This window comes from Struthio camelus, chromosome 11, assembly GCF_040807025.1.
Source record: "Struthio camelus isolate bStrCam1 chromosome 11, bStrCam1.hap1, whole genome shotgun sequence".
Lineage (NCBI taxonomy): Eukaryota > Metazoa > Chordata > Aves > Struthioniformes > Struthionidae > Struthio > Struthio camelus.
Genome location: NC_090952.1, coordinates 2,949,654 through 3,085,219, shown reverse-complemented (window position 1 = coordinate 3,085,219; position 135,566 = coordinate 2,949,654). Strand labels below are relative to the sequence as shown.

Genomic DNA, 135,566 nt, shown 5'->3' with positions numbered 1-135,566 from the left:
CAGAGTGGTTTTAGGCTTGGCAGAGTGGTTTTAGGCTTGGCAGAGTGGTTTTGGCCCCGACAGAGTGGTTTTAGGCCCGGCAGAGTGGTTTTAGGCCCGGCAGAGTGGTTTTGGCCCTGGCGGAGTGGTTTTAGGCTCGGCCGAGTGGTTTCAGCAACGACGCAGTGGCTTCTGCCCTGACGCAGTGGTTTTAGGCTCGGCCGAGTGGTTTCAGCAACGACGCACTGCTTTTAGCCCCGGCGGAGTGGTTTCGGCCCCGGCGGAGTGGTTTCGGCCCCGGCGGAGTGGTTTCGGCCCCGGCGGAGTGGTTTCGGCCCCGGCGGAGTGGTTTCGGCCCCGGCGGAGTGGTTTCGGCCCCGGCGGAGTGGTTTCGGCCCCGGCGGAGTGCTTTTAAGGTCAGCCGAGTGGTTTTGGCCCCGACGGAGTGGTTTCAGTACTGGTGGAGTGGTTTTGGCCCTGACGGAGTTGTTTTAGGCTCGGCAGAGTGGTTTTAGGCCTGACGCAGTGGTTTCAGCCCCGACGGACTGCTTCTAGGCTTGATGGAGTGCTTTTAAGGTCAGCCGAGTGGTTTTGGCTCTGGCGGAGTGGTTTCAGCCCCAACAAAGTGGTTTCAGCCCCGACGCACTGGTTTTCGGCTCGGCGGATTGGTTTTAGGCCCAACGCAGTGGTTTTTGGCTCGGCGGAGTGGTTTCAGCCCCGACGCACTGGTTTTAGGCTCGGCGGAGTGGTTTTGGCCCCGACGGAGTTGTTTCAGGCTCGGCGGAGTGGTTTCAGCCCCGACGCACTGCTTTTAGGCTTGGCAGAGTTGTTTCAGGCCTGACACAGTGGTTTTAGGCTCGGCGGAGTGATTTCGGCCCCGACGCTGTGGTTTTAGGCTCAGCGCAGTGGTTTCAGCCCCAACAAAGTGGTTTTGGCCCTGGCGGAACGCTTTCAGCCCCGATGGAGTGGTTTTGGCCCTGGCGAAGCAGTTTCTGCCCTGACGGAGTGGTTTTGGCCCTGGTGGAGTGGTTTCGGCCCCGACGCAGTGGTTTTAGGCTTGGCGGAGTAGTTTTAGGCCTGGCGCAGCGGTTTTAGGCTCGCCGAAGTGGTTTCCAGTCCTGACGCAGTGCTTTTCGGCCGGATGCAGTGGTTTCTGCCCCAATGCAGCGGTTTCAGCCCTGACGGAGTGGTTTCAGCCCCAACGCAGTGGTTTCAGGCTCGGCAGAGTGGTTTCAGCCCTGACGCACTGGTTTTAGGCTTGATGGATTGGTTTCGGCCCCATCGGAGTTGTTTTCGGCTCGGCGGAGTGGTTTCAGCCCTGACGCAGTGCTTTTAGGCTCGGCGGAGTGGTTTCCAGTCCTGACGCAGTGCTTTTCGGCCGGATGCAGTGGTTTCAGCCCCGATGCAGCGGTTTCAGCCCTGACGGAGTGGTTTCAGGCTCGGCGGAGTGGTTTCAGGCCCAACGCAGTGGTTTTAGGCTCGGCGGAGTGGTTTTAGCCCTGACGCAGTGGTTTTTGGCTCGGCGGAGTGGTTTCAGCCCCGACGGAGTGCTTTTCGCCTCGGCGGAGTGGTTTCAGCCCCGATGCACTGGTTTCAGGCTCGGCGGAGTGGTTTCAGGCCCAACGCAGTGGTTTTTGGCTCGGCGGAGTGGTTTCAGCCCCGACGCACTGGTTTTAGGCTCGGCGGAGTGGTTTTGGCCCCGACGGAGTTGTTTCAGGCTCGGCGGAGTGGTTTCAGCCCCGACGCACTGGTTTTAGGCTTGGCAGAGTTGTTTCAGGCCTGACACAGTGGTTTTAGGCTCGTCGGAGTGATTTTGGCCCCGACGCTGTGGTTTTAGGCTCAGCGCAGTGGTTTCAGCCCCAACAAAGTGGTTTTGGCCCTGGCGGAACGCTTTCAGCCCCGATGGAGTGGTTTTGGCCCTGGCGAAGCAGTTTCTGCCCTGACGGAGTGGTTTTGGCCCTGGTGGAGTGGTTTTGGCCCCGACGCAGTGGTTTTAGGCTTGGCGGAGTGGTTTTAGCCCTGACGCAGTGGTTTTAGGCTCGGCGGAGTGGTTTCAGCCCCGACGGAGTGCTTTTCGCCTCGGCGCAGTGGTTTCTGGCCCGACGCAGTGGTTTAGGCTCGGTGGAGTGGTTTTAGGCTTGGCAGAGTGGTTTCAGCCCTGACGCACTGCTTTTAGGCTCGGCGGAGTGGTTTCAGCCCCGACGGAGTGCTTTTCGCCTCGGCGGAGTGGTTTCAGCCCCGACGCACTGCTTTTCACCTCGGCGGAGTGGTTTCAGCCCCGACGCACTGCTTTTAGGCTCGGCGGAGTGGTTTCAGCCCCGACGGAGTGCTTTTCGCCTCGGCGCAGTGGTTTCTGGCCCGACGCAGTGGTTTAGGCTCGGTGGAGTGGTTTTAGGCTTGGCAGAGTGGTTTCAGCCCTGACGCACTGCTTTTAGGCTCGGCGGAGTGGTTTCAGCCCCGACGGAGTGCTTTTCGCCTCGGCGGAGTGGTTTCAGCCCCGACGCACTGCTTTTCACCTCGGCGGAGTGGTTTCAGCCCCGACGCACTGCTTTTAGGCTCGGCGGAGTGGTTTCAGCCCCGACGGAGTGCTTTTCGCCTCGGCGCAGTGGTTTCTGTCCCGACGCAGTGGTTTAGGCTCGGTGGAGTGGTTTTAGGCTTGGAAGAGTGGTTTCAGCCCCGACGAACTGCTTTTAGGCTCGGCGGAGTGGTTTCAGCCCCGACGAACTGCTTTTAGGCTCGGCGGAGTGGTTTTAGGCCCGACGCAGTGGTTTTAGGCTCGGCGGAGTGGTTTTAGGCTTGGCGGAGTGGTTTTGGCCCTGGCGGAGTGGTTTCAGCCCCGACGCACTGGTTTCAGGCTTGGCGGAGTGGTTTCAGCCCCGACGCAGTGGTGTTCGGCTCGGCGGAGTGGTCCCAGCCCTGACGGAATGGTTTTAGGCTCGGCGGAGTGGTTTCAGCCCCAACGCAGTGGTTTTGGCCTCGGCGGAGTGGTTTCAGCCCCGACGCAGTGGTTTTAGCATCGGTGGAGTGGTTTTAGGCCTGACGCAGTGGTTTCAGGCTTGGCAGAGTGATTTCAGCCCCGACGGAGTGGTTTTAGGCTCGGCGGAGTGGTTCAAGTCCTGACGGAATGGTTTTAGGCTCAGTGGAGTCGTTTTAAGGTCAGACGAGTGGTTTTGGCTCAGGCGGAGTGGTTTCAGCCCCGATGCAGTGCTTTTAGGCTCGGCGGAGTGGTTTTAAGGTCAGCCGAGTGGTTTTGGCCCTGGCGGAGTGGTTTCAACCCCGACAGAGTGCTTTTCGGCTTGGTGGAATGGTTTCAACCCCGACAGAGTGCTTTTCCGCTTGGCGGAATGGTTTCAGCCCAAACAGAGTGCTTTTCGGCTTCACGGAGCCGTTTCAGGCCCGACGGAGCCGTTTCAGGCCCGACGGAGCCGTTTCAGGCCCGACGGAGCCGTTTCAGGCCCGACGGAGCCGTTTCAGGCCCGACGGAGCCGTTTCAGGCCCGACGGAGCCGTTTCAGGCCCGACGGAGCCGTTTCAGGCCCGACGGAGCCGTTTCAGGCCCGACGGAGCCGTTTCAGGCCCGACGGAGCCGTTTCAGGCCCGACGGAGCCGTTTCAGGCCCGACGGAGCCGTTTCAGGCCCGACGGAGCCGTTTCAGGCCCGACGGAGCCGTTTCAGGCCCGACGGAGCCGTTTCAGGCCCGACGGAGCCGTTTCAGGCCCGACGGAGCCGTTTCAGGCCCGACGGAGCCGTTTCAGGCCCGACGGAGCCGTTTCAGGCCCGACGGAGCCGTTTCAGGCCCGACGGAGCCGTTTCAGGCCCGACGGAGCCGTTTCAGGCCCGACGGAGCCGTTTCAGGCCCGACGGAGCCGTTTCAGGCCCGACGGAGCCGTTTCAGGCCCGACGGAGCCGTTTCAGGCCCGACGGAGCCGTTTCAGGCCCGACGGAGCCGTTTCAGGCCCGACGGAGCCGTTTCAGGCCCGACGGAGCCGTTTCAGGCCCGACGGAGCCGTTTCAGGCCCGACGGAGCCGTTTCAGGCCCGACGGAGCCGTTTCAGGCCCGACGGAGCCGTTTCAGGCCCGACGGAGCCGTTTCAGGCCCGACGGAGCCGTTTCAGGCCCGACGGAGCCGTTTCAGGCCCGACGGAGCCGTTTCAGGCCCGACGGAGCCGTTTCAGGCCCGACGGAGCCGTTTCAGGCCCGACGGAGCCGTTTCAGGCCCGACGGAGCCGTTTCAGGCCCGACGCACTGCTCTTAGGCTCGGCGGAGTGGTTTCCGGCCCCGACAGAGTGGTTTTAGGCTCGGCAGAGTGGTTTCGGCCCCGACAGAGTGGTTTTAGGCTCGGCAGAGTGGTTTCGGCCCCGACAGAGTGGTTTTAGGCTCGGCAGAGTGGTTTCGGCCCCGACAGAGTGGTTTTAGGCTCGGCAGAGTGGTTTCGGCCCCGACAGAGTGGTTTTAAACTTGGCGCAGTGGTTCCAGCCCTGACGGAATGGTTTTAATGTCAGCGGAGGGGTTTTGGTCCTGGCACAGTGGTTTCAGCCCCGACGCAGTGGTTTTGGCCCTAGCGCAGCGGTTTCAGCCCCGACGCAGTGGTTTTGGCCCTGGCGCAGCGGTTTCAGCCCCGACGCAGTGGTTTTGACCCTGGCGCAGTGGTTTCTGCGCTGACGGAGTGGTTTTCGCCTCGGCGGAGTGGTTTCAGCCCTGACGCACTGCTTTTAGGCTCGGCGGAGTCGTTTTAGGCTTGGTAGAGTGGTTTTGGCCCTGGCGGAGTGGTTTCCGCCCCGGCAGAGTGGTTTTGGCCCTGGCGGAGTGGTTTTAGGCTCGGCCGAGTGGTTTCAGCAACGACCGAGTGGCTTCTGCCCTGACGCAGTGGTTTCAGGCTCGGCGGAGTGGTTTTCAGCCTGACGGAGCAGTTTCAGCCCCGACGCAGTGCTTTTAGGCTCGGCGGAGTGGTTTTAAGGTCAGCTGAGTGGTTTCAGCCCCGACGCAGTGGTTTCAGGCTTGGTGGAGTGGTTTCAGCACTGTTGGGGTGGTTTTGGCCCCGACGGAGTGCTTTTCGCCTCGGCGGAGTGGTTTCAGCCCCGACGCACTGCTTTTCGCCTCGGCGGAGTGGTTTCAGCCCCGACGCACTGCTTTTAGGCTCGGCGGAGTGGTTTCAGCCCCGACGGAGTGCTTTTCGCCTCGGCGGAGTGGTTTCTGGCCCGACACAGTGGTTTAGGCTCGGTGGAGTGGTTTTAGACCTGACGCAGTGGTTTCAGCCCTGACGCAGTGGTTTTGGTCCTGGCACAGTGGTTTCAGCCCCGACGCAGTGGAGTTGGTCCTGGCACAGTGGTTTCTGCCCCGACGCAGTGGTTTCTGCCCTGACAGAGTGCTTTTTGGCCCCAACACAGTGGTTTCAGCCCCGACAGAGTGGTTTTAGGCTTGATGGAGTGGTTTTTGGCCCCGACAGAGTGGTTTTAGGCTTGATGGAGTGGTTTCAGCCCCGACGGAGGGGTTTTAGGCTTGATGGAGTGGTTTCAGCCCCGACGGAGGGGTTTTAGGCTTGGTGGAGCGGTTTCAGCCCTGACGCTCTGCTTTTAGGCTCGGCAGCGTGGTTTTGGCCCTGACGGATTTGTTTTGGCCCCGACATAGTGGTTTCAGGCTTGGCCGAGTGGTTTCAGCCCCGAAGCAGTGGTTTTAATGTCGGCGGAGTGGTTTCAGCCCTGATGCACTGGTTTTAGGCTCGGCGGCGTGGTTTTGGCTCTGACGGAGTTGTTTTGGCCCCGGTGGAGAGGTTTGAGCCTCGATGAAATGGTTTTAGGCTTGGCGCAGTGGTTTTTATGTCGGCAGAGTGGTTTTGGCCCTGGTGGAGTGGTTTTCGGCTTGACGCAGTGCTTTTCAGCCTGACGGAGCAGTTTCCGCTCCAGCACTGTGGTTTCCGCCCTAACGGAGTGGTTATAGGCTCCGGTTTTGGCCCCGTCGGAGTTTTTTAGGCTCAGCAGAGTGGTTTCGGCCCCCACGGAGTGGTTTTGGTCCTGACAGAGTGGTTTCAGGCTTGGCGGAGTGGTTTTAAGGTCTGCCGAGTGGTTTTCGGCCTGGTGGAATTCTTTCAGCCCCAACACAGTGTTTTTGGCCCTCGCGGAGCGGTTTCAGTCCTGACGGAGTGGTTTTCAGCCTGACGCAGTGGTTTTCAGCCCCGACGGAGTGGTTTCTTCACTGGTGGAGTGGTTTTGGCCCTGACGGAGTTGTTTTAGGCTCCGTGGAGTGGTTTTAGGCCTGACGCAGTGGTTTCAGGCTCAGCGGAGTGGTTTTAGTGTTAGCAGAGTGGTTTCGGCCCCGACAGACTTCTTTTCTGCCTGACGGAGTGGTTTCAGGCTTGGCGGAGTGGTTTCAGTCCCGACGCAATGGTTTTTGGCTTGACGGAGTGGTTTTAGGCCTGATGCTGTTGTTTCCACCCCGACGCAGTGCTTTTAGGCTTGGCGGAGTGGTTTTAAGGTCAGCCAAGTTGTTTTCGGCCTGGCAGAGTGCTTTCAGCCCCGACACAGTGGTTTTGGCTCTGGCGGAGTGGTTTCCACCCCGACGGAGTGCTTTTAGGCTTGGCGGAGTGGTTTCAGCCCCGTCGGAGTGATTTTGGTCCTGAGGGATTTGTTTTCGGCCCTGCCGCAGTCGTTTTCGGCCCGGCTGCAGTGGTTTTAGGTTTGTTGGAGTGGTTTTAAGGTCAGCCGAGTAGTTTTGGCCCTGGCGGAGTGGTTTCTGCCCCGGCGGAGCGGTTTTGGCCCTGACGGAGTTGTTTTAGGCTTAGCGGAGTGGTTTTCGGCCTCACGCAGTGGTTTCAGCCCCGACCGAGTTTTCTCCCAAGCCCATCACGCCCCGCAGCAGGCCGTACCATGTCTCCCCAGTCCCCAGGCCTGGCACCAGGCTCCACCAGCCCCCCACGCCCTGCACCACACTGCCCCTGCCCCCCAGGCCTAGCACCAGCACGGCCAACCTCCACTCTCCAGGCAGCAGGCAACATGACAAAGCAGCTCTACAGCCCAACACGTCCCACACCCAGCCACAGCCTCTTCCTCTTCGTCCCACCTCACCTCAAGCCACCTCTGCCCTCAATGGCCCTGCCAGCACCAGCACCTCCAGCGCCGCCTCCGCCTCTCCCGCACCCGCTCTCCACAGGCTCCACACGCCGCCTTTCCCCCTCCAAGCGCTCCGCTTCACCACACCACCTGTCAAAAGCAAGCACAAGACCACGCGCAGCTTTCCTAGGGACCCTCTCGCACGGCCGGGCCTTTCCGTGGACAGCAGCCCCCCGACCCGCGCCTCCTCCAGCCTCGCCGCCCTCGCCGACACCCCGCCTCGCGCAGCCCACCCCCTCGGGCCTCGCGGGACTCCTCGGGGGCAGCGCTCCCCCGCAACGCACCCTCCCGCCTCGCTTGGCGGCACCCTGCGCACAGCCCAACCTGCTCCCAGCACTTGGCCTTCGGCACCGGCCGCTCCAGGCCCGCGCGAGCCACCGCCGCTTCCTGCCTGCCCTGCCCGCAGCCCCTGCCCTGCCCGCGCACGGCGCCTGCCCTCCCCGCTGCCCTCTGCCGCCGGCCACAGCCGACCGGGCGGCGACGGGCGGGAGGACGGGGGGACAGCGAGGGGGACACTGAGGGGGGACAGCGGGGACCGCGTCCCTGGCGCCGGCAGACCCGGCCCCGCCGCCCGCCCGCTCGCCCGCCCGCTCGGCGGCGCCCACGGCCGCCGGACGCCATCTCCGGCCTCTCTCCGCTCCCTCCCGCCCTCCGCCCGGGCCGCCGCGGGGATTGGCCGGCCGGGCCAGCTGCCTCTCGGCCATTGGAGGGCGCCTGCGCGCCGCCCGCCGCTGATTGGTGCCCCGCTCCCGCCTCTGGCCGGGGGGGAGGGTGTGGTCGGCGGCGAAGATGGCGGCGGGGTGGCTGGCTGGCTGTGTGGGGGCGGCGAAGATGGCGGAGCGGAAGGGGAGGGCTCCCTGCCCCGTCCGGCCCCGCGGCGCGGCGCTGCTGGAGAGCGGCAGGCTGCGGGACACGCGGTGGGTCGTGGCGCAGCCGGGCGGGCAGGGCTCGGGGGCGCCGGGCCGGGCCCGAGGGCGGTAGCGGCAGGGGAAGGGGGCGGGGGGCGGCGAAGGGGCTTTTCGGGGGCCGAAGGGTGGCGGCGCCTGCGCCGGGAGGCTGCGCGAAGGTGCTGGCGGCGGCGGGGCTGTTGCTGTTGCTGTTGCTGGGAGGCGGCGGGGTCGGTGCCGGGCGGGCCGGGGAGGGTTTGCGGCGGCCGGTCGGGCGGGGCCGGGGCCGGGGCCGGGGCCGAGCGGGGCTTCGGTGTCGCCCGGCGCCCGGCTGAGGAGGCCGGTGCGTCGCCGCTGGACGGGGGAGCGTTTGCGTCCGCCGCCTGCTCGCCCGCCGCCTGGGGAAGGGAGCTGAAGGGCGGCAGGGAAAGGGGTGGGGGAAGTAGGAGCAGGGTCGGAGGCGGGGCGGGGCGGGGGGGTGGGAGCGCGGGGCGTTTGCGGGGCGCTGGGCGGGAGGCGGCGGCGGCGGGAGGCTGGAGAGCGAGGCGGGGCGGGGGGCGGCGGCGAGGAGCTGCTGAGCTCGGGCAGGCGGAGCGCGGAGCGGAGCGGGCGAGGAGGAGAGCGGGCAGAAGGGCGAGGTGGGGAGGGCGGGGCGGGGGCAGGAGGCGGCCTGGGGGCTGCTGGGGCGGGGCGGGGGCGGCGTGAGCGTGTGTGGCCTGGCTCCAGCTCGCCTGTCCTGTGGGTGGTGTTGAAGTGGTGTTTGTGTGCGCCGGAGACAGAGCTGGGTAAGCTGGAGCGAGAGGTGGGTTTTCCAGCTAGTCACCTTTAGCGGTGGCTGGTGTGTGGAGCTCTGAAGGTCGACACAGCGCGAAGGGTGCGTGCTAGCAGTGTTGCCTCTTGTGTGTGTACTTCTGTGATGGGGGTGTGTTGGTTTGAACTGTGCCTGATGACATTGTTTGAGCTCGGTTGCCTGGTGGGAGTTGAGGAGCAGCAGTGGAGTGGGTGCTTTGAACTGATGTGATGTTTGGTGTTGAGGGGAGTAGTGATGGCAGAGGTGTGTGTGCCTTGGGCAAGGTTTTGCATGGATGCTAGTGAAAGGAAGGGACTGGCTAAGTGTTTGCACCTTGTTCAAACTGGCTCTGTCAGGGTGCTGCCTAGGATTGCTCCAAGAGCTCTTGCAGTGTGGTGCGGGGAGCCTGTGTCTTGTTCATGCCTGGGTGTATGTCGCTCCCTCGAGTGCAGTAGTGAGCAGGAGTTTGTGGGAGAGGGTGTGCAAGTACATGTGGTGGAAGATGCCTTTGGACTAGGTGTCAAAGGAGGTGAGCTGAAGTGATGGGGAAGGTGTCTGGGGGGGCTGATTTGTTAAGGGGTGGACTTGAAATGGGTGGAGCTGAGAGGGAGCTGGGTCAGGTGCACTTGTTTAGTGGGGGGGGGGGGAAGGGAGGTTCTGGGTGAAGGCAGTGGAGTAGTTGTGGTTGCCCTGTGGCTGTGTCTGGAAGTGAGGGGTGGGCAGTGGTGCTTGGCCCATGGGAGTGGACAGGCTTATTCCTGATGTGGGGTCATGTTACTTGTTTGTAGTTAGTTTTTTTTGGTGGGGGAAGTGAACCTGGTTTGATTACTGTTGTGTGTTCCCTGATAGAGGGGAAGTAAGGCCAGGCTCGAGAGAGGGTTTGTGCTAGAACTAGTTTTCTGGAAGACCTTTCTGAGGTTGAAGTTGATGTGGCTGCCCAAGAAAGTGGAGGCAATGTGTATTGGAGCTGCTAATTGGCTATTTGTTGCTTTGGGTCCCTTGGAGTCGTTCAGGTCTACTGTGATATGTTGCCCTTGATAGGCTGTGCAATTGGAGTGTAGTGCCAGTCTTGATGGTACTAATGTATGAGGTGGAGTCTTTTGCAAAGACTGAAGGTGCTAGTTGGAGCCCCTTGACACAGGAGTGCTGCTGAAAGGAGTGGGTTCATCTGTTTGTCAACCTCCTTTTGTTGTGGCCCAGGGAGTGGAGGTGGGAATGAGTGTTTAGTGTGTGTGGGGGGGGTGGTGATTGTTGTTGTTTACAATGAAATGGGTGGGGGGGGAGAATACATTCTTTGGGCAAACAATCATCTGTTCTTCTGCCAGTACTGAGTATGCCCTAAGCTGGTGTCAGACAGTAGGCTAAAAGTTTTGCTCATTTAACTTAAATGCAAAAGTAGATAGTGTGCTTGGGGGAATAGGTTCCCCAGTTCTATTACCACTCTTCCTGCCCCCCCACCCCCAAGTGCAGGAGTTAACCAGTGTTTGAAAGCAGGTGTCAGTGAGTGAGTGTGAGAGAGGCAGTGTGCTACAGGACCTGTATGCTTGGTGAGAAGCATCCCATGTTGACCTGCTCAGGCTACTGGATGTGCTTCTCCTGTGAAGGAGTAGTATGCTCTTGACCTAGGAGTCATGTAGGTGCTTGTATGCTGAGCAAGCCAACTGCTCAGTGTGTTGAGCAGAGATGTTGGCGCATGAAGGAAGCAGTCCTGGTTTGAGAGTCTAGTGTGCCTGGTAGTGAGTCAGGGCACGGCTGCAGAGGATTGCTGGGCTGCTCCAGCTGCATGCTTGAGTAAGAGGTGGACTGCAGTGCTTGTCTTTGAGAAGAGTTATTGTCCTTCTTGGGTGCAAGTGCAGTTATTCCAGCAGGTGAAGGTAGGCTGAGGTCCAGCTGTTATGGTAGAGGGACCTTGCTGCCTTCTGGAAGCTTGTTGATGTTGCAGCCAGTGATGCTGGTATTAAAGCAGGCAGGAATGGTAGTTTGATAGAGGAGGGCATGGTTGGTGCTGAGGTTTAGCTGAGTGCTTTCTCTTGTGATGTTAATTGGTTCCTGCTGGGGTTTAGAGGAGATGATAGATAGAGTGCTGAGGCTTTCTGCTGGTGGCAATTAAGCTTTCTGGAGTACTTGCTCTAAGAGAAAAGAGTGGAGCTATGCCATGTGAGGAAGCTTTACAAGCAAGCCAAGTTCTGTCTGGGCAATGAGAGAGACGATGTTAGTGGAAACTAACGTTGCAGTGTGGGCATCCAGTGGAAGTGATGCTTTGTGAAGAGTTGAAGCACTGGAGTGCTGAATGTTCAGGCTGTTAAGGCTGAGCTTGCAACTGATTATGTATTGATTGGACGCATAGCCTCTAAAATGTATGGCAGTGATACTGTGATTGCTGATGACGGAAGTTCCTGTGTGAAGGGAAGGCTAGGCTTAAAAGGGGTGGCTGTGTTAAGGTTACTTGCTGTTATCTGTGTCGGGTGCAATTCTGTAGAGGTAGGCAACACTGGCTACTGAAATGCCTCCAGTAGTTTTTATGCCTGTGCAAATCTAGAGGTCGAGTAGAAAAGAAAGAGCTGGTGCTTGCTGCTGAAGGCCAAGAAGTTAGGCAATGACTAAGGGGAGTCTTTTTGTGTTGTTGCTTGCACCTGGTGTGTCTAGGTCATGTTTTGTATTTGTGATCCTTGCAGAACTGTGTTTTGTAGGAGGAAGGTTTTGGGTGGAAAGGGTTGAGGGGAGCAGCTGATTTTCCTGGAAGGTTAAGAGAAGATGTGTAACAGCTTGTGTCCATTTGGGAAGTTGCAGTAGGGGACCACTGAGGACCGGCTTAAACTTGCTTCTTGTTTGGGTGTGAAATGGATCTTTCAGTTAAGGTCTTGGGAGTAGAGTAGCTTTCCATTGCAATATTGGTGGAATGAAGGTCTCTAGATCTGCTGCTTTTGAGCATGACTTGCTAATAGGTAAGCAAGCTGAGTGGTGTTTGACAAAAGCACTAACACAGTGGGTGATGCAAATATGTTGTGTTTGTTAGCTATGGGCTCCTTGTATGGGAAGGAGGAGTGAAAAGGGAAGCAATGCTGAAGCAGTTGCTTGTGTTTTCCGAGGAAAACCTGAATGGAATATTGGCGATTGTTAGTCAGTGTTCATAACTTGGAACAGATTATGTGCGGTTTGGGCTTGGAATGTGAAAATGGCCTGAAAAAGGGTGTGTTAGGCATTGTGGATGAAAGGCAGAGATCTGGAATGGTTAAAATGCGTTTACCCTTTATGATGCTAGAGGAACTCTTTTGCTGTTAGGTGTTTCCTGTCTCCTGTCCCATTGTGGAGTTTCACTGGGGTTTGCTAGGGGAGATCCTGTGAGAGTTGGCTCTATCTCAGCCAATGACTAGCAGCTGCATGTACTATTCTTGCTCTGAGTAAATGCAGGCTGTCATCTGGATTTAGAGCTGCTGAAATGGTTTAGGAACTAGTATTGTAGCTAGGCAACAATTTTTTTTTTTCCTCTTGGCTTTTTTAATGTGACAGGAACTATTTAGACTTTGTTTGGAAAGACAGGACTGTTGTCTCCTGGTGTTACTTGAGTATACTGGCCTGTGTAAAAGCAGTGACTTTAAGATATTGCCCAGTGCTGTCATTGTTGAACAGAAATCAGTTTTAGCGAGTCACAAATGAAATACTTGCCCTCAATGTTTTTTAGTGGTTTCACCTGTGGTTCTTGTGAAGTAAGAGCTGCCAAACATTGCTCTTTAGTAAACCTCTGGGTTGACCTAAGGTAGAAGAAAAAGTTTCAGGACTGGCTTTGAAAAGGGGGTCAAGGTTCTTGGAGATCTGTAAGCATGTGACCTGGTGTAACATGAGATGCTTCTCCTGTTTGGACACTAGCAGATGTTGGTTTTGGAATTGTGATTCCTGGGGAAGTCAACTGCTAGCAAGAGAGGTGTGTGGCTATGTCACTGGCAGAACTTGAGCTACTATGAGTTTTCTATAGCTGAAGGTATGTGTTGTGGGTTAGAGGTTTCTCTATAGCTTTTTAGTGTAGAGAAACTAAAACGTTTCCCTTTTTTTTCCCTCCTCTCTTCCTGCTCTCCTAAAGGTAGTGGAAGTACAAAGTTTGTATGACCCAAGACCCCAAGGTAGCATATTGGGTTTGTCATGGGGCAGTAAATGCAGGAGGATTTGCCTGACAAGTGTGAGCTTCTCAGAGCAGTGTTTGGCTAGTAGGTAGGTTGGAAGCAGTTTCTAAATGACATGTTAGTAGATGTGGGAGAGTAGGGAAGTAGTGCTGTAGACTCTCAGGCCTTGAAGCGACCTGACTGAAGCCTTAAAGCACAGTTGCTGCCTTAGTGGTTGTAAGTTGTGAGTTACCCATGTAAAGCATGGTTCGTGGTGGTGGTGGTTGTAGTTGTTGTCTCATTTCCATTGGCTAGCAGTTATGAAACCTAAGTGGCTTTACCTGTAGGGAGGGAGGAAAGAAAAGAAAGGATGTTGAGGGCTGAGCCTTGCTTTTGAACTGCTGCCTTGTTGCATGCATGTATTGTCTTAAAGTAGAGTTTTGTAGCAGCTTCTGAAGATGATGCATGGGAGAGAGGCCATGGAGGTGTGAAGCCCTATTAATGGGCTAGAGAGGTTGCAGGTGCCTCATGCATGACTTGCCACTTGATGCTCAGGTTCATTGGATGTAATTGACATAATAGCATGTTGCTGTAGTTCTAGGCGTTTGTGCAGGCTTTCTGGAAAAAATGACTGTGCCTGAAAGCAGACTAATGACATGCCTGCATTTCACCTTAGTTCTGCCTGAATGCTCTCTCTTGGTTTACAACTTGTGTAGTGTTTGTTTGTAATGTCAGCAAGGGCTTGATAGAAATTCCTCGTTTCTGCTGGTCTCTAGGGGTCAGTTGTTGAGCAGGACAAAATAAAAGTAAAAAAAAAAAAGCAGGTGCTGCTTGGGGCTAGAAGAACTTTCCTTCAGCAGGGGATCAGTCCTTCAGTGAGTAGTAGTGTAAAAGTGAGTGCTGGTTGAAGGGTATGGATGTTGCATGAGAGTAGCTTTGTCAGGGAGGGGTACAAGGTGAGGTTTGCTAGAGTCTTAACAGCAGCTACCAGTAGTTATTTTTGTCCCGGAGAGAGTTTCCTGCTTTCCTGTGGGGGTTTTGTTCTTCATATTCTCCTGCTGGAAATTATTTTGGTACCTTAAAAAAAAAAAAAAAAGGACTAACTTCTGCAATACTGTGGCTTCCTGGTGAAACTCTGTTGGAGATGTATATGGTACTGGTATGAGTGCATGAGTAGGTGAGGACTAGATGGCAGGATGGTTCTTATCAGTTCAGAGAGTTGTGTGCAGTGTGCCAGTTGTATTAGAGCAGGTAAATATTTGCAGGAAAGGCAGAAGAGGGAAATATTGGCTGTTATCAAGCTAGCATCTGGGATTGCCTGGCTAGTCAGTGTAGCTGGTGAACATAAGTAGTGGAAATATACTTGGGTGGACTTGAGGCTGAGCATGTGCATAGGTACGCGTTGCCAATTAGGCTTTATTTTGTGGCCCCCCTGTGGAACAGGGTTGCGTTTAGGACGTGAGTACTTTCCCATGCAAATCTAATGATTTTTTTGTACTGGCTGCTGTAATGATGCTTCTTGAAGAAGGTTGTATTGAGTAGGCAGGACTGGAGAGAGTTGAGTGTGAGTGATCTTTTGCCCTTTGCTTGACAAGAGAGATGATTTCCCAGGTAGACCTCCACAGCTTGGTGCAGTGAAATGTTAGGAGAAGTGGAGCATAACAATTTGAGAAGTGCTTTGAGATGCCTACCTCGGTTCCTGTGCGTGTCTTTGGTGCCTGTCGAAGGTGCGAGATGAACATTAGAGCAGAAGGCATCTGTCCATGTAGCTGCTCCTGCAGTGGTCTGAGGCAGGAGTGCTTGTCAGTGTGAATGGACGTAGGAAGCCTCTTTTGCCCTCCGGCTTTGTCTGAAGTGCCACTATGAATCTGCAGGCTAGTAATTGTAAATCAGAGGCAAGGTGTGTATTGTGTTAGTAGGTGGAGACTTAATAAAAGCCTCGTGCTGTGCCTTTACCTGTCTAATTGGGGAATGGTTCCACTGAGGTGTATAAAGTGGAGACTGAAACTTGCCTTGCCTTGCTGGAAGCTGGAGGCAAAGGCTAGAGAGGTCCAGGCTGCAGGATTATGGAGGATGGAGGAGCTGCTGAGCCTTCAGCTAGGAACGTGTGCTGGAGGAAATGGAGTTTCCTCAGCATGAGGGTCATCAGTGTTTTCTTTTGGTGAGAAAAATGCAGTGGGTGATCCGTTGGCCGTAGAGGGGTGGCCAGGAGGAACGGGGTCGGTTTTGAGGAAGGTGGCTCCCGTTTAGTAGTTTTAGTAAGGCATAGCTAAACAAGAGATTTGAAAAGCATAGAGTGCTGTGAGTTTGGCACTGGAAGTTAATGCCATGCTGTCGAGTTGTTTAATTCTCTGGATGCTGATGTTTCAGCTTCAGTAGCCTGACCTGTCCTTCAGAGAGGAAGTGGTGATTCTTCCCCACCACTAAATGCAGGGAGCGTTTATGTGCAGCCTTCCGATGACTCTTTGTTCCCTCCTAGAATGTTAGTGTGGCCAAGACTGACGTTTTAAGCTAGAAGACTAGACTGTAAAATAAGAGAGTAACTAGGAAAGGTTCCTTATGCGCAAGGAATCCGATAGCTTGCTTTTTAAAATGATGCCCTAGTTTGAGGCATCTGTCCTCGAAGCCACTGCAAGGAATTGTAAGCGTGACTTGGCGCATTAATTGCTATACCAGCTTTCTTTTACTGTAGCAGGATTTTGAGGTAAGCCTGGTGAACCTTCTGAGTGCCTCCTTCCCCGCTCTGTTTGTTTCAGTTACCCTGAAAGACCTGAAGCTCTCGGGTTAAGGAACGTTTAACATCTCTTTGTGGGACCGTGTTTATTCACTGCAAGGCTAGTTGGGGAGTAATGTGAGAAGCTTGACTCGAGATGCTGAAATGCCAAGCGTTGGGCAGAATTGGTATGCTTTGGAGTCCGCAAGATGGCTTCCCTCTGTTCCACGTGTGACCTGTCCTGAGTCTACCCTAAGTGATGTCCTTCTCTGAAATGTAATCTCTAGGTGTAAATTTTTTTTTTCTTACAGCCCAGTTTGTGAGTTGTGCTGCTGCTGCTTGGATGACCTTTGAGAATGTTTGTATTGCTGCCACGCAACAGAGTTAGCATGTGCGCTTTGCTGTATTTCTACTTGTATGTGCTTATTGTCCAATGGATGTCTTTGCAGTGTGGCAGAGTAGCCAGCTTTAGAAACTGAGGAGTGCCGAGATCATTGGATATGCTGTTGATGCTCAAGCTTCTGTCGGTGAAGTCCAGTTGCCCAGCTACTTGTTGATGCTCGTTGCATGAACTTATCAGAAGAAGTTGTTATGGATCTCTTTGGGGGGAAAAAAAGGATGGTAAGACGATGTGGGCAATCATGTTGAGAGTTTTGTTTGTTATGATATGAATGTCTATTAGGTAATAGTACTTTTCAAATGTTGTAGTTTTGGCAGTAGTGTGTTGGGGATGTGTGAGCTCAGCAGGGGGAGCGTAGCACCAGACTGATCTGTTGCATCGACCCTTGAGTAACTGATGGGAAGAGTCTGTAGTGCTGTTCCATATGTTTCATTCGTTCCAATGGAGGATTGGTCCGTGTGGGACAACTGGGCATGGGACCGCCAGCACCTGAGGCAAAAGAAGAGGGGAACCCCGCAAAGAGTGACTCTGGCCGTAGTAGGCGCCAGTATCCTGCACAATGCACCCACAGCAGCTGCTCCACCCTATACCCCTTTGCTCTCACCTCCTAGAGATTTATCTGTCACTTGCTCTCTCTCTCTCTTTCTCCTACTTCTACTCTGCCAGCTGCTGGACTCTCCCCTCGGGGTCCCAATGTTTTACCTAATCCGGCAGCGTTACAGCCGGGCGTAGCAGGGGGAGCTCCCCCACCCGTTCCAGTGCTGCCTGTATTTACTAAGCAAGGCTGGAGCCCGAGTGATTTAGCATTGCAGGGAAGCAAGAAGCCCGGGTTGAGGGAAGACGCGGGAAGGTGTGCTCAGCTATTTTCTAATATGTGCACGGGGCAGTAGTATCGCCAATTCTTGATGGAGGTATGGAGTGAACGCAAGTCCCTTCTCAGAAGAATGGGCTCAGTGGCAAGGAGCAGAATTGGGAAGCTGCTGAAGAATACCTGAAGGTAACTAGGAGCCACACAAGGGATAGACAAGGGAGAGGCATTAGGTATCTGTTTACAGAATCACAGAATCGTTTAGGTTGGAAGGGACCTCTGGAGATCATCTAGTCCAACCTCCCTGCTCAAGCAGGGTCACCTAGAGCATATTGCCCAGGATCACATCCAGACGGGTTTTGAATATCTCCAGCGAAGGAGACTCCACTACCTCTCTGGGCAACCTGTTCCAATGCTCAGTCATCCTCACAGTGAAGAAGTTTTTTCTCAGGTTCAGATGGAACTTCCTGTGGTTCAGTTTCTGCTCATTGCCTCTTGTCCTGTTGCTGGGCACCACGGAGAAGAGGCTAGCCTCATCCTCTTGACACTCCCCCTTCAGATACTTGTACACATTGATGAGATCGCCTCTCAATCTTCTCTTCTCCAGGCTCAACAGGCCCAGCTCTTGCAGTCTTTCTTCCTAGGAGAGGTGCTCCAGCCCTCTAATCACCTTGGTAGCCCTCCGCTGGACTCTCTCCAGTAGTGCCATGTCTCTCTTGTACTGGGGAGCCCAGAACTGGACACAGTCCTCCAGGGGAGGCCTCCCCAGGGCTGAGGAGAGGGGCAGGATCACCTCCCTCCACCTGCTGGCAACACTCTTCCTCAGGCACCCCAGGATCCCATTGGCCGCCTTGGCCACAAGGGCACACTGCTGGCTCATGCTTCACTTGTTGCCCACCAGCACTCCCAGGTCCTTCTCTGCAGAGCTGCTTGCCAGCAGGTCAACCCCCAGCCTGTACTGGTGCATGGGATTATTCCTGCCTAGGTGCAGGACCTTGCACTTGCCTTTGTTGAACTGCAGGAGGTTCCTCTCTGCCCAGCTCTCCAGCCTGCCCAGGTCCCTCTCAATGGCAGCACAGTCTTCTGGTGTGTTAGCCTCTCCTCCCAGTTTAGTATCATCAGCAAACTTGCTGAGGGTGCACTCTGTGCCTTCCTCCAGGTCATTGATGAATACATTGAACAAGAGTGGACCCAGGACTGAGCCCTGGGGGACACCGCTAGCTACAGGCCTCCAACTAGACTCTGCGCCACTGACCACAACCCTCGGAGCTCTGCCATCCAGCCAGTTCTCAATTCACCTCACCGGCCACTCATCTAACCCACACTTCCTGAGCTTGCCTACGAGGATGTGATGGGAGACAGTGTCCAAAGCCTTGCTGAAGTCCAGGGAGACAACATCCACTGCTCTGCCCTCATCTACCCAGCCAGTCATTCCGTCATAGAAGGCTATCAGATTGGTCAAGCATGATTTCCCCTTGGTGAATCCATGCTGACTACTCCTGATCACCTTCTTGTCCTCCAGGTGCTTAGTGATGACCTTCAGGAGGAGCTGTTCCATCACCTTTCCAGGGATGGAGGTGAGGCTGACAGGCCTGTAGTTTCCTGGCTCCTCCTTCTTGGCCTTTTTGAAGAGTGGGGTGACATTGGCTTTCTTCCAGTCCTCAGGCACCTCTCCTGATCTCCAGGACCTTTCCAAGAGGATGGAGAGTGGCCTAGCGATAACATCCGCCAGCTCCCTCAGCACTCGTGGGTGTATCCCATCAGGGCCCATGGATTTATGGATGTCAAGTTTGGACAAAAGATCTCTAACCTGATCCTCCTCCACCAAGGGAGAGTCTTCCTTTCTCCAGCCTTCCTCTCTTGTCTCCAAGGTCTGGAATTCCTGAGGACTGGCCTTAGCAGTGAAGACTGAAACAAAGGCAGCATTCAATAACTCTGCCTTCTCTGTATCCTTTGTCACCAGGGCACCCGCCCCCCGTTTAGAAGCTGCGTATCCAGAAAGGGAGACTAGGAATAGAAAGGAGCAGGAGCTAAAGACAGAACTGGAAGGTAGGAAGGCAGCTGAGTTGTTGTTGCCTTTGACAACTGAACAGCTGCAGAATACAAGGAAAGACTAGGTGACAAGGACCCGCCCAGGCAACTCCCTGCATGGGCCGAATTCATGCATGGCAAGGTTAAGCCCAGGCATGAAATGGGCTGGGATTGATCTAACAGCTAAAAAAGGGAACCTGAAGCCCCAGGGGGAAGAGCTCATAGGGTGAGACCAGTGATATAGGCACCCCCTGGGAATAGGAACTAAGTCAAAGGGAAATAAGCCTCCAGACCCGCGAACAGAATATCGGGAACTGAGCAGTGGGTTGTGGAGGAAAGCCTCAGGATTCAAGGTGGGCCTACTGGCGTTGTCTGGAGTGTGCTTGAAGCATCCCAGAAACAAGAGAATGGCCAAAGGTTGGGGGGGGGGTGTACTTTGACTCCGCCAGTGCCAGCTCCCAGAGAGAGAGACAATGCCTAGGGAGGAATTGCAGGGCATGAAAGAAAAAAGAAAGGAGGAAAAAAAAAAGGAAAAAGGGGAAAACCCCAAGCAATGCCCAGAAGGCAATTGGGTCTGCCTGTTGGGCAAGGGGAGGCTTGTCAGTGGAGAAGTGATAATGGCCCATGTATCTAGATTGCAGTTGGTCCTCAGGGACAATTGGTGAAGTTGTAATAGATACAGGAGCACAAATGTCAATACTGACCCCACAAGGTGCCTAGGAGCTGGGTGTGTGACCCGGAGGGCAGAGAGTTAGAATTTAGCGGTGTGAAGGGAGCGAGCATTGTGTGCCAAACTGCCAAGGGTTAATTCATGGCTCCCGGGCAAGAGGCGCATGTCGACTACTCGCTTTTTTGGAATATATTTGAAGTTTCGATGTTTTAAAGGGACGAACGTGGTGCCTGCCGGCTGGTGGCGTGTGGTCCTTCAGCTCAAACATGGATACTAACCCCCGTAGAAAGAGGGAGGCTGTAGTGTGTGTACTTTGCCCAGCCCTGCGCTCTCCGATTGAGAAATCGCTGGCGGACGACAATAGCCGGTCTCTGCTGCGGCGCGAAATGGGATTTCTGAAGTCAGAGCTGATTTGGAGAAAGGACAAATGATCTCCAAAGCCCACTCCCCATATGACCCGCCTCTGTGGCCAGTTGGGAAAGCAGAGGGGAAGTGGCGTTTGGGAATGAGTGATCAGGGCCCCCTTAACAGCTGCTGGACCAAATAGTGCAGAGTTAACAGCTCTATTGCAAGCAGCTGCACGCCCCTGGATGGTGGCGCTAGCCAGGAAGGAGATGTTCTTTCTGGTCCCCTTGCAGGAAGAGGATAAAGAGGAGTTGGCTTTCCCTGGGGAGGGAATGCAATATACCTTTACCAGACTTCCCCCTACCCCACCCCCCACCCAAGGAGGGGGACAAGCATTCCCCCACGATTGCTCCTGCTGCCCTTGCTGAACTTGTACGGACAGTCCCACTGCCTCCAGATGGGAAACTGCACCAATAGAGAGATGGTGTTCTGATGGGAGGACCTTCCCCTGAGAAAGTGGGGGAAGCAGCAGCAGCAGTGTGGCAAGCACTACAGAAAGCAGAAACTGAGGTTCCACCTGAAAATGGTCAGGGACCAAGGAGGGGAGTCAAATGTTTAGGTCCTTGGTGGATAGTGGGCAGTGCAGGGATTCCTCCAGACGCGTCCAGAAAAATGAGCGAGCTGCAAATGGCCCAACCAAGGAAGGAGGTTGCAACAGTTGATGGGAGCTTGAGGCTCCTGGAGGAAGAGTGTACCTGGGTTTTCTCTTAGTGCTTGTCCATTATATTTGCCCTTATGGGAAGGCAAACCCTGGGGGTGGAAATGAGAACACAAAGAGGTGGTCCAAACTGGAACGGAAGAAATGGAAAGCATATCAGTCATTGGGACCAGTACGCCCCCGTGACCCTACTAGAGCCGAATGGGGTTTTGCAGAGCGTGCTACTTGCTGTGTAACCTGTTCCAAACTGGCCCCGATCATGACTGAGAGCATTTCTGAGCCTGAGTACGTGTTTGAATCGGATTGTGGATGGGTGCAGCTGCACCCTTCTGACTTCATGTCAGAGTCCAATGCTCTGGGTTTTTTTAATATTCCACGTGTGGAGGGTTTAATGCTTAATAGGAAGTGTACTTATTTGAATTGTGTTGAAGTCGCACAGGATTTTGATTGAGCGCAGTGTCCCAGCAGTGCACTGAAAGAACAATATACGCTTAGCAGAGCACAGCAATTGCAATATCCAGTTGAATCCCAACATCAGTGTCCTGACCGGTCTCTAGAATATCCTCGTTGTCGCGACACCGAGTGTGTCCAGTGGCCAGGAAGGAAAATGGGGGTTGAAAGCAGCTCAAGCCTGCTGCTCTCTTCAGAGTTCCTTTGTTCCTCGTTGGGTTTGTAGACTTCATGTTGGGCTGAACCACATATGTGCTCCCCATCCTCGCCTGGCTGAGTAGTTTATAGCCAGGAGGTCTCCAGTGCCGAGTCTGTGTCCCATCCCTTATCACTTCAGGCCTGCACTTCTCTAAGTTGTACTCTGTGCCTTTGCTTCTCAAAGCCACTGCTGCTGTCCTAGGCCTATATTTCAGCGTGGTGAGAGTCATCAATAGCTGCCTGTACCTAGAAGGAGGTGTGTTTACACTTAGCTGATGTAGGCAGTTTGTCTAGAACAAAGGCATCTTGCAGTGTCCTTTGTTGTTGAGGTGATGCTAGGGTCCTTGGCCAAAACTATGGTAAATCACTCCATCGCTCTCCTGTGAGCCCTAAAGGGCGCAGAGTCTCTGCTTCTCTTGACAGCATTCCTCCTGTGTATTGGGGGGGAGGGGAGGGTGGTCCTCGGATCTGTCATCCTTCACAGATAGGCTCCAAGCTGTGGGATAAGTAAAGCAGCTAACTTTCTTTGTGCCTTCTCCTTTGGAAGGCATTGTGGAGGAATTTTGGGAAAGGGGCATTAGTCAGATGGTAATAGGTGCAGTGAAATTTGAGTGCTACTAGTAGAAAGTATTCCGATGAGTTTTCTCTCGCCCATACAAGGATATTGGTGGTGATTAGCCCTAAAGCTAAAAGGAATAGTGTTATCCTCTAGTGTACGTGAGTACTAAGGCCAAAAAGTAATGCAAGCGAGTTCCTGGAACTGAGCTCTCTCAGCCAAACGTGCCCCATTGGGTAGAATTTTCTAGTAAGAAATAATCCAACTTTCTTTGTTTCAGGACTTGTTCAATGAGGGGGGGTGGAGGGGGGAACGGGCGTATTCTCTCCTGTTTGCTAAGGAGGCAGCACTGGAAGAGATATTGTGACCTAGTAGCCAGCCATGCTTTGAGACTTCTCTCTTGGTAGAGAAGCTTTGCTTAGTGTGCTGGCACCCTCAGTCCTTCTTCCACCAGGATACATGTTAACGAGCAGAAAACAAGCTCGCTGTATTCATTTCAAGTTGCTTGTCTTGGTTTCTGGGTGTGTATTTGTATGTATGTCTCTAGCTGAATACCCTCTGCAGTGATGTGTCTGAAACGTCAGCTAAGGAGTTGTCCTTGTAGGGGCTGGGCCCTGGAAACATGCATTGGAAGCCCTAAAAGTGGCAGTGGTTGGAGACATCTGTAAATAAGCCTACTTTGAGAGGGGCTGATGATGGCAGGAGCATAATAAACATCTAAGCTAACATTTGAACATGTTGAGCCTAAGGTTCTCTTCCCTAGTGTTGGAAACCAACCTTGATTAGCTTGTGTTTGTTGTCGAAGATAGTCTACACATCAGCAAGGAGGTGGCTTTTGAAGAGCTGTATTGTCTTGCCCTCAGCTTTCCAGGTAACAGTGAAGGTAAGAGGCTAGTAGTACATCAGCTATGGTTCAACAAGGTCAGCATGACCAGTTCACCTGCTCCTGCGGCCCCTTTTTGGAAAAAGTCCTTCTCCTACAATTTGTTGCCAGCTTCTCCTCTCCAGTGTTGAGGCAGAGGCCAGCTGGAGAAAGATGCTCTTGCATGTCCTAAGGTGAGGGGGACCCCCTTAGAACAGGGACTGACCCCGCGGGAGGACGTGTCCGCTGGGATCTGCCCTGGTTGCCCTCCATCTCAGCATGGAGCACTTGAGGCAACAAATGGGCAATGCCAGGGCCTGTGTGCTGTAGGCCATAGTGCTAGAAAAGGTCTGGAGCTGCATCTCAGACCCCAGAGACCCTTTGACGGGACTCGTAAGCCCTGCAGAGCGCGAGGCCTGCTCTTGCTCCACCACGTCTCTGGAGAGAGCAGGGGACGCGAAAGCTTTTCTTCTCCTTGCCTCTTGGTTTTGCACCCCAGCAGAGTAGCTGGCGCTTTGTGGCAAAGACACTGTGTGTGTGTGAGTGTGTTCGGGCGGGAAGAGTGCGTGTCCTAGCTCTCTCGGGATGATCCTGATTCCTTCAGGGCCTGAGTTTTCTGCCGTTTAGTTTCCACCAAGAAAAGATCCCGACATGTGGAGAAGAGGCAGGGCTGCTGCTTTGGGGAAAGTGTAGCAGTGCTATGGAAACAGTTTGAGCCTAGGTTTCCAAGGAGCAGAGTCTCGCACAGGTCTAGCAGCAAAATGAATTGATTATTTGTTGGTGGTGCAGCAAAGCGAGAGCTTGAGGTGGATGCCTCTAAGGAGGGACCCCGAACAAAGAGATTCTTTACAGTCTTATTTCCCTGCCTGCCAGGGAAGGTCTCGTTCAGTTTGTACTGAGTTGGTGGTCTCTCTCTTTCTGATTGGTCTTGGCCTACATCCCGGGCTGGTTGCCATGTCCTTGTCTTCCATGGTCCCTTGTCCTCTCAGAGGTGAACCACCACCCAGGTGCATCCGGTCTTGTCTCCTGCACCCTGTTGTATGTCCTCATTAGGTAGTTGTGTGTCCTCATTAGCTGATTTGAACTGACCTTGTGGTTATGTGGTCAGCACTGATTCTCGAGTTTGACAGTTCGGCCTGGAGGCTTGCAGGCTTTGTTTACTTGAGATGCTAGTGCTAAGCAAGGGTTAGACTTGTGCTAAGCTAGTTACCATCTGAGTTACCATGTCCTTCTCTAACAAGCACAGGGTGGCCTGGCAGCGGCAGAGAGGCCAGGAAGCCCCCAAAGTTCCTTGCGCGCTCAGGTGGCGGCCATGGGCCGAGCAGGCCAGGCTCAGAAGTGAGCAGAGGTGCAGCAGCAAAGGCTGCTGTGTCTTAGAGGCCGCTGCCACCTCTGCCACTTGTTCCTGATCCAGGAGGAGAGGGTTCCTTGGCTGGCTCTGGCTGGAGACTTTGTCCTTGAAGCTCTCAGGATCAGGATGGTTTGGGCCACCAGCGAACAAGTGGAGGGCCTGGCTCTCTTCTGCAAGGTTTCAAGGGCTGAAAGAGCAAGGACCAGAGCAGAGATCAACCCCCCTGGATCTGCGCAGACCCCAGGCTTCCCCTCCCCTGCTGCCGGGGCTAGTCCCACCTAGCTCTTCCCATGGCCAGGAGGAAGCGGGGGGACAAATGGCTCAGCAGCAAGTGTCTGGCCAGGAATGTCCCAAGGGCCCCTGAACTCTCTCTCCTCTCCCCACAAGGCCCCTGCTGCGTGAGGGGGGAGCAGAGCCCTGCTTGCCAGGGAGTGGGGATTGGTGCTCACTGCCCAGGGTGTGTCTTCCTCCCCGTCAGCCCTGGCTGACCTGCCACTGCCCTCACTCACCCTTGCAAATGTGCTGCAGCTCCTCCTCATCCTGCTCCCTCATCTGCCGTCCAATGAGCCCTAGGCACACACAGCCTGTCACAAATCCCGCTCCCCAGCGCACTGCCAGCAGCAGAGCTCCTTCCCAGCCCTGCTGGCGTGGCCAGCCCCGGGGCTCTGGCAGAGCCCCGGGGCTGGTTGTGGCTGCCAGCCCAAAAGCCAGGGCTGGGGCCAAGCTGCCCTGGGACAGAGAGGGACCCCAGGAGGGGTTGTGGCTCACCAAGGAACCTCACGGCTTCCTCTTGCAAGGGCTCCTGCGGGCTCTGCAGGTAGCGCAGGCTCTGGCGCAGGTATTCTGCTCTGTTGTTCTCCTTTGCCAGCTGGGGAGAGCACAAGGGTTGGTGCAGAGCCTCCCCCCTCAGCTGGCCAGCACCTCCACCTAGGAGCAGTCTCCCCTTCCATCGCCTGCCAGGGCGTTCACGGTGCCCGGCCAGGAGGCGCGTAGCGCTCGGGTTTGGAGGGAGCAGAGGCCCCGGTGCTGCCCAGGGATGATGAGGTGCCAGGTGGGCTGGAGTTGCTTGAGCATGCCAGAGGTGAGCGAGGGGCACAGCTCGGGCCTGGAGGGGCCCAGGCCTTATGCAGGCTGGGTGCTTTGGGGCTGTGCTTACCAGGTACTCGCTGATGCGCCTTGTCTGTCCTGTCTCGGTGAGGTAGGTGAGCTGCTGCCATTTCAGGAACTTGGCAGCGCCCAGGAGGGCTTCCTGCGAGGCCTGCACAGCAGCAGAGAGTGGGAGATGCCACCGTGGCCCAGGGGAGGAGATCCTGTGCCCCCGTCCTTGTGGTGAGGCTCAGAGCCTTTCTTAGCCCGTGGTGGGAAGATGCTGCAGCTGGGCACCAAGTCTGCCACTGGGTTCAGTGTCCCAGGCAGAGATGTGAGGCAACCACCATCTCAGGCGCCACATGCTGCCAGGGCAGCAGGACAGAGATGGCCAAGAGGTGCTGAGCTGTAGCCAAGCCAGGAGGAGGCTGAAGTGCTGCAGTCCCAGAGACGGCAGTGCAGGACTCGGGCAGAAGAGCCTCCCCTGGGGCTTCCCAGCAGGGTGCTGGGCTCCCTGTCCTGCTCAGTTGCTGTTGCCTTGTGGCCAGGCTCCAGATGCAGGGCTGGTCCTCTGCCCTGATTGCAAGTCTGTGTGTCTCTGCCCTCCCCAGGCTGGGGGAGGCTGGGCAACGTGCTGGCTCTCGCAACCCCTTGAGGGTGCTGCGCCCCTCTGCAGGGGCCAAGTGCCCTGGCCATGGGTAGGGTGAACTCTGTTGCTGTGGTGGTCATGCCTTAGACATGCTGCGCCCCTCTACCTGGGTGTCCCCTGGGCAGAGTGTGGTGGGGCAGGAGGGGAGGAGGGCCGTGATGGGGAGAGCATAACCCTGTTTTTTTGACTCCTGCAGGGACAGCTGGGAAACCTGTGGGGCCTCGAGTGCTTAGGCTGTTTTGGCCATGGATGGCTGCCGAGCCTTGTTGGAGCAGGTGGAGGAGCTCTGGGAAATGGCCAGCTGCTCAGCCCCTGCTAGCCCTGGGCCTGCCGGGGCTCTTGCTATGGCCCGCACTGGTGGAGGGCTGTAGGGAGGGAGTGGGGCTGTGAGGGGACCTCAGCTCTCTGTGCATCTGTGCAGGAAGAGGCATGGCAGGAGGATGAAGGCAGTGCAGTGGGTGGCTTGGTAGAGACAGGGAGGAGGCTCTGTGCCCTCCTCAGGGCCTCCGGAGGTTGGGCCTCAAGGTAACACCCATTCAAAGGGAGCGACTGCTGGCAGCCTTTGCTCTTGATGCTGAGGCCCAGCCAAGGTGGGGAGGGGGTCAGCATTGCCCTCCCGCAATGACTGGTCAGGTCCGAAATCCACACCTGGGCCACGCTCTGGACCTGGTCGTGCAAGTGGAAGAAGAGGAGGAGCAGGCTCCTCTGCACTTGCTTCCTCATCAGTTTTCTTGTGGTGCCCGCTACCATTGTCATCATATCTTTCAGGAGGTTGATGGAGAGGTTTCTGACGCAGCCGGACTCCTGGTGGGAAGGAAGAGGAGAGGAGCTCAGCCCTGGCTGCTCCAAAACCACGATGGGCAAGGGGCTCAATGTGGCTGGAGCAGCCTGGGCTGGCCATCCGCATCAGATCCTGGGGGACCCAGTGTCCAGCGGGTGCCCGACTCTCCCCCGAGCCTTACATCATCGAAGAGTGGCAAGAGTTTCTCAGCCAGCTGCGGAACGATGAGGCTGGCCCTCTGCCCGTCCAGGAGATGGATCATGCTGCTGAGCAGAGCTAGGGCCTTCTCGCGGATGTCCCTGTCTGCGTCCTGCAGGCTCTCCATGAGGGCTGGCAAGAGGGCCTGCATTTTCCTTGCCTGTGGGAAAGGCAACTTCCTTCAGCACAGCATTCTCGTGACTGAGGTGGTTTGGAGGTGGCTTGCTTGGTGCAGGGCCAGGGTCTGGGTCTGCTGCCGGCACCGGTGCCTTTCTCCTTGTGCAGCAGAGCCAGGGCCCTGTCCCAAAGGACTCCCAAAGTGGGCAGAGGAAGAGGACAGCTCCTGAGTTGTAAGCTACGGAGTTACCCAGCCCCTCCTGCCCAGCCCCAGGCCTCTGGCATGGCTTCAGCTGGCTGTCCCCGCTCGCTCACCATCTCAGGTCTCTCCCACAGCCTGAGGAGGCCCCTGAACACCAGCCTGCGCATCACTGAGCTCTGGCTTTGCAGGTATCTCAGGAAGAGGTTCAGGATGTGATGGTCCTCTCCCCTGAGGTCAGCACAGCCCAGCAGCTGAAACACACACAGCAGTGGCAGACTGACAAAGCTGCAGGACTCCCCATATCCTGCAGTGCTGGATCCAACCACCAGCTGAGGGCAAGGCCACCAGACCCGGGCAAGGCAGCAGTGGTTGGGAGAGCCCCTGTGGCCCTGTCCTGTGCCTCAGGGCACGCTGTGCAGCTAGCTCGCTTGTTCCTCCAGGCCTGGCCACCAGCTGCAGCCTCTTACTGTCATGCCTCTGAGGAGCAGTTGAGTAGGGAGAGCAGGCACAAAGCAGATAGATAGGAAAGACAGGTAGTGGCAAGCGTTCCCCCACCAGAAATGGACCGAGGTACTGCTCGGAGTGCACCCACCACCCCGCTCCATTCATTGCCACCCACGGTGCAGTGGTGGGCACAAGAGAGCAGAGTGGTTTGAGGCACCCCAGAGATGCAGCGCTGGCTGCTGAGCTCACCTCGACGAGGAAAGCCATAGCAGGGATCTCATGGGAGGGCTTCTCCCTGCTGAGCAGCTCTAGCAGGTGGTGGAAGATGTAGGCACGCTGGGGCCTGGGGGCCTTCCTCATCTCTCTGGCAGGGGGAAGAAGGTAGTGTTGGCCTTGAGCAGGGCAGGCAAACCTCTTGTGGCATGGCACTGCCCAGTCTAGGTGTTCTCCCACAGGCCAGGCCAGGCCAGGCAGGGTGAGGCCATGTTTGTGCTCAGCTCCAGCAGGCAGCAGCATTTGCTCCTGGAGGTGTGGTGTCTTGCCACCCCAGCTTGCCATTAGAAAGGCAGTGTCCAACAGGAGGAGGCTCGTTTTGGTGGAGGAGGCTGGAGAAGCTCCCTTCCTGCCCTGAAGTCTGCCTTGCAGCACAGCCCATGTCCTGCGCACTGTGGAGTCCTGCCCCGTGCCCCCACCCCCCGGGCTCTTGCAGTGTTCCCCTGTGCCTCCTGCCCCTTCCCTGCTGGGCTGCCCTTGGTGGGGGTGGGGGAGGCGACTGCTGCTGTGCATCACCCTCTTTTGTGCCTGGTAACACCAGCTCTCCTCCAGGAGAGGAGCTCTCAGAGCTGGGCAGCGACAGAGCGAGACCACCCCCCGAATCCACACCCAGCCCTTTGCCGTTCCCCTGTGCCATCCCTCAGTGACAAGGGCTGAGAGTGCAGCTCCTTTGTGGAGAGCTGGGGCCGGCCTGTCAGCCACGAGGAAGGGGGTTGTGTAGGGCGTCCCATCAGTGGGGAGAAGGGCTAGGGGAGAGCGGGGAGAAGGGGGCTCTCACATGGCCAGCAAAGCCACTCCGCAGTGGTGGGTGGCGGCAGTGAGGAGCATGTCCCAGGCGCCCTTGCTCTCCAGGGCAAGCACTTGGCTCTTGTAGTTGGCCCAGCAGAGCAGTGCTTTCATGGCCTCTGCTGCGCACCTGCCCGCAGAGAAAAGGCCAGGTCACCCTGGGAGCCCTGGCCTTGGCTCCAGGTGCAGGGCAGAGGTGGGGGAAGTGGGAGGCAGTACCTGGTGGGGCTGGAGGCAGCAGCCTGATGCTGTTGGCATTGCCCCCAGAAGACAGCAACCTCCTCTGGCATCATCTCGAGAGCGAGGGAAATGCGGAAGAGCAGTGCCAGGAGGAGTTGGGGGAAAAAGAGCTTCACCTCCTGGGGGCAGAGGGGCTGATGGAGAATCTCGTGCAGCGCCCTGGTTGCCTGCAACAAACACCCAAGAGACGGTTGTCAGTGGTGAGATGGTGTTGCCCTGGCCGAGCTTGGGGCGTGAGGCTCAGGCGCTGCCCTGTGCCCCAGCAGATGCAGCGCGGTGTGCGCGCGGCCTGGCTGTCTGGGCAGGGCTAAGTCATGGAAGCTCTTGAGGCTCAGCTCCTGTTTGTGGCATGGGCCCATCGAGCCTTCCTGCGTGGGCATGGACATCAACCTGGGGGGGGGGGGAGGGGGGCGGCTCTCGCGTTATCTCCTGTGTCAGCCCTTGCAGCCTGCTTGGGCTGTGCGTGGGCCCTGCCTGGCCCTGAACCCTGTCCCAACCGCTAAGCCTGCCCCTAGCACAAGCTTCCAGCCTGCTGAGGAAGGCCAGGAGATGCAGAGACCCAGGAGGCCAGAGAGCTGCCCAGGCAGGCCCCGAGCTTGTGCGCGCAGGGCTCCAGGCGGTGCTCGGCAGCCCAGTGCACTGGCCCAGCAGAGGCTAGACGCTGGGCAGAGCCCTGCTGGCCATGGCCCTGAGGTGTGTGTGCCCTGTGGGAGGTGACATCTTGGGGGGCAGATGGGGAGGGCGAAAGGGAGCGCTGCCTCTTGCCTGGGGAGGCAAGCACAGCCCTGAAGGTGATGGAGGCCTCGCCTGGAAACTCACAGCCCACGAAAGGATGCCCGCGTTGTTCCCGATGAAGGCGGATGTCTTGCCCAGGGGTCCAGCAGCCTGGGTCCCAGAGTCCTCCAGCAGCCTCAGTAGTTGGGGCAGCACCTTCTCTGCAGCGCCGGGCTCCGAGACCATCACCCGCCACATGGCCTTGGCAGCGCTGTAGGCCCCGAGCGCTCTGTCAGCAGGCTGCCTTGGGCGCGCCGTGGCCTGGCTACCCTGGAGGGCCCAGGCTGGCCACCAGCCCTGCCTCTGCCCACTGCCCTTTGCTAGCAACAGCCAGCGCGCCCTGCCCCACCAGCAGCACGTGGCCGAGCTGCAGTTCCTTATGGCGCAGGCAGGCACCAAGGCAGCCAGGCTCTGCGGCTCACTCGAGCAGCACTCCAGGCAGGCCTGATCACCTCTGCCTGCTGCAGCCCTGCCTCATGCACCAGCACTGGGGCCAGTCCCTCAGCGGGGGTCCTGGAGATCTCCACCTCTCTGGTAGCCCCCATGGCATGAGCTCCCAAGGCTGCTGGGCCCTGAGCCCTGCAGGCAGCTGAGCCCCGTACCTGTTGCATGCCGGCAAACAGTGCAAGAGGCTCACGACTGCCTCGTGAGGGTATGCGCAGGTCAGCTCCAGAAGAGCCCTGTTCACGCTGTGCCGGGCAGACGCCTCTTTGATGGCCATCAGGCAGCTGCAGATGCACCTCATGATGTTGGCCACCTGCAGGGGACATGGCATGGAGGGAGGCATTTCTCCAGCTCCCACCGACAACTGCTTCCCTTCCAACTGCTTCCCTTCCCACTGCTCCGTGCTGGCCTCAAAGGCTCTTAGGTGCCTGGGGGGGAGACCTGCGTTCAGAGGGAAAACAATGCCCTGCAGGGCTCGAGCCCCGGCCATGCCAGCCGCAGGCGACTTACGTGCTTCAGCTGAGAGGCGTCCTCTGTCACCAACACATCCAGCATGTGAGCGGCTGCCTGCGTGACAAAGGCACTCGAGCAGCTCATGGCCCTGATGGCTACGACAATGAGATCTGCTCTCTCCGAGGCCTGGAGGTATTTTGCAAACATCTAGAGGACAAAGGAGGCAGGGAAGAGAGATGCATCACACGCAGTGCCCTCGTGCTGCTGGCTGCTGCCCAGCTGAGCAGTGAGAGCGGCTCTGGAGAGAAACGTGTGGCAGTGCTGCCTCTGTGCTGCCAGGAGAGCCAGGAGCAGGGGTTGAGCTGGGCTGGGTGATGGCCCCAGGCAGGAAGTGGGCGGTTGGGCTCAGGGTGCCCCTCTGCTGCTCCTGTGGGGAAGCAGAGCTCTGGTGGGGGGGGGGGGGGGGGGCCAGGCCACAAACTTGTGGCTAGTCCATGCTCAAGAACAAGGTGAGCCCCCTGCCCGATGACGGCAAGCACCCGTTAGTCCCCCTGTCAAAGGGTCCCTCTGTTCATCTGAGCATCGTGCTGACCCCACGGCCGGCAGTCCCAGCAACGGAGGCGCTCCTTACCGCGGTGATTTCCCTAACGTTGTTGGGCGGCGAAAGGCGGCTTTTTGCCTCTTCCCTGTCCTTTTGGATCTGCAGGTGCTTTGGGCTATCCTGGGACAGCCCCATGCCTGGACAGGAGGGGAGACACAGGGCAATTAGGAGGGAGGATGGTGGCTCAGAGGTGGTACCCTGCAGGCCTCAGCGAGAAACGTTGCTGGCAGAGAAAGCAGGCGTGCCAGAAATGGATGGGGAGCAGGCTTTCCAGGGAAGTCCTGGGCCTATCGCAAGGCAGGTGGGAGGGGAAACGGCTTTTAAGACTACCACGAGGCAGAGGCGTTTGAGCAGCCGTTCTAGTAGGAAGCGAGACACAAGCCCTAAGAGGAGCAGGGGCTGCTGAAGGTTTTCCAGCCCGTTGGTAAGCGGGCGAGGGATTCCAGCAAGGCAGCTGACGGCCCTGCGTGAAGTCTAGGAGGTGGCTGCTGCTTATTAAGTAGTGTGTGCATGCCCCCTCTCTCCCCAGAGAGCTGGCTGCAGATCACATCCCCCGTGGCCTCCTGCTTACGGGCCCGCTACGCTGAACCTGGCCTCTGTGGGCCCTGGCCTTTACGCAGTGCTTGCCCTGCGCCTACAATGCAGGAGTTTCTGGCTCTTTGCTGCTGCGGAGAGTGGCTGAGGCAGCACGGTGTCTTGCCTGCCCTTGCCTGGCTCTGTGCGTGTGTGGGAGGACTCAGCCTGCGGCCGCTTCTCTTACTTTCTTCCTGTAGGATGAACGTGTACAGGTGGTGAAGAGCTTCTGCAGCTCCGTGACTGGTGCCTTGGTCCTGGCAGGCACAGCACAGGATGACGTGTCCCACCAGCCCACCCAGGATGGAGAACTGCTTCCTCCTGCAGTCGTCAGGGCCGTCACTGCTTCCTTCCAAGGGCGAGCGGACCTGGGGGAGGGAGGCAGGGCTGAAGGGTGCTGCTTGCCACCAAAGCCCCGAGGCCACGTTTAAGCCGTGACTGGACCACAGGTGAGCGGGAGCTGTGGAGGGCCTACCAAAGGGGCTGGGCAGGGAGGGCTGCCAGAGCTGTTGGGCCCACAGCGTGTGCCCAGGGCAGTGCTGCCCTGCCCAGGGCTGCGAGCAGAGGTGGCGTCTGGGAGAGCAGGGCCTGCAGGAGGAAGCCCACCGAGGCATGGCCAAGAGCATAGCTTCGGGGCAGGGCCTTGCTGGGTGCCCTACCTTGTAGCCAGGCTTCCCTTGGAGGCAGCGCGGAGCTGCAGAAGGCTCCGGAGCACCATGGAGGGGTGATGGGGCGCCTGGAGGTTGCCTGGTCCTGAGGCGGCTTACCTTGAGCAAGGGAGGGGTGACCAGGAGCTGCGTGAGCTCGGCAATGCGCCCCACAGCCCTCTGGCGCGTGGCTGCTTGCTTGGACCGGAGGAAGGGCAGCAGGACCTGGGAGGAGAAAAGCTGCTGGTCTGCGCGGTGACCTGCCAGCTGCTGCAAGCGAGGCAGCTCTGCTGATGCCTGCTCGGCTTTGCCCTTCAGCTCCTGGGAGCAGGAGCAAAGCCCGTAAGTGGGTTCTTGCCTTGCGAGTCCCCCCAAACTAGGGACAAGTCCCCTCGGCTGAGCGGCTGGAGCCGGGCAGGCAGCAGGCTCCCGTGGCTCCTGCAGCCTCTGCTGCTTGCCAGAAAGGGCCCGCTGGGCCCTCCTGTCGCGGAGGGCCAGGGGTTAGGGCTTTGCCTTCCACTGCAGGAGTCGGGTGGGCAAGAAAGGACTCTTGACTGCAGCCAGGAGACCCTGGGCTTGCAGAAGAGCACGGTGGGGAAGCCTCGCTCCCCCGAGGGAGACGCTCCTCTCCCTGCGGCATGCTCTCTGCCCCTAGCGCTGCGGGGCCGAGCAGAGGGAGGTCCCCTCCAGAGAGTCCCTTTGTTTTGGGGTGAGAAACAGTCCCTGTGAAGGCCACTCTTTGCCTAAATGCCACACCTGCAGGATGTTCTGCAGCTCCAGGAGAGCAGGCGAGAGACATGTGAGCACCAGCGCCTGCAGCATGCTGTCCAGGGCAGCCAGCGTCTGCAAGGAAGACAGAGGCTTGTGGCACTTCTTCCCTGGAGCCCCCTGCCTGCAGGAGAGGGGCTTGAATCCCTGCAGCCTGAGGGGGACACCCAGGGCCCTGCGGTGCCCGGGGAGAGGCTTAGGGCAGAGGAGCTGCCGCACGAGGACCAGCTCGGCGACACTACGCGGGGCCATCGCCAGGGCAAGGGGGAAAAGGCACGAGGGTGGGAAAGCCACGCTGCAGTGCTGCTCTGGCTTGGAGCTTGCGTTCATCTCTCGGCACAGAGCAGCCGGGGACCAGCCCAGGGGGACTGTCGGGCTCTGCAGCCCTCGGCCAGGGCGTACCTTGGAGTAGAGGGCAGCCTGCAGGCTCTGCATGTGCTCTGTCGGAGGAAGGAAGAAGACCGCGCAGAAGCAGGACTGGAGGAGGCTTGTCTGCTGGTTGCGATCTAGCACCAGCTTCGCTTTGCTGCAAGGAGGGAGAGGCGCTGCTCAGAGCCGGGGGCTGACGGTGGCACCTCCAGAGCTGGTGGGCGGCAGAGCCTATGCTGCTAGGGGAGCGAGGTGGGGAGGCCCCTGGGGAGGCGCCTCTTCCTCCTGTGATGCTGGCCCAGGGACAGAGGACGGTCCGGCAGCATGTGCCCGATACCCTCTGCAGCTCCTGCCTCAGCCTTCGTGAGCAAAGTCCGGAGACACTGGACAGGGCTCCGGGGCCCTCTCTGCCCTCCCGTCTCCAGCACTGTCAAGGCCCGTGCAGGGGAGAGCAGAGGCCCCGCAGACGCCTCGCTCAGACTGCCCCCGAACGGGAGATGCCGCCCAGCTGCAGCTGGTGCCGTCAGGTCCGTAGGCTGTGGAGGCCTTGAGCAAGGCAGGGGCTGGGGCAGCTACCTCATTGCAGCGATGGCGAGGAAGGCTTGCTGCCGCACCGCAGTGCTCAGCTGCTCCACGGGCTCCTCTCGCAACAGCACCTGGAGAGCGCAGCGAGGACGCGGCGTGGGAGCTGTCAGCAGCCAGCGAGGAGCCTGCCAGGCTGGCAGAGCCCAGGTGCCCCCGTCGCACCCCAGCGCTGGCACCCAGGGCAGCCCCCTCGTTGCCCCGCTCTCGGTGGCTTCTGGAGCCCTGCAGTGGGCAGCGCTGCGCTCACGAGCAAGGGCTCCCCACCTTCCCACGCTCACGCACCCCAGTCCTGGCCTCCCTGGTGTGCCAGTGCCCGGCTAGGCTTGCCCACTCCCCCAGGCCCCGGCCTGCGCCCTCACCTCGATTGCCTTTGCCAGATCCACCCTGCACAGGAAAAGCAGGACCCGCAGCAAGACATCCGTGCTGGCGCCTCTGCAGAGGATGCACACGTCGGCCAGAAACTGCAGCTTCTCGGCCTCTCCCTGGCAGCAGCAGGAGAGAGACGGAGAGCGTAAGTGCGCCAGAGGCATGGGCAGCAGCACCGGAGCATTTGCGGCCACGCAGCGGTGCGTGGCGTGCCCGTACGGGAGCAGCTCTGCACAGCCAGCAGCCCTTGCGGGGCCGCCTGAGCGTTGCACGTGCAGGGGCCGCCCACCAGGAGATGCAGGCACAGCCCAGGCACAAGTGCCTGCCGTTACCTTGCCTCCGCTTCGCAGAAAGGTGCGCATGCTTCCCAGGGCTTCCTCCTCTCCTGGCAGAAGCTGCCCTAGATGTGACCAAGAAAGAGAGTGGGCAGAGCTGTCGGGGCTGGCAGCAGACAGGAACCAGTTGAGGCCTGTCCAGGAGGTGCCCAGCAGGCAGGCGGCGAGGCTGGAGCCCAGCCCACGGGGGAAAGCCCCAAGCGCGTCCCCTTGAGAAACCTGCTCGCGCGCAGGCTGCAAAGCTCTGTCTCCCGCCAGCCGAGCTGCCTGCCCCTGCCTGGGCCGTGGAGCAGGAGCTGTGTCCCCTTTGCTCCTCTCCACCGCCCCCCGGCCCCCTGGGGGGGATGCGCTCCTGGGGGCTGGCTCCCAAGCTCAGAGCAGGCCCCGGCATTCAGGCACCGCCGGGCCACCAGGCTCCTGGGGACCCCGCATGCCAGCCTGCCGGGTGCGCTCGCAGCCCCCGATCCTGCCCAGCCCAGGGGTGCCCACTCGCTCACCTGGCTGCGATGGCTGGGGCGAGCACTGCTCCGGCTGCGAGCTGCTCCCTGAAGGGCCTCCATCCTCCTCCTCCTCCCAGGCAACCCTGGTGGAGGTGGAGGGTCCACCCTCCTCCTCCTCCTCCTCGTCTTTGTCCTCCTCCTCCTCCTCCTCCTCCTCCTCCTCCTCCTCCTCCTCTTCCCAGGCCCTCATGGGGTGGCTCTCTGAAGGGCCTCCGTCCTCCTCCTCCTCCTCCAAGGCTTCCTTTGGGTGCCTGGGAGGTCCATCCTCCTCCTCCTCCTTCAAAGACACCCTAGGGCAGCTGACGGAGCCATCCTTCTCATCCTCCTCCCAGGCCACCCTTGGGAGCCTGGGGGATCTATCTTCCTCCTTCAAAGCCACCTCAGGGCAGCTGACGGAGCCATCCTCCTTTTCCTTCTCCCAGGCCACCCTGGGGTGCCTGGGGGGTCCATCCTTCTCCTTCAAAGCTGCCCTAGGGCAGCTGACGGAGCCATCCTTCTTCTCCCAGGCCACCCTGGGGTGCCTGGGGGGTCCATCCTCCTCCTTCTCCTTCAAAGCTGCCCTAGGGCGGCTGACGGAGCCATCCTTCTTCTCCCAGGCCACCCTGGGGTGCCTGGGGGGTCCATCCTCCTCCTTCTCCTTCAAAGCTGCTCTAGGGCAGCTGATGGAGCCATCCTTCTTCTCCTTCAAAGCCACCCTAGGGCGGCTGACGGAGCCATCCTTCTTCTCCCAGGCCACCCGGGGGTGCCTGGGAGGTCTCCTCTCCATCCTGCAGGGAGGAAGAAAAGGGGGAGGTTGGGAATGGAGCAGCCTAAGGCCGGGCCTGGCACCTGGAAACAGTTGCACTGTCCCCCTGGGCTTAGCAGACAGCCTGGCTGGAGAAGGCCGAGCCCACGGCTGTGGCTTTTCCATGCAAAAGGTGTCATTTGGAAAATGCCCGCAGGCTTTGCCAAGATGTTCTTGGAAGGAAAACCTTTCGCTAACCCCACCAGCAGAGGGTGGTTCCCTGCGGGACATTGGCGTCCCCCTGCCCGCTGCAGGTGTGCTGGGCCCTGGCGCCAGCTCTCCCGCACCTTAGCTCCAGCCCCACCCCATCACCCTGCCTGCTCCTTCCTCTCCTGGCCATGGCCATGGCCAAGGGCCCCCTTGAGGCCCTGGGGAGCTGCTCAGCCCCAGCCCCAGCCCTCTTACCCAGGTCTGAGCTGGGGGTGCCTTGGGGAAACGCCTCGCACTGCGGGGCTGCCCGGGGCGACAGGGAAAGACATCGCGCGCTCAAGGGCTCCTTCAGCAGCCCTGCGTGCTCCTTCCTTTCCTGTTGCCATCCTCCCGGACACTGCCTTGCTCATGCCATAGTGGTGCCCAACAACACCATGGGGCACCACGGGGTCACAAAGGACCCTGCTGTGACCCGCCGCCCTAGGGAGGGGCAGGGCACATCCCTTCAGGCCCGCACGGCTGCCTGCCCCTCGGCCACCTCTGTCTGCCGCTGGGCCTCCATGGGGCTCTGGTCACAGACTCACAGAGCGGTGGAGGTTGGAAGGGACCTCTGGACATCATCTAGTCCAATCCAGAGGGGTCACCTAGAGCGGGTTGCCCAGCACCCTAGCCAGATGCCTTTTGACTATGCCCACGGATGGGGACTGCACGACCTCGCTGGGCAGCCTGTTCCAGCGCTCCGTCACTCCCACAGCAAAGACGTTTGTCCTCATGGTCCGACGGACCTGCCTGTGCTTCAGTTTGTGCTCACTGCCTCTCCTCCTGTCAGTGGGCCCCTCTGACAAGGCTCTGGCCCCATCCTCTTGACACCCTCCCTTCAGATATTTCTACCCATTGGTCAGATCCCCCCCCCCAGTCTTCTCTTCTCCACGCTGAACAGGCCCAGCTCTCGCAGCCTTTCCTCCTATGCCCCCATCCCTTCAGCATCTGAGGAACCCTCAGCTGCACTCACTGCACTAGCTCCATGTCTCTCTTGTATTGGGGAGCCCACCCCTGCACCCGGGACTCCAGGCGAGGCCTCACCAGGGCTGAGGAGAGGGAGAGGATGACCGCCCTCCACCTGCTGCTAGTGCTTTGCCTACTGCAGCCCGGGAGATCGTTGGCCGCCTTGGCCACAAGGGCACGTTGCTGCCTCGTGCTCAACTTGCTGGCCACCTGCCCTCCCAGCACCTCACTCCCCAGCCTGTACTGCTGCACCAGGGTGTTTCTCCTGCAGGGCAGGACTCTTCAAGCCCTTCCTTGGCTTGAACTTCATGAGCTTCCCCTCTGCCCATCTCTCCAGCCTGTCGAGCTCCCACTGAACGGCGCTACAACCCTCCAGGGTTGCAACCATACCGCCCAGTTCAGAACAGCCGCAAACTCGCTGAGGGCGCACGCTGTCCCTTCAGCCAAGTTTCTGAGGAACAACTTGAACAGGATCGAAGCCAGTATCGACCCCTGGGGTACCCCACTCGCTATGATGCACTAAGGCATCCAAAATAACTGTAGCTGTCTGCCATGCAGATAATTAAGATGATCCCCTAGGATAGGATTTAAGAGTTACATCTTAATTTGGGGGGGGGGGGTGCGGGGGTGCGTGTGTAAAACCGCATGTGAGCAGGTGCCCTCCCTTTTCTATTCACTAGGGACATAGTCATTAAGGTCAGTGTTATCTCGAGAGCTATTCACAACGTGCCAAGTGGACACACACTGTTTGGTCAGCTTGGTCTCCCGTTTTCCTGATGTACCAAAGCCAATACACAGCCTAAATAAGACCCCCCCCCCCATCTCCAATCATTAAAGGAACAAATGCAGTAAATACCAGTGTTTTTTCTTGGGGAATGTGATGTCATTTTTTTTCTACTATTCCTAATTAGGCTCGAAGCAAACACACCAAGACAAGGAGTGTGTTTATTTTATGTTTTTCTTGAGGGAGTAGTCAAAGAAGCTGTTGTTCTCCTCACTAGGCAATGACTTCTTCCCCTCACCGGAGGGGATCTGTTTCTAGCACCACCAACAACAACAACAGCACAAGTTAGAGCAGCAATTCTACTTCGCTCTCCTGTCTCCACGTGGCCACAAATCAAGCACGCCCTTTAATTTGCTTCCATTCTCCAACCCTTTGGGGCTGAAAGAATACCTCCTTTTCTTCTCTCTTCCAGTATGGCACCTCCTAGCTCCAGCTGCTGTTGAAGGACACCGAGACTTGCCTTGTTCCCCTTTCCCACAGCACTTCGTTCCAGGCAGCTCTCTCCTACCTCTCTCAGCTGTCTCTTTTCCTTCCTGAAGAGCCCTCCTCCAGGCTCCCGTTCCTTTAACGGAAAGTGGCATCTCTTTGACTAGTCTGCTCATGCTTTTCTACCTCTTTCTCAGTTCCAGGAAATCCTCTGGCACCCCAGTATTTCACAGAGTCACAATTGGAATTCGGGATTTCGGCTCACCACGTGGCGAGAGTCCTTTCCAGATGCTTTGATACACTCCTAGCACACCTGAGACTACATTCAGACAGGATTATCATTTTCCTCCGGTGGCAGACATAACGGCTAGAGACGTGCAGTCCTTCTGCAGTCCCACCGCTCTCTGGGATCGATTGGGTGAAGGGCTCTCTGGAAGGGCCCGTTTTTCTCCACAGCCTAGGGAGGGAGCCCGGAGAAGCAGTTCAGACCTTAAGTTTGGCTTCCTAAAGTTCGATGAGATAACTCCACCCCAGTTACTAGCCTAATGGGTTTTAAGACTGTCGGCTTCCTATCAAAAAGCCGCTCTTTTCCTTTTGCCGCCTTTTCCTGCTGTCTGCCTGCCTTCCTTTAGAGCCTCAGTTATGGGCACAGAAGATGGGGTTAACATGTCTTGGAAACCACACAGGACGTGTCTAAGGGGAGGAAGGGAAAGGAGAAAGACTGCAACAAGGAGGCCTAAGGGAGACGTAAGGTAGCAAAGATAACGGCAAACTGATACTAGCTCAGAGAGCCCGGCACGGGCCCGTACGAACTCGGAGCGGTCCCGTATGAGCCCATAGGGCCCAGCACGAGTCCGTTGGAGCCCCTAGGGCCCAGTGCAGGCCCGTACCAGCCCACAGGGCCTGGCACAAGCCCGTATGAGCACGCAGAGCCTGGCGTGGGCTCGTACGAGCCCGTAGAGCGCTGTGCAGGACCGTACCAGCCCACAGAGCTCGGCACGGGCCCATATGTGCTCAGCATGGGGACGTACAAGCCCATAGAGCCCCAAACAGCTCTGTATGAGTCCACAGAGCCCCGTGCAGGCCCATAGAAGTCCATAGAGCCTGGCAAGGGCCCATATGAGCCCCTAGGGCCTGGCACGGGCTCCTACAAGCTTGGCATGGGCCCCTACGAGCCCGTGGAGTCCCGTGGGGGTCTGTACGAGCCCGCAGAGCCCAGCAAGGGCTCGTACAAGCCTGCAGGGCCTGGCACAAGCCCATGTGAGCTCGGCATGGGGCTGTACAAGCCCCTAGAGCCCCGTTCAGGCTCTTAGAAGCCTGTAGAGCCCGGCACAGGCCTGTATGAGCTTGGCACGAGCCTGTATGAGCCTGGAGGGCCCAGCACAAGTCCGCACGAGCCCCTAGGGCCCGGCAGGGACCCGCACCAGCTCAGCGGGGGCCTGGATGAGCCCATAGAGCCCCATGTGGGTCCGTACAAGCCCGTGGAGCCCTGTGGGGGCCCGTAGGACCCTGCAGAGCCCGGCATGGACGCAAATGAGCCTGCGGGGCCTGGCGCGAGCCCGTGTAACCTCAGCACAGGCCCGTACAAGCCCTGTTCAGGCCCATAGGCACTCGTAGGGTTTTGACACTGTCTCCCATCACATCCTCCCAGGTAAACTCAGGAAGTGGGGGTTAGATGAGTGGCCAGTGAGGTGGACTGAGAACTGGCTGGATGGCCGAGCTCCGAGGGTTGTGGTCAGTGGCGCAGAGTCTAGTTGGAGGCCTGTAGCTAGCGGTGTCCCCCAGGGCTCAGTCCTGGGTCCACTCTTGTTCAATGTATTCATCAATGACCTGGAGGAAGGCACAGAGTGCACCCTCAGCAAGTTTGCTGATGATACTAAACTGGGGGGAGAGGCTGATGCGCCAGAAGACTGTGCTGCCATGCAGAGGGACCTGGGCAGGCTGAAGAGCTGGGCGGAGAGGACCCTCCTGAAGTTCAACATAGGCAAGCGCAAGGTCCTGCACCTACGGAGGAAGAAGCCCAGGCAGCAGGACAGGCTGGGGGTTGACCTGCTGGCAAGCAGCTCTGCAGAGAAGGACCTGGGAGTGCTGGTGGGCAACAAGTGAAGCATGAGGCAGCAGTGTGCCCTTGTGGCCAAGAAGGCCAATGGGATCCTGGGGTGCCTGAGGAAGAGTGTTGCCAGCAGGTGGAGGGAGGTGATCCTGCCCCTCTCCTCAGCCCTGGGGAGGCCTCCCCTGGAGTCCTGGGTGCAGTTGTGGGCTCCCCAGGACAAGAGAGGCATGGCACTACTGGGGAGAGTCCAGCGGAGGGCTACAAAGAGGATGAGGGGACTGGAGCATCTCTCCTCTGCAGAAAGGCTGCGAGAGCTGGGCCTGTTGAGCCTGGAGAAGAGAAGACTGAGAGGCGATCTCATCAACGTGTGCAAGTATCTGAAGGGTGGTTGGGGGGTGTCGAGAGGATGAGGCCAGTCTCTTCTCCGTGGTGCCCAGCGACAGGACAAGAGGCAACGGGCACAAACTGAAGCACAGGCAGGTCCACCTGAACCTGAGGAAAAACTTCTTGACTGTGAGGGTGAGTGAGCACTGGCACAGGTTGCCCAGAGAGGTGGTGGCGTCTCCTTCGCTGGAGACATTCAAAACCCGTCTGGATGCGATCCTGGGCAACACGCTCTAGAGGAGCCTGCTGGAGCAGGGGGGTTGGACTAGATGATCTCCAGAGGTCCCTGCCAACCTCAACCATGCTGTGACTCTGTGGAGCCGGGCGCGGGCCCCCCCGAGCTCAGCGCGGGACTACACAAGCCCGCGGAGACCCGTGCGGGGCCGTAGGAGCCCCTCGGGCTGGACGAGGGGCTGTGCAAGCGCCGCGCAAGCCCGCACGAGCCTGGGCAGGACTGTATGAGCTGGGGGAGAGCGGCCTGGGACCGGGCGAGCCCGTCGGGGGCGACCCGGGCCGGGAGGAGCTCGGCGGGGCCTCGACGTGGGTCACACGAGGCAGCGCCGCTTCCTGCCTGCCCTGCCCGCAGCCCCTGCCCTGCCCGCGCACGGCGCCTGCCCTCCCCGCTGCCCTCTGCCGCCGGCCACAGCCGACCGGGCGGCGACGGGCGGGAGGACGGGGGACAGCGAGGGGGACACTGAGGGGGGACAGCGGGGACCGCGTCCCTGGCGCCGGCAGCCCCGGCCCCGCCGCCCGCCCGCTCGCCCGCCCGCTCGGCGGCGCCCACGGCCGCCGGACGCCATCTCCGGCCTCTCTCCGCTCCCTCCCGCCCTCCGCCCGGGCCGCCGCGGGGATTGGCCGGCCGGGCCAGCTGCCTCTCGGCCATTGGAGGGCGCCTGCGCGCCGCCCGCCGCTGATTGGCGCCCCGCTCCCGCCTCTGGCCGGGGGTGGGGGGGAGCGAGCGGCCGGCGGCGAAGATGGCGGCGGGGTGGCTGGCTGTGTGGTGGCGCCTGGCGGCGGCGGCCGGGTCCCGTCGCGTGGCGTCGCGTGGCGTCGCGTCCTGTGTGGTGCGGTGGCGCGGCGCTGCTGGAGAGCGGCAGGCTGCGGGACGCGCGGCGGGTCGTGGCGCGGCGGGGCTCGGGGGCGGCGGGGGGGCCGGGCCGGGCGCGGGGAGGCGGTCGGGGCGGCCGGTCGCTCTCGCCTGGGCAACGCGCAACGGTTGTGGCAGCGCCGTTGGCAGCGCGGCGGGACCGAGCGGGACGTGCGCGATGGTGCCGGCCGCGAGCTGCTGGCAGCACCGGCGGGCGCCGCGGAGGAGCGAGCGCCGGCAGCGGAGCGCTGGGTGTCTGCGGGCGCTGTTTGCCGGCCCGTGCAGCGAGTGCCCGGCGGGCTGCGGGCGGCGCCGGAGGAGGGAGCGTTGGCAGCCGGCAGCCGGGCTGTCCGGAGCGCCGGGGAGGGGGCAGCGCTCGGGCAGGGGCTTCCCTGGCGGCCCCGAGGCGGCCGGGTGGCGCTTCCCGCCCCGCCGGGGGCTCGTCCGCTGCCGGGGGCGGCAGGTTTCCAGCGCGGCTGCCGCCCTTCCTCGGGCTTTCTTCGGGTGCGGGTGTTGGCAGGCTGGTTCCCAGCCTTGTGGGAGCAGCTGGAGCCTGGTGGTGGCGCGGCGTGTTGTGGCGCTGGTGCGGGGTCCTTCCTTGTCTGTCTGTCAGTACAGAGCTTTCAGCCTTTGCTGTAGAAAGTGGAATCAGAGCGTATCATTTGGCCAGGGGGAAAAACCATCTTTGAAGTTCATAACCAGAAGGTGTTTTACTGGCGAGGCTGTTTTGGGGTTTCAGCTGCCTGGGGAGCTGAGAAGCGTAGTGGGAGCTGTGTCCTGTCTCTGCAAGATCTCTGTCTGCTTCCTTTGTGGCCGCTGGGAGCTGATGTGCTCACTGAGAGCTCGGTTGTGTTTCTGCGGTTGTGTTTGTCGGTTGTGTTTTTCTGTTGCCTGGCTCAGTTCAACGTGGCCGCTTTGTCTGTCTGAGGGGGCAACTGGGGCGTGCAGCTCCCGCTGCCAGAGGGCTGTGGGGTGTTTCAGTTCCCAGTAGGTCATGACCGACTGGGTTTCGCTCCCCGGGGCTCCTCTCCGCAGGTAAGGCCGGTGGGAATGTCTCGTGCCAGGGGAAGGGGCTCTCTGGGACAGCTCTGGCTGGGCTGCAATGTACTGGAGCGTAGGAGGGACTGGAGGACTTTGGACTTGCTTCTCTTTGGCTTTGCTTTTTGGAGTTGTTGGAGCTCCCTTGCCTTTTTAGGGAAGCAGGGGGCACTAAAGAGGAGAGGGAGCGTGAGTTGTGCGCAAGAGATGCTGTTGCTGTGTTGTGGTGCAGTGCCAGACTCGAGAGAGGGTCTCTCCTTTTCTAGGTGTCTGGGCGTCCCCTGCAGCCCACGCAGTAGGAACGTTGCGTCCCCTCGGCATTTCTGTACTGTGCCGGCGCCTTCTCCCTGAAGGCAGGCCTCTTGGTGTTCAGCGCTGTCGCCTTGCACACGAAGGAGGAGGAGAAATGGGCCTGAGCTGCGTATGGGAGGAAGAGGCGTTTTGCCCATCACTGGCAGCACGCAGAGAGCAGCGGCGCTCGGGCTCCTTCCGAGACCTTTGAGGCCTGGTAGGTGCCAGACAAGCTATGGCTCTGGTTTATTTATTTCATTATTATTATTGTTTTTTAATATTTGGGGCCACTAGTTGTGTGCGTTTCTGCTCTGTTTTCAGCAGGAGCCGTGCTCTGTGGATGCGCTGAAGGCCAGAAGGCAGAGCCGCAGTGCGCAGAGCCCCAGCGCCCGCTCCCCAGGGGGGATGCGGGGTCGGGCCCGAGTGTTGAGAGAGGGAAAGTGCCTGGTCCTGCTCTTTCTGAAGAGCTCTGTTTTGTTTTCCTAGGTGCTGGTTGCTGGCAAGAGCTGCTCTTTCATCTCTTGCCCACCCCTCCCGCAGCTCTTTGGGGCCCCAGCTTCAGACTCCAGCTGCACTGAGGAAGTGACCTGCTTTCCCAGAGACGACCCCCCCCCCCCACCCGAAGGAGCAAGAATCTGGCTTTGGCCTTCACGCACCCCTCCAGGAGCTGCCGCAGCAGGAAGGCGGCCTGCGCCTGCCAGCTCGTCCTGCTCCCCAGGAAGCGCCAAGTGGGACTTGGGCACGGTGGCACCGCGCGAAGGTGTTTGGGCTCTGGGCAATAAAACTTGGCGCGAGCCCCAGCTGAGGCGAGGTGCCATGTGCTGTGTTCTGTGCGCGGTCTCTGTTCACGCCTGCTCGCAGCTTGCCGAAGGCTGCGTTCTCCCTGCTCGGGGAAGAGCTCCTGGCTGCAGCGCTGGAGCGGAGAGGGGGCAGCTGGCAGCCGGGGCCATCTCGCTGCAGTAGGTGAGAGCTCCTGTCCCAAGGGGCTGTTTCTCCTCGCCCCCGGGTTGGCCCTTTCTTTGAGCAGGGGCCCTGGCAGCCCAGCTCCAGCCCGGGAGGCAGCGGGGAAGGCCGGGGTGACGAGGGAGCAGCGAGCGCTCCTTGGCCTCAGGGCTTTGTGTGGGGGCAGCCGTTGGGCAGGGCTTTTTGGTGCCCCCCACCAAAGCCCTGAGGCTGGGGAGTGTGGGGGTCTGGGCTGAGGCCTGCCCCTGCTGCCCTTAAAGGCAAGGTTGAGAGGCTTTAAGGCTCTTCAAGTCTCTGGGTGCCCTTCAAGTAGCTTGGAGTCCCTCAATTTCTTCCCAAGTCCCTCAGTGTAACTGGAAGACCAACCTCAGGGACTCAGCCCCCCTGGGAGACCTCTCTTCTTCAGTTCTCCCAGGTCAGCTGAGTCCCTGAGGTGGTTCCTCAAGTGACTGGGAGTGCCTTGGGAAGAAATTGAGGGACTCCAAGTTGCCTGAAGAGCCCCCAGAGACTTGAAGACTCTTAAAGTCTCCCAGCCCTGCCTTTAAGGGCAGTGGGGGGCGTGGGGGCCAGGCCTGGCCCCCATTGGGCCACACACACCCCCCCCCGGAGCCAATGGGGGCCCTGGAGGCCCCTGGGCTCCCTAGCCTAAGAGACTTGTGTGGGGGCAAAAAAGCCTTGCTGAATTTCTGTCCCCACACAAGTCTCTTGGGCTAGGGAGCCCAGGGGCCTCCAGGGCCCCCATTGGGCCAGGCCGGCCCCTGCCCCCCGGGGGAGCCAATCGGGTCCAGGCCTGCCCCCGACACCCACCACTGCCCTTAAAGGCAGGGCTGGGAGACTTTAAGAGTCTTCAAGTCTCTGGGTGCTCTCCAAGTTACTGGAAGAACCACCTCAGGGACTCAGCCCATCTGGGAGACCCGAAGAAGAAAGGTCTCCCAGGTGGGCTGACTCCCTGAGGTTGGTCTTCCAGGTACTTGGAGCTCCTTAATGTCTTCCTCAGTGCCTCCTGGTTCCCTTCAGAGCCCCCAGAGACTTTAAGACTCTGACAGCCCCTAGGGACTTGTAAGGAACTCAGCTGACCTGGGAGCCCTGCAGAAGAGAGGTCTCCCAGGTGGGCTGAGTCCCTGAGGTTGGTCTTCCAGTTACACTGAGGGACTTGGGAAGAAATTAAGGGACTCCAAGCTACTTGAAGAGCACCCTGAGGCTTGAAGACTCTGACAGTCTCCCAAGCCTGCCTTTAAGGGCAGGGGTGGGTGTCGGGGGCCGGCCTCGACCCCACCGGCTCCCCCGGGGGGCAGGGGCAGGCCTGGCCCCACTGGCGGCGCTCCCGCTCGAGGGAGCTGCTCGGGGCAAAAAGCGCCGCGGCCTCGCTGTGCCTGGGGCGCCCTCGCTGCTCGGCCACGTGCCCCCAGCCGAGTTGACGCCCAAACCTTGGCTGTCACGAGGACCGCCCACGTCCAGCCGCGGAAAGGTCGGGGCCCCGGGGACCTAGATGGCCCCGCAGCGGCCGTGGCTGCTTTCTCCACCGCCTGGGGGCCCGGCCGGGCCGGCAACGCTGCTCTCCCTGGAGAGGAGGCTGCTCTCCCCCTTGGGCTCTGGGATCGGGTCCCTGGGGGCCAGGGGCAGGGCCTGGCCGTCTCGCTGACTCCGCTGGCGCTGCCGCAGGGCCGGGCGGGCTGCAAGGGAAAGACAAGAGCCCTTGGTGCCCCGTCCTCTGCCCGGCTGCTGACGGCTGAGCTGCCGGGCGCTGCCCGGCCAGAGAGGGCTCCGCGGGCACAGGACCGCGGCTCCCTCCTCTTCCTCCTCCTGGTGCTGGGCAGGGCAAGGGGATCGCTGCCAAACTCCTCTGCCTCCTGCCTGCCTGCAGGTGCTGCACGAGCCCCTCCCCGCCTGGCTGGGGTGAAGCCAGCAGGGTGCAGTGTTGGGGGGGGCGCTCTGGGGTGCCCCACAAGACAATCCAAGCATCGAGGGCGCTCCGAAAGGCAACCCGAGGAGCCTGGGGCGCACGGAGAAGCGAGCGGCGGGCCGAGGAACCAAACGGAGGGCTCCGAGGTGCTCTGGAAGGGGAAAAAACACAAACAAACAAACAAACAACCCACCCCCAAGGCTCTGGGGAGCCAAAAAGCAAACCCCAGGGCTCCAGCACATCCCCACAGGCGAGCAGAAACATCTCAGATGCTTCAAAAGGCAAACCAAAGCCTAGAGAGCTCTCAAAGAGCTACAGGGGGCTCCAGGAAAAGCACCCCGAGGTGGCTAGAGCACCCTGAAGAGCACCCCAAGTGCTCTGGGGTGCCCCAAAAGGCACCTCCTAGGGGTGCAGGGTGCCCCAAAAGCCACACTGAGGGTCCAGGGGCACCCTGAAAGGCAACCTGAGGGGTCGGGGCACCCTGAAAGGTACCCCAATCACTCTGGGGTGCAAGGAAAGACACTCCGAGGGGGCTAAGACACCCCAAAATACACACCAACAGGCCCAGGACCTACCTAAAAGGACAAGAAATGGGTCTGCGGTGCCCCAAAAGCCACATCCCGAGCTCTGGGGCACACCAAAAGGCACAGCAAGGGGACCAGCAGGCACTGAAAAGCACACCAAGGGGTCTGGGTGACCCCAAAAAGCACACCAAGGGGCCCCGGGCACCCCGGACGGCACACCGAGGGGCTGAGGCACTCTGAAAGAAACACCGGGGGGGGGTCCGCGTGGCCCGAGCAGCACAGCGAGAGGCCAGGAAAGCCCTGAAAGACGCGGCAAACACTCTGCGGGGCGCCAAAAGTGACACCGCGGGCTCCAGGGCAGCCCCAAACGTGCAACGGGGGCGCCGGGGAGCACCCACAGCCCCACTCGGGGCTCAGGCTGCACCGAAACGCCCACCGAGGAGCCCGGGGCAGCAGGAGAAAACTGCTGAGGGCGCCAGGCCTCTCCGAAAGGCCCAACGCGGGGCCAGGGGCACCCCAAAAGCCACAACCTCCAGCCCAGCAGACAGCAAACTGCGCATACAAATGGGCCTGGGACACCCCAAAAGCCACAGCCAGAGCTCTGCGGAGCACAAAAACACACACCAAGGGCACAGGGCAGCACCCAAAGGCACCCTCAGCAGGGGCTGGCACCCCACAAGGCACACCCAAGCTTTGGGGCACCCTGAAACGCACCCCGAGCAGCCAAGGACACACCGCAAGGCAGACAAAAGGCGCCCAGGGCAACCTCAGAAGCACAGTGAGGGCTCTGTGGTGCCCCAAAAGCCTCAACGACCCGCCTGGGACCTACCAACAAACACACGACATGGCTCTGCGGTGCCCCAAAAGCCACACCAAGGGGCCCAGCGCACACCAAAAGGCACCCTCAGCACCTCTAAGCACCCCAAAAGGCCCACCAGACGGCTCCATGGCACCCCCACACGCACCCCGAGGGCACTGCGGGCCCCCCCACACGCACCCCGAGGGCCCTGGGCACACCAAAAGGCACGGGCAGGCACCCGCGACGCACCAACATGCCCACCGAGCCCCCTGGGCCACCAGGAGAGCCACAACCAGGGGCCGCAGAGGCACCACAAGGCACAGCCAGGCCTCTGCGAGCAACCACACACGCACCTCACAAGCCCTGGCCAGCACCAAAAGACACCCCCGAGGGCCCAGGACACCCCCAAAGGGGCAACGAGGCCTCCGCCGAGCACCCCAACCCCCTTCCAAGGGCCACCGGCAACCCTAAAGGCACCACAAACGCCTCCAGGCAGCCACCGACCCACACCAAGGCACCCAGCGGACACCGCAAAGCACACCCAGGGCTCCGGCTGCCCTCCCAGAGCACACCCATACGGCCGGGCCACCCCCAAAGGCCCCCAAGACGCCAGCGCAGCACCCAGAGGCACACTGAATGCCCTGGGGAGCACCAGCGGGCACCACGAGGGCTCTGGGGCGTCCCCAGAGGGGCAGCGATGGGTCTGGGCAGCACCACGGGGCACCTAAGAGCCCCGCGGCGGGCACAAACGCACACCGAGGGGTCAAGGACAACGCAAAAGCACAACATGGGGTCTGGGCACCCCCCAAAGCCACCTCGAGGGGTCGCAGGTGCACCAAAAGGCACCAAATGACTCAGAGGCACCACAACAGACAGACCAAGGGGGCTGGGATGGGGCCAAAAAACACCCCCAGGAGTGTGCGGCACCCCAGAGGGCACACGGAGGGCCTCGGCCACCTCCAAAAGGGTCCGAATGAGACCGCAGAGCCCCTCCAAGCTCGCCCAAGCCTGCAGAGCCTGCCACAAGGCCGTCTGAACACGCAGAGCCTGATACGAAGGGGTCCTGGCCGCACCCAAAGGCACGCGGAGGCTCCACGGCCGCACTCCAAGGCGCGCGGAGGATCCCCAACTCACCAGAACGACACTCGGAGGCTCCCCGATCTTGTAGAACGACACTCGGAGGCTCCCTGGCCGCACCCAAAGGCAGTCGGAGGCTCCTCAGCCTCCTACAACGACACTCCGAGGCTGCCCGGTCTCCTACGACGATCCTCGGAAGCTGCTCGGTCTCCTACAATGACACATGGATGCTCCCCTGACTCGAAGGCGACACTCGGATGCTGCCCGGTCTCCTAGAACGACATGCAGAGGCTCCCTGGCTGCACCGAAAGGGACGAGGAGGCTCTCTGGCCGCACCCAAAGGCACGTGGAGGATGCCCGGCTTCCTAGAACAAAACTAGATGCTCCCTGGCTGCTCCAAAAAGCACGCAGACGATCCTCTGCTTCCTCGAACAACGCTCCGAGGCTCCCCGGTCTCTAGAATGAAATTCAGAGGCTGCACAGCCGCACCCAAACGCACGCGGAGCCGGACCGGTCGACTAAAATGACACTCGGAGGCTGCCTGGCTTCCAAGAATGACGCTCCGAGGCTGCCCGGTCTCCTAGAACAACACTCGCAGGTTGCCCAGCTGCACCCAAACACACGTGCACGTTTCCTGGCTTCCTAGAACGACACGCGGAAGCTCCCTAGCCGCACCCAAAGGCACACGGAGGCTCCCTGGCTGCACCCAAAGGCACACGGAGGCTCCCCAATCTCCTAGAAAGACACTCACAGGCTTCCTGGTCTCTTAGAACAAAATTCAGAGGCTGTTTGGCCGCACCCAATGGCACACGGAGGCTTCCCGGTCTCCTAGAACGACATTTAGAGGCTCCTCGGCCTCTTAGGATGACACTCGCAGGCTCCCTGGCCGCACTGAAAGGCAGGCAGAGGCTCCCCAGCCGCACCAAAAGGAACGCGGAGGCTGCCCGGCCTCCTAGAACAACACGCGGAGGCTGCCTGGCCGCACCCAAGGGCACGCGGATGCTGCCCGCTCTCCTACAACGATACTCGGAGGCTCCCTGGCCACACTGCAAGGTTCGTGGACGCGGCTCGGTTTCCTGCAACGACACGCGGAGGCTCCCCGCTCTCCTAGAACGACACGCCGAGGCTGCCTGCTCTCCTACAACGACACGCCGAGGCTGCCTGCTCTCCTACAACGACACGCCAAGGCTTCCTGGCTGAACCGGACACACACAAAGGCACAAGGAGGCTCCTCGGATCCACACAAAGGCACGAAGATGCTGCCCGCTCTCCTAGAACAACACTCGGAGGCTGCCCGGCCGCACCCAAAGGCACGTGGAGGCTGCCCGGCCTCCTACAATGACACTCCGAGGCTCCCCGCTCCCCGCTTGAACCACATTCAGATGCTGTCCGGCCCTACCAAAAGACACGCAGTGGCTTCCCGGCTTCCTAAAACGACACTCAGACGCTGCTCAGTCTCCTACAACCACACGCGGAGGCTGCCCGCTCCACTAGACCGACACACCGAGGCTGCTCGGCCTCCTACAACGACACTCCGAGGCTGCTTGGACGTCCCCAAAGGCACACGGAGGTTGTCCGCTCTCCTACAATGACGCTCAAAGGCTGCCCGGACGTACCGAAACATATGCGGAGCCTCCCCGGCCACACCTAAAGACACGCACAGGATCTCTGGCCGCACCCAAAGGCACGGGGAGGCTCCCCGGCCTCCTACAACGACACTCGGAGACTACCCGGCCTCCTACAATGACACTCCGAGGCTGCCTGGCCGAACCCAAAGGTAGGAGGAGGCTCCCCGGCTGCACAGAAAGGCACGCGGAGGCTCCCCGGCCTCCCCGAACGATACTCGGAGGCTGCCCGCTCTCCTGGAATCACACTGGCAGGCTGCCTGGCCGGACCGAAAGACAAGTGGAGGCTCCCTAGTCTCCTGCAACCACACTCAGAGGCTGCCCGGCCGCACCCAAAGGCACACGGAGGCCGCCCAGCTGCACCCAAAGGCACGTGAAGCTTTCCCGGCCTCCTACAACGACACTGCGAGGCTGCCCGCTCTCCTACAACCACACTGCGAGGCTGCCCGCTCTCCTAGAAAGACACGTGGAGGCTCCCCAGCCTGCTAGAACGACACTCCGAGGCTGCCCCAACGCAACAAAAGGCACACGGATGTTACCCAGTCTCCTACAACGACACGCGCAGGTTGCCCATTCTCGAATCGGTGGAGTGGTTTCCGCCCCGACGGAGTGGTTTTAGGCTCGGAAGAGTGGTTTCAGCCCCGACGCAGTGGTTTCAGCACTGGTGGAGTGGTTTTGGCCCTGACGGAGTTGTTTCAGCCCCGACGGAGTGGTTTCAGCCCCGACAGAGAGGTTTTAGGCTTGGCGGAGTGGTTTCAGCCCCGACGGAGTGGTTTTAGGCTTGATGGAGTGGTTTCAGCCCCGACGGAGGGGTTTTAGGCTTGATGGAGTGGTTTCAGCCCCGACGCAGTGGTTTCAGGCTCGGCGGAGTGGTTTCAGGCCTGACGCAGTGGTTTCAGGCTCGGCGGAGTGGTTTCAGGCCTGACGCAGTGGTTTCAGGCTCGGCGGAGTGGTTTTAATGTCGGCGGAGTGGTTTTAGGCTTGGCAGAGTGGTTTCAGCCCTGACCCACTGCTTTTAGGCTCGGCGGAGTAGTTTCAGCCCCGATGGAGTGGTTTTCGCCCCGGCGGAGTGGTTTTAGGCTTGGCAGAGTGGTTTTGGCCCTGGCGCAGTGGTTTCAGCCCTGACGCAGTGGTTTTGGCTCTGGCGGAGTGGTTTTAGGCTCGGGCGAGTGGTTTCAGCAACGACGCAGTGGCTTCTGCCCTGACGCAGTGGTTTCAGGCTCGGCGGAGTGGTTTTCAGCCTGACGGAGCAGTTTCAGCCCCGACGCAGTGCTTTTAGGCTTGGCGGAGTGGTTTTAAGGTCAGCCGAGTGGTTTTGGCCCTAGCGGAGTGGTTTCAGCCCCGACGGAGGGGTTTTAGGCTTGATGGAGTGGTTTCAGCCCTGACGCAGTGGTCCCAGCCCCGACGCAGTAGTCCCAGCACCGACGCAGTGGTCCCAGCCCCGACGCAGTGGTCCCAGCCCCGACGCAGTGGTCCCAGCCCCGACGCAGTGGTCCCAGCCCCGACGCAGTGGTTTCAGGCTCGGCGGAGTCGTTTTAAGGTCAGACGAGTGGTTTTGGCCCTGGCGGAGTTGTTTCTGCCCTGACGGAGTGGTTTTGGCCCTGACGGAGTGGTTTTAGGCTTGGTGGAGTGGTTTCAGCACCGACAGAGTGGTTTTAGGCCTGACGCAGTGGTTTCAGCCCTGACGCAGTGGTTTTGGTCCTGGCACAGTGGTTTCAGCCCCGACGGAGTGGAGTTGGTCCTGGCACAGTGGTTTCTGCCCCGACGCAGTGGTTTCTGCCCTGACAGAGTGCTTTTTGGCCCCAACACAGTGGTTTTAGGCTTGATGGAGTGGTTTCTGCCCCGACGCAGTGGTTTCTGCCCTGACAGAGTGCTTTTTGGCCCCGACGCAGTGGTTTTAGGCTTGATGGAGTGGTTTCAGCCCCGACGCAGTGGTTTTAGGCTTGATGGAGTGGTTTCAGCTCCGACAGAGTGGTTTTGGTCCTGGCACAATGGTTTCAGGCTTGGCGGAGTGGTTTCAGCCCCGAAGTAGTGGTTTTAATGTCGGCGGAGTGGTTTCAGCCCTGATGCACTGGTTTTAGGCTCGGCGGCGTGGTTTTGGCTCTGACGGAGTTGTTTTGGCCCCGGCGGAGAGGTTTGAGCCTCGATGAAGTGGTTTTAGGCTTGGCGCAGTGGTTTTTATGTCGGCGGAGTGGTTTTGGCCCTGGTGGAGTGGTTTTCGGCTTGACGCAGTGCTTTTCAGCCTGACGGAGCAGTTTCCGCCCCAGCACTGTGGTTTCCGCCCTAACGGAGTGGTTATAGGCTCGGCGGAGGGGTTCCAGCCCTGACGGAATGGTTTTAGGCTTGATGGAGTGGTTTTAAGGTCAGCGGAGTGGTTTCGGCCCCGACGGAGGGGTTTTAGGCTCAGCGGAGTGGCTTCCGCCCTGACAGAGTGGTTGTAGGCTCGGCCTGCAACCACTCAGCCTGACGGAGTGGTTTTAGGCTCGGCGGAGTGGTTTTTATGTCGGCGGAGTGGTTTTGGCCCTGGTGGAGTGGTTTCAGGCTTGACGCAGTGCTTTTCAGCCTGACGGAGCAGTTTCCGCCCCAGCACAGTGGTTTCAGCCCCGACGGAGGGGTTTTAATGTCAGCACAGTGGTTTCAGCCCCGACGGAGGGGTTTTAATGTCAGCGGAGTGGTTCCAGCCCTGACGGAATGGTTTTAATGTCAGCGGAGGGGTTTTGGGCCTGGCAGAGTTGTTTCGGCCCTGGCGCATTGGTTTTGGCCCTGGCGGAGTGGTTTCAACCCCGACGCTGTGCTTTTCGGTTTCACGGAGGGGTTTCAGCCCCGACAGAGCGGTTTCAGGCTCGGCGGAGTGGTTTTGGCCCCGACGGAGTTGTTTCAGGCTCGGCGGAGTGGTTTTGGCCCCGACGGAGTTGTTTCAGGCTCGGCGGAGTGGTTTTGGCCCCGACGGAGTTGTTTCAGCCCCGACGCAGTGGTTTTAGGCTTGATGGAGTGGTTTCCGCCCCGACGGAGTGGTTTTAGGCCTGTTGGAGTGGTTTTAGGCCTGACGCAGTGGTTTCAGGCTCGGCAGAGTGATTTCAGCACCGACGGAGTTGTTTCAGGCTCGGCAGAGTGATTTCAGCACCGACGGAGTTGTTTCAGGCTCGGCCGGGTGGTTTCAGCCCCGACGCAGTGGTTTTAGGCTCGGCGGAGTCGTTTCAGCCCCGACGCAGTGGTTTTAGGCTCGGCGGAGTCGTTTCAGCCCCGACGCAGTGGTTTTAGGCTCGGCGGAGTGGTTTCAGCCCCGACACAGTGGTTTTGGTCCTAGCGTGGTGGTTTCAGCCCCAACGGAGTGGTTTTGGGCTTGGCGGAGTGATCTCAGCCCCGATGCAGTGGTTTTAACTTGGCGCAGTGGTTTTTATGTCGGCGGAGTGGTTTTGGCCTTGGTGGAGTGGTTTTCGGCCTGATGCAGTGGTTTTCAGCCTGACGGAGCAGTTTCCGCCCCAGCACAGTGGTTTCAGCCCTGACGGAGGGGTTTTAGGCTCGGCAGAGTGGTTTCAGCCCCGACGGAGGGGTTTTAGGCTTGGCGCAGTGGTTTTAATGTCGTCGGAGTGGTTTTGGCCCTGGCGGAGTGGTTTTAGGCTTGATGGAGTGGTTTCAGCCCCGACGGAGGGGTTTTAGGCTCGGCAGAGTGGTTTCAGCCCCGACGGAGGGGTTTTAGGTTTGGCGGAGTGGTTTCAGCCCCGATAAGAGTGGTTTTTGGCTCAGCGGAGTTGTTTTAGGCTTGACGGAGTGGTTTCAGTCTCGGCGGCGTGGTTTTGGCCCTGGAGGAGGAGTTCCCGCCCTGCCTGATGCAGTGGTTTTTTTCCTTGGCGGAGTTGTTTCAGCCCCGGCAGAGTGGTTTTCGGCCTGGCAGAGTGGTTTCAGCAGCGACGGAGTGGTTTTCGGCTTAACGCAGTGGTTTTAGGCTCGGGGCCCCGGTTTTGGCCCCGTCGTAGCTTTTTTAGGCTCAGCGGAGTGGTTTCGGCCCCCACGGAGTGGTTTTGGTCCTGACAGAGTGGTTTCAGGCTTGGCGGAGTGGTTTTAAGGTCTGCCGAGTGGTTTTCGGCCTGGTGGAATTCTTTCAGCCCCGACACAGTGTTTTTGGCCCTCGCGGAGTGGTTTCAGTCCTGACGGAGTGGTTTTCAGCCTGACGCAGTGGTTTTCAGCCCCGACGGAGTGGTTTCTGCACTGGAGGAGTGGTTTTGGCCCTGACGGAGTTGTTTTAGGCTCCGTGGAGTGGTTTTAGGCCTGACGCAGTGGTTTCAGGCTCAGCGGAGTGGTTTTAGTGTTAGCAGAGTGGTTTCGGCCCCAACAGACTTCTTTTCTGCCTGACGGAGTGGTTTCAGGCTTGGCGGAGTGGTTTCAGTCCCGACGCAATGGTTTTAGGCTCGGCGGAGTGGTTTTAGGCTCAGCGGAGTGGGTTTCGCCCTGGCAGAGTGGTTTCAGGCCTGACGCAGTGGTTTCAGGCTCGGTGGAGTGGTTTCAGCCCCGACGCAGTGGTTTCAGGCTCGGCGGAGTGGTTTCAGCCCCGACGCACTGCTTTTAGGCTCGGCGGAGTGGTTTCAGCCCCGACGCACTGCTTTTAGGCTCGGCGGAGTGGTTTCAGCCCCGACGCACTGCTTTTAGGCTCGGCGGAGTGGTTTCAGCCCCGACGCACTGCTTTTAGGCTCGGCGGAGTGGTTTCAGCCCCGACGCACTGCTTTTAGGCTCGGCGGAGTGGTTTCAGCCCCGACGCACTGCTTTTAGGCTCGGCGGAGTGGTTTCAGCCCCGACGCACTGCTTTTAGGCTCGGCGGAGTGGTTTCAGCCCCGACGCACTGCTTTTAGGCTCGGCGGAGTGGTTTCAGCCCCGACGCAGTGGTTTCAGCCCCGACGCAGTGGTTTCAGGCCTGACGCAGTGGTTTTGGCCCTGGCGGAGTGGTTTCAGCCCCGACGCAGTGGTTTCAGGCTTGGCGCAGTGGTTTCAGCACTGGTGGAGTGCTTTTGGCCCTGATGGAGTTGTTTTGGGCCTGACGCACTAGTTTCAGCCCCGACGCAGTGGTTTTAGGCTTGATGCAGTGGTTTCAGCCCCGACGGAGGGGTTCTGGCCTCGGCGGAGTGGTTTCAGCCCCGACGCAGTCGTTTTGGCCTCGGCGGAGTGGTTTCAGCCCCGACGCAGTGGTTTTAGGCTTGGCAGAGTGGTTTTGGCTCAGCGGAGTGGTTTCAGCCCCGATGCAGTGCTTTTAGGCTCGGCGGAGTGGTTTTAAGGTCAGACAAGTGGTTTTGGCCCTGGCGGAGTGGTTTCAACCCCAATGCAGTGGTTTTCGGCTTGGCAGAGTGGTTTCAACCCCGACAGAGTGCTTTTCGGCTTGGCGGAGTGGATTCAACCCCGACAGAGTGCTTTTCTGCTTGGCGGAATGGTTTCAGCCGAAACAGAGTGCTTTTCGGCTTCACGCAGGGGTTTCAGCCCCGACGGAGCGGTTTCAGCACTGGTGGAGTGGTTTTGGCCCCGATGGAGTTGTTTTAGGCTCGGCGGAGTGGTTTTAGGCTCAGTGGAGTGGGTTTCGCCCTGGTGGAGTGGTTTCAGGCCTGACGCAGTGGTTTCAGGCTCGGCGGAGTGGTTTCAGGCCTGACGCAGTGGTTTCAGGCTCGGCGGAGTGGTTTCAGCCCCGACGGAGTGGTTTCAGGCTCGGCGGAGTGGTTTCAGGCCTGACGCAGTGGTTTCAGGCTCGGCGGAGTGGTTTCAGCCCCGACGGAGTGCTTTTCGCCTCGGTGGAGTGGTTTCAGGCCCGACGCACTGCTTTTAGGCCTCGGCGGAATGGTTTTAGGCCTGACGCAGTGGTTTCAGGCTCGGCGGAGTGGTTTCAGGCTCGACGGAGTGGTTTTAATGTTATCGGAGTGGTTTTCGGCTTGGCGGAGTGGTTTCAGCCCTAACCCACTGCTTTTAGGCTCGGCGGAGTAGTTTCAGCCTCGACGGAGTGGTTTTCGCCCCGGCGGAGTGGTTTTAGGCTTGGCAGAGTGGTTTTGGCCCTGGCGCAGTGGTTTCAGCCCCGACGCAGTGGTTTTGGCTCTGGCGGAGTGGTTTTAGGCTCGGGCGAGTGGTTTCAGCAACGACGCAGTGGCTTCTGCCCTGACGCAGTGGTTTCAGGCTCGGCGGAGTGGTTTTCAGCCTGACGGAGCCGTTTCAGCCCCGACGCAGTGCTTTTAGGCTCGGCGGAGTGGTTTTAAGGTCAGCCGAGTGGTTTTGGCCCTGGCGGAGTGGTTTCAACCCCAACGCAGTGGTTTTCGGCTTGGCGGAGTGGTTTCAACCCCGACACAGTGCTTTTCGGCTTGGCGGAGTGGATTCAACCCCGACAGAGTGCTTTTTGGCTTGGCGGAATGGTTTCAGCCGAAACAGAGTGCTTTTCGGCTTCACGCAGGGGTTTCAGCCCCGACGGAGCGGTTTTGGCCCCGACGGAGTTGTTTTAGGCTCGGCAGAGTGGTTTTAGGCCTGACGCAGTGGTTTCAGGCTCGACGCAGTGGTCCCAGCCCCGACGCAGTGGTCCCAGCCCCGACGCAGTGGTTTCAGGCTCGGCGGAGTCGTTTTAAGGTCAGACGAATGGTTTTGGCCCTGGCGGAGTTGTTTCTGCCCTGACGGAGTGGTTTTGGCCCTGACGGAGTGGTTTTAGGCTTGGTGGAGTGGTTTCCGCACCGACAGAGTGGTTTTAGGCCTGACGCAGTGGTTTCAGCCCTGACGCAGTGGTTTTGGTCCTGGCACAGTGGTTTCAGCCCCGACGCAGTGGAGTTGGTCCTGGCACAGTGGTTTCTGCCCCGACGCAGTGGTTTCTGCCCTGACAGAGTGCTTTTTGGCCCCAACACAGTGGTTTTAGGCTCGGCGGAGTGGTTTCAGCCCCGATGCAGTGGTTTTAGGCTTGATGGAGTGGTTTCAGCCCCGACGCAGTGGTTTTAGGCTTGATGGAGTGGTTTCAGCCCCGACAGAGTGGTTTTGGTCCTGGCACAATGGTTTCAGGCTTGGCGGAGTGGTTTCAGCCCCGAAGTAGTGGTTTTAATGTCGGCGGAGTGGTTTCAGCCCTGATGCACTGGTTTTAGGCTCGGCGGCGTGGTTTTGGCTCTGACGGAGTTGTTTTGGCCCCGGCGGAGAGGTTTGAGCCTCGATGAAGTGGTTTTAGGCTTGGCGCAGTGGTTTTTATGTCGGCGGAGTGGTTTTGGCCCTGGTGGAGTGGTTTTCGGCTTGACGCAGTGCTTTTCAGCCTGACGGAGCAGTTTCCGCCCCAGCACTGTGGTTTCCGCCCTAACGGAGTGGTTATAGGCTCGGCGGAGGGGTTCCAGCCCTGACGGAATGGTTTTAGGCTTGATGGAGTGGTTTTAAGGTCAGCGGAGTGGTTTCGGCCCCGACGGAGGGGTTTTAGGCTCAGCGGAGTGGCTTCCGCCCTGACAGAGTGGTTGTAGGCTCGGCGGAGTGCTTTTCAGCCTGACGGAGTGGTTTTAGCCTCGGCGGAGTGGTTTTAATGTCGGCAGGGTGGTTTTAGGCTCGGCGGAGTGGTTTTTATGTCGGCGGAGTGGTTTTGGCCCTGGTGGAGTGGTTTTCGGCTTGACGCAGTGCTTTTCAGCCTGACGGAGCAGTTTCCGCCCCAGCACAGTGGTTTCAGCCCCGACGGAGGGGTTTTAATGTCAGCGGAGTGGTTCCAGCCCTGACGGAATGGTTTTAATGTCAGCGGAGGGGTTTTGGGCCTGGCAGAGTTGTTTCGGCCCTGGCGCATTGGTTTTGGCCCTGGCGGAGTGGTTTCAACCCCGACGCTGTGCTTTTCGGTTTCACGGAGGGGTTTCAGCCCCGACAGAGCGGTTTCAGCACTGGTGGAGTGGTTTTGGCCCCGACGGAGTTGTTTCAGGCTCGGCGGAGTGGTTTTGGCCCCGACGGAGTTGTTTCAGGCTCGGCGGAGTGGTTTTGGCCCCGACGGAGTTGTTTCAGGCTCGGCGGAGTTGTTTCAGGCCTGACGCAGTGGTTTCAGCCCCGACGCAGTGGTTTTGGCCCTGGCGGAGTGGTTTCAGCCCCAACGGAGTGGTTTTGGCCCTGGCGGAGTGGTTTTAGGCTAGGCCGAGTGGTTTCAGCCCTGACGCAGTGGTTTCAGGCTTGGCGCAGTCATTTCAGCACTGGTGGAGTGGTTTTGGCCCTGGCAGAGTTGTTTTGGGCCTGACGCACTAGTTTCAGCCCCGACGCAGTGATTTTAGGCTTGATGGAGTGGTTTAGCCCCGACGGAGGGGTTTTAGGCTTCGGCGGAGTGGTTTCAGCCCCGACGCAGTCGTTTTGGCCTCGGCGGAGTGGTTTCAGCCCCGACGCAGTGGTTTTAGGCTTGGCAGAGTGGTTTTGGCTCAGCGGAGTGGTTTCAGCCCCGATGCAGTGCTTTTAGGCTCGGCGGAGTGGTTTTAAGGTCAGACAAGTGGTTTTGGCCCTGGCGGAGTGGTTTCAACCCCGACGCAGTGGTTTTCGGCTTGGCAGAGTGGTTTCAACCCCGACAGAGTGCTTTTCGGCTTGGCGGAGTGGATTCAACCCCGACAGAGTGCTTTTCGGCTTGGCGGAATGGTTTCAGCCCCAACAGAGTGCTTTTCGGCTTCACGCAGGGGTTTCAGCCCCGACGGAGCGGTTTCAGCACTGGTGGAGTGGTTTTGGCCCCGATGGAGTTGTTTTAGGCTCGGCGGAGTGGTTTTAGGCTCAGCGGAGTGGGTTTCGCCCTGGCGGAGTGGTTTCAGGCCTGACGCAGTGGTTTCAGGCTCGGCGGAGTGGTTTCAGGCCTGACGCAGTGGTTTCAGGCTCGGCGGAGTGGTTTCAGGCTCGACGGAGTGGTTTTAATGTTGTCGGAGTGGTTTCAGGCTCGGCAGAGTGGTTTCAGCCCTAACCCACTGCTTTTAGGCTCGGCGGAGTCGTTTCAGCCCCGACGGAGTGGTTTTCGCCCCGGCGGAGTGGTTTTAGGCTTGGCAGAGTGGTTTTGGCCCTGGCGCAGTGGTTTCAGCCCCGATGCAGTGGTTTTGGCTCTGGCGGAGTGGTTTTAGGCTCGGGCGAGTGGTTTCAGCAACGACGCAGTGGCTTCTGCCCTGACGCAGTGGTTTCAGGCTCGGCGGAGTGGTTTTCAGCCTGACGGAGCAGTTTCAGCCCCGACGCAGTGCTTTTAGGCTCGGCGGAGTGGTTTTAAGGTCAGACGAGTGGTTTTGGCCCTGGCGGAGTGGTTTCAACCCCAACGCAGTGGTTTTCGGCTTGGCGGAGTGGTTTCAACCCCGACACAGTGCTTTTCGGCTTGGCGGAGTGGATTCAACCCCGACAGAGTGCTTTTTGGCTTGGCGGAATGGTTTCAGCCCAAACAGAGTGCTTTTCGGCTTCACGGAGGGGTTTCAGCCCCGACGGAGGGGTTTTAGGCTTGATGGAGTGGTTTCAGCCCCGACGCAGTGGTTTCAGGCTTCACGGAGCGGTTTCAGGACTGGTGGAGTGGTTTTGGCCCCGACAGAGTTGTTTTAGGATCGGCGGAGTGGTTTTCGGCCCCGACGCAGTGGTTTCAGGCTCGGCGGAGTGGTTTCAGGCCTGACGCAGTGGTTTCTGCCCTGACGGAGTGATTTTCGGCTCGGCGGAGTGGTTTCAGCCCCGACGCAGTGGTTTTGGCCTCGGCGGAGTGGTTTCAGCCCCGACGCAGTGGTTTTGGCCTCGGCGGAGTGGTTTCAGCCCCGACGCAGTGGTTTTGGCCTCGGCGGAGTGGTTTCAGCCCCGACGCAGTGGTTTTGCCCTCGGCGGAGTGGTTTCAGCCCCGACGCAGTGGTTTTGGCCCTGGCGGAGTGGTTTCAGCCCCGACGCAGTGGTTTCAGGCCCTGGCAGAGTGGTTTTAAGGTCAGACGAGTGGTTTTGGCCCTGGCGGAGTGGTTTCAGCCCCGATGGAGTGGTTTTAGGCTTGCCGGAGTCGTTTTCGCCCTGACGGAGTGGTTTTAGGCTCGGCGGAGTGGTTTCAGGCTCGGCGGAGTGGTTTCAGCCCCGACGCAGTGCTTTTAGGCTCGGCGGAGTGCTTTCAGCCCCGACGCAGTGGTTTTCGGCCTCGCGGAGTGGTTTCAGCCCCGATGCAATGGTTTTAGGCTCGGCGGAGTGGTTTCAGCCCCGACGGAGTGGTTTTCGGCCTGATGCAGTGGTTTTAGGCTTGATGGAGTGGTTTCAGCCCCGACGGAGTGGTTTCAGGCTTGGCAGAGTGGTTTTAGGCCTGACGCAGTGGTTTCAGGCTCGGAGGAGTAGTTTTAGGCCTGACGCAGTGGTTTCAGGCTCGGCGGAGTGATTTCAGCCCCGACAGAGTGGTTTCAGGCTCGGCGGAGTGGTTTCAGCCCCGACGCAGTGGTTTTGGCCTCGGCGGAGTGGTTTCAGCCCCGTCGCAGTGCTTTTGGCCCTTGCGGAGTGGTTTCAGCCCCGACGCAGTGGTTTTGGCCCCGACGGAGTGGTTTTAGGCTCGGCAGAGTAGTTTTTGCCTCGGCGGAGTGGTTTCAGCCCCGACGCAGTGGTTTCAGGCTTGGCGCAGTGGTTTCAGCACCGGTGGAGTGGTTTTGGCCCTGACGGAGTTGTTTTGGGCCTGACGCAGTAGTTTCAGCCCCGACGCAGTGGTTTTAGGCTTGATGGAGTGGTTTCAGCCCCGACGCAGTGGTTTTAGGCTTGATGGAGTGGTTTCAGCCCCGACGCAGTGGTTTTAGGCTTGATGGAGTGGTTTCTGCCCCAACGCAACGGTTTTAGGCTCCGCGGAGTGGTTTCAGCCCCGACGCAGTGGTTTCAGGCTCGGCGGAGTGGTTTTAGGCCCGACGCAGTGGTTTTAGGCGCGGCGGAGTGGTTTCAGCCCCGACGCAGTGGTTTTAGGCGCGGCGGAGTGGTTTCAGCCCCGACGCAGTGGTTTCACGCGCGGCGGAGTGGTTTCAGCCCCGACGCAGTGGTTTCAGCCCCGACGCAGTGGTTTCAGCCCCGACGCAGTGGTTTCAGCCCCGACGCAGTGGTTTTAGGCTTGATGGAGTGGTTTCCGCCCCGACGGAGTGCTTTTAGGCCTGTTGGAGTGGTTTTAGGCCTGACGCAGTGGTTTCAGGCTCGGCAGAGTGATTTCAGCACCGACGGAGTTGTTTCAGGCTCGGCCGGGTGGTTTCAGCCCCGACGCAGTGGTTTTAGGCGCGGCGGAGTCGTTTCAGCCCCGACGCAGTGGTTTTAGGCTCGGCGGAGTCGTTTCAGCCCCGACGCAGTGGTTTTAGGCTCGGCGGAGTCGTTTCAGCCCCGACGCAGTGGTTTTAGGCTCGGCGGAGTGGTTTCAGCCCCGACGCAGTGGTTTTAGGCTCGGCGGAGTGGTTTCAGCCCCGACACAGTGGTTTCAGCCCCAACGGAGTGGTTTTGGGCTTGGCGGAGTGATCTCAGCCCCGATGCAGTGGTTTTAACTTGGCGCAGTGGTTTTTATGTCGGCGGAGTGGTTTTGGCCTTGGTGGAGTGGTTTTCGGCCTGACGCAGTGGTTTTCAGCCTGACGGAGCAGTTTCCGCCCCAGCACAGTGGTTTCAGCCCTGACGGAGGGGTTTTAGGCTCGGCAGAGTGGTTTCAGCCCCGACGGAGGGGTTTTAGGCTTGGCGCAGTGGTTTTAATGTCGTCGGAGTGGTTTTGGCCCTGGCGGAGTGGTTTTAGGCTTGATGGAGTGGTTTCAGCCCCGACGGAGGGGTTTTAGGCTCGGCAGAGTGGTTTCAGCCCCGACGGAGGGGTTTTAGGTTTGGCGGAGTGGTTTCAGCCCCGATAAGAGTGGTTTTTGGCTCAGCAGAGTTGTTTTAGGCTTGACGGAGTGGTTTCAGTCTCGGCGGCGTGGTTTTGGCCCTGGAGGAGGAGTTCCCGCCCTGCCTGATGCAGTGGTTTTTTTCCTTGGCGGAGTTGTTTCAGCCCCGGCAGAGTGGTTTTCGGCCTGGCAGAGTGGTTTCAGCAGCGACGGAGTGGTTTTCGGCTTAACGCAGTGGTTTTAGGCTCGGGGCCCCGGTTTTGGCCCCGTCGTAGCTTTTTTAGGCTCAGCGGAGTGGTTTCGGCCCCCACGGAGTGGTTTTGGTCCTGACAGAGTGGTTTCAGGCTTGGCGGAGTGGTTTTAAGGTCTGCCGAGTGGTTTTCGGCCTGGTGGAATTCTTTCAGCCCCGACACAGTGTTTTTGGCCCTCGCGGAGTGGTTTCAGTCCTGACGGAGTGGTTTTCAGCCTGACGCAGTGGTTTTCAGCCCCGACGGAGTGGTTTCTGCACTGGAGGAGTGGTTTTGGCCCTGACGGAGTTGTTTTAGGCTCCGTGGAGTGGTTTTAGGCCTGACGCAGTGGTTTCAGGCTCAGCGGAGTGGTTTTAGTGTTAGCAGAGTGGTTTCGGCCCCAACAGACTTCTTTTCTGCCTGACGGAGTGGTTTCAGGCTTGGCGGAGTGGTTTCAGTCCCGACGCAATGGTTTTAGGCTCGGCGGAGTGGTTTTAGGCTCAGCGGAGTGGGTTTCGCCCTGGCGGAGTGGTTTCAGGCCCGACGCAGTGGTTTCAGGCTCGGTGGAGTGGTTTCAGCCCCGACGCAGTGGTTTCAGGCTCGGTGGAGTGGTTTCAGCCCCGACGCAGTGGTTTCAGGCTCGGTGGAGTGGTTTCAGTCCCGACGCAGTGGTTTCAGGCTCGGTGGAGTGGTTTCAGCCCCGACGCAGTGGTTTCAGCCCCGACGGAGTGCTTTTAGGCTCGGCGGAGTGGTTTCAGCCCCGACGCACTGCTTTTAGGCTCGGCGGAGTGGTTTCAGCCCCGACGCACTGCTTTTAGGCCCGACGCAGTGGTTTCAGCCCCGACGCACTGCTTTTAGGCTCGGCGGAGTGGTTTCAGCCCCGACGCAGTGGTTTCAGCCCCGACGCAGTGGTTTCAGCCCCGACGCAGTGGTTTCAGCCCCGCCGCAGTGGTTTCAGCCCCGCCGCAGTGGTTTCAGCCCCGCCGCAGTGGTTTTAGGCTTGGCGGAGTGGTTTTAATGTTGGCGGAGTGGTTTTAGGCTTGGCAGAGTGGTTTCAGCCCTGACCCACTGCTTTTAGGCTCGGCGGAGTAGTTTCAGCCCCGGCGGAGTGGTTTTAGGCTTGGCAGAGTGGTTTTGGCCCTGGCGCAGTGGTTTCAGCCCCGACGCAGTGGTTTTGGCTCTGGCGGAGTGGTTTTAGGCTCGGCCGAGTGGTTTCAGCAACGACGGAGTGGCTTCTGCCCTGACGCAGTGGTTTCAGGCTCGGCGGAGTGGTTTTCAGCCTGACGGAGCCGTTTCAGCCCCGACGCAGTGCTTTTAGGCTTGATGGAGTGGTTTTAAGGTCAGCCGAGTGGTTTTTGCCTCGGCGGAGTGGTTTCAGCCCCGACGCAGTGGTTTCAGGCTTGGCGCAGTGGTTTCAGCACTGGTGGAGTGCTTTTGGCCCTGACGGAGTTGTTTTGGGCCTGACGCACTAGTTTCAGCCCCGACGCAGTGGTTTTCGGCCGGATGCAGTGGTTTCAGCCCCGACGGAGGGGTTCTGGCCTCGGCGGAGTGGTTTCAGCCCCGACGCAGTCGTTTTGGCCTCGGCGGAGTGGTTTCAGCCCCGACGCAGTGGTTTTAGGCTTGGCAGAGTGGTTTTGGCTCAGCGGAGTGGTTTCAGCCCCGATGCAGTGCTTTTAGGCTCGGCGGAGTGGTTTTAAGGTCAGACAAGTGGTTTTGGCCCTGGCGGAGTGGTTTCAACCCCGACGCAGTGGTTTTCGGCTTGGCAGAGTGGTTTCAACCCCGACAGAGTGCTTTTCGGCTTGGCGGAGTGGATTCAACCCCGACAGAGTGCTTTTCGGCTTGGCGGAATGGTTTCAGCCGAAACAGAGTGCTTTTCGGCTTCACGCAGGGGTTTCAGCCCCGACGGAGCGGTTTCAGCACTGGTGGAGTGGTTTTGGCCCCGATGGAGTTGTTTTAGGCTCGGCGGAGTGGTTTTAGGCTCAGCGGAGTGGGTTTCGCCCTGGCGGAGTGGTTTCAGGCCTGACGCAGTGGTTTCAGGCTCGGCGGAGTGGTTTCAGCCCCGACGGAGTGCTTTTCGCCTCGGTGGAGTGGTTTCAGGCCCGACGCACTGCTTTTAGGCTCGGTGGAGTGGTTTCAGGCCCGACGCAGTGGTTTCAGGCTCGGAGGAGTGGTTTCAGGCCCGACGCACTGCTTTGAGGCTCGGCGGAGTGGTTTCAGCCCCGATGCAGTGGTTTCAGGCTCGGCGGAGTGGTTTCAGGCCTGACGCAGTGGTTTCAGGCTCGGCGGAGTGGTTTCAGCCCCGACGCAGTGGTTTCAGGCTCGGCGGAGTGGTTTCAGCCCCGACGCAGTGGTTTCAGGCTCGGCGGAGTGGTTTCAGCCCCGACGCAGTGGTTTCAGGCTCGGCGGAGTGGTTTCAGCCCCGACGCAGTGGTTTCAGGCTCGGCGGAGTGGTTTCAGGCCTGACGCAGTGGTTTCAGGCTCGGCGGAGTGGTTTCAGGCCTGACGCAGTGGTTTCAGGCTCGGCGGAGTGGTTTCAGGCCTGACGCAGTGGTTTCAGGCGCGGCGGAGTGGTTTCAGGCCTGACGCAGTGGTTTCAGGCTCGGCGGAGTGGTTTCAGGCCTGACGCAGTGGTTTCAGGCTCGGCGGAGTGGTTTCAGGCCTGACGCAGTGGTTTCAGGCTCGGCGGAGTGGTTTCAGGCTCGACGGAGTGGTTTCAGGCTCGGCAGAGTGGTTTCAGCCCTAACCCACTGCTTTTAGGCTCGGCGGAGTAGTTTCAGCCCCGACGGAGTGGTTTTCGCCCCGGCGGAGTGGTTTTAGGCTTGGCAGAGTGGTTTTGGCCCTGGCGCAGTGGTTTCAGCCCCGACGCAGTGGTTTTGGCTCTGGCGGAGTGGTTTTAGGCTCGGGCGAGTGGTTTCAGCAACGACGCAGTGGCTTCTGCCCTGACGCAGTGGTTTCAGGCTCGGCGGAGTGGTTTTCAGCCTGACGGAGCAGTTTCAGCCCCGACGCAGTGCTTTTAGGCTTGATGGAGTGGTTTTAAGGTCAGCCGAGTGGTTTTGGCCCTGGCGGAGTGGTTTCAACCCCAACGCAGTGGTTTTCGGCTTGGCGGAGTGGTTTCAACCCCGACACAGTGCTTTTCGGCTTGGCGGAGTGGATTCAACCCCGACAGAGTGCTTTTTGGCTTGGCGGAATGGTTTCAGCCCAAACAGAGTGCTTTTCGGCTTCACGCAGGGGTTTCAGCCCCGACGGAGCGGTTTTGGCCCCGACGGAGTTGTTTTAGGCTCGGCAGAGTGGTTTTAGGCCTGACGCAGTGGTTTCAGGCTCGACGCAGTGGTCCCAGCCCCGACGCAGTGGTTTCAGGCTCGGCGGAGTCGTTTTAAGGTCAGACGAATGGTTTTGGCCCTGGCGGAGTTGTTTCTGCCCTGACGGAGTGGTTTTGGCCCTGACGGAGTGGTTTTAGGCTTGGTGGAGTGGTTTCAGCACCGACAGAGTGGTTTTAGGCCTGACGCAGTGGTTTCAGCCCTGACGCAGTGGTTTTGGTCCTGGCACAGTGGTTTCAGCCCCGACGGAGTGGAGTTGGTCCTGGCACAGTGGTTTCTGCCCCGACGCAGTGGTTTCTGCCCTGACAGAGTGCTTTTTGGCCCCAACACAGTGGTTTTAGGCTTGATGGAGTGGTTTCAGCCCCGACGCAGTTGTTTTAGGCTTGATGGAGTGGTTTCAGCCCCGACGCAGTGGTTTTAGGCTTGATGGAGTGGTTTCAGCCCCGACAGAGTGGTTTTGGTCCTGGCACAATGGTTTCAGGCTTGGCGGAGTGGTTTCAGCCCCGAAGTAGTGGTTTTAATGTCGGCGGAGTGGTTTCAGCCCTGATGCACTGGTTTTAGGCTCGGCGGCGTGGTTTTGGCTCTGACGGAGTTGTTTTGGCCCCGGCGGAGAGGTTTGAGCCTCGATGAAGTGGTTTTAGGCTTGGCGCAGTGGTTTTTATGTCGGCGGAGTGGTTTTGGCCCTGGTGGAGTGGTTTTCGGCTTGACGCAGTGCTTTTCAGCCTGACGGAGCAGTTTCCGCCCCAGCACTGTGGTTTCCGCCCTAACGGAGTGGTTATAGGCTCGGCGGAGGGGTTCCAGCCCTGACGGAATGGTTTTAGGCTTGATGGAGTGGTTTTAAGGTCAGCGGAGTGGTTTCGGCCCCGACGGAGGGGTTTTAGGCTCAGCAGAGTGGCTTCCGCCCTGACAGAGTGGTTGTAGGCTCGGCGGAGTGCTTTTCAGCCTGACGGAGTGGTTTTAGCCTCGGCGGAGTGGTTTTAATGTCGGCGGGGTGGTTTTAGGCTCGGCGGAGTGGTTTTTATGTCGGCGGAGTGGTTTTGGCCCTGGTGGAGTGGTTTTCGGCTTGACGCAGTGCTTTTCAGCCTGACGGAGCAGTTTCCGCCCCAGCACAGTGGTTTCAGCCCCGACGGAGGGGTTTTAATGTCAGCGGAGTGGTTCCAGCCCTGACGGAATGGTTTTAATGTCAGCGGAGGGGTTTTGGGCCTGGCAGAGTTGTTTCAGCCCTGGCGCATTGGTTTTGGCCCTGGCGGAGTGGTTTCAACCCCGACGCTGTGCTTTTCGGTTTCACGGAGGGGTTTCAGCCCCGACAGAGCGGTTTCAGCACTGGTGGAGTGGTTTTGGCCCCGACGGAGTTGTTTCAGGCTCGGCGGAGTGGTTTTGGCCCCGACGGAGTTGTTTCAGGCTCGGCGGAGTGGTTTCAGGCTCGGTGGAGTGGTTTCAGCCCCGACGGAGTGGTTTCAGCCCCGACGGAGTTGTTTCAGGCTCGGCGGAGTGGTTTTGGCCCCGACGGAGTTGTTTCAGGCTCGGCGGAGTGGTTTCAGGCTCGGTGGAGTGGTTTCAGCCCCGACGGAGTGGATTCAGCCCCGACGGAGTTGTTTCAGGCCTGACGCAGTGGTTTCAGCCCCGACGCAGTGGTTTTGGCCCTGGCGGAGTGGTTTTAGCCCCAACGGAGTGGTTTTGGCCCTGGCGGAATGGTTTTAGGCTAGGCCGAGTGGTTTCAGCCCTGATGCAGTGGTTTCAGGCTTGGCGCAGTCATTTCAGCACTGGTGGAGTGGTTTTGGCCCTGACGGAGTTGTTTTGGGCCTGACGCACTAGTTTCAGCCCCGACGCAGTGGTTTTAGGCTTGATGGAGTGGTTTAGCCCCGACGGAGGGGTTTTAGGCTTGATGGAGTGGTTTCAGCCCCGACGCAGTGGTTTTGGCCTCGGCGGAGTGGTTTCAGCCCCGACGCAGTGGTTTTGGTCCTGGCACAGTGGTTTCAGCCCCGACGCAGTGGTTTTGGCCCTGGCGCAGTGGTTTCAGCCCCGACGCACTGGTTTTGGCCCTGGCGGAGTGGTTTCTGCCCCGACGCAGTGGTTTTAGGCTTCACGGAGCGGTTTCAGCCCTGACGCACTGCTTTTCGCCTCGGCGGAGCGGTTTCAGCCCTGACGCAGTGGTTTCAGGCTCGGCGGAGTGGTTTTCCACCTGACGCAGTGGTTTTCGGCTTGGCGGAGTGGTTTCAGCCCTGACGCACTGCTTTTAGGCTCAGCAGAGTGGTTTTCCACCTGACGCAGTGGTTTTCGGCTTGGCGGAGTGGTTTTGGCCCTGGCGCAGTGGTTTCAGCCCTGATGCAGTGGTTTTGGCCCTGGCGGAGTGGTTTCAGCCCTGACGGAGTGGTTTCAGGCTCGGCGGAGTGGTTTCAGCCCTGACGCAGTGGTTTCAGCCCTGACGCAGTGGTTTTCGCCTCGGCGGAGCGGTTTCAGCCCCGACGGAGTGGTTTTCGCCTCGGCGGAGTGGTTTTCGGCTTGGCGGAGTGGTTTCAGCCCTGACGCACTGCTTTTAGGCTTGGCGGAGTGGTTTTCCACCTGACGCAATGGTTTTCGGCTTGGCAGAGTGGTTTCAGCCCTGACCCACTGCTTTTAGGCTCGGCGGAGTGGTTTCAGCCCCGATGGAGTGGTTTTCGCCCCGGCGGAGTGGTTTCCGCCCCGGCAGAGTGGTTTTGGCCCAGGCGGAGTCGTTTCCGCCCCGGCAGAGTGGTTTTGGCCCTGGCGGAGTGGTTTTAGGCTCGGCCGAGTGGTTTCAGCAACGACCGAGTGGCTTCTGCCCTGACGCAGTGGTTTCAGGCTCGGCGGAGTGGTTTTCAGCCTGACGGAGCAGTTTCAGCCCCGATGCAGTGCTTTTAGGCTTGATGGAGTGGTTTTAAGGTCAGACGAGTGGTTTTGGCCCTGGCGGAGTGGTTTCTGCCCCGATGGAGTGATTTTCGGCTTGGCGGAGTGGTTTCAACCCCGACACAGTGCTTTTCGGCTTGGCCGAGTGGATTCAACCCCGACAGAGTGCTTTTTGGCTTGGCGGAAATGGTTTCAGCCCCAACAGAGTGCTTTTCGGCTTCACGGAGGGGTTTCAGCCCCGACGGAGGGGTTTTAGGCTTGATGGAGTGGTTTCAGCCCCGACGCAGTGGTTTCAGGCTTCACGGAGCGGTTTCAGCACTGGTGGAGTGGTTTTGGCCCCGACAGAGTTGTTTTAGGATCGGCGGAGTGGTTTTCGGCCCCGACGCAGTGGTTTCAGGCTCGGCGGAGTGGTTTCAGGCCTGACGCAGTGGTTTCTGCCCTGACGGAGTGATTTTCGGCTCGGCGGAGTGGTTTCAGCCCCGACGCAGTGGTTTTGGCCTCGGCGGAGTGGTTTCAGCCCCGACGCAGTGGTTTTGGCCTTGGCGGAGTGGTTTCAGCCCCGACGCAGTGGTTTTGGCCTCGGCGGAGTGGTTTTAAGGTCAGACGAGTGGTTTTGGCCCTGGCGGAGTGGTTTTAAGGTCAGACGAGTGGTTTTGGCCATGGCGGAGTGGTTTTAAGGTCAGACGAGTGGTTTTGGCCCTGGCGGAGTGGTTTCAGCCCCGATGGAGTGGTTTTAGGCTTGCCGGAGTCGTTTTCGCCCTGACGGAGTGGTTTTAGGCTCGGCGGAGTGGTTTCAGCCCCGACGCAGTGCTTTTAGGCTCGGCGGAGTGCTTTCAGCCCCGACGCAGTGGTTTTCGGCCTCGCGGAGTGGTTTCAGCCCCGATGCAATGGTTTTAGGCTCGGCGGAGTGGTTTCAGCCCCGACGGAGTGGTTTTCGGCCTGATGCAGTGGTTTTAGGCTTGATGGAGTGGTTTCAGCCCCGACGGAGTGGTTTCAGGCTCGGAGGAGTGGTTTTAGGCCTGACGCAGCGGTTTCAGGCTCGGAGGAGTGGTTTTAGGCCTGACACAGTGGTTTCAGGCTCGGCGGAGTGATTTCAGCCCCGACAGAGTGGTTTCAGGCTCGGCGGAGTGGTTTCAGCCCCGACAGAGTGGTTTCAGGCTCGGCGGAGTGGTTTCAGCCCCGACGCAGTGGTTTTGGCCTCGGCGGAGTGGTTTCAGCCCCGTCGCAGTGCTTTTGGCCCTTGCGGAGTGGTTTCAGCCCCGACGCAGTGGTTTTGGCCCCGACGGAGTGGTTTTAGGCTCGGCAGAGTGGTTTTTGCCTCGGCGGAGTGGTTTCAGCCCCGACGCAGTGGTTTCAGGCTTGGCGCAGTGGTTTCAGCACTGGTGGAGTGCTTTTGGCCCTGACGGAGTTGTTTTGGGCCTGACGCAGTGGTTTCAGCCCTGACGCAGTGGTTTTGGTCCTGGCACAGTGGTTTTAGCCCCGACGGAGTGGAGTTGGTCCTGGCACAGTGGTTTCTGCCCCGACGCAGTGGTTTCTGCCCTGACAGAGTGCTTTTTGGCCCCAACACAGTGGTTTTAGGCTTGATGGAGTGGTTTCAGCCCCGACGCAGTGGTTTTAGGCTTGATGGAGTGGTTTCAGCCCCGACAGAGTGGTTTTGGTCCTGGCACAATGGTTTCAGGCTTGGCGGAGTGGTTTCAGCCCCGAATTAGTGGTTTTAATGTCGGCGGAGTGGTTTCAGCCCTGATGCACTGGTTTTAGGCTCGGCGGCGTGGTTTTGGCTCTGACGGAGTTGTTTTGGCCCCGGCGGAGTGGTTTGAGCCTCGATGAAGTGGTTTTAGGCTTGGCGCAGTGGTTTTTATGTCGGCGGAGTGGTTTTGGCCCTGGTGGAGTGGTTTTCGGCTTGACGCAGTGCTTTTCAGCCTGACGGAGCAGTTTCCGCCCCAGCACTGTGGTTTCCGCCCTAACGGAGTGGTTATAGGCTCGGCGGAGGGGTTCCAGCCCTGACGGAATGGTTTTAGGCTTGATGGAGTGGTTTTAAGGTCAGCGGAGTGGTTTCGGCCCCGACGGAGGGGTTTTAGGCTCAGCGGAGTGGCTTCCGCCCTGACAGAGTGGTTGTAGGCTCGGCGGAGTGCTTTTCAGCCTGACGGAGTGGTTTTAGCCTCGGCGGAGTGGTTTTAATGTCGGCAGGGTGGTTTTAGGCTCGGCGGAGTGGTTTTTATGTCGGCGGAGTGGTTTTGGCCCTGGTGGAGTGGTTTTCGGCTTGACGCAGTGCTTTTCAGCCTGACGGAGCAGTTTCCGCCCCAGCACAGTGGTTTCAGCCCCGACGGAGGGGTTTTAATGTCAGCGGAGTGGTTCCAGCCCTGACGGAATGGTTTTAATGTCAGCGGAGGGGTTTTGGGCCTGGCAGAGTTGTTTCGGCCCTGGCGCATTGGTTTTGGCCCTGGCGGAGTGGTTTCAACCCCGACGCTGTGCTTTTCGGTTTCACGGAGGGGTTTCAGCCCCGACAGAGCGGTTTCAGCACTGGTGGAGTGGTTTTGGCCCCGACGGAGTTGTTTCAGGCTCGGCGGAGTGGTTTTGGCCCCGACGGAGTTGTTTCAGGCTCGGCGGAGTGGTTTCAGGCTCGGTGGAGTGGTTTCAGCCCCGACGGAGTGGTTTCAGCCCCGACGGAGTGGTTTTGGCCCCGACGGAGTGGTTTCAGGCTCGGCGGAGTGGTTTCAGCCCCGACGGAGTGGTTTCAGCCCCGACGGAGTGGTTTCAGCCCCGACGGAGTGGTTTCAGCCCCGACGGAGTGGTTTCAGCCCCGACGGAGTGGTTTCAGCCCCGACGGAGTTGTTTCAGCCCCGACGGAGTTGTTTCAGCCCCGGCGGAGTTGTTTCAGGCCTGACGCAGTGGTTTCAGCCCCGACGCAGTGGTTTCAGCCCCGACGCAGTGGTTTTGGCCCTGGCGGAATGGTTTTAGGCTAGGCCGAGTGGTTTCAGCCCTGACGCAGTGGTTTCAGGCTTGGCGCAGTCATTTCAGCACTGGTGGAGTGGTTTTGGCCCTGACGGAGTTGTTTTGGGCCTGACGCAGTAGTTTCAGCCCCGACGCAGTGGTTTTGGCCTCGGCGGAGTGGTTTCAGCCCCGACGCAGTGGTTTTGGTCCTGGCACAGTGGTTTCAGCCCCAACGCAGTGGTTTTGGCCCTGGCGCAGTGGTTTCAGCCCCGACGCACTGGTTTTGGCCCTGGCGGAGTGGTTTCAGCCCCGACGCACTGGTTTTAGGCTTCACGGAGCGGTTTCAGCCCTGACGCACTGCTTTTCGCCTCGGCGGAGCGGTTTCAGCCCTGACGCAGTGGTTTTCGGCTCGGCGGAGTGGTTTTCCACCTGACGCAGTGGTTTTCGGCTTGGCGGAGTGGTTTCAGCCCTGACGCACTGCTTTTAGGCTCAGCAGAGTGGTTTTCCACCTGACGCAGTGGTTTTCGGCTTGGCGGAGTGGTTTTGGCCCTGGCGCAGTGGTTTCAGCCCTGATGCAGTGGTTTTGGCCCTGGCGGAGTGGTTTCAGCCCTGACGGAGTGGTTTCAGGCTCGGCGGAGTGGTTTCAGCCCTGACGCAGTGGTTTTCGCCTCGGCGGAGCGGTTTCAGCCCCGACGGAGTGGTTTTCGCCTCGGCGGAGTGTTTTTCGGCTTGGCGGAGTGGTTTCAGCCCTGACGCACTGCTTTTAGGCTTGGCGGAGTGGTTTTCCACCTGACGCAATGGTTTTCGGCTTGGCAGAGTGGTTTCAGCCCTGACCCACTGCTTTTAGGCTCGGCGGAGTGGTTTCAGCCCCGATGGAGTGGTTTTCGCCCCGGCGGAGTGGTTTCCGCCCCGGCAGAGTGGTTTTGGCCCCGGCGGAGTCGTTTCCGCCCCGGCAGAGTGGTTTTAGGCTCGGGCGAGTGGTTTCAGCAACGACCGAGTGGCTTCTGCCCTGACGCAGTGGTTTCAGGCTCGGCGGAGTGGTTTTCAGCCTGACGGAGCAGTTTCAGCCCCGATGCAGTGCTTTTAGGCTTGATGGAGTGGTTTTAAGGTCAGACGAGTGGTTTTGGCCCTGGCGGAGTGGTTTCTGCCCCGATGGAGTGATTTTCGGCTTGGCGGAGTGGTTTCAACCCCGACACAGTGCTTTTCGGCTTGGCCGAGTGGATTCAACCCCGACAGAGTGCTTTTTGGCTTGGCGGAAATGGTTTCAGCCCCAACAGAGTGCTTTTCGGCTTCACGGAGGGGTTTCAGCCCCGACGGAGGGGTTTTAGGCTTGATGGAGTGGTTTCAGCCCCGACGCAGTGGTTTCAGGCTTCACGGAGCGGTTTCAGGACTGGTGGAGTGGTTTTGGCCCCGACAGAGTTGTTTTAGGATCGGCGGAGTGGTTTTCGGCCCCGACGCAGTGGTTTCAGGCTCGGCGGAGTGGTTTCAGGCCTGACGCAGTGGTTTCTGCCCTGACGGAGTGATTTTCGGCTCGGCGGAGTGGTTTCAGCCCCGACGCAGTGGTTTTGGCCTCGGCGGAGTGGTTTCAGCCCCGACGCAGTGGTTTTGGCCTTGGCGGAGTGGTTTCAGCCCCGACGCAGTGGTTTTGGCCTCGGCGGAGTGGTTTTAAGGTCAGACGAGTGGTTTTGGCCCTGGCGGAGTGGTTTTAAGGTCAGACGAGTGGTTTTGGCCATGGCGGAGTGGTTTTAAGGTCAGACGAGTGGTTTTGGCCCTGGCGGAGTGGTTTCAGCCCCGATGGAGTGGTTTTAGGCTTGCCGGAGTCGTTTTCGCCCTGACGGAGTGGTTTTAGGCTCGGCGGAGTGGTTTCAGCCCCGACGCAGTGCTTTTAGGCTCGGCGGAGTGCTTTCAGCCCCGACGCAGTGGTTTTCGGCCTCGCGGAGTGGTTTCAGCCCCGATGCAATGGTTTTAGGCTCGGCGGAGTGGTTTCAGCCCCGACGGAGTGGTTTTCGGCCTGATGCAGTGGTTTTAGGCTTGATGGAGTGGTTTCAGCCCCGACGGAGTGGTTTCAGGCTCGGAGGAGTGGTTTTAGGCCTGACGCAGCGGTTTCAGGCTCGGAGGAGTGGTTTTAGGCCTGACACAGTGGTTTCAGGCTCGGCGGAGTGATTTCAGCCCCGACAGAGTGGTTTCAGGCTCGGCGGAGTGGTTTCAGCCCCGACAGAGTGGTTTCAGGCTCGGCGGAGTGGTTTCAGCCCCGACGCAGTGGTTTTGGCCTCGGCGGAGTGGTTTCAGCCCCGTCGCAGTGCTTTTGGCCCTTGCGGAGTGGTTTCAGCCCCGACGCAGTGGTTTTGGCCCCGACGGAGTGGTTTTAGGCTCGGCAGAGTGGTTTTTGCCTCGGCGGAGTGGTTTCAGCCCCGACGCAGTGGTTTCAGGCTTGGCGCAGTGGTTTCAGCACTGGTGGAGTGCTTTTGGCCCTGACGGAGTTGTTTTGGGCCTGACGCAGTGGTTTCAGCCCCGACGCAGTGGTTTTAGGCTTGATGGAGTGGTTTCAGCCCCGACGCAGTGGTTTTAGGCTTGATGGAGTGGTTTCTGCCCCGACGGAGTGGTTTCTGCCCCGACGGAGTGGTTTCTGCCCCGACGGAGTGGTTTCTGCCCCGACGGAGTGGTTTCTGCCCCGACGGAGTGGTTTCTGCCCCGACGCAACGGTTTTAGGCTCCGCGGAGTGGTTTCAGCCCCGACGCAGTGGTTTTAGGCGCGGCGGAGTGGTTTCAGCCCCGACGCAGTGGTTTTAGGCGCGGCGGAGTGGTTTCAGCCCCGACGCAGTGGTTTCAGGCTCGGCGGAGTGGTTTCAGGCCCGACGCAGTGGTTTTAGGCGCGGCGGAGTGGTTTCAGCCCCGACGCAGTGCTTTTAGGCTCGGCGGAGTGCTTTCAGCCCCGACGCAGTGGTTTCAGGCGCGGCGGAGTGGTTTCAGCCCCGACGCAGTGGTTTCAGGCGCGGCGGAGTGGTTTCAGCCCCGACGCAGTGGTTTCAGCCCCGACGCAGTGGTTTCAGCCCCGACGCAGTGGTTTCAGCCCCGACGCAGTGGTTTCAGGCGCGGCGGAGTGGTTTCAGGCGCGGCGGAGTGGTTTCAGGCGCGGCGGAGTGGTTTCAGGCGCGGCGGAGTGGTTTCAGGCGCGGCGGAGTGGTTTCAGGCGCGGCGGAGTGGTTTCAGCCCCGACGCAGTGGTTTCAGCCCCGACGCAGTGGTTTCAGCCCCGACGCAGTGGTTTCAGCCCCGACGCAGTGGTTTCAGCCCCGACGCAGTGGTTTTAGGCTTGATGGAGTGGTTTCCGCCCCGACGCAGTGGTTTTAGGCCTGTTGGAGTGGTTTTAGGCCTGACGCAGTGGTTTCAGGCTCGGCAGAGTGATTTCAGCACCGACGGAGTTGTTTCAGGCTCGGCCGGGTGGTTTCAGCCCCGACGCAGTGGTTTTAGGCTCGGCGGAGTGGTTTCAGCCCCGACGCAGTGGTTTTAGGCTCGGCGGAGTCGTTTCAGCCCCGACGCAGTGGTTTTAGGCTCGGCGGAGTCGTTTCAGCCCCGACGCAGTGGTTTTGGTCCTAGCGTGGTGGTTTCAGCCCCAACGGAGTGGTTTTGGGCTCAGCGGAGTGATCTCGGCCCCGATGCAGTGGTTTTAACTTGGCGCAGTGGTTTTTATGTCGGCGGAGTGGTTTTGGCCTTGGTGGAGTGGTTTTCGGCCTGACGCAGTGGTTTTCAGCCTGACGGAGCAGTTTCCGCCCCAGCACAGTGGTTTCAGCCCTGACGGAGGGGTTTTAGGCTCGGCAGAGTGGTTTCAGCCCCGACGGAGGGGTTTTAGGCTTGGCGCAGTGGTTTTAATGTCGTCGGAGTGGTTTTGGCCCTGGCGGAGTGGTTTCAGGCGCGGCGGAGTGGTTTCAGCCCCGACGCAGTGGTTTCAGCCCCGACGCAGTGGTTTCAGCCCCGACGCAGTGGTTTCAGCCCCGACGCAGTGGTTTCAGCCCCGACGCAGTGGTTTCAGGCTCAGCGGAGTGGTTTCAGCCCTGACCCACTGCTTTTAGGCTCGGCGGAGTAGTTTCAGTCCCGGCGGAGTGGTTTTAGGCTTGGCAGAGTGGTTTTGGCCCAGGCGGAGTGGTTTCAGCCCCGACGCAGTGGTTTTGGCTCTGGATGAGTGGTTTTAGGCTCGGGCGAGTGGTTTCAGCAACGACGCAGTGGCTTCTGCCCTGACGCAGTGCTTTCAGGCTCGGCGGAGTGGTTTTCAGCCTGACGGAGCCGTTTCAGCCCCGACGCAGTGCTTTTAGGCTTGATGGAGTGGTTTTAAGGTCAGACGAGTGGTTTTGGCCCTGGCGGAGTGGTTTCAACCCCAACGCAGTGGTTTTCGGCTTGGCAGAGTGGTTTCAACCCCGACACAGTGCTTTTCGGCTTGGCGGAGTGGATTCAACCCCGACAGAGTGCTTTTTGGCTTGGCGGAATGGTTTCAGCCCAAACAGAGTGCTTTTCGGCTTCACGCAGGGGTTTCAGCCCCGACGGAGCGGTTTTGGCCCCGACGGAGTTGTTTTAGCCTCGGCAGAGTGGTTTCAGCCCCGACGCAGTGGTTTCAGCCCCGACGCAGTGGTTTCAGGCTCGACGCAGTGGTTTCAGGCCTGACGCAGTGGTTTCAGGCTCGACGCAGTGGTCCCAGCCCCGACGCAGTGGTCCCAGCCCCGACGCAGTGGTTTCAGGCTCGGCGGAGTCGTTTTAAGGTCAGACGAATGGTTTTGGCCCTGGCGGAGTTGTTTCTGCCCTGACGGAGTGGTTTTGGCCCTGACGGAGTGGTTTTAGGCTTGGTGGAGTGGTTTCAGCACCGACAGAGTGGTTTTAGGCCTGACGCAGTGGTTTCAGCCCTGACGCAGTGGTTTTGGTCCTGGCACAGTGGTTTCAGCCCCGACGGAGTGGAGTTGGTCCTGGCACAGTGGTTTCTGCCCCGACGCAGTGGTTTCTGCCCCGACAGAGTGCTTTTTGGCCCCAACACAGTGGTTTCGGCCCTGACAGAGTGGTTTTAGGCTTGATGGAGTGGTTTTAGGCTTGATGGAGTGGTTTCAGCCCCGACAGAGTGGTTTTGGTCCTGGCACAATGGTTTCAGGCTTGGCGGAGTGGTTTCAGCCCCGAAGTAGTGGTTTTAATGTCGGCGGAGTGGTTTCAGCCCTGATGCACTGGTTTTAGGCTCGGCGGCGTGGTTTTGGCTCTGACGGAGTTGTTTTGGCCCCGGCGGAGTGGTTTGAGCCTCGATGAAGTGGTTTGAGGCTTGGCGCAGTGGTTTTTATGTCGGCGGAGTGGTTTTGGCCCTGGTGGAGTGGTTTTCGGCTTGACGCAGTGCTTTTCAGCCTGACGGAGCAGTTTCCGCCCCAGCACTGTGGTTTCCGCCCTAACGGAGTGGTTATAGGCTCGGCGGAGGGGTTCCAGCCCTGACGGAATGGTTTTAGGCTTGATGGAGTGGTTTTAAGGTCAGCGGAGTGGTTTCGGCCCCGACGGAGGGGTTTTAGGCTCAGCGGAGTGGCTTCCGCCCTGACAGAGTGGTTGTAGGCTCGGCGGAGTGCTTTTCAGCCTGACGGAGTGGTTTTAGGCTCGGCGGAGTGGTTTTAATGTCGGCGGGGTGGTTTTAGGCTCGGCGGAGTGGTTTTTATGTCGGCGGAGTGGTTTTGGCCCTGGTGGAGTGGTTTTCGGCTTGACGCAGTGCTTTTCAGCCTGACGGAGCAGTTTCCGCCCCAGCACAGTGGTTTCAGCCCCGACGGAGGGGTTTTAATGTCAGCGGAGTGGTTCCAGCCCTGACGGAATGGTTTTAATGTCAGCGGAGGGGTTTTGGGCCTGGCAGAGTTGTTTCGGCCCTGGCGCATTGGTTTTGGCCCTGGCGGAGTGGTTTCAACCCCGACGCTGTGCTTTTCGGTTTCACGGAGGGGTTTCAGCCCCGACAGAGCGGTTTCAGCACTGGTGGAGTGGTTTTGGCCCCGACGGAGTTGTTTCAGGCTCGGCGGAGTGGTTTTGGCCCCGACGGAGTTGTTTCAGGCTCGGCGGAGTGGTTTCAGGCTCGGTGGAGTGGTTTCAGCCCCGACGGAGTGGTTTCAGCCCCGACGGAGTTGTTTCAGGCTCGGCGGAGTGGTTTTGGCCCCGACGGAGTTGTTTCAGGCTCGGCGGAGTGGTTTCAGCCCCGACGGAGTGGTTTCAGCCCCGACGGAGTGGTTTCAGCCCCGACGGAGTGGTTTCAGCCCCGACGGAGTGGTTTCAGCCCCGACGGAGTGGTTTCAGCCCCGACGGAGTGGTTTCAGCCCCGACGGAGTGGTTTCAGCCCTGACGGAGTGGTTTCAGCCCCGACGCAGTGGTTTTGGCCCTGGCGGAGTGGTTTTAGCCCCAACGGAGTGGTTTTGGCCCCAACGGAGTGGTTTTGGCCCTGGCGGAGTGGTTTTAGGCTAGGCCGAGTGGTTTCAGCCCTGACGCAGTGGTTTCAGGCTTGGCGCAGTCATTTCAGCACTGGTGGAGTGGTTTTGGCCCTGACGGAGTTGTTTTGGGCCTGACGCAGTAGTTTCAGCCCCGACGCAGTGGTTTTAGGCTTGATGGAGTGGTTTAGCCCCGACGGAGGGGTTTTAGGCTTGATGGAGTGGTTTCAGCCCCGACGCAGTGGTTTTGGCCTCGGCGGAGTGGTTTCAGCCCCGACGCAGTGGTTTTGGTCCTGGCACAGTGGTTTCAGCCCCAACGCAGTGGTTTTGGCCCTGGCGCAGTGGTTTCAGCCCCGACGCACTGGTTTTGGCCCTGGCGGAGTGGTTTCTGCCCCGACGCAGTGGTTTTAGGCTTCACGGAGCGGTTTCAGCCCTGACGCACTGCTTTTCGCCTCGGCGGAGCGGTTTCAGCCCTGACGCAGTGGTTTTCGGCTCGGCGGAGTGGTTTTCCACCTGACGCAGTGGTTTTCGGCTTGGCGGAGTGGTTTCAGCCCTGACGCACTGCTTTTCGCCTCAGCAGAGTGGTTTTCCACCTGACGCAGTGGTTTTCGGCTTGGCGGAGTGGTTTTGGCCCTGGCGCAGTGGTTTCAGCCCTGATGCAGTGGTTTTGGCCCTGGCGGAGTGGTTTCAGCCCTGACGGAGTGGTTTCAGGCTCGGCGGAGTGGTTTCAGCCCTGACGCAGTGGTTTTCGCCTCGGCGGAGCGGTTTCAGCCCCGACGGAGTGGTTTTCGCCTCAGCGGAGTGGTTTTCGGCTTGGCGGAGTGGTTTCAGCCCTGACGCACTGCTTTTAGGCTTGGCGGAGTGGTTTTCCACCTGACGCAATGGTTTTCGGCTTGGCAGAGTGGTTTCAGCCCTGACCCACTGCTTTTAGGCTCAGCGGAGTGGTTTCAGCCCCGATGGAGTGGTTTTCGCCCCGGCGGAGTGGTTTCCGCCCCGGCAGAGTGGTTTTGGCCCAGGCGGAGTCGTTTCCGCCCCGGCAGAGTGGTTTTGGCCCTGGCGGAGTGGTTTTAGGCTCGGCCGAGTGGTTTCAGCAACGACCGAGTGGCTTCTGCCCTGACGCAGTGGTTTCAGGCTCGGCGGAGTGGTTTTCAGCCTGACGGAGCAGTTTCAGCCCCGATGCAGTGCTTTTAGGCTTGATGGAGTGGTTTTAAGGTCAGACGAGTGGTTTTGGCCCTGGCGGAGTGGTTTCTGCCCCGACGGAGTGATTTTCGGCTTGGCGGAGTGGTTTCAACCCCGACACAGTGCTTTTCGGCTTGGCCGAGTGGATTCAACCCCGACAGAGTGCTTTTTGGCTTGGCGGAAATGGTTTCAGCCCCAACAGAGTGCTTTTCGGCTTCACGGAGGGGTTTCAGCCCCGACGGAGGGGTTTTAGGCTTGATGGAGTGGTTTCAGCCCCGACGCAGTGGTTTCAGGCTTCACGGAGCGGTTTCAGCACTGGTGGAGTGGTTTTGGCCCCGACAGAGTTGTTTTAGGATCGGCGGAGTGGTTTTCGGCCCCGACGCAGTGGTTTCAGGCTCGGCGGAGTGGTTTCAGGCCTGACGCAGTGGTTTCTGCCCTGACGGAGTGATTTTCGGCTCGGCGGAGTGGTTTCAGCCCCGACGCAGTGGTTTTGGCCTCGGCGGAGTGGTTTCAGCCCCGACGCAGTGGTTTTAGGCTTGCCGGAGTCGTTTTCGCCCTGACGGAGTGGTTTTAGGCTCGGCGGAGTGGTTTCAGGCTCGGCGGAGTGGTTTCAGCCCCGACGCAGTGCTTTTAGGCTCGGCGGAGTGCTTTCAGCCCCGACGCAGTGGTTTTCGGCCTCGCGGAGTGGTTTCAGCCCTGATGCAATGGTTTTAGGCTCGGCGGAGTGGTTTCAGCCCCGACGGAGTGGTTTTCGGCCTGATGCAGTGGTTTTAGGCTTGATGGAGTGGTTTCAGCCTCGACGGAGTGGTTTCAGGCTTGGCAGAGTGGTTTTAGGCCTGACGCAGTGGTTTCAGGCTCGGAGGAGTGGTTTTAGGCCTGACGCAGCGGTTTCAGGCTCGGAGGAGTGGTTTTAGGCCTGACACAGTGGTTTCAGGCTCGGCGGAGTGATTTCAGCCCCGACAGAGTGGTTTCAGGCTCGGCGGAGTGGTTTCAGCAACGACGCAGTGGTTTTGGCCTCGGCGGAGTGGTTTCAGCCCCGTCGCAGTGCTTTTGGCCCTTGCGGAGTGGTTTCAGCCCCGACGCAGTGGTTTTGGCCCCGATGGAGTGGTTTTAGGCTCGGCAGAGTGGTTTTTGCCTCGGCGGAGTGGTTTCAGCCCCGACGCAGTGGTTTCAGGCTTGGCGCAGTGGTTTCAGCACTGGTGGAGTGCTTTTGGCCCTGACGGAGTTGTTTTGGGCCTGACGCAGTGGTTTCTGCCCCGACGCAGTGGTTTTAGGCTTGATGGAGTGGTTTCAGCCCCGACGCAGTGGTTTTAGGCTTGATGGAGTGGTTTCTGCCCCGACGGAGTGGTTTCTGCCCCGACGGAGTGGTTTCTGCCCCGACGGAGTGGTTTTAGGCTTGATGGAGTGGTTTCTGCCCCGACGCAACGGTTTTAGGCTCCGCGGAGTGGTTTCAGCCCCGACGCAGTGGTTTTCGGCCTGATGCACTGGTTTTAGGCTTGATGGAGTGGTTTCAGCCCCGACGCAGTGGTTTCAGGCTCGGCGGAGTGGTTTTAGGCCCGACGCAGTGGTTTTAGGCGCGGCGGAGTGGTTTCAGCCCCAACGCAGTGGTTTTAGGCGCGGCGGAGTGGTTTCAGCCCCTACGCAGTGGTTTTAGGCTCGTCGGAGTCGTTTCAGCCCCGACGCAGTGGTTTCAGCCCCGACGCAGTGGTTTCAGCCCCGACGCAGTGGTTTTAGGCTTGATGGAGTGGTTTCCGCCCCGACGCAGTGGTTTTAGGCCTGTTGGAGTGGTTTTAGGCCTGACGCAGTGGTTTCAGGCTCGGCAGAGTGATTTCAGCACCGACGGAGTTGTTTCAGGCTCGGCCGGGTGGTTTCAGCCCCGACGCAGTGGTTTTAGGCTCGGCGGAGTGGTTTCAGCCCCGACGCAGTGGTTTTAGGCTCGGCGGAGTCGTTTCAGCCCCGACGCAGTGGTTTTAGGCTCGGCGGAGTCGTTTCAGCCCCGACGCAGTGGTTTTGGTCCTAGCGTGGTGGTTTCAGCCCCAACGGAGTGGTTTTGGGCTCAGCGGAGTGATCTCGGCCCCGATGCAGTGGTTTTAACTTGGCGCAGTGGTTTTTATGTCGGCGGAGTGGTTTTGGCCTTGGTGGAGTGGTTTTCGGCCTGACGCAGTGGTTTTCAGCCTGACGGAGCAGTTTCCGCCCCAGCACAGTGGTTTCAGCCCTGACGGAGGGGTTTTAGGCTCGGCAGAGTGGTTTCAGCCCCGACGGAGGGGTTTTAGGCTTGGCGCAGTGGTTTTAATGTCGTCGGAGTGGTTTTGGCCCTGGCGGAGTGGTTTTAGGCTTGATGGAGTGGTTTCAGCCCCGACGGAGGGGTTTTAGGCTCGGCAGAGTGGTTTCAGCCCCGACGGAGTGGTTTTAGGTTTGGCGGAGTGGTTTCAGCCCCGATAAGAGTGGTTTTTGGCTCAGCGGAGTTGTTTTAGGCTTGACGGAGTGGTTTCAGTCTCGGCGGCGTGGTTTTGGCCCTGGAGGAGGAGTTCCCGCCCTGCCTGATGCAGTGGTTTTTTTCCTTGGCGGAGTTGTTTCAGCCCCGGCAGAGTGGTTTTCGGCCTGGCAGAGTGGTTTCAGCAGCGACGGAGTGGTTTTCGGCTTAACGCAGTGGTTTTAGGCTCGGGGCCCCGGTTTTGGCCCCGTCGTAGCTTTTTTAGGCTCAGCGGAGTGGTTTCGGCCCCCACGGAGTGGTTTTGGTCCTGACAGAGTGGTTTCAGGCTTGGCGGAGTGGTTTTAAGGTCTGCCGAGTGGTTTTCGGCCTGGTGGAATTCTTTCAGCCCCGACACAGTGTTTTTGGCCCTCGCGGAGTGGTTTCAGTCCTGACGGAGTGGTTTTCAGCCTGACGCAGTGGTTTTCAGCCCCGACGGAGTGGTTTCTGCACTGGAGGAGTGGTTTTGGCCCTGACGGAGTTGTTTTAGGCTCCGTGGAGTGGTTTTAGGCCTGACGCAGTGGTTTCAGGCTCAGCGGAGTGGTTTTAGTGTTAGCAGAGTGGTTTCGGCCCCAACAGACTTCTTTTCTGCCTGACGGAGTGGTTTCAGGCTTGGCGGAGTGGTTTCAGTCCCGACGCAATGGTTTTAGGCTCGGCGGAGTGGTTTTAGGCTCAGCGGAGTGGGTTTCGCCCTGGCGGAGTGGTTTCAGGCCTGACGCAGTGGTTTCAGGCTCGGTGGAGTGGTTTCAGCCCCGACGCAGTGGTTTCAGGCTCGGCGGAGTGGTTTCAGCCCCGACGCACTGCTTTTAGGCTCGGCGGAGTGGTTTCAGCCCCGACGCAGTGGTTTTAGGCTCGGCGGAGTGGTTTCAGCCCCGACGCACTGCTTTTAGGCTCGGCGGAGTGGTTTCAGCCCCGACGCAGTGGTTTCAGCCCCGACGCAGTGGTTTCAGCCCCGACGCAGTGGTTTCAGCCCCGACGCAGTGGTTTCAGCCCCGACGCAGTGGTTTCAGGCTCAGCGGAGTGGTTTCAGGCTCAGCGGAGTGGTTTCAGGCTCAGCGGAGTGGTTTCAGCCCTGACCCACTGCTTTTAGGCTCGGCGGAGTAGTTTCAGCCCCGGCGGAGTGGTTTTAGGCTTGGCAGAGTGGTTTTGGCCCAGGCGCAGTGGTTTCAGCCCCGACGCAGTGGTTTTGGCTCTGGATGAGTGGTTTTAGGCTCGGCCGAGTGGTTTCAGCAACGACGGAGTGGCTTCTGCCCTGACGCAGTGGTTTCAGGCTCGGCGGAGTGGTTTTCAGCCTGACGGAGCAGTTTCAGCCCCGACGCAGTGCTTTTAGGCTTGGCGGAGTGGTTTTAAGGTCAGCCGAGTGGTTTTGGCCCTGGCGGAGTGGTTTCAGCCCCGACGCAGTGGTTTCAGGCTTGGCGCAGTGGTTTCAGCACTGGTGGAGTGCTTTTGGCCCTGACGGAGTTGTTTTGGGCCTGACGCACTAGTTTCAGCCCCGACGCAGTGGTTTTCGGCCGGATGCAGTGGTTTCAGCCCCGACGGAGGGGTTCTGGCCTCGGCGGAGTGGTTTCAGCCCCGACGCAGTCGTTTTGGCCTCGGCGGAGTGGTTTCAGCCCCGACGCAGTGGTTTTAGGCTTGGCAGAGTGGTTTTGGCCCTGGCGGAGTGGTTTCAGCCCCGATGCAGTGCTTTTAGGCTCGGCGGAGTGGTTTTAAGGTCAGACGAGTCGTTTTGGCCCTGGCGGAGTGGTTTCAACCCCGACGCAGTGGTTTTCGGCTTGGCAGAGTGGTTTAAACCCCGACACAGTGCTTTTCGGCTTGGCCGAGTGGATTCAACCCCGACAGAGTGCTTTTCGGCTTGGCGGAATGGTTTCAGCCCAAACAGAGTGCTTTTCGGCTTGGCGGAATGGTTTCAGCCCAAACAGAGTACTTTTCGGCTTCACGCAGGGGTTTCAGCCCCGACGGAGCGGTTTCAGCACTGGTGGAGTGCTTTTGGCCCCGATGGAGTTGTTTTAGGCTCGGCAGAGTGGTTTTAGGCTCAGTGGAGTGGGTTTCGCCCTGGCGGAGTGGTTTCAGGCCTGACGCAGTGGTTTCAGGCTCGGCGGAGTGGTTTCAGCCCCGACGGAGTGCTTTTCGCCTCGGTGGAGTGGTTTCAGGCCCGACGCACTGCTTTTAGGCTCGGCGGAATGGTTTCAGGCCTGACGCAGTGGTTTTGGCCCTGGCGGAGTGGTTTCAGCCCTTACGGAGTGGTTTCAGGCTCGGCGGAGTGGTTTCAGCCCTGACGCAGTGGTTTTCGCCTCGGCGGAGCGGTTTCAGCCCCGACGGAGTGGTTTTCGCCTCGGCGGAGTGGTTTTCGGCTTGGCGGAGTGGTTTCAGCCCTGACGCACTGCTTTTAGGCTCGGCGGAGTGGTTTTCCACCTGACGCAGTGGTTTCAGGCTCGGCGGAGTGGTTTCAGGCCTGACGCAGTGGTTTCAGGCTCGGCGGAGTGGTTTCAGCCCTGACGCAGTGGTTTCAGGCTCGGCGGAGTGGTTTCAGCCCTGACGCAGTGGTTTCAGGCTCGGCGGAGTGGTTTTAATGTTGTCGGAGTGGTTTTAGGCTCGGCAGAGTGGTTTTAGGCTCGGCAGAGTGGTTTTAGGCTCGGCAGAGTGGTTTTAGGCTCGGCAGAGTGGTTTTAGGCTCGGCAGAGTGGTTTTAGGCTCGGCAGAGTGGTTTTAGGCTCGGCAGAGTGGTTTTAGGCTCGGCAGAGTGGTTTTAGGCTCGGCAGAGTGGTTTTAGGCTCGGCAGAGTGGTTTTAGGCTCGGCAGAGTGGTTTTAGGCTCGGCAGAGTGGTTTTAGGCTCGGCAGAGTGGTTTTAGGCTCGGCAGAGTGGTTTTAGGCTCGGCAGAGTGGTTTTAGGCTCGGCAGAGTGGTTTTAGGCTCGGCAGAGTGGTTTTAGGCTCGGCAGAGTGGTTTTAGGCTCGGCAGAGTGGTTTTAGGCTCGGCAGAGTGGTTTTAGGCTCGGCAGAGTGGTTTTAGGCTCGGCAGAGTGGTTTTAGGCTCGGCAGAGTGGTTTTAGGCTCGGCAGAGTGGTTTTAGGCTCGGCAGAGTGGTTTTAGGCTCGGCAGAGTGGTTTTAGGCTCGGCAGAGTGGTTTTAGGCTCGGCAGAGTGGTTTTAGGCTCGGCAGAGTGGTTTTAGGCTCGGCAGAGTGGTTTTAGGCTCGGCAGAGTGGTTTTAGGCTCGGCAGAGTGGTTTTAGGCTCGGCAGAGTGGTTTTAGGCTCGGCAGAGTGGTTTTAGGCTCGGCAGAGTGGTTTTAGGCTCGGCAGAGTGGTTTTAGGCTCGGCAGAGTGGTTTTAGGCTCGGCAGAGTGGTTTTAGGCTCGGCAGAGTGGTTTTAGGCTCGGCAGAGTGGTTTTAGGCTCGGCAGAGTGGTTTTAGGCTCGGCAGAGTGGTTTTAGGCTCGGCAGAGTGGTTTTAGGCTCGGCAGAGTGGTTTTAGGCTCGGCAGAGTGGTTTTAGGCTCGGCAGAGTGGTTTTAGGCTCGGCAGAGTGGTTTTAGGCTCGGCAGAGTGGTTTTAGGCTCGGCAGAGTGGTTTTAGGCTCGGCAGAGTGGTTTTAGGCTCGGCAGAGTGGTTTTAGGCTCGGCAGAGTGGTTTTAGGCTCGGCAGAGTGGTTTTAGGCTCGGCAGAGTGGTTTTAGGCTCGGCAGAGTGGTTTTAGGCTCGGCAGAGTGGTTTTAGGCTCGGCAGAGTGGTTTTAGGCTCGGCAGAGTGGTTTTAGGCTCGGCAGAGTGGTTTTAGGCTCGGCAGAGTGGTTTTAGGCTCGGCAGAGTGGTTTTAGGCTCGGCAGAGTGGTTTTAGGCTCGGCAGAGTGGTTTTAGGCTCGGCAGAGTGGTTTTAGGCTCGGCAGAGTGGTTTTAGGCTCGGCAGAGTGGTTTTAGGCTCGGCAGAGTGGTTTTAGGCTCGGCAGAGTGGTTTTAGGCTCGGCAGAGTGGTTTTAGGCTCGGCAGAGTGGTTTTAGGCTCGGCAGAGTGGTTTTAGGCTCGGCAGAGTGGTTTTAGGCTCGGCAGAGTGGTTTTAGGCTCGGCAGAGTGGTTTTAGGCTCGGCAGAGTGGTTTTAGGCTCGGCAGAGTGGTTTTAGGCTCGGCAGAGTGGTTTTAGGCTCGGCAGAGTGGTTTTAGGCTCGGCAGAGTGGTTTTAGGCTCGGCAGAGTGGTTTTAGGCTCGGCAGAGTGGTTTTAGGCTCGGCAGAGTGGTTTTAGGCTCGGCAGAGTGGTTTTAGGCTCGGCAGAGTGGTTTTAGGCTCGGCAGAGTGGTTTTAGGCTCGGCAGAGTGGTTTTAGGCTCGGCAGAGTGGTTTTAGGCTCGGCAGAGTGGTTTTAGGCTCGGCAGAGTGGTTTTAGGCTCGGCAGAGTGGTTTTAGGCTCGGCAGAGTGGTTTTAGGCTCGGCAGAGTGGTTTTAGGCTCGGCAGAGTGGTTTTAGGCTCGGCAGAGTGGTTTTAGGCTCGGCAGAGTGGTTTTAGGCTCGGCAGAGTGGTTTTAGGCTCGGCAGAGTGGTTTTAGGCTCGGCAGAGTGGTTTTAGGCTCGGCAGAGTGGTTTTAGGCTCGGCAGAGTGGTTTTAGGCTCGGCAGAGTGGTTTTAGGCTCGGCAGAGTGGTTTTAGGCTCGGCAGAGTGGTTTTAGGCTCGGCAGAGTGGTTTTAGGCTCGGCAGAGTGGTTTTAGGCTCGGCAGAGTGGTTTTAGGCTCGGCAGAGTGGTTTTAGGCTCGGCAGAGTGGTTTTAGGCTCGGCAGAGTGGTTTTAGGCTCGGCAGAGTGGTTTTAGGCTCGGCAGAGTGGTTTTAGGCTCGGCAGAGTGGTTTTAGGCTCGGCAGAGTGGTTTTAGGCTCGGCAGAGTGGTTTTAGGCTCGGCAGAGTGGTTTTAGGCTCGGCAGAGTGGTTTTAGGCTCGGCAGAGTGGTTTTAGGCTCGGCAGAGTGGTTTTAGGCTCGGCAGAGTGGTTTTAGGCTCGGCAGAGTGGTTTTAGGCTCGGCAGAGTGGTTTTAGGCTCGGCAGAGTGGTTTTAGGCTCGGCAGAGTGGTTTTAGGCTCGGCAGAGTGGTTTTAGGCTTGGCAGAGTGGTTTTAGGCTTGGCAGAGTGGTTTTAGGCTTGGCAGAGTGGTTTTAGGCTTGGCAGAGTGGTTTTAGGCTTGGCAGAGTGGTTTTAGGCTTGGCAGAGTGGTTTTAGGCTTGGCAGAGTGGTTTTAGGCTTGGCAGAGTGGTTTTAGGCTTGGCAGAGTGGTTTTAGGCTTGGCAGAGTGGTTTTAGGCTTGGCAGAGTGGTTTTAGGCTTGGCAGAGTGGTTTTAGGCTTGGCAGAGTGGTTTTAGGCTTGGCAGAGTGGTTTTAGGCTTGGCAGAGTGGTTTTAGGCTTGGCAGAGTGGTTTTAGGCTTGGCAGAGTGGTTTTAGGCTTGGCAGAGTGGTTTTAGGCTTGGCAGAGTGGTTTTAGGCTTGGCAGAGTGGTTTTAGGCTTGGCAGAGTGGTTTTAGGCTTGGCAGAGTGGTTTTAGGCTTGGCAGAGTGGTTTTAGGCTTGGCAGAGTGGTTTTAGGCTTGGCAGAGTGGTTTTAGGCTTGGCAGAGTGGTTTTAGGCTTGGCAGAGTGGTTTTAGGCTTGGCAGAGTGGTTTTAGGCTTGGCAGAGTGGTTTTAGGCTTGGCAGAGTGGTTTTAGGCTTGGCAGAGTGGTTTTAGGCTTGGCAGAGTGGTTTTAGGCTTGGCAGAGTGGTTTTAGGCTTGGCAGAGTGGTTTTAGGCTTGGCAGAGTGGTTTTAGGCTTGGCAGAGTGGTTTTAGGCTTGGCAGAGTGGTTTTAGGCTTGGCAGAGTGGTTTTAGGCTTGGCAGAGTGGTTTTAGGCTTGGCAGAGTGGTTTTAGGCTTGGCAGAGTGGTTTTAGGCTTGGCAGAGTGGTTTTAGGCTTGGCAGAGTGGTTTTAGGCTTGGCAGAGTGGTTTTAGGCTTGGCAGAGTGGTTTTGGCCCTGGCGCAGTGGTTTCAGCCCCGACGCAGTGGTTTTGGCTCTGGCGGAGTGGTTTTAGGCTCGGGCGAGTGGTTTCAGCAACGACGCAGTGGCTTCTGCCCTGACGCAGTGGTTTCAGGCTCGGCGGAGTGGTTTTCAGCCTGACGGAGCAGTTTCAGCCCCGACGCAGTGCTTTTAGGCTCGGCGGAGTGGTTTTAAGGTCAGACAAGTGGTTTTGGCCCTGGCGGAGTGGTTTCAACCCCAACGCAGTGGTTTTCGGCTTGGCGGAGTGGTTTAAACCCCGACACAGTGCTTTTCGGCTTGGCGGAGTGGATTCAACCCCGACAGAGTGCTTTTTGGCTTGGCGGAATGGTTTCAGCCCAAACAGAGTGCTTTTCGGCTTCACGCAGGGGTTTCAGCCCCGACGGAGCGGTTTTGGCCCCGACGGAGTTGTTTTAGGCTCGGCAGAGTGGTTTTAGGCCTGACGCAGTGGTTTCAGGCTCGACGCAGTGGTCCCAGCCCCGACGCAGTGGTCCCAGCCCCGACGCAGTGGTTTCAGGCTCGGCGGAGTCGTTTTAAGGTCAGACGAATGGTTTTGGCCCTGGCGGAGTTGTTTCTGCCCTGACGGAGTGGTTTTGGCCCTGACGGAGTGGTTTTAGGCTTGGTGGAGTGGTTTCAGCACCGACAGAGTGGTTTTAGGCCTGACGCAGTGGTTTCAGCCCTGACGCAGTGGTTTTGGTCCTGGCACAGTGGTTTCAGCCCCGACGGAGTGGAGTTGGTCCTGGCACAGTGGTTTCTGCCCCGACGCAGTGGTTTCTGCCCTGACAGAGTGCTTTTTGGCCCCAACACAGTGGTTTTAGGCTTGATGGAGTGGTTTCAGCCCTGACGCAGTGGTTTTAGGCTTGATGGAGTGGTTTCAGCCCCGACGCAGTGGTTTTAGGCTTGATGGAGTGGTTTCAGCCCCGACAGAGTGGTTTTGGTCCTGGCACAATGGTTTCAGGCTTGGCGGAGTGGTTTCAGCCCCGAAGTAGTGGTTTTAATGTCGGCGGAGTGGTTTCAGCCCTGATGCACTGGTTTTAGGCTCGGCGGCGTGGTTTTGGCTCTGACGGAGTTGTTTTGGCCCCGGCGGAGAGGTTTGAGCCTCGATGAAGTGGTTTTAGGCTTGGCGCAGTGGTTTTTATGTCGGCGGAGTGGTTTTGGCCCTGGTGGAGTGGTTTTCGGCTTGACGCAGTGCTTTTCAGCCTGACGGAGCAGTTTCCGCCCCAGCACTGTGGTTTCCGCCCTAACGGAGTGGTTATAGGCTCGGCGGAGGGGTTCCAGCCCTGACGGAATGGTTTTAGGCTTGATGGAGTGGTTTTAAGGTCAGCGGAGTGGTTTCGGCCCCGACGGAGGGGTTTTAGGCTCAGCGGAGTGGCTTCCGCCCTGACAGAGTGGTTGTAGGCTCGGCGGAGTGCTTTTCAGCCTGACGGAGTGGTTTTAGGCTCGGCGGAGTGGTTTTAATGTCGGCGGGGTGGTTTTAGGCTCGGCGGAGTGGTTTTTATGTCGGCGGAGTGGTTTTGGCCCTGGTGGAGTGGTTTTCGGCTTGACGCAGTGCTTTTCAGCCTGACGGAGCAGTTTCCGCCCCAGCACAGTGGTTTCAGCCCCGACGGAGGGGTTTTAATGTCAGCGGAGTGGTTCCAGCCCTGACGGAATGGTTTTAATGTCAGCGGAGGGGTTTTGGGCCTGGCAGAGTTGTTTCGGCCCTGGCGCATTGGTTTTGGCCCTGGCGGAGTGGTTTCAACCCCGACAGAGTGCTTTTTGGTTTCACGGAGGGGTTTCAGCCCCGACAGAGCGGTTTCAGCACTGGTGGAGTGGTTTTGGCCCCGACGGAGTTGTTTCAGGCTCGGCGGAGTGGTTTTGGCCCCGACGGAGTTGTTTCAGGCTCGGCGGAGTTGTTTCAGGCCTGACGCAGTGGTTTCAGCCCCAGCGGAGTGGTTTTGGCCCCGACGGAGTGGTTTTAGGCTAGGCCGAGTGGTTTCAGCCCTGACGCAGTGGTTTCAGGCTTGGCGCAGTCATTTCAGCACTGGTGGAGTGGTTTTGGCTCTGACGGAGTTGTTTTGGGCCTGACGCAGTAGTTTCAGCCCCGACGCAGTGGTTTTAGGCTTGATGGAGTGGTTTAGCCCCGACGGAGGGGTTTTAGGCTTGATGGAGTGGTTTCAGCCCCGACGCAGTGGTTTTGGCCTCGGCGGAGTGGTTTCAGCCCCGACGCAGTGGTTTTGGTCCTGGCACAGTGGTTTCAGCCCCAACGCAGTGGTTTTGGCCCTGGCGCAGTGGTTTCAGCCCCGACGCACTGGTTTTGGCCCTGGCGGAGTGGTTTCTGCCCCGACGCACTGGTTTTAGGCTTCACGGAGCGGTTTCAGCCCTGACGCACTGCTTTTCGCCTCGGCGGAGCGGTTTCAGCCCCGACGGAGTGCTTTTAGGCTCGGCGGAGTGGTTTTCCACCTGACGCAGTGGTTTTCGGCTTGGCGGAGTGGTTTCAGCCCTGACGCACTGCTTTTAGGCTCAGCAGAGTGGTTTTCCACCTGACGCAGTGGTTTTCGGATTGGCGGAGTGGTTTTGGCCCTGGCGCAGTGGTTTCAGCCCTGACGCAGTGGTTTTGGCCCTGGCGGAGTGGTTTCAGCCCTGACGGAGTGGTTTTAGGCTCGGCGGAGTGGTTTCAGCCCTGACGCAGTGGTTTTGGCCCTGGCGGAGCGGTTTCAGCCCCGACGGAGTGGTTTTCGCCTCGGCGCAATGGTTTTCAGCTTGGCAGAGTGGTTTCAGCCCTGACCCACTGCTTTTAGGCTCGGCGGAGTGGTTTCAGCCCCGATGGAGTGGTTTTCGCCCCGGCGGAGTGGTTTTAGGCTTGGCAGAGTGGTTTTGGCCCAGGCGCAGTGGTTTCCGCCCCGGCAGAGTGGTTTTGGCCCTGGCGGAGTGGTTTTAGGCTCGGCCGAGTGGTTTCAGCAACGACCGAGTGGCTTCTGCCATGACGCAGTGGTTTCAGGCTCGGCGGAGTGGTTTTCAGCCCTACGGAGCAGTTTCAGCCCCGATGCAGTGCTTTTAGGCTTGATGGAGTGGTTTTAAGGTCAGACGAGTGGTTTTGGCCCTAGCGGAGTGGTTTCTGCCCCGACGGAGTGGTTTTCGGCTTGGCGGAGTGGTTTCAACCCCGACACAGTGCTTTTCAGCTTGGCGGAGTGGATTCAACCCTGACAGAGTGCTTTTTGGCTTGGCGGAAATGGTTTCAGCCCCAACAGAGTGCTTTTCGGCTTCACGGAGGGGTTTCAGCCCCGACGGAGGGGTTTTAGGCTTGATGGAGTGGTTTCAGCCCCGACGCAGTGGTTTCAGGCTTCACGGAGCGGTTTCAGCACTGGTGGAGTGGTTTTGGCCCCGACAGAGTTGTTTTAGGATCGGCGGAGTGGTTTTCGGCCCCGACGCAGTGGTTTCAGGCTCGGCGGAGTGGTTTTGGCCCTGACGGAGTGGTTTCAGGCTCGGCGGAGTGGTTTCAGGCCTGACTCAGTGGTTTCAGCCCTGACGGAGTGATTTTCGGCTCGGCGGAGTGGTTTCAGCCCCGACGCAGTGGTTTTGGCCTCGGCGGAGTGGTTTCAGCCCCGATGCAGTGGTTTTGGTCTCGGCGGAGTGGTTTCAGCCCCGACGCAGTGGTTTTGGCCTCGGCGGAGTGGTTTCAGCCCCGACGCAGTGGTTTTGGCCTCGGCGGAGTGGTTTTAAGGTCAGACGAGTGGTTTTGGCCCTGGCGGAGTGGTTTTAAGGTCAGACGAGTGGTTTTGGCCCTGGCGGAGTGGTTTTGGCCCTGGCGGAGTGGTTTTGGCCCTGGCGGAGTGGTTTTGGCCCCGGCGGAGTGGTTTCGGCCCCGACGCAGTGGTTTCGGCCCCGACGCAGTGGTTTCGGCCCCGACGCAGTGGTTTCGGCCCCGACGCAGTGGTTTCGGCCCCGACGCAGTGGTTTCGGCCCCGACGCAGTGGTTTCGGCCCCGACGCAGTGGTTTCGGCCCCGACGCAGTGGTTTCGGCCCCGACGCAGTGGTTTCGGCCCCGACGCAGTGGTTTCGGCCCCGACGCAGTGGTTTTAGGCTTGATGGAGTGGTTTCCGCCCCGACGCAGTGGTTTTAGGCCTGTTGGAGTGGTTTTAGGCCTGACGCAGTGGTTTCAGGCTCGGCAGAGTGATTTCAGCACCGACGGAGTTGTTTCAGGCTCGGCCGGGTGGTTTCAGCCCCGACGCAGTGGTTTTAGGCTCGGCGGAGTGGTTTCAGCCCCTACGCAGTGGTTTTAGGCTCGGCGGAGTCGTTTCAGCCCCGACGCAGTGGTTTTAGGCTCGGCGGAGTCGTTTCAGCCCCGACACAGTGGTTTTGGTCCTAGCGTGGTGGTTTCAGCCCCAACGGAGTGTTTTTGGGCTTGGCGGAGTGATCTCAGCCCCGATGCAGTGGTTTTAACTTGGCGCAGTGGTTTTTATGTCGGCGGAGTGGTTTTGGCCTTGGTGGAGTGGTTTTCGGCCTGACGCAGTGGTTTTCAGCCTGACGGAGCAGTTTCCGCCCCAGCACAGTGGTTTCAGCCCTGACGGAGGGGTTTTAGGCTCGGCAGAGTGGTTTCAGCCCCGACGGAGGGGTTTTAGGCTTGGCGCAGTGGTTTTAATGTCGTCGGAGTGGTTTTGGCCCTGGCGGAGTGGTTTTAGGCTTGATGGAGTGGTTTCAGCCCCGACGGAGGGGTTTTAGGCTCGGCAGAGTGGTTTCAGCCCCGACGGAGTGGTTTTAGGTTTGGCGGAGTGGTTTCAGCCCCGATAAGAGTGGTTTTTGGCTCAGCGGAGTTGTTTTAGGCTTGACGGAGTGGTTTCAGTCTCGGCGGCGTGGTTTTGGCCCTGGAGGAGGAGTTCCCGCCCTGCCTGATGCAGTGGTTTTTTCCTTGGCGGAGTTGTTTCAGCCCCGGCAGAGTGGTTTTTGGCCTGGCAGAGTGGTTTCAGCAGCGACGGAGTGGTTTTCGGCTTAACGCAGTGGTTTTAGGCTCGGGGCCCCGGTTTTGGCCCCGTCGTAGCTTTTTTAGGCTCAGCGGAGTGGTTTCGGCCCCCACGGAGTGGTTTTGGTCCTGACAGAGTGGTTTCAGGCTTGGCGGAGTGGTTTTAAGGTCTGCCGAGTGGTTTTCGGCCTGGTGGAATTCTTTCAGCCCCGACACAGTGTTTTTGGCCCTCGCGGAGCGGTTTCAGTCCTGACGGAGTGGTTTTCAGCCTGACGCAGTGGTTTTCAGCCCCGACGGAGTGGTTTCTGCACTGGAGGAGTGGTTTTGGCCCTGACGGAGTTGTTTTAGGCTCCGTGGAGTGGTTTTAGGCCTGACGCAGTGGTTTCAGGCTCAGCGGAGTGGTTTTAGTGTTAGCAGAGTGGTTTCGGCCCCAACAGACTTCTTTTCTGCCTGACGGAGTGGTTTCAGGCTTGGCCGAGTGGTTTCAGTCCCGACGCAATGGTTTTTGGCTTGGCGGAGTGGTTTTAGGCCTGATGCTGTTGTTTCCACCCCGACGGAGTGCTTTTAGGCTCGGTGGAGTGGTTTTAAGGTCGGCCAAGTTGTTTTCGGCCTGGCAGAGTGCTTTCAGCCCCGACACAGTGGTTTTGGCTCTGGCGGAGTGGTTTCCACCCCGACGGAGTGCTTTTAGGCTTGGCGGAGTGGTTTCAGCCCCGACGCAGTGGTTTTGGTCCTGAGGGATTTGTTTTCGGCCCTGCCGCAGTGGTTTTCAGCCCGGCTGCAGTGGTTTTAGGTTTTTTGGAGTGGTTTTAAGGTCAGCCGAGTAGTTTTGGCTCTGGCGGAGTTGTTTCTGCCCCGGCGGAGCGGTTTTGGCCCTGACGGAGTTGTTTTAGGCTCAGCGGAGTGGTTTTCGGCCTGACGCAGTGGTTTCAGCCCCGACCGAGTTTTCTCCCAAGCCCATCACGCCACGCAGCAGGCCGTACCATGTCTCCCCAGTCCCCAGGCCTGGCACCAGGCTGCATCAGCCCCCCACACCCCGCACGACACTCCCCCTGCCCCCCAGGCCTAGCACCAGCACGGCCAACCTCCATTCTCCAGGCAGCAGGCAACATGACAAAGCAGCTCTACAGCCCAACACGTCCCACACCCAGCCACAGCCTCTTCCTCTTCGTCCCACCTCACCTCAAGCCACCTCTGCCCTCAACGGCCCTGCCAGCACCAGCACCTCCAGCGCCGCCTCCGCCTCTCCCGCACCCGCTCTCCACAGGCTCCACACGCCGCCTTTCCCCCTCCAAGCGCTCCGCTTCACCGCACCGCCTGCCAAAACCAAGCACAACAAGGCCACGCGCAGCTTTCCTAGGGACCCTCTCGCACGGCCGGGCCTTTCCGTGGACAGCAGCCCCCCGACCCGCGCCTCCTCCAGCCTCGCCGCCCTCGCCGACACCCCACCTCGCGCAGCCCACCCCCTCGGGCCTCGCGGGACTCCTCGGGGGCAGCGCTCCCCCGCAACGCACCCTCCCGCCTCGCTTGGTGGGACCCTGCGCACAGCCCAACCTGCTCCCAGCACTTGGCCTCCGGCACCGGCCGCTCCAGGCCCGCGCGAGCCACCGCCGCTTCCTGCCTGCCCTGCCCGCAGCCCCTGCCCTGCCCGCGCACGGCGCCTGCCCTCCCCGCTGCCCTCTGCCGCCGGCCACAGCCGACCGCCCTGCTCTCCTGGCCGCCTCGCCCAGGGCCACCAACCCCCGAGCCCAGCAGCTCCCGGCCCACTTGTTTTGCCAGGGGCCCCTCGGCCCGCTCTCGCCCTTCGCCCCCACCAGCGCCGCAGCTCGGCCGAGGCGCCGGAGCGGCCCGGGCGGGCACAAGGGGTGGACGGGGCCGAGGGGACAGCGAGGGGGACACTGAGGGGGGACAGCGGGGACCGCGTCCCTGGCGCCGGCAGACCCGGCCCCGCCGCCCGCCCGCTCGCCCGCGCCCACGGCCGCCGGACGCCATCTCCGGCCTCTCTCCGCTCCCTCCCGCCCTCCGCCCGGGCCGCCGCGGGGATTGGCCGGCCGGGCCAGCTGCCTCTCGGCCATTGGAGGGCGCCTGCGCACCGCCCGCCGCTGATTGGCGCCCCGCTCCCGCCTCTGGCCGGGGGGGAGGGTGTGGTCGGCGGCGAAGATGGCGGCGGGGTGGCTGGCTGTGTGGTGGCGCCTGGCGGCGGCGGCGGCGAAGATGGCGGAGCGGAAGGGGAGGGCTCCCTGCCCCGTCCGGCCCCGCGGCGCTGCGCTGCTGGAGAGCGGCAGGCTGCGGGACACGCGGTGGGTCGTGGCGCAGCCGGGCGGGCAGGGCTCGGGGGCGGCGGGGGGGCCGGGCCGGGCCCGAGGGCGGTAGCGGCAGGGGAAGGGGGCGGGGGGCGGCGAAGGGGCTTTTCGGGGGCCGAAGGGCGGCGGCGCCTGCGCCGGGGCTGCCGGCGGGAGGCTGCGCGAAGGTGCTGGCGGCTGCGAGGTGCGGCCAGCTAGGGGCGGGGCTGCTGGTGCTGGTGTTGGTGCTGGGAGGCGGCGGGGGTCGGCGCCGGGGGTCGGTGCCGGGCGGGCCGGGGAGGGTTTGCGGCGGCCGGTCGGGCGGGGCCGGGGCCGGGGCCGAGCGGGGCTTCGGTGTCGCCCGGCGCCCGGCTGAGGAGGCCGGTGCGTCGCCGCTGGACGGGGGAGCGTTTGCGTCCGCCGCCTGCTCGCCCGCCGCCTGGGGAAGGGAGCTGAAGGGCGGCAGGGAAAGGGGTGGGGGAAGTAGGAGCAGGGTCGGAGGCGGGGCGGGGCGGGGGGGTGGGAGCGCGCGGCGTTTGCGGGGCGCTGGGCGGGAGGCGGCGGCGGCGGGAGGCTGGAGAGCGAGGCGGGGCGGGGGGCGGGCGGCGAGGAGCTGCTGAGCTCGGGCAGGCGGAGCGCGGAGCGGAGCGGGCGAGGAGGAGAGCGGGCAGAAGGGCGAGGTGGGGAGGGCGGGGCGGGGGCAGGAGGCGGCCTGGGGGCTGCTGGGGCGGGGCGGGGGCGGCGTGAGCGTGTGTGGCCTGGCTCCAGCTCGCCTGTCCTGTGGGTGGTGTTGAAGTGGTGTTTGTGTGCGCCGGAGACAGAGCTGGGTAAGCTGGAGCGAGAGGTGGGTTTTCCAGCTAGTCACCTTTAGCGGTGGCTGGTGTGTGGAGCTCTGAAGGTCGACACAGCGCGAAGGGTGCGTGCTAGCAGTGTTGCCTCTTGTGTGTGTACTTCTGTGATGGGGGTGTGTTGGTTTGAACTGTGCCTGATGACATTGTTTGAGCTCGGTTGCCTGGTGGGAGTTGAGGAGCAGCAGTGGAGTGGGTGCTTTGAACTGATGTGATGTTTGGTGTTGAGGGGAGTAGTGATGGCAGAGGTGTGTGTGCCTTGGGCAAGGTTTTGCATGGATGCTAGTGAAAGGAAGGGACTGGCTAAGTGTTTGCACCTTGTTCAAACTGGCTCTGTCAGGGTGCTGCCTAGGATTGCTCCAAGAGCTCTTGCAGTGTGGTGCTGGGAGCCTGTGTCTTGTTCATGCCTGGGTGTATGTCGCTCCCTCGAGTGCAGTAGTGAGCAGGAGTTTGTGGGAGAGGGTGTGCAAGTACATGTGGTGGAAGATGCCTTTGGACTAGGTGTCAAAGGAGGTGAGCTGAAGTGATGGGGAAGGTGGCTGGGGGGCTGCTTTTCAGCTGGTGGGCTTGAAATGGGTGGAGCTGAGAGGGAGCTGGGTCAGGTGCACTTGTTTAGTGGGGGGGGGAAGGGAGGTTCTGGGTGAAGGCAGTGGAGTAGTTGTGGTTGCCCTGTGGCTGTGTCTGGAAGTGAGGGGTGGGCAGTGGTGCTTGGCCCATGGGAGTGGAGAGGCTTATTCCTGATGTGGGGTCATGTTACTTGTTTGTAGTTAGTTTTTTTTGGTGGGGGAAGTGAACCTGGTTTGATTACTGTTGTGTGTTCCCTGATAGAGGGGAAGTAAGGCCAGGCTCGAGAGAGGGTTTGTGCTAGAACTAGTTTTCTGGAAGACCTTTCTGAGGTTGAAGTTGATGTGGCTGCCCAAGAAAGAGGAGACAGTGTGTATTGGAGCTGCTAATTGGCTATTTGTTGCTTTGGGTCCCTTGGAGTCGTTCAGGTCTACTGTGATATGTTGCCCTTGATAGGCTGTGCAATTGGAGTGTAGTGCCAGTCTTGATAGTACTAATGTATGAGGTGGAGTCTTTTGCAAAGACTGAAGGTGCTAGTTGGAGCCCCTTGACACAGGAGTGCTGCTGAAAGGAGTGGGTTCATCTGTTTGTCAACCTCCTTTTGTTGTGGCCCAGGGAGTGGAGGTGGGAATGAGTGTTTAGTGTGGGGGGTGGTGGTGGTGGTGATTGTTGTTGTTTACAATGAAATGGGTGGGGGGGGAGAATACATTCTTTGGGCAAACAATCATCTGTTCTTCTGCCAGTACTGAGTATGCCCTAAGCTGGTGTCAGACAGTAGGCTAAAAGTTTTGCTCATTTAACTTAAATGCAAAAGTAGATAGTGTGCTTGGGGGAATAGGTTTCCCAGTTCTATTACCACTCTTCCTCCCCCCCCACCCCCCTCCCCCAAGTGCAGGAGTTAACCAGTGTTTGAAAGCAGGTGTCAGTGAGTGAGTGTGAGAGAGGCAGTGTGCTACAGGACCTGTATGCTTGGTGAGAAGCATCTCATGTTGACCTGCTCAGGCTATTGGATGTGCTTCTCCTGTGAAGGAGTAGTATGCTCTTGACCTAGGAGTCATGTAGGTGCTTGTATGCTGAGCAAGCCAACTGCTCAGTGTGTTGAGCAGAGACGTTGGCGCATGAAGGAAGCAGTCCTGGTTTGAGAGCCTAGTGTGTCTGGTAGTGAGTCAGGGCACGGCTGCAGAGGATTGCTGGGCTGCTCCAGCTGCATGCTTGAGTAAGAGGTGGACTGCAGTGCTTGTCTTTGAGAAGAGTTATTGTCCTTCTTGGGTGCAAGTGCAGTTATTCCAGCAGGTGAAGGTAGGCTGAGGTCCAGCTGTTATGGTAGAGGGACCTTGCTGCCTTCTGGAAGCTTGTTGATGTTGCAGCCAGTGATGCTGGTATTAAAGCAGGCAGGAATGGTAGTTTGATAGAGGAGGGCATGGTTGGTGCTGAGGTTTAGCTGAGTGCTTTCTCTTGTGATGTTAATTGGTTCCTGCTGGGGTTTAGAGGAGATGATAGATAGAGTGCTGAGGCTTTCTGCTGGTGGCGATTAAGCTTTCTGGAGTACTTGTTCTAAGAGAAAAGAGTGGAGCTATGCCATGTGAGGAAGCTTTACAAGCAAGCCAAGTTCTGTCTGGGCAATGAGAGAGACGATGTTAGTGGAAACTAACGTTGCAGTGTGGGCATCCAGTGGAAGTGATGCTTTGTGAAGAGTTGAAGCACTGGAGTGCTGAATGTTCAGGCTGTTAAGGCTGAGCTTGCAACTGATTGATTTATGTATTGATTGGACGCATAGCCTCTAAAATGTATGGCAGTGATAACTGTGATTGCTGATGAGGCAAGTTGGTAGGTGAAGGAAAGGCTAGGCTTAAAAGGGTTGGCTGTGTTAAGGTTACTTGCTGTTATCTGTGTCGGGTGCAATTCTGTAGAGGTAGGCAACACTGGCTACTGAAATGCCTCCAGTAGTTTTTATGCCTGTGCAAATCTAGAGGTCGAGTAGAAAAGAAAGAGCTGGTGCTTGCTGCTGAAGGCCAAGAAGTTAGGCAATGACTAAGGGGAGTCTTTTTGTGTTGTTGCTTGCGACTGGTGTGTCTAGGTCATGTTTTGTATTTGTGATCCTTGCAGAACTGTGTTTTGTAGGAGGAAGGTTTTGAGTGGAAAGGGTTGAGGGGAGCAGCTGATTTTCCTGGAAGGTTAAGAGAAGATGTGTAGCAGCTTGTGTCCATTTGGGAAGTTGCAGTAGGGGACCACTGAGGACCGGCTTAAACTTGCTTCTTGTTTGGGTGTGAAATGGATCTTTCAGTTAAGGTCTTGGGAGTAGAGTAGCTTTCCATTGCGATATTGGTGGAATGAAGGTCTCTAGATCTGCTGCTTTTGAGCATGACTTGCTAATAGGCAAGCAAGCTGGCTTGTGTTTGACACATTACCCACTCACACAGTGGGTGATGCAAATATGTTGTGTTTGTTAGCTATGGGCTCCTTGTATGGGAAGGAGGAGTGAAAAGGGAAGCAATGCTGAAGCAGTTGCTTGTGTTTTCCGAGGAAAACCTGAATGGAATATTGGCGATTGTTAGTCAGTGTTCATAACTTGGAACAGATTATGTGCGGTTTGGGCTTGGAATGTGAAAATGGCCTGAAAAAGGGTGTGTTAGGCATTGTGGATGAAAGGCAGAGATCTGGAATGGTTAAAATGCGTTTACCCTTTATGATGATAGAGGAACTCTTTTGCTGTTAGGTGTTTCCTGTCTCCTGTCCCATTGTGGAGTTTCACTGGGGTTTGCTAGGGGAGATCCTGTGAGAGTTGGCTCTATCTCAGCCAATGACTAGCAGCTGCATGTACTATTCTTGCTCTGAGTAAATGCAGGCTGTCATCTGGATTTAGAGCTGCTGAAATGGTTTAGGAACTAGTATTGTAGCTAGGCAACAATTTTTTTTTCCTCTTGGCTTTTTTAATGTGACAGGAACTATTTAGACTTTGTTTGGAAAGACAGGACTGTTGTCTCCTGGTGTTACTTGAGTATACTGGCCTGTGTAAAAGCAGTGACTTTAAGATATTGCCCAGTGCTGTCATTGTTGAACAGAAATCAGTTTTAGCGAGTCACAAATGAAATACTTGCCCTCAATGTTTTCTAGTGGTTTCACCTGTGGTTCTTGTGAAGTAAGAGCTGCCAAACATTGCTCTTTAGTAAACCTCTGGGTTGACCTAAGGTAGAAGAAAAAGTTTCAGGACTGGCTTTGAAAAGGGGGTCAAGGTTCTTGGAGATCTGTAAGCATGTGACCTGGTGTAACATGAGATGCTTCTCCTGTTTGGACACTAGCAGATGTTGGTTTTGGAATTGTGATTCCTGGGGAAGTCAACTGCTAGCAAGAGAGGTGTGTGGCTATGTCACTGGCAGAACTTGAGCTACTATGAGTTTTCTATAGCTGAAGGCGTCTGTTGTGGGTTAGAGGTTTCTCTATAGCTTTTTAGTGTAGAGAAACTAAAACGTTTCCCTTTTTTTTCCCTCCTCTCTTCCTGCTCTCCTAATGGTAGTGGAAGTACAAAGTTTGTATGACCCAAGACCCCAAGGTAGCATATTGGGTTTGTCATGGGGCAGTAAATGCAGGAGGATTTGCCTGACAAGTGTGAGCTTCTCAGAGCAGTGTTTGGCTAGTAGGTAGGTTGGAAGCAGTTTCTAAATGACATGTTAGTAGATGTGGGAGAGTAGGGAAGTAGTGCTGTAGACTCTCAGGCCTTGAAGCGACCTGACTGAAGCCTTAAAGCACAGTTGCTGCCTTAGTGGTTGTAAGTTGTGAGTTACCCATGTAAAGCATGGTTCGTGGTGGTGGTGGTTGTAGTTGTTGTCTCATTTCCATTGGCTAGCAGTTATGAAACCTAAGTGGCTTTACCTGTAGGGAGGGAGGAAAGAAAAGAAAGGATGTTGAGGGCTGAGCCTTGCTTTTGAACTGCTGCCTTGTTGCATGCATGTATTGTCTTAAAGTAGAGTTTTGTAGCAGCTTCTGAAGATGATGCATGGGAGAGAGGCCATGGAGGTGTGAAGCCCTATTAATGGGCTAGAGAGGTTGCAGGTGCCTCATGCATGACTTGCCACTTGATGCTCAGGTTCATTGGATGTAATTGACATAATAGCATGTTGTTGTAGTTCTAGGCGTTTGTGCAGGCTTTCTGGAAAAAATGACTGTGCCTGAAAGCAGACTAATGACATGCCTGCGTTTCACCTTAGTTCTGCCTGAATGCTCTCTCTTGGTTTACAACTTGTGTAGTGTTTGTTTATAATGTCAGCAAGGGCTTGATAGAAATTCCTCACTTCTGCTGGTCTCTAGGGTCAGTTGTTGAGCAGGATAAAATAAAAAAAAAAAAAAAAGCAGGTGCTGCTTGGGGCTAGAAGAACTTTCCTTCAGCAGGGGATCAGTCCTTCAGTGAGTAGTAGTGTAAAAGTGAGTGCTGGTTGAAGGGTATGGATGTTGCATGAGAGTAGCTTTGTCAGGGAGGGGTACAAGGTGAGGTTTGCTAGAGTCTTAACAGCAGCTACCAGTAGTTGTTTTTGTCCCGGAGAGAGTTTCCTGCTTTCCTGTGGGGGTTTTGTTCTTCATATTCTCCTGCTGGAAATTATTTTGGTACCTTAAAAAAAAAAAAAAAAGGACTAACTTCTGCAATACTGTGGCTTCCTGGTGAAACTCTGTTGGAGATGTATATGGTGCTGGTATGAGTGCATGAGTAGGTGAGGACTAGATGGCAGGATGGTTCTTATCAGTTCAGAGAGTTGTGTGCAGTGTGCCAATTGTATTAGAGCAGGTAAATATTTGCAGGAAAGGCAGAAGAGGGAAATATTGGCTGTTATCAAGCTAGCATCTGGGATTGCCTGGCTAGTCAGTGTAGCTGGTGAACATAAGTAGTGGAAATATACTTGGGTGGACTTGAGGCTGAGCATGTGCATAGGTACGCGTTGCCAATTAGGCTTTATTTTGTGCCCCCCCCTGTAGAACAGGGTTGCGTTTAGGACGTGAGTACTTTCCCATGCAAATCTAATGATTTTTTGTACTGGCTGCTGTAATGATGCTTCTTGAAGAAGGTTGTATTGAATAGGCAGGACTGGAGAGAGTTGAGTGTGAGTGATCTTTTGCCCTTTGCTTGACAAGAGAGATGATTTCCCAGGTAGACCTCCTCAGCTTGGTGCAGTGAAATGTTAGGAGAAGTGGAGCATAACAATTTGAGAAGTGCTTTGAGATGCCTACCTCGGTTCCTGTGCGTGTCTTTGGTGCCTGTCGAAGGTGCGAGATGAACATTAGAGCAGAAGGCATCTGTCCATGTAGCTGCTCCTGCAGTGGTCTGAGGCAGGAGTGCTTGTCAGTGTGAATGGACGTAGGAAGCCTCTTTTGCCCTCCGGCTTTGTCTGAAGTGCCACTATGAATCTGCAGGCTAGTAGTTGTAAATCAGAGGCAAGGTGTGTATTGTGTTAGTAGGTGGAGACTTAATAAAAGCCTCGTGCTGTGCCTTTACCTGTCTAATTGGGGAATGGTTCCACTGAGGTGTATAAAGTGGAGACTGAAACTTGCCTTGCCTTGCTGGAAGCTGGAGGCAAAGGCTAGAGAGGTCCAGGCTGCAGGATTATGGAGGATGGAGGAGCTGCTGAGCCTTCAGCTAGGAACGTGTGCTGGAGGAAATGGAGTTTCCTCAGCATGAGGGTCATCAGTGTTTTCTTTTGGTGAGAAAAATGCAGTGGGTGATCCGTTGGCCGTAGAGGGGTGGCCAGGAGGAACGGGGTCGGTTTTGAGGAAGGTGGCTCCCGTTTAGTAGTTTTAGTAAGGCATAGCTAAACAAGAGATTTGAAAAGCATAGAGTGCTGTGAGTTTGGCACTGGAAGTTAATGCCATGCTGTCGAGTTGTTTAATTCTCTGGATGCTGATGTTTCAGCTTCAGTAAATGGTGATTCTTCCCCACCACTAAATGCAGGGAGCGTTTATGTGCAGCCTTCCGATGACTCTTTGTTCCCTCCTAGAATGTTAGTGTGGCCAAGACTGACGTTTTAAGCTAGAAGACTAGACTGTAAAATAAGAGAGTAACTAGGAAAGGTTCCTTATGCGCAAGGAATCCGATAGCTTGCTTTTTAAAATGATGCCCTAGTTTGAGGCATCTGTCCTCGAAGCCACTGCAAGGAATTGTAAGCGTGACTTGGCGCATTAATTGCTATACCAGCTTTCTTTTACTGTAGCAGGATTTTGAGGTAAGCCTGGTGAACCTTCTGAGTGCCTCCTTCCCCGCTCTGTTTGTTTCAGTTATCCTGAAAGACCTGAAGCTCTCGGGTTAAGGAACGTTTAACATCTCTTTGTGGGACCGTGTTTATTCACTGCAAGGCTAGTTGGGGAGTAATGTGAGAAGCTCGACTCGAGATGCTGAAATGCCAAGCGTTGGGCAGAATTGGTATGCTTTGGAGTCCGCAAGATGGCTTCCCTCTGTTCCACGTGTGACCTGTCCTGAGTCTCCCCTAAGTGATGTCCTTCTCTGAAATGTAATCTCTAGGTGTGAATTGTTTTTTTCTTACAGCCCAGTTTGTGAGTTGTGCTGCTGCTGCTTGGATGACCTTTGAGAATGCTTGTATTGCTGCCACGCAACAGAGTTAGCATGTGCGCTTTGCTGTATTTCTACTTGTATGTGCTTATTGTCCAATGGATGTCTTTGCAGTGTGGCAGAGTAGCCAGCTTTAGAAACTGAGGAGTGCCGAGATCATTGGATATGCTGTTGATGCTCAAGCTTCTGTCGGTGAAGTCCAGTTGCCCAGCTACTTGTTGATGCTCGTGGCATGAACTTATCAGAAGAAGAAGTTGTGGATCTCTTTAGGGGGAAAAAAGGATGGTAAGACGATGTGGGCAATCATGTTGAGAGTTTTGTTTGTTATGATATGAATGTCTATTAGGTAATAGTACTTTTCAAATGTTGTAGTTTTGGCAGTAGTGTGTTGGGGATGTGTGAGCTCAGCAGGGGGGAGCGTAGCACCAGACTGATCTGTTGCATCGACCCTTGAGTAACTGATGGGAAGAGTCTGTCGTGCTGTTCCATATGTTTCATTCGTTCCAATGGAGGATTGGTCCGTGTGGGACAACTGGGCATGGGACTGCCAGCACCTGAGGCAAAAGAAGAGGGGAACCCCGCAAAGAGTGACTCTGGCCGTAGTAGGCGCAAGTATCCCGCACAATGTGCCTGCAGCAACTGCTCCACCCTATACCCCTTTGCTCTCACCTCCTAGAGATTTATCTGTCACTTGCTCTCTCTCTCTCTTTCTCCTACTTCTACTCTGCCAGCTGCTGGACTCTCCCCTCGGGGTCCCAATGTTTTACCTAATCCGGCAGCGTTACAGCCGGGCGTAGCAGGGGGAGCTCCCCCACCCGTTCCAGTGCTGCCTGTATTTACTAAGCAAGGCTGGAGCCCGAGTGATTTAGCATTGCAGGGAAGCAAGAAGCCCGGGTTGAGGGAAGACGCGGGAAGGTGTGCTCAGCTATTTTCTAATATGTGCACGGGGCAGTAGTATCGCCAATTCTTGATGGAGGTATGGAGTGAACGCAAGTCCCTTCTCAGAAGAATGGGCTCGGTGGCAAGGAGCAGAATTGGGAAGCTGCTGAAGAATACCTGAAGGTAACTAGGGGCCACACAAGGGATAGACAAGGGAGAGGCATTCTCGGCAAGAGGTATCTGTTTAGAAGCTGCATATCCAGAAAGGGAGACTAGGAGTAGAAAGGAGCAGGAGCTAAAGACAGAACTGGAAGGTAGGAAGGCAGCTGAGTTGTTGTTGCCTTTGACAACTGAACAGCTGCAGAATACAAGGAAAGACTAGGTGACAAGGACCCGCCCAGGCAACTCCCTGCATGGGCCGAATTCATGCATGGCAAGGTTAAGCCCAGGCATGAAATGGGCTGGGACCGATCTAACAGCTAAAAAAGGGAAGCCCCAGGGGGAAGAGCTCATAGGGTGAGACCAGTGATATAGGCACCCCCTGGGAATAGGAACTAAGTCAAAGGGAAATAAGCCTCCAGACCCGCGAACAGAATATCGGGAACTGAGCAGTGGGTTGTGGAGGAAAGCCTCAGGATTCAAGGTGGGCCTACTGGCGTTGTCTGGAGTGTGCTTGAAGCATCCCAGAAACAAGAGAATGGCCAAAGGTTGTGGGGGGGGCGTACTTTGACTCCGCCAGTGCCAGCTCCCAGAGAGAGAGACAATGCCTAGGGAGGAATTGCAGGGCATGAAAGAAAAAAGAAAGGAGGAAAAAAAAAAAGGAAAAAGGGGAAAACCCCAAGCAATGCCCAGAAGGCAATTGGGTCTGCCTGTTGGGCAAGGGGAGGCTTATGAGTGGAGAAGTGATAATGGCCCATGTATCTAGATTGCAGTTGGTCCTCAGGGACAATTGGTGAAGTTGTAATAGATACAGGAGCACAAATGTCAATACTGACCCCACAAGGTGCCTAGGAGCTGGGTGTGTGACCCGGAGGGCAGAGAGTTAGAATTAGCGGTGTGAAGGGAGCGAGCGTTGTGTGCCAAACTGCCAAGGGTTAATTCATGGCTCCCGGGCAAGAGGCGCATGTCGACTACTCGCTTTTTTGGAATATATTTGAAGTTTCGATGTTTTAAAGGGACGAACGTGGTGCCTGCCGGCTGGTGGCGTGTGGTCCTTCAGCTCAAACATGGATACTAACCCCCGTAGAAAGAGGGAGGCTGTAGTGTGCGTACTTTGCCCAGCCCTGCGCTCTCCGATTGAGAAATCGCTGGCGGACAACAATAGCCGATCTCTGCTGCGGCGCGCAATGGGATTTCTGAAGCCAGAGCTGATTTGGAGAAAGGACAAATGATCTCCAAAGCCCACTCCCCATATGACCCGCCTCTGTGGCCAGTTGGGAAAGCAGAGGGGAAGTGGCGTTTGGGACTGAGTGATCAGGGCCCCCTTAACAGCTGCTGGACCAAATAGTGCAGAGTTAACAGCTCTATTGCAAGCAGCTGCACGCCCCTGGATGGTGGCGCTAGCCAGGAAGGAGATGTTCTTTCTGGTCCCCTTGCAGGAAGAGGATAAAGAGGAGTTGGCTTTCCCTGGGGAGGGAATGCAATATACCTTTACCAGACTTCCCCCCACCCCACCCCCCTCCCCCCCCAAGGAGGGGGACAAGCATTCCCCCACGATTGCTCCTGCTGCCCTTGCTGAACTTGTACGGACAGTCGCACTGCCTCCAGATGGGAAACTGCACCAATAGAGAGATGGTGTTCTGATGGGAGGACCTTCCCCTGAGAAAGTGGGGGAAGCAGCAGCAGCAGTGTGGCAAGCACTACAGAAAGCAGAAACTGAGGTTCCACCTGAAAATGGTCAGGGACCAAGGAGGGGAGTCAAATGTTTAGGTCCTTGGTGGATAGTGGGCAGTGCAGGGATTCCTCCAGACGCGTCCAGAAAAATGAGAGAGCTGCAAATGGCCCAACCAAGGAAGGAGGTTGCAACAGTTGATGGGAGCTTGAGGCTCCTGGAGGAAGAGTGTACCTGGGTTTTCTCTTAGTGCTTGTCCATTATGTTCGCCCTTATGGGAAGGCAAACCCTGGGGGTGGAAATGAGAACACAAAGAGGTGGTCCAAACTGGAACGGAAGAAATGGAAAGCATATCAGTCATTGGGACCAGTACGCCCCCGTGACCCTACTAGAGCCGAATGGGGTTTTGCAGAGCGTGCTACTTGCTGTGTAACCTGTTCCAAACTGGCCCCGATCATGACTGAGAGCATTTCTGAGCCTGAGTACGTGTTTGAATCGGATTGTAGATGGGTGCAGCTGCACCCATCTGACTTCATGTCAGAGTCCAATGCTCTGGGTTTTTTTTAATATTCCACGTGTGGAGGGTTTAATGCTTAATAGGATGTGTACTTATTTGAATTGTGTTGAAGTCGCACAGGATTTTGATTGAGCACAGTGTCCCAGCAGTGCACTGAAAGAACAATATACGCTGAGCAGAGCACAGCAATTGCAATATCCAGTTGAATCCCAACATCAGTGTCCTGACCGGTCTGTAGAATATCCTCGTTGTCGCGACACCGAGTGTGTCCAGTGGCCAGGAAGGAAAATGGGGGTTGAAAGCAGCTCAAGCCTGCTGCTCTCTTCAGAGTTCCTTTGTTCCTCGTTGGGTTTGTAGACTTCATGTTGGGCTGAACCACGTATACGCTCCCCATCCTCGCCTGGCTGAGTAGTTTATAGCCAGGAGGTCTCCAGTGGCGAGTCTGTGTCCCATCCCTTATCGCTTCAGGCCTGCACTTCTCTAAGTTGTACTCTGTGCCTTTGCTTCTCAAAGCCACTGCTGCCGTCCTAGGCCTATATTTCAGCGTGGTGAGAGTCATCAATAGCTGCCTGTACCTAGAAGGAGGTGTGTTTACACTTAGCTGATGTAGGCAGTTTGTCTAGAACAAAGGCATCTTGCAGTGTCCTTTGTTGTTGAGGTGATGCTAGGGTCCTTGGCCAAAACTATGGTAAATCACTCCATCGCTCTCCTGTGAGCCCTAAAGGGCGCAGAGTCTCTGCTTCTCTTGACAGCATTCCTCCCGTGTATTGGGGGGGAGGGGAGGGTGGTCCTTGGATCTGTCATCCTTCACAGATGGGCTCCAAGCTGTGGGATAAGTAAAGCAGCTAACTTTCTTTGTGCCTTCTCCTTTGGAAGGCATTGTGGAGGAATTTTGGGAAAGGGGCATTAGTCAGATGGTAATAGGTGCAGTGAAATTTGAGTGCTACTAGTAGAAAGTATTCCGATGAGTTTTCTCTCGCCCATGCAAGGATATTGGTGGTGATTAGCCCTAAAGCTAAAAGGAATAGTGTTATCCTCTAGTGTACGTGAGTACTAAGGCCAAAAAGTAATGCAAGCGAGTTCCTGGAACTGAGCTCTCTCAGCCAAACGTGCCCCATTGGGTAGAATTTTCTAGTAAGAAATAATCCAACTTTCTTTGTTTCAGGACTTGTTCAATGAGGGGGGGTGGAGGGGGGAACGGGCGTATTCTCTCCTGTTTGCTAAGGAGGCAGCACTGGAAGAGATATTGTGACCTAGTAGCCAGCCATGCTTTGAGACTTCTCTCTTGGTAGAGAAGCTTTGCTTAGTGTGCTGGCACCCTCAGTCCTTCTTCCACCAGGATACATGTTAACGAGCAGAAAACAAGCTCGCTGTATTCATTTCAAGTTGCTTGTCTTGGTTTCTGGGTGTGTATTTGTATGTATGTCTCTAGCTGAATACCCTCTGCAGTGATGTGTCTGAAACGTCAGCTAAGGAGTTGTCCTTGTAGGGGCTGGGCCCTGGAAACATGCATTGGAAGCCCTAAAAGTGGCAGTGGTTGGAGACATCTGTAAATAAGCCTACTTTGAGAGGGGCTGATGATGGCAGGAGCATAATAAACATCTAAGCTAACATTTGAACATGTTGAGCCTAAGGTTCTCTTCCCTAGTGTTGGAAACCAACCTTGATTAGCTTGTGTTTGTTGTCGAAGATAGTCTACACATCAGCAAGGAGGTGGCTTTTGAAGAGCTGTATTGTCTTGTCCTCAGCTTTCCAGGTAACAGTGAAGGTAAGAGGCTAGTAGTACATCAGCTATGGTTCAACAAGGTCAGCATGACCAGTTCACTTGCTCCTGCGGCCCCTTTTTGGAAAAAGTCCTTCTCCTACAATTTGTTGCCAGCTTCTCCTCTCCAGTGTTGAGGCAGAGGCCAGCTGGAGAAAGATGCTCTTGCATGTCCTAAGGTGAGGGGGACCCCCTTAGAACAGGGACTGACCCCGCGGGAGGACGTGTCCGCTGGGATCTGCCCTGGTTGCCCTCCATCTCAGCATGGAGCACTTGAGGCAACAAATGGGCAATGCCAGGGCCTGTGTGCTGTAGGCCATAGTGCTAGAAAAGGTCTGGAGCTGCATCTCAGACCCCAGAGACCCTTTGACGGGACTCGTAAGCCCTGCAGAGCGCGAGGCCTGCTCTTGCTCCACCACGTCTCTGGAGAGAGCAGGGGACGCGAAAGCTTTTCTTCTCCTTGCCTCTTGGTTTTGCACCCCAGCAGAGTAGCTGGCGCTTTGTGGCAAAGACACTGTGTGTGTGTGAGTGTGTTCGGGCGGGAAGAGTGCGTGTCCTAGCTCTCTCGGGATGATCCTGATTCCTTCAGGGCCTGAGTTTTCTGCTGTTTAGTTTCCACCAAGAAAAGATCCCGACATGTGGTGAAGAGGCAGGGCTGCTGCTTTGGGGAAAGTGTAGCAGTGCTATGGAAACAGTTTGAGCCTAGGTTTCCAAGGAGCAGAGTCTCGCACAGGTCTAGCAGCAAAATGAATTGATTATTTGTTGGTGGCGCAGCAAAGCGAGAGCTTGAGGTGGATGCCTCTAAGGAGGGACCCCGAACAAAGAGATTCTTTACAGTCTTATTTCCCTGCCTGCCAGGGAAGGTCTCGTTCAGTTTGTACTGAGTTGGTGGTCTCTCTCTTTCTGATTGGTCTTGGCCTACATCCCGGGCTGGTTGCCATGTCCTTGTCTTCCATGGTCCCTTGTCCTCTCAGAGGTGAACCACCACCCAGGTGCATCCGGTCTTGTCTCCTGCATGCACCCTGTTGTATGTCTTCATTAGCTAGTTGTGTGTCTGATTTGAACTGACCTTGTGGTTATGTGGTCAGCACTGATTCTCGAGTTTGACAGTTTGGCCTGGAGGCTTGCAGGCTTTGTTTACTTGAGATGCTAGTGCTAAGCAAGGGTTAGACTTGTGCTAAGCTAGTTACCATCTGAGTTACCATGTCCTTCTCTAACAAGCACAGGGTGGCCTGGCAGCGGCAGAGAGGCCAGGAAGCCCCCAAAGTTCCTTGCGCGCTCAGGTGGCGGCCATGGGCCGAGCAGGCCAGGCTCAGAAGTGAGCAGAGGTGCAGCAGCAAAGGCTGCTGTGTCTTAGAGGCCGCTGCCACCTCTGCCACTTGTTCCTGATCCAGGAGGAGAGGGTTCCTTGGCTGGCTCTGGCTGGAGACTTTGTCCTTGAAGCTCTCAGGATCAGGATGGTTTGGGCCACCAGCGAACAAGTGGAGGGCCTGGCTCTCTTCTGCAAGGTTTCAAGGGCTGAAAGAGCAAGGACCAGAGCAGAGATCAACCCCCCTGGATCTGCGCAGACCCCAGGCTTCCCCTCCCCTGCTGCCGGGGCTAGTCCCACCTAGCTCTTCCCATGGCCAGGAGGAAGCGGGGGGACAAATGGCTCAGCAGCAAGTGTCTGGCCAGGAATGTCCCAAGGGCCCCTGAAGTCTCTCTCCTCTCCCCACAAGGCCCCTGCTGCGTGAGGGGGGAGCAGAGCCCTGCTTGCCAGGGAGTGGGGATTGGTGCTCACTGCCCAGGGTGTGTCTTCCTCCCCGTCAGCCCTGGCTGACCTGCCACTGCCCTCACTCACCCTTGCAAATGTGCTGCAGTTCCTCCTCATCCTGCTCCCTCATCTGCCGTCCAATGAGCCCTAGGCACACACAGCCTGTCACAAATCCTGCTCCCCAGCGCACTGCCAGCAGCAGAGCTCCTTCCCAGCCCTGCTGGCCTGGCTTTTGTGGCTGCCAGCCCAAAAGCCAGGGCTGGGGCCAAGCTGCCCTGGGACAGAGAGGGACCCCCGGAGGGGTTGTGGCTCACCAAGGAACCTCACGGCTTCCTCTTGCAAGGGCTCCTGCGGGCTCTGCAGGTAGCGCAGGCTCTGGCGCAGGTATTCTGCTCTGTTGTTCTCCTTTGCCAGCTGGGGAGAGCACAAGGGTTGGTGCAGAGCCTCCCCCCTCAGCTGGCCAGCACCTCCACCTAGGAGCAGTCTCCCCTTCCATCGCCTGCCAGGGCGTTCACGGTGCCCGGCCAGGAGGCGCGTAGCGCTCGGGTTTGGAGGGAGCAGAGGCCCCGGTGCTGCCCAGGGATGATGAGGTGCCAGGTGGGCTGGAGTTGCTTGAGCATGCCAGAGGTGAGTGAGGGGCACAGCTCGGGCCTGGAGGGGCCCAGGCCTTATGCAGGCTGGGTGCTTTGGGGCTGTGCTTACCAGGTACTCGCTGATGCGCCTTGTCTGTCCTGTCTCGGTGAGGTAGGTGAGCTGCTGCCATTTCAGGAACTTGGCAGCGCCCAGGAGGGCTTCCTGCGAGGCCTGCACAGCAGCAGAGAGTGGGAGATGCCACCGTGGCCCAGGGGAGGAGATCCTGTGCCCCCGTCCTTGTGGTGAGGCTCAGAGCCTTTCTTAGCCCGTGGTGGGAAGATGCTGCAGCTGGGCACCAAGTCTGCCACTGGGTTCAGTGCCCCAGGCAGAGATGTGAGGCAACCACCATCTCGGGCGCCACATGCTGCCAGGGCAGCAGGACAGAGATGGCCAAGAGGTGCTGAGCTGTAGCCAAGCCAGGAGGAGGCTGAAGTGCTGCAGTCCCAGAGACGGCAGTGCAGGACTCGGGCAGAAGAGCCTCCCCTGGGGCTTCCCAGCAGGGTGCTGGGCTCCCTGTCCTGCTCGGTTGCTGTTGCCTTGTGGCCAGGCTCCAGATGCAGGGCTGGTCCTCTGCCCTGATTGCAAGTCTGTGTGTCTCTGCCCTCCCCAGGCTGGGGGAGGCTGGGCAACGTGCTGGCTCTCGCAACCCCTTGAGGGTGCTGCGCCCCTCTGCAGGGGCCAAGTGCCCTGGCCATGGGTAGGGTGAACTCTGTTGCTGTGGTGGTCATGCCTTAGACATGCTGCGCCCCTCTACCTGGGTGTCCCCTGGGCAGAGTGTGGTGGGGCAGGAGGGGAGGAGGGCCGTGATGGGGAGAGCATAACCCTGTTTTTTTGACTCCTGCAGGGACAGCTGGGAAACCTGTGGGGCCTCGAGTGCTTAGGCTGTTTTGGCCATGGATGGCTGCCGAGCCTTGTTGGAGCAGGTGGAGGAGCTCTGGGAAATGGCCAGCTGCTCAGCCCCTGCTAGCTCTGGGCCTGCCGGGGCTCTTGCTATGGCCCGCACTGGTGGAGGGCTGTAGGGAGGGAGTGGGGCTGTGAGGGGACCTCAGCTCTCTGTGCATCTGTGCAGGAAGAGGCATGGCAGGAGGATGAAGGCAGTGCAGTGGGTGGCTTGGTAGAGACAGGGAGGAGGCTCTGTGCCCTCCTCAGGGCCTCCGGAGGTTGGGCCTCAAGGTAACACCCATTCAAAGGGAGCGACTGCTGGCAGCCTTTGCTCTTGATGCTGAGGCCCAGCCAAGGTGGGGAGGGGGTCAGCATTGCCCTCCCGCAATGACTGGTCAGGTCAGAAATCCACACCTGGGCCACGCTCTGGACCTGGTCGTGCAAGTGGAAGAAGAGGAGGAGCAGGCTCCTCTGCACTTGCTTCCTCATCAGTTTTCTTGTGGTGCCCGCTACCATTGTCATCATATCTTTCAGGAGGTTGATGGAGAGGTTTCTGACGCAGCCGGACTCCTGGTGGGAAGGAAGAGGAGAGGAGCTCAGCCCTGGCTGCTCCAAAACCACGATGGGCAAGGGGCTCAATGTGGCTGGAGCAGCCTGGGCTGGCCATCCGCATCAGATCCTGGGGGACCCAGCGTCCAGCGGGCGCCCGACTCTCCCCCGAGCCTTACATCATCGAAGAGTGGCAAGAGTTTCTCAGCCAGCTGCGGAACGATGAGGCTGGCCCTCTGCCCGTCCAGGAGATGGATCATGCGGCTGAGCAGAGCTAGGGCCTTCTCGCGGATGTCCCTGTCTGCGTCCTGCAGGCTCTCCATGAGGGCTGGCAAGAGGGCCTGCATTTTCCTTGCCTGTGGGAAAGGCGGCAACTTCCTTCAGCACAGCATTCTCGTGACTGAGGTGGTTTGGAGGTGGCTTGCTTGGTGCAGGGCCAGGGTCTGGGTCTGCTGCCGGCACCGGTGCCTTTCTCCTTGTGCAGCAGAGCCAGGGCCCTGTCCCAAAGGACTCCCAAAGTGGGCAGAGGAAGAGGACAGCTCCTGAGTTGTAAGCTACGGAGTTACCCAGCCCCTCCTACCCAGCCCCAGGCCTCTGGCATGGCTTCAGCTGGCTGTCCCCGCTCGCTCACCATCTCAGGTCTCTCCCACAGCCTGAGGAGGCCCCTGAACACCAGCCTGCGCATCACTGAGCTCTGGCTTTGCAGGTATCTCAGGAAGAGGTTCAGGATGTGATGGTCCTCTCCCCTGAGGTCAGCACAGCCCAGCAGCTGAAACACACACAGCAGTGGCAGACTGACAAAGCTGCAGGACTCCCCATATCCTGCAGTGCTGGATCCAACCACCAGCTGAGGGCAAGGCCACCAGACCCGGGCAAGGCAGCAGTGGTTGGGAGAGCCCCTGTGGCCCTGTCCTGTGCCTCAGGGCACGCTGTGCAGCTAGCTCGCTTGTTCCTCCAGGCCTGGCCACCAGCTGCAGCCTCTTACTGTCATGCCTCTGAGGAGCAGTTGAGTAGGGAGAGCAGGCACAAAGCAGATAGATAGGAAAGACAGGTAGTGGCAAGCGTTCCCCCACCAGAAATGGACCGAGGTACTGCTCGGAGTGCACCCACCACCCCGCTCCATTCATTGCCACCCACGGTGCAGTGGTGGGCACAAGAGAGCAGAGTGGTTTGAGGCACCCCAGAGATGCAGCGCTGGCTGCTGAGCTCACCTCGACGAGGAAAGCCATAGCAGGGATCTCATGGGAGGGCTTCTCCCTGCTGAGCAGCTCTAGCAGGTGGTGGAAGATGTAGGCACGCTGGGGCCTGGGGGCCTTCCTCATCTCTCTGGCAGGGGGAAGAAGGTAGTGTTGGCCTTGAGCAGGGCAGGCCAACCTCTTGTGGCATGGCACTGCCCAGTCTAGGTGTTCTCCCACAGGCCAGGCAGGGTGAGGCCATGTTTGTGCTCAGCTCCAGCAGGCAGCAGCATTTGCTCCTGGAGGTGTGGTGTCTTGCCACCCCAGCTTGCCATTAGAAAGGCAGTGTCCAACAGGAGGAGGCTCGTTTTGGTGGAGGAGGCTGGAGAAGCTCCCTTCCTGCCCTGAAGTCTGCCTTGCAGCACAGCCCATGTCCTGCGCACTGTGGAGTCCTGCCCCGTGCCCCCACCCCCCGGGCTCTTGCAGTGTTCCCCTGTGCCTCCTGCCCCTTCCCTGCTGGGCTGCCCTTGGTGGGGGTGGGGGAGGCGACTGCTGCTGTGCATCACCCTCTTTTGTGCCTGGTAACACCAGCTCTCCTCCAGGAGAGGAGCTCTCAGAGCTGGGCAGCGACAGAGCGAGACCACCCCCCGAATCCACACCCAGCCCTTTGCCGTTCCCCTGTGCCATCCCTCAGTGACAAGGGCTGAGAGTGCAGCTCCTTTGTGGAGAGCTGGGGCCGGCCTGTCAGCCACGAGGAAGGGGGTTGTGTAGGGCGTCCCATCAGTGGGGAGAAGGGCTAGGGGAGAGCGGGGAGAAGGGGGCTCTCACATGGCCAGCAAAGCCACTCCGCAGTGGTGGGTGGCGGCAGTGAGGAGCATGTCCCAGGCGCCCTTGCTCTCCAGGGCAAGCACTTGGCTCTTGTAGTTGGCCCAGCAGAGCAGTGCTTTCATGGCCTCTGCTGCGCACCTGCCCGCAGAGAAAAGGCCAGGTCACCCTGGGAGCCCTGGCCTTGGCTCCAGGTGCAGGGCAGAGGTGGGGGAAGTGGGAGGCAGTACCTGGTGGGGCTGGAGGCAGCAGCCTGATGCTGTTGGCATTGCCCCCAGAAGACAGCAACCTCCTCTGGCATCATCTCGAGAGCGAGGGAAATGCGGAAGAGCAGTGCCAGGAGGAGTTGGGGGAAAAAGAGCTTCACCTCCTGGGGGCAGAGGGGCTGATGGAGAATCTCGTGCAGCGCCCTGGTTGCCTGCAACAAACACCCAAGAGACGGTTGTCAGTGGTGAGACGGTGTTGCCCTGGCCGAGCTTGGGGCGTGAGGCTCAGGCGCTGCCCTGTGCCCCAGCAGATGCAGCGCGGTGTGCGCGCGGCCTGGCTGTCTGGGCAGGGCTAAGTCATGGAAGCTCTTGAGGCTCAGCTCCTGTTTGTGGCATGGGCCCATCGAGCCTTCCTGCGTGGGCATGGACATCAACCTGGGCCGGGGGGGGGAGGGGGGCGGCTCTCGCGTTATCTCCTGTGTCAGCCCTTGCAGCCTGCTTGGGCTGTGCGTGGGCCCTGCCTGGCCCTGAACCCTGTCCCAACCGCTAAGCCTGCCCCTAGCACAAGCTTCCAGCCTGCTGAGGAAGGCCAGGAGATGCAGAGACCCAGGAGGCCAGAGAGCTGCCCAGGCAGGCCCCGAGCTTGTGCGCGCAGGGCTCCAGGCGGTGCTCGGCAGCCCAGTGCACTGGCCCAGCAGAGGCTAGACGCTGGGCAGAGCCCTGCTGGCCATGGCCCTGAGGTGTGTGTGCCCTGTGGGAGGTGACATCTTGGGGGGCAGATGGGGAGGGCGAAAGGGAGCGCTGCCTCTTGCCTGGGGAGGCAAGCGCAGCCCTGAAGGTGATGGAGGCCTCGCCTGGAAACTCACAGCCCACGAAAGGATGCCCGCGTTGTTCCCGATGAAGGCGGATGTCTTGCCCAGTGGTCCAGCAGCCTGGGTCCCAGAGTCCTCCAGCAGCCTCAGTAGTTGGGGCAGCACCTTCTCTGCAGCGCCGGGCTCCGAGACCATCACCCGCCACATGGCCTTGGCAGCGCTGTAGGCCCCGAGCGCTCTGTCAGCAGGCTGCCTTGGGCGCGCCGTGGCCTGGCTACCCTGGAGGGCCCAGGCTGGCCACCAGCCCTGCCTCTGCCCACTGCCCTTTGCTAGCAACAGCCAGCGCGCCCTGCCCCACCAGCAGCACGTGGCCGAGCTGCAGTTCCTTATGGCGCAGGCAGGCACCAAGGCAGCCAGGCTCTGCGGCTCACTCGAGCAGCGCTCCAGGCAGGCCTGATCACCTCTGCCTGCTGCAGCCCTGCCTCATGCACCAGCACTGGGGCCAGTCCCTCAGCGGGGGTCCTGGAGATCTCCACCTCTCTGGTAGCCCCCATGGCATGAGCTCCCAAGGCTGCTGGGCCCTGAGCCCTGCAGGCAGCTGAGCCCCGTACCTGTTGCATGTCGGCGAACAGTGCAAGAGGCTCACGACTGCCTCGTGAGGGTATGCGCAGGTCAGCTCCAGAAGAGCCCTGTTCACGCTGTGCCGGGCAGACACCTCTTTGATGGCCATCAGGCAGCTGCAGATGCACCTCATGATGTTGGCCACCTGCAGGGGACATGGCATGGAGGGAGGCATTTCTCCAGCTCCCACCGACAACTGCTTCCCTTCCCACTGCTCCGTGCTGGCCTCAAAGGCTCTTAGGTGCCTAGGGGGGAGACCTGCGTTCAGAGGGAAAACAATGCCCTGCAGGGCTCGAGCCCCAGCCATGCCAGCCGCAGGCGACTTACGTGCTTCAGCTGAGAGGCGTCCTCTGTCACCAGCACATCCAGCATGTGAGCGGCTGCCTGTGTGACAAAGGCACTGGAGCAGCTCATGGCCCTGATGGCTACGACAATGAGATCTGCTCTCTCCGAGGCCTGGAGGTATTTTGCAAACATCTAGAGGACAAAGGAGGCAGGGAAGAGAGATGCATCACACGCAGTGCCCTCGTGCTGCTGGCTGCTGCCCAGCTGAGCAGTGAGCGCGGCTCTGGAGAGAAACGTGTGGCAGTGCTGCCTCTGTGCTGCCAGGAGAGCCAGGAGCAGGGGTTGAGCTGGGCTGGGTGATGGCCCCAGGCCGGAAGTGGGCGGTTGGGCTCAGGGTGCCCCTCTGCTGCTCCTGTGGGGAAGCAGAGCTCTGGTGGGGGGGGGGGAGGGGGCCAGGCCACAAACTTGTGGCTAGTCCATGCTCAAGAACAAGGTGAGCCCCCTGCCCGATGACGGCAAGCACCCGTTAGTCCCCCTGTCAAAGGGTCCCTCTGTTCATCTGAGCATCGTGCTGACCCCACGGCCGGCAGTCCCAGCAACGGAGGCGCTCCTTACCGCGGTGATTTCCCTAACGTTGTTGGGCGGCGAAAGGCGGCTTTTTGCCTCTTCCCTGTCCTTTTGGATCTGCAGGTGCTTTGGGCTATCCTGGGACAGCCCCATGCCTGGACAGGAGGGGAGACACAGGGCAATTAGGAGGGAGGATGGTGACTCAGAGGTGGTACCCTGCAGGCCTCAGCGAGAAACGTTGCTGGCAGAGAAAGCAGGCGTGCCAGAAATGGATGGGGAGCAGGCTTTCCAGGGAAGTCCTGGGCCTATCGCAAGGCAGGTGGGAGGGGAAACGGCTTTTAAGACTACCACGAGGCAGAGGCGTTTGAGCAGCCGTTCTAGTAGGAAGCGAGACAGAAGCCCTAAGAGGAGCAGGGGCTGCTGAAGGTTTTCCAGCCCGTTGGTAAGCGGGCGAGGGATTCCAGCAAGGCAGCTGACGGCCCTGCGTGAAGTCTAGGAGGTGGCTGCTGCTTATTAAGTAGTGTGTGCATGCCCCCTCTCTCCCCAGAGAGCTGGCTGCAGATCACATCCCCCGTGGCCTCCTGCTTACGGGCCCGCTACGCTGAGCCTGGCCTCTGTGGGCCCTGGCCTTTACGCAGTGCTTGCCCTGCGCCTACAAGGCAGGAGTTTCTGGCTCTTTGCTGCTGCTGCGGAGAGCGGCTGAGGCAGCACGGTGTCTTGCCTGCCCTTGCCTGGCTCTGTGCGTGTGTGGGAGGACTCAGCCTGCGGCCGCTTCTCTTACTTTCTTCCTGTAGGATGAACGTGTACAGGTGGTGAAGAGCTTCTGCAGCTCCGTGACTGGTGCCTTGGTCCTGGCAGGCACAGCACAGGATGACGTGTCCCACCAGCCCACCCAGGATGGAGAACTGCTTCCTCCTGCAGTCGTCAGGGCCGTCACTGCTTCCTTCCAAGGGCGAGCGGACCTGGGGGAGGGAGGCAGGGCTGAAGGGTGCTGCTTGCCACCAAAGCCCCGAGGCCACGTTTAAGCCGTGACTGGACCGCAGGTGAGCGGGAGCTGTGGAGGGCCTACCAAAGGGGCTGGGCAGGGAGGGCTGCCAGAGCTGTTGGGCCCACAGCGTGTGCCCAGGGCAGTGCTGCCCTGCCCAGGGCTGCGAGCAGAGGTGGCGTCTGAGAGAGCAGGGCCTGCAGGAGGAAGCCCACCGAGGCATGGCCAAGAGCATAGCTTCGGGGCAGGGCCTTGCTGGGTGCCCTACCTTGTAGCCAGGCTTCCCTTGGAGGCAGCGCGGAGCTGCAGAAGGCTCCGGAGCACCATGGAGGGGTGATGGGGCGCCTGGAGGTTGCCTGGTCCTGAGGCGGCTTACCTTGAGCAAGGGAGGGATGACCAGGAGCTGCGTGAGCTCGGCAATGCGCCCCACAGCCCTCTGGCGCGTGGCTGCTTGCTTGGACCGGAGGAAGGGCAGCAGGACCTGGGAGGAGAAAAGCTGCTGGTCTGCGCGGTGACCTGCCAGCTGCTGCAAGCGAGGCAGCTCTGCTGATGCCTGCTCGGCTTTGCCCTTCAGCTCCTGGGAGCAGGAGCAAAGCCCGTAAGTGGGTTCTTGCCTTGCGAGTCCCCCCAAACTAGGGACAAGTCCCCTCGGCTGAGCGGCTGGAGCCGGGCAGGCAGCAGGCTCCCGTGGCTCCTGCAGCCTCTGCTGCTTGCCAGAAAGGGCCCGCTGGGCCCTCCTGTCGCGGAGGGCCAGGGGTTAGGGCTTTGCCTTCCACTGCAGGAGTCGGGTGGGCAAGAAAGGACTCTTGACTGCAGCCAGGAGACCCTGGGCTTGCAGAAGAGCACGGTGGGGAAGCCTCGCTCCCCCGAGGGAGACGCTCCTCTCCCTGCGGCATGCTCTCTGCCCCTAGCGCTGCGGGGCCGAGCAGAGGGAGGTCCCCTCCAGAGAGTCCCTTTGTTTTGGGGTGAGAAACAGTCCCTGTGAAGGCCACTCTTTGCCTAAATGCCACACCTGCAGGATGTTCTGCAGCTCCAGGAGAGCAGGCGAGAGACATGTGAGCACCAGCGCCTGCAGCATGCTGTCCAGGGCAGCCAGCGTCTGCAAGGAAGACAGAGGCTTGTGGCACTTCTTCCCTGGAGCCCCCTGCCTGCAGGAGAGGGGCTTGAATCCCTGCAGCCTGAGGGGGACACCCAGGGCCCTGCGGTGCCCAGGGAGAGGCTTAGGGCAGAGGAGCTGCCGCACGAGGACCAGCTCGGCGACACTACGCGGGGCCATCGCCAGGGCAAGGGGGAAAAGGCACGAGGGTGGGAAAGCCACGCTGCAGTGCTGCTCTGGCTTGGAGCTTGCGTTCATCTCTCGGCACAGAGCAGCCGGGGACCAGCCCAGGGGGACTGTCGGGCTCTGCAGCCCTCGGCCAGGGCGTACCTTGGAGTAGAGGGCAGCCTGCAGGCTCTGCATGTGCTCTGTCGGAGGAAGGAAGAAGACCGCGCAGAAGCAGGACTGGAGGAGGCTTGTCTGCTGGTTGCGATCTAGCACCAGCTTCGCTTTGCTGCAAGGAGGGAGAGGCGCTGCTCAGAGCCGGGGGCTGACGGTGGCACCTCCAGAGCTGGTGGGCGGCAGAGCCTATGCTGCTAGGGGAGCGAGGTGGGGAGGCCCCTGGGGAGGCGCCTCTTCCTCCTGTGATGCTGGCCCAGGGACAGAGGACGGTCCGGCAGCATGTGCCCGATACCCTCTGCAGCTCCTGCCTCAGCCTTCGTGAGCAAAGTCCGGAGACACTGGACAGGGCTCCGGGGCCCTCTCTGCCCTCCCGTCTCCAGCACTGTCAAGGCCCGTGCAGGGGAGAGCAGAGGCCCCGCAGACGCCTCGCTCAGACTCCCCCCGAACGGGAGATGCCGCCCAGCTGCAGCTGGTGCCGTCAGGTCCGTAGGCTGTGGAGGCCTTGAGCAAGGCAGGGGCTGGGGCAGCTACCTCATTGCAGCGATGGCGAGGAAGGCTTGCTGCCGCACCGCAGTGCTCAGCTGCTCCACGGGCTCCTCTCGCAACAGCACCTGGAGAGCGCAGCGAGGACGCGGCGTGGGAGCTGTCAGCAGCCAGCGAGGAGCCTGCCAGGCTGGCAGAGCCCAGGTGCCCCCGTCGCACCCCAGCGCTGGCACCCAGGGCAGCCCCCTCGTTGCCCCGCTCTCGGTGGCTTCTGGAGCCCTGCAGTGGGCAGCGCTGCGCTCACGAGCAAGGGCTCCCCACCTTCCCACGCTCACGCACCCCAGTCCTGGCCTCCCTGGTGTGCCAGTGCCCGGCTAGGCTTGCCCACTCCCCCAGGCCCCGGCCTGCGCCCTCACCTCGATTGCCTTTGCCAGATCCACCCTGCACAGGAAAAGCAGGACCCGCAGCAAGACATCCGTGCTGGCGCCTCTGCAGAGGATGCAGACGTCGGCCAGAAACTGCAGCTTCTCGGCCTCTCCCTGGCAGCAGCAGGAGAGAGACGGAGAGCGTAAGTGCGCCAGAGGCATGGGCAGCAGCACCGGAGCGTTTGCGGCCACGCAGCGGTGCGTGGCGTGCCCGTACGGGAGCAGCTCTGCACAGCCAGCAGCCCTTGCGGGGCCGCCTGAGCGTTGCACGTGCAGGGGCCGCCCACCGGGAGATGCAGGCACAGCCCAGGCACAAGTGCCTGCCGTTACCTTGCCTCCGCTTCGCAGAAAGGTGCGCATGCTTCCCAGGGCTTCCTCCTCTCCTGGCAGAAGCTGCCCTAGATGTGACCAAGAAAGAGAGTGGGCAGAGCTGTCGGGGCTGGCAGCAGACAGGAACCAGTTGAGGCCTGTCCAGGAGGTGCCCAGCAGGCAGGCGGCGAGGCTGGAGCCCAGCCCACGGGGGAAAGCCCCAAGCGCGTCCCCTTGAGAAACCTGCTCGCGCGCAGGCTGCAAAGCTCTGTCTCCCGCCAGCCGAGCTGCCTGCCCCTGCCTGGGCCGTGGAGCAGGAGCTGTGTCCCCTTTGCTCCTCTCCACCGCCCCCCGGCCCCCTGGGGGGGATGCGCTCCTGGGGGCTGGCTCCCAAGCTCAGAGCAGGCCCCGGCATTCAGGCACCGCCGGGCCACCAGGCTCCTGGGGACCCCGCATGCCAGCCTGCCGGGTGCGCTCGCAGCCCCCGGTCCTGCCCAGCCCAGGGGTGCCCACTCGCTCACCTGGCTGCAATGGCTGGGGCAAGCACTGCTCCGGCTGCGAGCTGCTCCCTGAAGGGCCTCCATCCTCCTCCTCCTCCTCCTCCCAGGCAACCCTGGTGGAGGTGGAGGGTCCACCCTCCTCCTCCTCCTCCTCCTCCTCGTCTTCGTCCTCCTCCTCCTCTTCCTCTTCCTCCTCTTCCGAGGCCCTCATGGGGTGGCTCTCTGAAGGGCCTCCGTCCTCCTCCTCCTCCTCCTCCAAGGCTTCCTTTGGGTGCCTGGGAGGTCCATCCTCCTCCTCCTCCTTCAAAGACACCCTAGGGCAGCTGAGGGAGCCATCCTTCTCATCCTCCTCCCAGGCCACCCTTGGGAGCCTGGGGGATCTATCTTCCTCCTTCAAAGCCACCTCAGGGCAGCTGACGGAGCCATCCTCCTTTTCCTTCTCCCAGGCCACCCTGGGGTGCCTGGGGGGTCCATCCTTCTCCTTCAAAGCTGCCCTAGGGCAGCTGACGGAGCCATCCTTCTTCTCCCAGGCCACCCTGGGGTGCCTGGGGGGTCCATCCTCCTCCTTCTCCTTCAAAGCCGCCCTAGGGTGGCTGACGGAGCCATCCTTCTTCTCCCAGGCCACCCTGGGGTGCCTGGGGGGTCCATCCTCCTCCTTCTCCTTCAAAGCTGCTCTAGGGCAGCTGATGGAGCCATCCTTCTTCTCCTTCAAAGCCACCCTAGGGCGGCTGACGGAGCCATCCTTCTCCCAGGCCACCCGGGGGTGCCTGGGAGGTCTCCTCTCCATCCTGCAGGGAGGAAGAAAAGGGGGAGGTTGGGAATGGAGGAGCCTAAGGCCGGGCCTGGCACCTGGAAACAGTTGCACTGTCCCCCTGGGCTTAGCAGACAGCCTGGCTGGAGAAGGCCGAGCCCACGGCTGTGGCTTTTCCATGCAAAAGGTGTCATTTGGAAAATGCCCGCAGGCTTTGCCAAGATGTTCTTGGAAGGAAAACCTTTCGCTAACCCCACCAGCAGAGGGTGGTTCCCTGCGGGACATTGGCGTCCCCCTGCCCGCTGCAGGTGTGCTGGGCCCTGGCGCCAGCTCTCCTGCACCTTAGCTCCAGCCCCACCCCATCACCCTGCCTGCTCCTTCCTCTCCTGGCCATGGCCATGGCCAAGGGCCCCCTTGAGGCCCTGGGGAGCTGCTCAGCCCCAGCCCCAGCCCTCTTACCCAGGTCTGAGCTGGGGGTGCCTTGGGGAAACGCCTCGCACTGCGGGGCTGCCCGGGGCGACAGGGAAAGACATCGCGCGCTCAAGGGCTCCTTCAGCAGCCCTGCGTGCTCCTTCCTTTCCTGTTGCCATCCTCCCGGACACTGCCTTGCTCATGCCATAGTGGTGCCCAACAACACCATGGGGCACCACGGGGTCACAAAGGACCCTGCTGTGACCCGCCGCCCTAGGGAGGGGCAGGGCACATCCCTTCAGGCCCGCACGGCTGCCTGCCCCTCGGCCACCTCTGTCTGCCGCTGCGCCTCCATGGGGCTCTGGTCACAGACTCACAGAGCGGTGGAGGTTGGAAGGGACCTCTGGAGGTCATCTAGTCCAATCCAGAGGGGTCACCTAGAGCGGGTTGCCCAGCACCCTAGCCAGATGCCTTTTGACTATGCCCATGGATGGGGACTGCACGACCTCGCTGGGCAGCCTGTTCCAGCGCTCCGTCACTCCCACAGCAAAGACGTTTGTCCTCGTGTTCGGACGGACCTGCCTGTGCTTCAGTTTGTGCTCACTGCCTCTCCTCCTGTCAGTGGGCCCCTCTGACAAGGCTCTGGCCCCATCCTCTTGACACCCTCCCTTCAGATATTTATACCCATTGGTCAGATCCTCCCCCCCCCCCCCAGTCTTCTCTTCTCCACGCTGAACAGGCCCAGCTCTCGCAGCCTTTCCTCCTATGCCCCCATCCCTTCAGCATCTGAGGAACCCTCAGCTGCACTCACTGCACTAGCTCCATGTCTCTCTTGTATTGGGGAGCCCACCCCTGCACCCGGGACTCCAGGCGAGGCCTCACCAGGGCTGAGGAGAGGGAGAGGATGACCGCCCTCCACCTGCTGCCAGTGCTTTGCCTACTGCAGCCCGGGAGATCGTTGGCCGCCTTGGCCACAAGGGCACGTTGCTGCCTCGTGCTCAACTTGCTGGCCACCTGCACTCCCAGCACCTCACTCCCTAGCCTGTACTGCTGCACCAGGGTGTTTCTCCTGCAGGGCAGGACTCTGCCCTTCCTTGGCTTGAACTTCATGAGCTTCCCCTCTGCCCATCTCTCCAGCCTGTCGAGCTCCCACTGAACGGCGCTACAACCCTCCAGGGTTGCAACCATACCGCCCAGTTCAGAACAGCTGCAAACTCGCTGAGGGCGCACGCTGTCCCTTCAGCCAAGTTTCTGAGGAACAACTTGAACACGATCGAAGCCAGTATCGACCCCTGGGGTACCCCACTCGCTATGATGCACTAAGGCATCCAAAATAACTGTAGCTGTCTGCCATGCAGATAATTAAGATGATCCCCTAGGATAGGATTTAAGAGTTACATCTTAATTTGGGGGGGGGTGCGGGGGTGCGTGTGTAAAACCGCATGTGAGCAGGTGCCCTTTTCTATTCACTAGGGACATAGTCATTAAGGTCAGTGTTATCTCGAGAGCTATTCACAACGTGCCAAGTGGACACACACTGTTTGGTCAGCTTGGTCTCCCGTTTTCCTGATGTACCAAAGCCAATACACAGCCTAAATAAGACCCCCCCCCCCATCTCCAATCATTAAAGGAACAAATGCAGTAAATACCAGTGTTTTTTCTTGGGGAATGTGATGTCATTTTTTTCCTACTATTCCTAATTAGGCTCGAAGCAAACACACCAAGACAAGGAGTGTGTTTATTTTATGTTTTTCTTGAGGGAGTAGTCAAAGAAGCTGTTGTTCTCCTCACTAGGCAATGACTTCTTCGTGTCGCCGTGCCTCACCGGAGGGGATCTGTTTCTAGCACCACCAACAACAACAGCACAAGTTAGAGCAGCAATTCTACTTCGCTCTCCTGTCTCCACGTGGCCACAAATCAAGCATGCCCTTTAATTTGCTTCCATTCTCCAACCCTTTGGGGCTGAAAGAATACCTCCTTTTCTTCTCTCTTCCAGTATGGCACCTCCTAGCTCCAGCTGCTGTTGAAGGACACCGAGACTTGCCTTGTTCCCCTTTCCCACAGCACTTCGTTCCAGGCAGCTCTCTCCTACCTCTCTCAGCTGTCTCTTTTCCTTCCTGAAGAGCCCTCCTCCAGGCTCCCGTTCCTTTAACGGAAAGTGGCATCTCTTTGACTAGTCTGCTCATGCTTTTCTACCTCTTTCTCAGTTCCAGGAAATCCTCTGGCACCCCAGTATTTCACAGAGTCACAATTGGAATTCGGGATTTCGGCTCACCACGTGGCGAGAGTCCTTTCCAGATGCTTTGATACACTCCTTGCACACCTGAGACTACATTCAGACAGGATTATCATTTTCCTCCGGTGGCAGACATAACGGCTAGAGACGTGCAGTCCTTCTGCAGTCCCACCGCTCTCTGGGATCGATTGGGTGAAGGGCTCTCTGGAAGGGCCCGTTTTTCTCCACAGCCTAGGGAGGGAGCCCGGAGAAGCAGTTCAGACCTTAAGTTTGGCTTCCTAAAGTTCGATGAGATAACTCCACCCCAGTTACTAGCCTAATGGGTTTTAAGACTGTCGGCTTCCTATCAAAAAGCCGCTCTTTTCCTTTTGCCGCCTTTTCCTGCTGTCTGCCTGCCTTCCTTTAGAGCCTCAGTTATGGGCACAGAAGATGGGGTTAACATGTCTTGGAAACCACACAGGACGTGTCTAAGGGGAGGAAGGGAAAGGAGAAAGACTGCAACGAGGAGGCCTAAGGGAGATGTAAGGCAGCAAAGATAACGGCAAACTGATACTAGCTCAGAGAGCCCGGCACGGGCCTGTACGAACTCGGAACGGTCCCATATGAGCCCGTAGGGCCCAGCACGAGTCCGTTGGAGTCCCTAGGGCCCAGTGCAGGCCCGTACCAGCCCACAGGGCCTGGCATGGACCTGTACAAGCTCAGGGTGAGCCAGTACGAGCCCACAGAGCCTGGCACAAGCACGCAGAGCCTGGCGTGGGCTCGTATGAGCCCGTAGAGCGCTGTGCAGGACCGTACCAGCCCACAGAGCTCGGCATGGGCCCATATGTGCTCAGCATGGGGGCGTACGAGCCCATACAGCCCCAAACAGCTCTGTATGAGTCCACAGAGCCCTGTGCAGGCCCATAGAAGTCCATAGAGCCTGGCACGGGCTCCTATGAGCTTGGCATGGGCCCCTACGAGCCCGTGGAGCCCTGTGGGGGTCCGTATGAGCCCGCAGAGCCCAGCAAGGGCTCATACAAGCCTGCAGGGCCTGGCACAAGCCCATGTGAGCTCGGCATGGGGCTGTACAAGCCCCTAGAGCCCCGTTCAGGCTCTTAGAAGCCTGTAGAGCCTGGCACAGGCCTGTATGAGCTTGGCACGAGCCTGTATGAGCCTGGAGGGCCCAGCACAAGTCCGCACGAGCCCCTAGGGCCTGGCAGGGACCCGCACCAGCTCAGCGGGGGCCTGGATGAGCCCATAGAGCCCCACGTGGGTCCGTACGAGCCCGTGGAGCCCTGTGGGGGCCCGTAGGACCCTGCAGAGCCCGGCATGGACGCAAATGAGCCTGCAGGGCATGGCGTGAACCCGTATGACCTCAGCACAGGCCCGTAGAGCCCTGTTCAGGCCCATAGAAACTCGTAGGCTTTTGACACTGTCTCCCATCATATCCTCCCAGGTAAACTCAGGAAGTGGGGGTTAGATGAGTGGCCAGTGAGGTGGACTGAGAACTGGCTGGATGGCCGAGCTCCGAGGGTTGTGGTCAGTGGCGCAGAGTCTAGTTGGAGGCCTGTAGCTAGTGGTGTCCCCCAGGGCTCAGTCCTGGGTCCACTCTTGTTCAATGTATTCATCAATGACCTGGAGGAAGACACAGAGTGCACCCTCAGCAAGTTTGCTGATGATACTAAACTGGGGGGGAGTGGCTGACGCGCCAGAAGACTGTGCTGCCATTGAGAGGGACCTGGGCAGGCTGGAGAGCTGGGCAGAGAGGACCCTCCTGAAGTTCACCATAGGCAAGCGCAAGGTGCTGCACCTCGGGAGGAAGAAGCCCAGGCAGCAGGACAGGCTGGGGGTTGACCTGCTGGCAAGCAGCTCTGCAGAGAAGGACCTGGGAGTGCTGGTGGGCAACAAGTGAAGCATGAGGCAGCAGTGTGCCCTTGTGGCCAAGGAGGCCAATGGGATCCTGGGGTGCCTGAGGAAGAGTGTTGCCAGCAGGCGGAGGGAGGTGATCCTGCCCCTCTCCTCAGCCCTGGGGAGGCCTCCCCTGGAGTACTGGGTGCAGTTGTGGGCTCCCCAGGACAAGAGAGACATGGCACTACTGGAGAGAGTCCAGCGGAGGGCAACAAAGAGGATGAGGGGACTGGAGCATCTCTCCTCTGCAGAAAGGCTGCGAGAGCTGGGCCTGTTGAGCCTGGAGAAGAGAAGACTGAGAGGCGATCTCATCAACGTGTGCAAGTATCTGAAGGGTGGTTGGGGAGTGTCGAGAGGATGAGGCGGGTCTCTTCTCCGTGGTGCCCAGTGACAGGACAAGAGGCAACGGGCACAAACTGAAGCACAGGCAGGTCCACCTGAACCTGAGGAAAAACTTCTTGACTGTGAGGGTGAGTGAGCACTGGCACAGGTTGCCCAGAGAGGTGGTGGAGTCTCCTTCGCTGGAGACATTCAAAACCCGTCTGGATGCGATCCTGGGCAACACGCTCTAGAGGAGCCTGCTGGAGCAGGGGGGTTGGACTAGATGATCTCCAGAGGTCCCTGCCAACCTCAACCATGCTGTGACTCTGTGGAGCCGGGCGCGGGCCCCCCCGAGCTCAGCGCGGGACTACACAAGCCCGTGGAGACCCGTGCGGGGCCGTAGGAGCCCCTCGGGCTGGACGAGGGGCTGTGCAAGCGCCGCGCAAGCCCGCACGAGCCTGGGCAGGACTGTATGAGCTGGGGGAGAGCGGCCTGGGACCGGGCGAGCCCGTCGGGGGCGACCCGGGCCGGGAGGAGCTCGGCGGGGCCTCGACGTGGGTCACACGAGGCAGCGCCGCTTCCTGCCTGCCCTGCCCGCAGCCCCTGCCCTGCCCGCGCACGGCGCCTGCCCTCCCCGCTGCCCTCTGCCGCCGGCCACAGCCGACCGGGCGGCGACGGGCGGGAGGACGGGGGGACAGCGAGGGGGACACTGAGGGGGGACAGCGGGGACCGCGTCCCTGGCGCCGGCAGCCCCGGCCCCGCCGCCCGCCCGCCCGCCCGCTCGCCCGCTCGGCGGCGCCCACGGCCGCCGGACGCCATCTCCGGCCTCTCTCCGCTCCCTCCCGCCCTCCGCCCGGGCCGCCGCGGGGATTGGCCGGCCGGGCCAGCTGCCTCTCGGCCATTGGAGGGCGCCTGCGCGCCGCCCGCCGCTGATTGGCGCCCCGCTCCCGCCTCTGGCCGGGGGGGAGGGGAGCGAGCGGCCGGCGGCGAAGATGGCGGCGGGGTGGCTGGCTGTGTGGTGGCGCCTGGCGGCGGCGGCCGGGTCCCGTCGCGTGGCGTCGCGTCCTGTGTGGTGCGGTGGCGCGGCGCTGCTGGAGAGCGGCAGGCTGCGGGACGCGCGGCGGGTCGTGGCGCGGCGGGGCTCGGGGGCGGCGGGGGGGCCGGGCCGGGCGCGGGGAGGCGGTCGGGGCGGCCGGTCGCTCTCGCCTGGGCAACGCGCAACGGTTGTGGCAGCGCCGTTGGCAGCGCGGCGGGACCAAGCGGGACGTGCGCGATGGTGCCGGCCGCGAGCTGCTGGCAGCACCGGCGGGCGCCGCGGAGGAGCGAGCGCCGGCAGCGGAGCGCTGGGTGTCTGCGGGCGCTGTTTGCCGGCCCGTGCAGCGAGTGCCCGGCGGGCTGCGGGCGGCGCCGGAGGAGGGAGCGTTGGCAGCCGGCAGCCGGGCTGTCCGGAGCGCCGGGGAGGGGGCAGCGCTCGGGCAGGGGCTTCCCTGGCGGCCCCGAGGCGGCCGGGTGGCGCTTCCCGCCCCGCCGGGGGCTCGTCCGCTGCCGGGGGCGGCAGGTTTCCAGCGCGGCTGCCGCCCTTCCTCGGGCTTTCTTCGGGTGCGGGTGTTGGCAGGCTGGTTCCCAGCCTTGTGGGAGCAGCTGGAGCCTGGTGGTGGCGCGGCGTGTTGTGGCGCTGGTGCGGGGTCCTTCCTTGTCTGTCTGTCTGTCAGTACAGAGCTTTCAGCCTTTGCTGTAGAAAGTGGAATCAGAGCGTATCATTTGGCCAGGGGGAAAAACCATCTTTGAAGTTCATAACCAGAAGGTGTGTTTTACTGGCGAGGCTGTTTTGGGGTTTCAGCTGCCTGGGGAGCTGAGAAGCGTAGTGGGAGCTGTGTCCTGTCTCTGCAAGATCTCTGTCTGCTTCCTTTGTGGCCGCTGGGAGCTGATGTGCTCACTGAGAGCTCGGTTGTGTTTTCTGTTGCCTGGGTCAGTTCAACGTGGCCGCTTTGTCTGTCTGAGGGGGCAACTGGGGCGTGCAGCTCCCGCTGCCAGAGGGCTGTGGGGTGTTTCAGTTCCCAGTAGGTCATGACCGACTGGGTTTTGCTCCCCGGGGCTCCTCTCGGCAGGTAAGGCCGGTGGGAATGTCTCGTGCCAGGGGAAGGGGCTCTCTGGGACAGCTCTGGCTGGGCTGCAATGTACTGGAGCGTAGGAGGGACTGGAGGACTTTGGACTTGCTTTTCTTTGGCTTTGCTTTTTGGAGTTGTTGGAGCTCCCTTGCCTTTTTAGGGAAGCAGGGGGCACTAAAGAGGAGAGGGAGTGTGAGTTGTGCGCAAGAGATGCTGTTGCTGTGTTGTGGTGCAGTGCCAGACTCGAGAGAGGGTCTCTCCTTTTCTAGGTGTCTGGGCGTCCCCTGCAGCCCACGCAGTAGGAATGTTGCGTCCCCTCGGCATTTCTGTACTGTGCCGGCGCCTTCTCCCTGAAGGTAGGCCTCTTGGTGTTCAGCGCTGTCGCCTTGCACACGAAGGAGGAGGAGAAATGGGCCTGAGCTGCGTATGGGAGGAAGAGGCTTTTTGCCCATCACTGGCAGCGCGCAGAGAGCAGCGGCGCTCGGGCTCCTTCCGAGACCTTTGAGGCCTGGTAGGTGCCAGACAAGCTATGGCTCTGGTTTATTTATTTCATTATTATTATTGTTTTTTCATATTTGGGGCCACTAGTTGTGTGCGTTTCTGCTCTGTTTTCAGCAGGAGCCGTGCTCTGTGGATGCGCTGAAGGCCAGAAGGCAGAGCCGCAGTGCGCAGAGCCCCAGCGCCTGCTCCCCGAGGGGGACGCAGGGTCGGGCCCGAGTGTTGAGAGAGGGAAAGTGCCTGGTCCTGCTCTTTCTGAAGAGCTCTGTTTTGTTTTCCTAGGTGCTGGTTGCTGGCAAGAGCTGCTCTTTCATCTCTTGCCCACCCCTCCCGCAGCTCTTTGGGGCCCCAGCTTCAGACTCCAGCTGCACTGAGGAAGTGACCTGCTTTCCCAGAGACCCCCCCCCGCCACCCGAAAGAGCAAGAATCCGGCTTTGGCCTTCACGCACCCCTCCAGGAGCTGCCGCAGCAGGAAGGCGGCCTGCGCCTGCCAGCTCGTCCTGCTCCCCAGGAAGCGCCAAGTGGGACTTGGGCACGGTGGCACCACGCGAAGGTGTTTGGGCTCTGGGCAATAAAACTTGGCGCGAGCCCCAGCTGAGGCGAGGTGCCATGTGCTGTGTTCTGTGCGCGGTCTCTGTTCACGCCTGCTCGCAGCTTGCCGAAGGCTGCGTTCTCCCTGCTCGGGGAAGAGCTCCTGGCTGCAGCGCTGGAGCGGAGAGGGGGCAGCTGGCAGCCGGGGCCATCTCGCTGCAGTAGGTGAGAGCTCCTGTCCCAAGGGGCTGTTTCTCCTCGCCCCCGGGTTGGCCCTTTCTTTGAGCAGGGGCCCTGGCAGCCCAGCTCCAGCCCGGGAGGCAGCGGGGAAGGCCGGGGCGACGAGGGAGCAGCGAGCGCTCCTTGGCCTCAGGGCTTTGTGTGGGGGCAGCCGTTGGGCAGGGCTTTTTGGTGCCCCCCACCAAAGCCCTGAGGCTGGGGAGTGTGGGGGTCTGGGCTGAGGCCTGCCCCTGCTGCCCTTAAAGGCAAGGTTGAGAGGCTTTAAGGCTCTTCAAGTCTCTGGGGGCTCTTCAGGCAACTTGGAGTCCCTTAACTTCTTCCCAAGGAACTCCCAGTTACTTGAGGAACCACCTCAGGGACTCAGCCCCCCTGGGAGACCTCTCTTCTTCAGTTCTCCCAGTTCAGCTGAGTTATGTGGTCAGCACTGATTCTCGAGTTTGACAGTTTGGCCTGGAGGCTTGCAGGCTTTGTTTACTTGAGATGCTAGTGCTAAGCAAGGGTTAGACTTGTGCTAAGCTAGTTACCATCTGAGTTACCATGTCCTTCTCTAACAAGCACAGGGTGGCCTGGCAGCGGCAGAGAGGCCAGGAAGCCCCCAAAGTTCCTTGCGCGCTCAGGTGGCCGCCATGGGCCGAGCAGGCCAGGCTCAGAAGTGAGCAGAGGTGCAGCAGCAAAGGCTGCTGTGTCTTAGAGGCCGCTGCCACCTCTGCCACTTGTTCCTGATCCAGGAGGAGAGGGTTCCTTGGCTGGCTCTGGCTGGAGACTTTGTCCTTGAAGCTCTCAGGATCAGGATGGTTTGGGCCACCAGCGAACAAGTGGAGGGCCTGGCTCTCTTCTGCAAGGTTTCAAGGGCTGAAAGAGCAAGGACCAGAGCAGAGATCAACCCCCCTGGATCTGCACAGACCCCAGGCTTCCCCTCCCCTGCTGCCGGGGCTAGTCCCACCTAGCTCTTCCCGTGGCCAGGAGGAAGCAGGGGGACAAATGGCTCAGCAGCAAGTGTCTGGCCAGGAATGTCCCAAGGGCCCCTGAACTCTCTCTCCTCTCCCCACAAGGCCCCTGCTGCGTGAGGGGGGAGCAGAGCCCTGCTTGCCAGGGAGTGGGGATTGGTGCTCACTGCCCAGGGTGTGTCTTCCTCCCCGTCAGCCCTGGCTGACCTGCCACTGCCCTCACTCACCCTTGCAAATGTGCTGCAGCTCCTCCTCATCCTGCTCCCTCATCTGCCGTCCAATGAGCCCTAGGCACACACAGCCTGTCACAAATCCTGCTCCCCAGCGCACTGCCAGCAGCAGAGCTCCTTCCCAGCCCTGCTGGCCTGGCTTTTGTGGCTGCCAGCCCAAAAGCCAGGGCTGGGGCCAAGCTGCCCTGGGACAGAGAGGGACCCCAGGAGGGGTTGTGGCTCACCAAGGAACCTCACGGCTTCCTCTTGCAAGGGCTCCTGCGGGCTCTGCAGGTAGCGCAGGCTCTGGCGCAGGTATTCTGCTCTGTTGTTCTCCTTTGCCAGCTGGGGAGAGCACAAGGGTTGGTGCAGAGCCTCCCCACTCAGCTGGCCAGCACCTCCACCTAGGAGCAGTCTCCCCTTCCATCGCCTGCCAGGGCGTTCACGGTGCCCGGCCAGGAGGCGCGTAGCACTCGGGTTTGGAGGGAGCAGAGGCCCCGGTGCTGCCCAGGGATGATGAGGTGCCAGGTGGGCTGGAGTTGCTTGAGCATGCCAGAGGTGAGCGAGGGGCACAGCTCGGGCCTGGAGGGGCCCAGGCCTTATGCAGGCTGGGTGCTTTGGGGCTGTGCTTACCAGGTACTCGCTGATGCGCCTTGTCTGTCCTGTCTCGGTGAGGTAGGTGAGCTGCTGCCATTTCAGGAACTTGGCAGCGCCCAGGAGGGCTTCCTGCGAGGCCTGCACAGCAGCAGAGAGTGGGAGATGCCACCGTGGCCCAGGGGAGGAGATCCTGTGCCCCCGTCCTTGTGGTGAGGCTCAGAGCCTTTCTTAGCCCGTGGTGGGAAGATGCTGCAGCTGGGCACCAAGTCTGCCACTGGGTTCAGTGTCCCAGGCAGAGATGTGAGGCAACCACCATCTCAGGCGCCACATGCTGCCAGGGCAGCAGGACAGAGATGGCCAAGAGGTGCTGAGCTGTAGCCAAGCCAGGAGGAGGCTGAAGTGCTGCAGTCCCAGAGACGGCAGTGCAGGACTCGGGCAGAAGAGCCTCCCCTGGGGCTTCCCAGCAGGGTGCTGGGCTCCCTGTCCTGCTCAGTTGCTGTTGCCTTGTGGCCAGGCTCCAGATGCAGGGCTGGTCCTCTGCCCTGATTGCAAGTCTGTGTGTCTCTGCCCTCCCCAGGCTGGGGGAGGCTGGGCAACGTGCTGGCTCTCGCAACCCCTTGAGGGTGCTGCGCCCCTCTGCAGGGGCCAAGTGCCCTGGCCATGGGTAGGGTGAACTCTGTTGCTGTGGTGGTCATGCCTTAGACATGCTGTGCCCCTCTACCTGGGTGTCCCCTGGGCAGAGTTGGTGGGGCAGGAGGGGAGGAGGGCCGTGATGGGGAGAGCATAACCCTGTTTTTTTGACTCCTGCAGGGACAGCTGGGAAACCTGTGGGGCCTCGAGTGCTTAGGCTGTTTTGGCCATGGATGGCTGCCGAGCCTTGTTGGAGCAGGTGGAGGAGCTCTGGGAAATGGCCAGCTGCTCAGCCCCTGCTAGCCCTGGGCCTGCCGGGGCTCTTGCTATGGCCCGCACTGGTGGAGGGCTGTAGGGAGGGAGTGGGGCTGTGAGGGGACCTCAGCTCTCTGTCCATCTGTGCAGGAAGAGGCATGGCAGGAGGATGAAGGCAGTGCAGTGGGTGGCTTGGTAGAGACAGGGAGGAGGCTCTGTGCCCTCCTCAGGGCCTCCGGAGGTTGGGCCTCAAGGTAACACCCATTCAAAGGGAGCGACTGCTGGCAGCCTTTGCTCTTGATGCTGAGGCCCAGCCAAGGTGGGGAGGGGGTCAGCATTGCCCTCCCGCAATGACTGGTCAGGTCAGAAATCCACACCTGGGCCACGCTCTGGACCTGGTCGTGCAAGTGGAAGAAGAGGAGGAGCAGGCTCCTCTGCACTTGCTTCCTCATCAGTTTTCTTGTGGTGCCCGCTACCATTGTCATCATATCTTTCAGGAGGTTGATGGAGAGGTTTCTGACGCAGCCGGACTCCTGGTGGGAAGGAAGAGGAGAGGAGCTCAGCCCTGGCTGCTCCAAAACCACGATGGGCAAGGGGCTCAATGTGGCTGGAGCAGCCTGGGCTGGCCATCCGCATCAGATCCTGGGGGACCCAGCGTCCAGCGGGCGCCCGACTCTCCCCCGAGCCTTACATCATCGAAGAGTGGCAAGAGTTTCTCAGCCAGCTGCGGAACGATGAGGCTGGCCCTCTGCCCGTCCAGGAGATGGATCATGCGGCTGAGCAGAGCTAGGGCCTTCTCGCGGATGTCCCTGTCTGCGTCCTGCAGGCTCTCCATGAGGGCTGGCAAGAGGGCCTGCATTTTCCTTGCCTGTGGGAAAGGCGGCAACTTCCTTCAGCACAGCATTCTCGTGACTGAGGTGGTTTGGAGGTGGCTTGCTTGGTGCAGGGCCAGGGTCTGGGTCTGCTGCCGGCACCGGTGCCTTTCTCCTTGTGCAGCAGAGCCAGGGCCCTGTCCCAAAGGACTCCCAAAGTGGGCAGAGGAAGAGGACAGCTCCTGAGTTGTAAGCTACGGAGTTACCCAGCCCCTCCTACCCAGCCCCAGGCCTCTGGCATGGCTTCAGCTGGCTGTCCCCGCTCGCTCACCATCTCAGGTCTCTCCCACAGCCTGAGGAGGCCCCTGAACACCAGCCTGCGCATCACTGAGCTCTGGCTTTGCAGGTATCTCAGGAAGAGGTTCAGGATGTGATGGTCCTCTCCCCTGAGGTCAGCACAGCCCAGCAGCTGAAACACACACAGCAGTGGCAGACTGACAAAGCTGCAGGACTCCCCATATCCTGCAGTGCTGGATCCAACCACCAGCTGAGGGCAAGGCCACCAGACCCGGGCAAGGCAGCAGTGGTTGGGAGAGCCCCTGTGGCCCTGTCCTGTGCCTCAGGGCACGCTGTGCAGCTAGCTCGCTTGTTCCTCCAGGCCTGGCCACCAGCTGCAGCCTCTTACTGTCATGCCTCTGAGGAGCAGTTGAGTAGGGAGAGCAGGCACAAAGCAGATAGATAGGAAAGACAGGTAGTGGCAAGCGTTCCCCCACCAGAAATGGACCGAGGTACTGCTCGGAGTGCACCCACCACCCCGCTCCATTCATTGCCACCCACGGTGCAGTGGTGGGCACAAGAGAGCAGAGTGGTTTGAGGCACCCCAGAGATGCAGCGCTGGCTGCTGAGCTCACCTCGACGAGGAAAGCCATAGCAGGGATCTCATGGGAGGGCTTCTCCCTGCTGAGCAGCTCTAGCAGGTGGTGGAAGATGTAGGCACGCTGGGGCCTGGGGGCCTTCCTCATCTCTCTGGCAGGGGGAAGAAGGTAGTGTTGGCCTTGAGCAGGGCAGGCCAACCTCTTGTGGCATGGCACTGCCCAGTCTAGGTGTTCTCCCACAGGCCAGGCATGGTGAGGCCATGTTTGTGCTCAGCTCCAGCAGGCAGCAGCATTTGCTCCTGGAGGTGTGGTGTCTTGCCACCCCAGCTTGCCATTAGAAAGGCAGTGTCCAACAGGAGGAGGCTCGTTTTGGTGGAGGAGGCTGGAGAAGCTCCCTTCCTGCCCTGAAGTCTGCCTTGCAGCACAGCCCATGTCCTGCGCACTGTGGAGTCCTGCCCCGTGCCCCCACCCCCCGGGCTCTTGCAGTGTTCCCCTGTGCCTCCTGCCCCTTCCCTGCTGGGCTGCCCTTGGTGGGGGTGGGGGAGGCGACTGCTGCTGTGCATCACCCTCTTTTGTGCCTGGTAACACCAGCTCTCCTCCAGGAGAGGAGCTCTCAGAGCTGGGCAGCGACAGAGCGAGACCACCCCCCGAATCCACACCCAGCCCTTTGCCGTTCCCCTGTGCCATCCCTCAGTGACAAGGGCTGAGAGTGCAGCTCCTTTGTGGAGAGCTGGGGCCGGCCTGTCAGCCACGAGGAAGGGGGTTGTGTAGGGCGTCCCATCAGTGGGGAGAAGGGCTAGGGGAGAGCGGGGAGAAGGGGGCTCTCACATGGCCAGCAAAGCCACTCCGCAGTGGTGGGTGGCGGCAGTGAGGAGCATGTCCCAGGCGCCCTTGCTCTCCAGGGCAAGCACTTGGCTCTTGTAGTTGGCCCAGCAGAGCAGTGCTTTCATGGCCTCTGCTGCGCACCTGCCCGCAGAGAAAAGGCCAGGTCACCCTGGGAGCCCTGGCCTTGGCTCCAGGTGCAGGGCAGAGGTGGGGGAAGTGGGAGGCAGTACCTGGTGGGGCTGGAGGCAGCAGCCTGATGCTGTTGGCATTGCCCCCAGAAGACAGCAACCTCCTCTGGCATCATCTCGAGAGCGAGGGAAATGCGGAAGAGCAGTGCCAGGAGGAGTTGGGGGAAAAAGAGCTTCACCTCCTGGGGGCAGAGGGGCTGATGGAGAATCTCGTGCAGCGCCCTGGTTGCCTGCAACAAACACCCAAGAGACGGTTGTCAGTGGTGAGACGGTGTTGCCCTGGCCGAGCTTGGGGCGTGAGGCTCAGGCGCTGCCCTGTGCCCCAGCAGATGCAGCGCGGTGTGCACGCGGCCTGGCTGTCTGGGCAGGGCTAAGTCATGGAAGCTCTTGAGGCTCAGCTCCTGTTTGTGGCATGGGCCCATCGAGCCTTCCTGCGTGGGCATGGACATCAACCTGGGGGGGGGAGGGGGGCGGCTCTCGCGTTATCTCCTGTGTCAGCCCTTGCAGCCTGCTTGGGCTGTGCGTGGGCCCTGCCTGGCCCTGAACCCTGTCCCAACCGCTAAGCCTGCCCCTCACACAAGCTTCCAGCCTGCTGAGGAAGGCCAGGAGATGCAGAGACCCAGGAGGCCAGAGAGCTGCCCAGGCAGGCCCCGAGCTTGTGCGCGCAGGGCTCCAGGCGGTGCTCGGCAGCCCAGTGCACTGGCCCAGCAGAGGCTAGACGCTGGGCAGAGCCCTGCTGGCCATGGCCCTGAGGTGTGTGTGCCCTGTGGGAGGTGACATCTTGGGGGGCAGATGGGGAGGGCGAAAGGGAGCGCTGCCTCTTGCCTGGGGAGGCAAGCACAGCCCTGAAGGTGATGGAGGCCTCGCCTGGAAACTCACAGCCCACGAAAGGATGCCCGCGTTGTTCCCGATGAAGGCGGATGTCTTGCCCAGTGGTCCAGCAGCCTGGGTCCCAGAGTCCTCCAGCAGCCTCAGTAGTTGGGGCAGCACCTTCTCTGCAGCGCCGGGCTCCGAGACCATCACCCGCCACATGGCCTTGGCAGCGCTGTAGGCCCCGAGCGCTCTGTCAGCAGGCTGCCTTGGGCGCGCCGTGGCCTGGCTACCCTGGAGGGCCCAGGCTGGCCACCAGCCCTGCCTCTGCCCACTGCCCTTTGCTAGCAACAGCCAGCGCGCCCTGCCCCACCAGCAGCACGTGGCCGAGCTGCAGTTCCTTATGGCGCAGGCAGGCACCAAGGCAGCCAGGCTCTGCGGCTCACTCGAGCAGCGCTCCAGGCAGGCCTGATCACCTCTGCCTGCTGCAGCCCTGCCTCATGCACCAGCACTGGGGCCAGTCCCTCAGCGGGGGTCCTGGAGATCTCCACCTCTCTGGTAGCCCCCATGGCATGAGCTCCCAAGGCTGCTGGGCCCTGAGCCCTGCAGGCAGCTGAGCCCCGTACCT

The 135,566-nt window shown here is 59.2% G+C and overlaps 2 long non-coding RNA genes across 3 annotated transcripts; both read left to right on the top strand.

Annotated features, from left to right (window-relative positions):
- Positions 1-41,685: 41,685 nt before the first annotated feature.
- LOC138068822 (uncharacterized) lies at positions 41,686-112,367 on the top strand. Of its 2 annotated transcripts, none has more exons than XR_011143583.1 (3): positions 41,686-41,801; positions 43,129-43,370; positions 43,640-43,957. It is a non-coding gene; the product is annotated as an uncharacterized lncRNA (long non-coding RNA). The 2 variants fall into 2 exon arrangements; XR_011143584.1 differs by lacking the exon at positions 43,640-43,957 and adding an exon at positions 111,162-112,367 and having other exon boundaries at positions 41,696-41,801.
- A 13,984-nt stretch (positions 112,368-126,351) lies between these two features.
- On the top strand, positions 126,352-128,641 carry LOC138068744 (uncharacterized). Its single transcript, XR_011143476.1, has 3 exons — positions 126,352-126,485; positions 127,791-128,032; positions 128,302-128,641. It is a non-coding gene; the product is annotated as an uncharacterized lncRNA (long non-coding RNA).
- The last annotated feature ends 6,925 nt before the right edge of the window (positions 128,642-135,566 follow it).